Raw genomic sequence first — 109,133 nt, forward strand, 5'->3', positions numbered from 1 at the left:
CCTCCATCGTTCCTGAAGTTTCTCCCTGGAAAATATGCCTCGGGGATACTCAGCAAGGTCTGGGGCGGACAGGACTGATCCGACCTGGAGAACAGAGAGGGGAACGAGCCACTGGGCTGGCAGGTGTCCCTGCTTACTTGTTCACCTTTCATCTCTCAACTTTCAGTGACACATACGGAATGAGACTGGTGTACTAAAGAGACACACAGGGTGGGTCTTACCAAACTGAGCACCATTTCTTTTGAAATGGCCTTGGTTGGGCTAAAGCCAGAGACCCCTCTGGATTTAGAAATGGCTCCTGGCCACCCTGTTCTCTTCCCTTCAGTTACTTGAATCATCTAGGAACTCAGCTCTTTATCCACAAAAGAAAATGAAAGGTTTCAGTACCTGAGTTTATGGAAATTTTTATCCTGCTCAAACAATTCTATTCAGATACCTCTTTAGGAGAGGAAAGGAACACATTTCCCATGAAACTCTTAAAAATTATTCTCGTCTCATTAAGAAATATAATGCAAAAATCCATTAAGAACTATGTTCCCTCTTTACACAAGAGGTTACTGTAGAAAATACCATAATAAGAAAGTTGCAAACGAAAGAGAAATGGAGATTACCTAATACGTATTCTTGCAATAAAAACTGAACCAGTCGCTGATTTAAAGTGTAGAGGAAAATGAGTTGTTTTGAAAGATTACACAGACATTATCTCTCATAGAGGTCAACATCATAAAGAGGACATGTTCAAAGTAAGTTGTCTGTACTCAGCCTGACAGTTGGTAGTTTGTCTTAATTACCTTTGAGAATAGAGTTTTAAAGAAAACAATGCCTTTAATGGTTTGTTCTGATCTCGGTTTTGTTCTGGTCAATATTTCTGTTAATGACTGGGTCGTGGATAGAAATAACATGCTTATCTAATAACCCTGACCAGAGATGATGAGGCGAGGGGTGGGAGAGGGCTCAAAGGTGGCTGCCCCAGCACGAGAAGCAGAGATTGTTAATGGTTCAGAGGGTGGAGCCAGGGTCCCATATGGGCCACCCTGTCAGCCAAGAGCCATCCTCTATCAGCCAGGCATGGGCTTATTTAGTTACAAGGTCAGGGGCAATCCACAATTCTTGTGTGTCATCTGGGACAAGGGAAGCCACAGCCCCAGGGTATGCTGAGCCCATCATGGACTTGAGCTGCATGGCTCAGGGTTCAGTTCTGGATTCTACTCATGAAATCCTTAATGCAAGTGCACTGGTCCCAATTCAGAGGAGGACAACTGAGATGGGTGAGGCATCAACGTATTGTCACTGGGGAGCTAATGAGGGAACAAATGGCAGAGGAGATGTATGGAAGACATAATATGTGTCCTCAAATGCTTGAAGGGGATCACACAATGACAGGACTAGACTGACAGCTGTGGCCGAGGGGCGCTGGCTGCACGACGGTGCGTGGTAGAGCTCTGATCACAGATAGAGGCTGCCTACGTAGGAAGGATGAGCCCACTGCCGAGGGTTCAAACAGAGGAGCGTCCATTAGGGAGGACTGCGGGGCATTCTTGGTGGAAGAGTGGTGGCTGCGGGAGGCTGAGAATTAGAAGACGGGCCCAGGCAACCTCCACAGTGACCTCCACACCACAATTCTAGGAGGTCCCAGTGAAGCAGGCCTCCGCTGGTGTCCTCCTCCTTCCTCTCACCGTTCCTATGGCAGTTCCTTTCTCTGTGTGCTGCCTTCTTCAGCGAGTCCACACGAAGAGCTTTCCTTTTGTGTGTGAGGTCCTTGACAGTGCTCCCCACATCCTGCCCCCACTAGACTGCGTCATGATGTGTCTTCTTCCCATGCGACCATGAACTGTGATAAGTAGGACGGGCTTGACTTCCTGTGAATCACACGCCCTTTGCCTTGCTGGGAGTATGTGCATCGTTGTAAACATCCTGTAAGCAACTCGGAAAAGAGATGAACCTGATTTTTAAAAAGGGGGTGAGAGACCTCAAGTATGCAGAGGACGAGCCAAGGCTGAAACACTCGATTATGGAACCCATTCAGGTTGTACTTACAGAAAAATAATTTCATCACAATGGGAAAGTATCTTTTACATGCTGTCAGCCATACAATGGCCCAGGGATAGAAAGAAGAGGGATTCAGAAACTTCAGAAACACAGAGTGGGTCTCATTAAAGCATTTTTGGAACCCCAGCGCTCTGATTATACCAAATCTCACATGCAGGACAAACAAGCCCAAAACCAACAATTGATTTTTCCAGAATCAGTAAATAGGACATTCTATCTACCCATTTTCTGGATGTGTAAGTTGGTCTCCTGGTTCTCCTTCGCTGTGCCTAAGGCCCAGAGTTAACTTGCCAATTTGTGGTCTTCACTCTGCAGGGAGAAGTTATGAGCTGGGTCTTTTAGACTCCTCAGCACTAGGGGTGCTATCAACTCCTCCCCATGACTACAATGAGTTGGAGCAAAGAAAAAGGCCACATATTAAGTCAGAACAGATGTATTTGAGATCAATAATATATTTGAGATGGTCAGAAGTCAAGTTATCAGAATAGCTTCTTGTCGTGGCAAAATTAAGATATGCTTTGATGACATTGTTTAGAATTTAATTTTTCAATAATTTGTGTCAACATTTGTCCATGTATATACTACTCATCAACATCACTTTAGTATATACATTTGTCCATGTATATACTATTCATCAACATCACTTTCTACAGAGTAAGGGTTCAAAACAGGCAGATAAGAAATCATTAACCCCTGGGAGATCATGGCCCCTGTAGGATCTGGGCTTTAAAACAGCTGATGTCAGGAGAATTGCAATAAAAGGCTCTCTCCTGTGCAGGGCCTGTGCTGGGAGGGCCAGAAGCTGCAGAGGCAGGCTCTACAAGGGTGCTGGGCAATCCTGGGCTGAGGGCCTTAGAGAAAAGGTGCCAGATCACAGACCAGGGTGCTGCACAAAAGAATCCAGGCTCCCAGGCTTCCTTCCTTCCTTCCTTCCTTTCTTCCTTCCTTCCTTCCTTCCTTCCTTCCTTCCTTTATCACTCTATCACTTTATCACTTCACAGAGGAGTAGACGGTCTAAGAACTGCCTGAGATTATTACAGATGAGTCCAATCACCACTCACCACCACCCATGACCACCCATGACTACCCATGATCATCCATCTCCCTGAGAAGAAGGGTGACAAGATCCAGCCACCATAAGGCCAGGACCCAGAGAGCACCAAAGATGTCATGCGATGGGTTCTTCTAAGGCAGCTGTTCTCCACATTTCTGACTTGGGCCACATGTATTGGCTGATGTTCACTTGCACAACCTAAACCCATGGGTGTAACTCACCCTTGACAAACATAATTGCCCCCCAATTAATTGGTATGACTTTTTTTTAGCATTTCAAATTACAGAAACAATGAAATCAGGCACTTATCTCAAAAAACTGTCACTTGAAAGAAACTGACAATAAACATAGCTAGCCTCATTTTTTAAAACTTTCTATTAAAAAAAAAAAAGAGTGGTGTTTGCTGCCTGTGGGCTCGGCTAAGATAGAGTAAATGGAAGACTTGCAATGCCAATTGTAATAGCTCTCGGACACCCTCTCTCTCAGAGTCCAAGTGCTAATGACAGACGGATCTCACATCTATGTTATTATCTCTAATTGCTGATGAAATTAAAGGGTTTGCACACTTTAATTCTAAAGGAGCAGCAACCCCTCTTCATTCATCACAGCAGCCACAGCATCGATAAGTGTGGGTAATATGGGGTTCTGGAAGCTTATAGACTCTTCTGAAAACTCCCTAAACGAAAGCTTTCTCTCAGGTGGAAACATTCTCGCATCCAGAGTGCCTTCTCTTCACTAATGTCCCACTGTCCCTAAACATCCAAGACAAGACAAGACCTTAATCCAGGAATAGGAAGAGGGGGCTGACAGGAACCCAGTTGGAGAGATACCAGTGGGAGAGAAAGCTGAGGAGCCTCCTTCTATCTCTTTCTTGCTTTGCTTTCCTTCCTCCCTCCCTCCCTCCCTCCCTCCCTCCCTCCCTTCCTCTCTCTCTCTCTCTCTCTCTCTCTCTCTCTCTCTCTCTCTCTCTCTCTGTCACCTCGCAGAGGAGAGGAGTCTTAAGAACTGCCTGAGATTATTACAGATGAGTCCAATTAGCATGTGATAAAAGCACAATTTTGTTTTCTTCCCTACAAGTTTTGCTGGAAACTGAAGGACCAGCTTCTTCTTTACATACAATGCCCAGCCCAACACATAACCCAGAAAATTAGAGACTTGCACCTCCCTGGTCCATTGGTTATTTTCCAAGTAGAGGCAGACTTGTGTGGTGATTACCAGTAAATACGAAGGCTTTAGCACAGGCCTGACAAGGTTCACATCATGGCCACACTGTCCACCAGCTGTGTCCTCGAGCCTCCGTTTTCTCATCTGCTAAGTAGCGGTGATAACAGTACTGCCCTGGATTTGCGAAAAGAGACACTACTATACATAAGGTGATTAGCATGGTACCTGACATGTAAGAGGCACTCGCCTTAGGCCACTTGATACCTAACTATTAACGAAAGTGAGAAAAATGGTGGCCAGGTGCATGGACCATGAAGTCAAATTGGGTCCATATCCTGGCTTTAGGTGTGTGTGTGTGTGTGTGTGTGTGTGTGTGTGTGTGTGTGTGTTATGTGACATTAAGCAGGTTACTTGATTGTCTATGGCTCAGTTTTCTTGTCTGTAAAATAGAGATAAAAATAGCACCTACTTTACAGGGTTGCTATGACTAGTAAATGGTTAAATCACAAAATGCTTAGAACACAGACCTCACACAGATTAGCTGTCAGTTTGTACTATTCAGCTGGGGAGAGAACCACTTCTGCCCTCCCTCCCCCAGTCCTGCAGTTGGGTTGGAAACCAACGAAGGCAGCTTGCTTGGGCTGATTCTCGGTGGCTGTTTGGGCCTCTCCTGCCAACCAGTAGCTCATGGGTCCCCCCACTGGCAACGGCAACCCACCCTAAGCCTTAGTAAATGTGAATTTCTCATCACACCTTTAAATACTCTGGACAGTTGTGAATGACTCATGCTCTAGGTAGGACACTGCACGTGAGACTCCTATAAGGCACGCCTTTCCTGGCCTCTTCTCCTCCACTGGCCTGCTTATCCAAGACCCAGCCATGAGTTACCTGCTCAGTAACTCTCCCAGGTTGAGCTGACATTCCCTCCTCTGGTTGGCACAGCTCTTGTTCATAACTATCCTAGGACTTACCGTGCGGCATTTGACTACTTGGCTATCATGTGGCGTCCTCCCAAATAGAAGGTAAGCTCTAGGGTGATGACTCGTCCATTCATCCCTGCTTCCTCAAAACTTTCCTGTGGCCACCACAAAGTACGTGTCCAATACATCTATTAACCTAAAAACAGTAAATGTTTTTTTAAAAATAATTTATTGATTTTTTACAGAAAGGAAGGGAGAGAGATAGAGAGTTAGAAACATCGATGAGAGAGAAACATCGATCAGCTGCCTCCTGTACACCCCCTACTGGGGATGTGCCTGCAACCAAGGTACATGCCCTTGACCGGAATCGAACCTGGGACCCTTCAGTCCGCAGGCCAACGCTCTACCCACTGAGCCAAACCGGTTAGGGAAAAACAGTAAATCTGTTCAGCAAGTCAGTTTATTATATTCTCAGCTTCTTTCAAGCTTACCCCACTGGCCTGAAGTCCATCAGGGCAAGGGTAGTGTTTTTTAAATACCTGTAGCCCTAGGATAGCCAAGTACATAGTAGGCGCTTAATAATTATTTATGGAGTAAATCAAAGTGTGAACTTGCAAGCTGGTTTCTTTTTAACATAATAACTTATTACCATGTAGAGTAAACCAACCATTCTTGGATCAGATAAATAATACAATGAATCAAAATTAAAGATAAATAACATAATTTAATCAAAACTAAGGCGGCATCTTGCAAGTAGAATGTTTCACCAACCTAATACATCGGCAATTGTTTTGAGATCCTAAGCCTTGCTCCTAAGGTAACTTATGGCAGTTCAAAATTCACTGAGTTTTTAGAATTTGCATTCTGGGGTTTCACCCGGTGTCTTTAATCAATCTAAAAAAGGAGCTTAAACAGATTTTTTGCTGTTGTTTTCTTTTTCCAACTATCTCCAAGATTAAGGAGAAACCAAGATGGAGACCGTCCTGTTCCTCTAACTTACTGGCCCTGTGATCTTGAGCAAATTTTTCATTTCTCTAAGCCCCGTTATCCTCATCCGTCAACTGAAGATAATTATCAGGACTCCTTCAAAGGCCGAGTAATGTTTAAATGAAACAATCCCATAAGAAGTGCTGAGCACAGCACCTCCAATGCTGAACGCATGGAATAAGCATTATGATTGTCTTCTTAGCGATATGATTTTTGTTACTAGAGGATGTGTCACACTGCCACCCATGAGCCAGCACTGCCACCATCTTTAGCCCAATAGCCTAACTCCAGGTTCCTGTCCTTTGTATTCAAATAATGGAAACTAGGCCACCCTGCCTGTCCTAACTCAACTTGTCAAGTAAGAGAGAGGTTGGCTGATAAGCATTCCAATCACACTCCCCTCTGTCCGTCTCTGCTACCAAGACCCAAATTTCCCCCACTATTACTAAGAATTAAATTAGGCAACTCTTAATGAGGTTGCTTGCTCCTGGGGGAAGAGAGAAAGGCAACAGAGAAAAATGCTCTGAGACAAAACTTTAAAAATATTATCTATCCCCAAAGAGTGAAAAGGTATAGCTGGGGAAAACCTGCTATGTGGGAAATTGTTTTGAAAGTTAATTTGGATTTATTCATTATTTCCCTTCCGTTATCTCTCTGATGTCCTTAGAACTCTGATGTCCATTTCCATTTCATTAAAAAGGAGCTAAGTGAGCACATTCTATGCAAATCGTAGCACATGCAAACTCTTTAGGATAAATTTGGAAATCAATTTATGTATTAGTGGCAGGGAAAGCAAGGTAAATATTCATAAGAAAAATAAATGTGTAAGTTAGAAGAAAATAGCCCAGGAACTCCTATATTCGTCTACGAGGGTGGAGGTGATAAAAAAAAAAACACACCAGGAACAGAGTCTTAGAGTTGAGAAAACATCAATAGAATGTCTTCAGTGGAGACCACATGGATATAAAGTCTACTCGGCACCCCACCTTCCCATTGATTATCAAAGGCAATCTTCCCAATGACAGTGAAGGGGAAACACTGTTATCCCAGGATTACAGGTGAGGAGGGGGTGCTGCCTGACTGGTACTCGGGTGACTCCTCTAAACATGAAATTAATTGGTTAAAGAATTTCTTCATCTTCTTCATATTCAGAGTCCAACCCTTATCCTAAATATGCTACACATATTAAACTGTACTAACACTAGACTACTTGTCTTCTCATAATTGGACAGTCGGTTGACATCCTGTTTTTCCTCCTAACTCTAAGATCTCCGTAAAAATACGTCTTGCTTCCAATTGGATAAAGGAGATGGTTATTGTTTTTCACTCCCTCTGTTGGGTAGAAATAAAAATGGAAGGACTGATAGTGATCAGAGCACGGGCTCAAAGACTCGGAAAGACAGTGGGGGGATTATTGCAAACATCTACCAGGGGTCCTCAAACTATGGCCCGCGGGCCACATGTGGCCCGCCGAGGACATTTATCCGGCCCGCCGGGTGCCGCTGCCTGTCCTGCTTAGCAGCCGACTCATCCCGGGCCCGCAGTGCGCATAGGAATTTGTTCATAGTTTTTTTTTTAAACTATAGTCCGGCCCTCCAACGGTCTGAGGGACAGTGAACTGGCCCCCTGTTTAAAAAGTTTGAGGACCCCTGATCTAAGCAGACAGGAAGAAGCTAAAGGAAGCACCAAGTTAGCTCCATCTAGGAGCCGCCCCTCTTTCCTCAGCTCTGTGTGAGTCACTTCACAGACATCTCCCAGCCAGCCGTGGATTTCCATGTGAAGCACGCCTTAGTCCTGAAGCCAGGACGCTGATGATGTTCATAATAAGGCATTTTGTGAAGCTGTTATCGCAATCGTTGTTCTAACAAAATTTATGTGTCTTTGGCCTGGTCATCTTCCGGGCTGTGCATTTAAAGCTTTGATGAGGCATTGTTTCCATCTCAAAAAGTCTTATGTAGACAAAGAAGACACAACGACAATTGTTCCTATCATTTAAAAGATGTAAATTATTTCTCTGTTGAAGTTTTCTTGGCACACACACCAACTTCTCAGAAGCAAAATGGATAGTCTATCTCCAAAATGTAGTTATGTTCTCTTTTCCTTTTCAGTTCTAGACATGGTTAGAGAATTCATCTGCCATCTGGCTCAGTCGTGAGAATCCCAAAAAACCGGAATTAATAATTGGAAAAAAAATACCTTTCTATACGTATCCTCTATTTGTGTGTTAGCATAGTGGATGTATGACCAGGAATATTTCCATGTGTGTAAAAGCTCCACTCTGCTCCCTCCCAGCCCTCTCTGTTCCAGGAAGAATCCTAGACACCAGACTACAAATTCAAGATAAAGTGGACTCTGTGTTCCAATAGGATCCTGAGAGCATAAGTTGCCCTTCCAATTCCTACATGTCTTAAAATAGGTACTAAATACATATGTACCATTTGACTTATTCTCTTCCAACAAATATTTTCACTCTAATGAGAAAATTGAGGCAATATGGATCTAGAGAATGGTCACACATGGTTAACAATTAAAGTCCCATTAAATCAATAAAAAATGGGAAGGGGGGCAGTCCCATTAGAGTAAATAACTAAAAAACAATGAGGAGATTAATGAATTCTTATCCAAGTAACATATGGTGTTTAACTACAACAGATATATGATTATGTTCTATGTTTAATAATTTGTAGTTCTTCAAAATGTTCTAAGCAGCTCAAATGTTTGACATGTGTTATTATTAAAACACATTCCATCTTTTTGTTTCACAAAATAATTTTTTTTTACTTGGAGATTTAACTGATGTGGTTAATCAAATATGGGTAAATATCCTTTTAGGTCAGTTGGTTTATTTCTTTTAAAAGTCTTGCCTGTCTTACTTTCCATAGAACTCCTTATATGTCCTGATCTGTGTTATACATCAATTCCTCTATTTTTTAATTTTCTAAAGAAAACTATGGAGCTGAGAAATGAGGCTCACCCATGACTCCCACTTTCTCCTGAAATTTTCCAATTTACTCCCTATCCTATATAATAAAAGGGTAATATGAAAATCGACCAACCAGTGGAACGTCTGGTCACTATGATGTGCACTGACCACCAGGGGGCAGACACTCAATGCAGGAGCTGCCCCCTGGTGGTCAGTGCACTCCCACAGCGGGAGCACCGCTCAGCCTACAAGCCGGGCTGATGGCTGGTGAGCGGAGCAGCCCACCTCCCGCGGCAGCATAAGGATGTCTGACTGACCGCTTAGGCCCGCTCCCCACAAGGAGCAGGCCTAAGCTGTCAGTCGGACATCCCCCGAGGGCTCCCGGACTTCGAAAGGGCACAGGCTGGGCTGAGGGACCCACCCCCATGCCCAGTGCACAAATGTCATGCACCAGGCCTCTGGTTTATCAATGATGATGATGATGATGAAACCTATTTTATTGACTCAAATGTCATTCAATAGGAGAGGCCATATAACCAATGAAACAGAAAACAGAAGTGGAAGGTACTGGAGGGGGTTTCTAGGAAAGCTCCTTTAAAAAGATCCGAGTCCCTGTAGGAAATACAAGGCGAAACTTATAAGATTCCAATGATAATATGAAACATAAACAAACTTGTCTGAGTCTTTGAAAAAAGCATGTGGACAACTGATAGGTCAGGAAATTGAGGTTCTATAGAATACAGTAAAATTAATAAGGGTACCTTGACACCTTGGAATATGAAAGCATTTGTGTGTGTGATTAGTTAATCATCTTGTAAAGGGAATTCCATGGTTTTCTAAAGAAAAATTATATGAAAATTTAAAAAAATATTTCAAAATACAGATCTTGCCTTCAAAACATAATTCAAGAAATAAATATGAATATGAAATTGCATTGGATTAAACACAAATATCAACATTTGGAAACCACCCACAAGTACTTCTTTGGTTCAAGAAGAAATCAAAACACACATTACAATATACTGAAGGACATAATGAAAAAAAGAATACTATGTATCAGAATCTAGATGACATTGCTAAAATATATATTCAGAGGAAAATTCATTGCCTTAACCATGAACGAATGGAAGTACACATTAAGCATTTAATCCAAGAGGTCATATAAAGGACAGCAAAATTAAGACAAGGAAAAAAAAAAGGAATAGATAAGCAACAGCAGCAGCAACCGTACCTCAAGAAAATCTTTTGAGGAAACGACCAGATAAGTGCTGAGAGACGAACGTCCAATGCTTGGAGTTTGAAAAACCAGACAACTTAAATCTCAGTTACATGGAGATGATTGAATAAACCATGGCAACATTACCTAAGAGCGTTATAGAGAGACACGAGAAATAACCATTCTATTTCTTGATGTAAAAACCTACAATATATGAACTTAAAAAACAGAATGCAAAACCGAGTGCATAATGTACCTCATTTGGGGACTGAGGAGTGAGTTAGCGGTTAATATACCTTCTGTCTTTGCATGTTCAGGTGGTTCCTTAGAGTAGGCAAGTTTCACTGTTGAAATTGGAACAATGCGATTCTAAAAGCAGGAAGCGCTAAATCATATTTCTTCTGGTGTCCTCTCTAAAATGGAACACTGCATTTCGTTTCTTTCGGGAGTATATCTTGTATATCACCAAAACACGTGTAACCCCTTGTACCTAGTAGAGCAGGCAGTTACCAGATGTAATACTGCACTTAGCTTTTCTCCGGGGCCCCAAGGCTCTCCCTCTGCCTTCCAAGCCGTGTCCTCTCACAGGCTGTTATTCCACACTAATGACTTAGAGCCCTCCCACATCAGAAAGGGGGCAACCATAAAGGGACTGCGGAAAGCTAACGGGCGTGGAAGTCAATGATTGTTTCTAATTGTGTTTCTCTAATTGAGAAGTTCTCCTTTACCAAGAGCTCTCTGCACCTTTAACACAGGGAATCCTGCTCCCACTTTCATATTCTGGGAATTAAATGCTGTGCCTGCTGTCAAGCACCCCTCTCCTCTCTTCCATATCCCTTCCTACTTCCACCTGCATAATTAAAGCTCCTCGAACCAACCCCCATCTACACTGATTCTCAGAGACGCAGAGCGGCCCAGGTGCAGCAGCTGCGATGTAGCTGACGTAGGCCCCACGTGAGACGCGATGACTAGCACGACCCTAGGCTGCCAGCTCGTTCCTTTGAGCGAGAACTCATGGGTGGAGTGTCAATTAGCACCTGAGCGGTCATCTCTGTGGGCAGTGGCGAAGCCTGGGGTCTGAAAAGCAAACGCCCCAGAGGAGCTTGGCTTCCTGTGTCCTAAACCCACCCTCACTCGCCATTCTCCACGTGGCGGGCTTCGTTCAAAGGTATCCAAAGCACCAAACCCACATTTGAACTTCAAAACTATGATCTGTGCCTCCTCGGATCTGAGAACGTGAATTCTTTTGGCGACTCACTCAGAGACGAATCACACTCAGCCGCCGGAGCCACCTGTGGCTTTTGTGATTTAACCTGGAGCGATTTAACCTGGGACATGTCTGTCCGTTCTCTCCAACCCAACCATGAACTTCCCCACGGCACCTGACATCACCTATTCCTCCATAGCAATTGCTTGAGTAGATTTTATTTACCACCAATACCATTTTCCAGTTCAACACGAACCTGTGACTGGGGTGCAGGTGCCCACCAATCGCTCGGGACTCTGGGCTGTTGGGAGGAATCATTGCGGGTCGGGGGGGAGGCATCGTCACAGCAGGAGGAGGGGCATCCATGAGTCTAATCCAAGCCACATGGGGAACCATGGGTCATTGCAGTGAGCTGTTCCCAACGCAAAGAAACGGTTCGCCACTCTGTGCTCCAGGACCACAGGGCTGGGGGTCCATGTTGTCAGAGGACACAACAAGAAAAGGGGGAGCTCCTGCCCATCAGGAACTGGGAGACTCGACGAAGAGTCCAGAACAATGGACACACGTTCATAAGCCATCATGACTCTAAGGAGAAGAGAAGGTGGGGCTTTGACAGTAATGGGCAGGCTTTCATCATGCCCCCCCGCCCCACCGCCCCAGGTCAGGAAGGCAGATGCGTTCCTGAACCACCCCAAGAGCAGAGCCTGTCCGATGGGGAGCTGGGCTGTGGTCGCCCACACTCCCTCCCTTACCTGGAAACCTCCCTCCGGGCTCTGGCGGATGGTGTTTAAGGAAGGCACATCCCGAAAGGTGATTTAATTGATTGTCTGGAAGCCTCCAAACCGTGGGTTCACTAGGGCTTCCTGATGCTGAGAGAGAGCAGCAAGCCTCCTGGCCCCAAAATAAAGACATGGGAAAGTTCCCTCCCATCGGCTTGCTGAGACTGCGCATGCCCAGTGACTCAAACTGCGCCCTGGGCAAGGAGAGCCCAGGGAGGACGCGGGGCTCGCGGTGGGCCCCGGCAGGGCCAGGCAGTGTGGACAGTGGCCCCAGCAGGCAGGCGGCAGACTTGGCAGCCTGGGAGTAGCGACCTAGAGATTGCTGTTCTCCAGGACAGGGGTTCTCGTCCCCGGATGCTCATTAGAATCACCTGGGGAGCTTCAAAAACTCCCAGTGGCCAGGTGGCCTCCCAGCATACCCCAGCCCGAACCTTTGGGGCTGAGACCCCAGCACTAGTATTCTGCTGTGGGCAAACTACGGCCCGCGGGCCGGATCCGGCTGTTCTATCCGGTTCTCTTGCTCTCCCCTCCGCTCCTTTACTTTGAATTTATATTAGTTCACACAAACACTCCATCCATGCTTTTGTTCCTGCCCTCCGGTCCAGTTTAAGAACCCATTGTGGCCCTCGAGTCACAAAGTTTGCCCACCCCTGCCTAGAAGCACAGCCGGTTATTCCAGGGCACAGGCAGGACTGGGAGCGCCAGACCCGGCAAGCAGGGAGCCTGTCCTGCACAGGACTCTGAGAGCCCCCCGTTTCTAGAGGGAACGTAGAGATCAGAGACCTTGAAGTGAGCGACTTTAGCAGACAAGCAAAACCTAAACAAATAACAGTAAAATGTAAGTCCACCCCAGTCACTACTCACCTAAGGGTTTCTTAGCGTTCATTTTGTATAAATGAAATCAAACACCACACATTCTTGTGTCTACTCTTTTATCATTCAAAATTTATGACTGTGAGATTTCTACAGACCATTCATCCGCATCAGTGTACGTTTTGCATCATTTGAACATGCCACATGCTCTTTACCTGCTTCACTGTGAATGAACACTTCGGAGTGTCCAGCTGGGGGCATTTCCAAGCAGAAGCGCGCTGTTCATCTGGCAGCAAAGCCGCTGGGTCGTAGAATATGCATATGCTCAGCCTTAGATAAAGCTGCCAAGACATTTTCCAAAGCACGCGTGCCAACTGACATCACTGCAGCCGTGTAGACAGGCCTCCTCCTGCATGTCCTCACCAGCGCACCGTGTCTCCCAGGGGTCTCCTGGCTTCACTCCATGTCCTGTGACACATCAGTGCCCCTCTCATTTTTGTGGAATCTCTAGGGATGAAATCAGGTGAGGAGCTAGATGCCACACGCATTATTTGAGGTTCTGCAGAGAAACATAACCAATAGGATGGATGGATGATAGATAGATGATAGATAGATAGATAGATAGATAGATAGATAGATAGATAGATGATAGATAGATGATAGATAGATAGATAGATAGATGATAGATAGATAGATAGATAGATAGATAGATAGATAGATAGATAGATGATAGATAGATAGATGATAGATAGATGATAGATAGATAGATAGATAGATAGATGATAGATAGATAGATAGATAGATAGATAGATGATAGATAGATGATAGATAGATAGATAGATGATAGATAGATAGATAGATGATAGATAGATAGATAGATAGATGATAGATAGATAGATAGATAGATAGATAGATAGATAGATGATAGATAGATAGATAGATAGATAGATGATAGATAGATAGATAGATGATAGATAGATAGATAGATAGATAGATAGATGATAGATAGATAGATAGATAGATGATAGATAGATAGATAGATAGATGATAGATAGATAGATAGATAGATAGATGATAGATAGATAGATAGATAGATAGATAGATGATAGATAGATAGATAGATAGATAGATGATAGATAGATAGATAGATAGATGATAGATAGATAGATGATAGATAGATGATAGATAGATAGATAGATAGATAGATGATAGATAGATAGATAGATAGATAGATAGATAGATAGATGATAGATGATAGATAGATAGATAGATAGATAGATAGATGATAGATAGATGATAGATAGATAGATAGATAGATGATAGATAGATGATAGATAGATAGATGATAGATAGATGATAGATAGATAGATAGATAGATAGATGATAGATAGATAGATAGATAGATAGATAGATGATAGATAGATAGATAGATAGATGATAGATGATAGATAGATAGATAGATAGATAGATAGATGATAGATAGATAGATAGATAGATGATAGATGATAGATAGATAGATAGATAGATAGATGATAGATAGATGATAGATAGATAGATAGATAGATGATAGATAGATAGATAGATGATAGATAGATAGATAGATAGATAGATGATAGATAGATAGATAGATAGATAGATAGATAGATGATAGATAGATAGATAGATAGATAGATAGATAGATAGATGATAGATAGATGATAGATAGATAGATAGATGATAGATAGATGATAGATAGATAGATGATAGATAGATAGATGATAGATAGATAGATAGATAGATAGATGATAGATAGATAGATAGATAGATGATAGATAGATAGATGATAGATAGATGATAGATAGATGATAGATGATAGATAGATAGATAGATAGATAGATAGATAGATAGATATTACTAAAAATCGGTTCATGTGATTACAGAAGCTAAGTCCTAAGTCAGCAAGCTGGAAAACTGATGTGCAGTTCCAGTCCGAAGGCTGTCAGGCTTGAGACCCAAAAAGGAGCTGATGTTTTAGTTCAAGTCCAAAGGCCTGAAGAGACCAATGTCCCAGCTCAAAGCAGTCAGGCAGGAAGAGTTCTCTCTTATTTGCGGGAGGATCTGACTTTCTTCTGTCCACGCCGTCAAATGATTGGATGAAGGCCACCCACGTGGGAGAGGGCCATCTGCTCCCCTCCGTCTACTGATTCACAAGTTAATCTCACCCAGAAACATCCTCAGGGACACACGGTGAATAATGTCCGAGCAAATGTCCCGGCACCTTGCTGCCCAGTCAACTTGATACGTAAAGTAACTGCCACATTATGTTAGTTTGCCATCTTGTCTGCAACCCTTTCTTTTAACTGCTGGATAGTATTCCACAGTGAGTATGTATGTAAATATATATGTATGTATATGTGTGTGTATATATATATATATATATATATACACACACATATACAGTATAGTGATACTTTATATCAATGAAAAATATGGGTTATTTTATTTAATATTACCTTTATGAGTTTTAGCTATCATGTTATATTTGCTGCAGATCATTCTTCTCACACTATTTCAGTGTGTGACCACATGGAATGTATTCATCCAGCCTACTGCTGATGGGCATGTGGGCAGTTTCTAGCTGGGATCATCTTGTTGATACTGTCACCATAAATATTTGAGTTGCTTCTGATTTATTTATTTTTTTAATTTAATAAATCTTTATTGTTCAGATTATTACAATTGTTCCTCTTTTTTCCCCCCCATAGCTCCCCTCCACCCAGTTCCCACCCCACCCTCTGCCCTTACCTCCCCCGCACTGTCCTCATCCATAGGTGTATGCTTTTTGTCCAGTCTCTTCCCGCACCTCCCACACCTCTTTCCCCCTGAGAATTATCAGTCCACTCCCTTTCTATGCCCCTGATTCTATTATATTCACCAGTTTATTCTGTTCCTCAGATTTTTAATTCACTTGATTTTTAGATTCACTTGTTGATAGACATGTATTAGTTGTTCATAATTTTTATCTTTACCTTTTTCTTCTTCTTCCTCTTCTTAAAGAATACCGTTCAGCATTTCATATAATATTGGTTTGGTGGTGATGAACTCCTTTAGCTTTTCCTTATCTGTGAAGCTCTTTATCTGCCCTTCAATTCTGAATGATAGCTTTGCTGGGTAGAGTAATCTTGGTTGTAGGTTCTTGCTATTCATCACTTTGAACATTTCTTGCCACTCCCGTCTGGCCTGCATAGTTTCTGTTGAGAAATCAGCTGACAGTCGTATGGGTGCTCCCTTGTAGGTAATTAACTGTTTTTCTCTTGCTGCTTTTAATATTCTCTCTTTGTCTTTTGCCCTTGGCATTTTAATTTTGATGTGTCTTGGTGTGGTCCTCTTTGGATTCCTCTTGTTTGGGGTTCTGTGCACTTCCTGGACTTGTAAGTCTATTTCTTTCACCAGGTAGGGGAAGTTTTCAGTCATTATTTCTTCAAATAGGTTTTTAGTATCTTGCTCTCTGTCTTCTTCTGGCACCCCCATAATTCTGATGTTGGTACGCTTGAAGTTGTCCCAGAGGCTTCTTACACTACCTTCAACTTTTTGGATTCTTTTTGCTTTTTGCTTTTCCGGCTGAGTGTTTTTTGCTTCTTTGTATTTCAACTCTTTGACTTGATTCTTGCGGTCCTCTAGTCTGCTGTTAGGTCTCTGTATAATATTTTTTATTTCAGTCAGTGTATGTTTAATTTCTAGTTGGCCCTTTTTCATATCCTCGAGGGTCTCGCTAAATTTATCGGCCTTTTCTAGGAAATTCTTGAAAAACCTTATAACCGTGGTTTTGAACTCTATATCCAGTGGTTTGTTTTCCTCCATTTCTTTCATTTGTGATCTGTTTCTTTGTCTTCACATTTTCACTGCTTCCCTGAGTTGGTAGAGTAGCTTTGTGTGGTAGGTGTCCTCTAAGGCACAGTGGCTCAGCCTCCCCAGTTACCTGAGGTGGACACTCTTGGCGCACCCGTTTGTGGGCTGTGTGCTCAGCCTTGTTGTAGTTAAGTCTTGATTGCTGTTGGTATCACTGGGAGGAATTGACCTCCAGGCCAATTGGCTGTGAGGATCAGCTGTGTCTACACTGGGAGAACTTCTGTGCTGGAGATACTCTTATGAGACAAGACTTGCAAAATTGCAAAAGCCTCTGTGCTCAGCTTGGATGGGGCGGAGTTTCAGGACGGAGCAGACAGCCTTGGTTTCCCGTCAGCCCTACCTTATGAGGCCCCTGGGTCTCAGTGCCCCTCGGTAATCACTGCAAGCACCTCTGAGAGAAAGCCGCCCTCGAGTTTCACCCACTGCCAGACAGTCCAGTTTCTCCCCGAATGAGTCGGGGTTCCCAGAAACTTGCCCGGAACTGGAGTTCAACGCAGTCGGGAGCTTCTGTCTCCCTCCTGCTTTAGAAAGCCAGCCGCGCACTCAGCCTCCCGTGCATTCAGCAGTCAGTCCTCTCTGCGCTCGCACACGCACGCCTCCAGACCTCTGCCTTCCGCAGCTCCTGAGTCTCAGTGTGCTTTCTTTTCCTGACAGTCCAGATTCCCCCCAAATGAGTCTGGTTTCCCAGCGTCTCGCCCGGGACTGGAGTTCAGTGCAGTCGGGAGTTTCCTTCTCCCTCCCACTTTAGAAAGCCAGCTGAGCACTCAGACGCCCGTGCACACAGCCGCCCGTCCTCTCCGCATATGAGCCTCCATACCTCAGCCTTTTTAGCTCCTCTGAGTCACAATGTGCTTTCCTCTTTCCTTCTAGTTGTAGAATTTCCACTCAGCCAGCTTTCCTGTGGTTCTGGATGGTGTCTGTTTGTCTTTTAGTTGTAGTTTTGATATTGTTGTGCGAGACAGCAGTTTAGGTGTTTACCTATGCCGCCATCTTGGTTTCTCCCTTCTGATTTGTTTCTGAACGATGTTGCAAAGGCAACTTTCTGGGCGTCTCCTTGTACATAGACATACATGTTTCTTTTGGGCAGCCACAGGTCAAGAAGTGACCATCTGGACCATGAGTAGGAAGAAAACCACACATTCAGAAAGCTCTCTCTCCACCTATTCCCCATCCATGGCATCTACCGTGTCCTCTCTCTCCACCCTCATCACAATATGACTTAAGCAGCGTCTGTCCTCTCCCAGAAGTGACTCACAGATTTTGTTTACAAATTTGTATTGAAGTAAAACATACCTACAAAAAAAAAAAAAGCACTCGCATTTTTAGCGTGTAGTGCAATGCATCTTCCTAAATTATGCATAAGTAACCCAGGTAAAGAGATGGGAATTACCATCATAGAGAAATGGAGTGATGCATTCCTTATAGAACAGGCAATTTCATCTCTACCAGTCCCACCAAATTGCTCTGCAAAGGGACCATGGAACTAACTCTCACACCAGAAGTGAAAAAGTGTACCCATTTCTTGTCAATCTTGGTGGGGTCACGCCTTCATTTTGCTACACGGATAGGTAGGAATTCTGCCTATTGTTTTAAGTTGCTTTTCCTCAATTTGTAATATTATTGGGCATCTTTTCACATTCATTTGTCAGCGGGACTATTTTTTGCTCATTTCGCTCTCTGCTGCTTTGACCCTTTCTCTAAGAGCCTACAGCTCACACATTTTTCTGCACGATTTCTTCCTCTTTGCTGCCCCTTCATTGTAGACTTAACATCTCATCTCTAGCACACCGTATGTGTCCTGAGCTCCTGCTTTATGCTAAAGCTTCTCCAGGAGCCCTAATGAGGGCTACAGTCTCTTATGATCATCACGCCTGCTGCCTCTTACCAGGTGGCATTAGCCCCTGGTTGTGGGTTATTAGCCCCTGCATGTTTTCTGTGTAAATGGCCAGGATTATGTTTGGTTGCTATCATATGTCCTATTGTTTCCCAGCTGGCCTGCCACGCTTACTCGGGATAACTTCATGCCAGGATTTGGTGCAACTCAGTGTGTGTTACAGTAAAAGCACCCCTGTCTAGGAATTTTGGAAGACATGGGCTATCGTCTCATTTCCACCCCCAGCTGTGGGGTCCTGGACAAGTCACTCCAACTCTCAGACTTTCCTGGTGTAAAATGACAGCATACAGACCGCACTGCCTGCCTCACAGAGTGGGTGCGTGTCGATGAAAGAACGCTGAGGCCTGAGGCAATGAGAGGACTCCCCAGGCACCAATCCCAGGCATCACAAGGGACGTGGCTTATTGACAAACACAGACCCAGGCTTTCCAGAGAGCTGCCGTGTGCAAGCCTGGGGTGGGGAAGGGTGGGTGCGACAGACAAACGTGCGCTTGTTTACTGAAATGACGTGCAGGCTACGGAGGGAATGGCTGGGTGACGATTGTAAGTCAGAAGGCAACCTCAGCTGAAGCAAATGCATAATTACGATTGAATTTCAGAAAGTGCCAACATGACCTGAATTAATCAGCCTGTGATCAGTCTAACTTCCTCTGTGGCTAAAATTGTAGCAAAAGGGTGTGTGTGTGGGGGAGGGGGGGGGTCCCTTCTGGAAGGAAAGCACACCTGGGCAGGGAGGCCTGTCTGGGGAGCCGCTCCAGGGGCGAGGCCCGGCCCTGGGTGGGCTGTGGGAGCTGAGGCTGGCAGCTCCCGGATCGTGGCAGCTGAGGAGAGAGCAGCACGTGGATGCGCCCTGCCGTCAGCCAGCTCTTCAATGAAGTGGGCTCCGAGGGCTCTGTGCCTCTGCTCAGCGCAGCTCCCGCCAGAGCCTGGGAGCCCGGGGAGGTGCGGCTGCTGCCGGCTCTCGTCTCTCAGGAGGACCTGGACTCTCTTCCTTGGCTCTGGGCCGCCCGAGCCATGCCAGCCAACCTCACAGAGGGCAGCGCCAACTCCAGCGGGACCACGCAGACCCCGGATTCTCACACGGCCGTCTGCTTCCCCACAACTTCCACGGAAGTGGTGGCAGAAGAGGAGTGGGGCTCCTTCTACTCCTCCTTCAAGGTGAGTGTGCTGCCCGCCGCCGTCCACGCCGATGGTAAAGAACGGGACAAGCGGGGTTTAAGAGACCCCCGTGTACACAGCCAGTGCTGTGCGGGGGCAGCTTCTTCTCTTAAGAGAATGAGAGAAACCAAACTGATGAGCTAAAGCAACAATTTCTATAGACCCTGCGAGGACCTGTATTGTCGTTTTTTATGAATAGGGCTCTTTTTTTTCCCTGCTGCTGCTGAGAATGTGTGTATTTGAGTGGACGATTTAAAAAAAATTATCTCCCTTTTCTCGCGTGAAAGTACGTTTAATGAATCCTTTAGTTGTGCTTGAAATGTGTGTCTTGTAAGGGTCAGTGCTGTGAATGTTCTGCTGGGAACAGCAGAGGGGTGACCTCACCGTCCCCCCGGGACAGGACGTGCAGGAGGGAAGGAAGGCCCACACTTGATTGACTCTTTGCACTGAGCATCAGTAGAATAGATGCCGGGACTGCCGTGGGTGCTGTGACTGTTAGCAACAGGTATCCTCGGAACGAGCAAAGGAATCCAAGTTTGGTGAGCTTCCTCTTGGAAGTCCCCGTGGAGGACATGGTTCTCATTAAGCTTACCCTGTTCCCTGTTGGACAGCTGTGGTCCGGCCCCTCGGGGCGCCTGGAAAACCACCGTCTCCTGCCTCCTGGGCAGGATGCCTGGGCTGTCGGGTTATTGCACCCGCTGCCCGTTGGCGCGTTCGGTCACCCGTTGGCGCGTTCGGTCACGACACTAATTCCCGGGTCTCACACCGGTCCTTTGAACCCCAAAAGGAAATACTCCAAGAAAAGTTCTAGCAGTTTTGTTGAAAACCCCCTTGGTGTTCTGGAAATGATTTGGTTTTTACCCAGCCAGGTAGCATTCCTGGAACATCCACCGCTCCCCCGGGAGCTTTGCTTCTGCGCCGACCCTCAGAATAAAGCCGTCAGCAGAGCTGTCCCTGGAGCCAGCCCCGCTCCTGGGGACCCGGTGGCGCTGAGGCCCAGCAGAGCCCGTGAGTCACCGAGACAGGCTGCCCCGGCCCAGGCCCGCACAGCCGGCTGCGGGCTCCACAACAGAAACCAATGCACGCAGAAGGGGGGGCGGAGGGGGTTGTCCATGACCGAGGACTGAGCAGGCCCCTCCCTCCGTGAAATGTGCGCTGACCCCGAGCTGCTGCTCCCACAGGCAGGCGCTGAGCCCCGGGGAGCCCAGGGCTGCTTCAGACGCCGCCTCCACGGCCGCTTTGATAGTTACAGAGCGTGACAGCCAACAGCGGAGAGAGCCTGGCCTTGGCAAAAGGCATAATAGCAGAGAGGCGGCCGTTCTGAGACGCAGGAAATCAAAGCTGTCAGCCGGCCCTGGCCGGGTAGCTCAATGGTTTAGAGCATCGTCCTATATGCCAAGGCTGCAGGGCTGATCAGGGCACACACAAGAAGCAGCCAGGGAACGCATAGATAGGTGGGACCACAGAGCGACGTTTCTCCCTCACAAGCACTCTGGCTGAAAGCCTGCACGACAGGTGTTTTAAACACAGCGCCTGGAGGGGTGTGTTGGCGACATGGCCAAACACACTGCTCGCTCTCCACTCGTGTTTGTGCAGCACCGTCCCGGGGCGCTAATAGGAACCTCCTGGTTTTTGTCTCGTTCCTATGGACGTGTTGGCCCTCACTCAGCTATTGGACGAGGGGAGAAGCAGAGAGAGCAGGCCCAGAGCTTACCACTCTCCATGTCACTTTGGGAGAGATGCAGGCCCTGACTGAAGGCGGTGATTTTTAGTTCCACGCGGTCCGTGGTGGTGTTTCTGGGAGCCCGGCTCAGTGCAACTTTCTTCCATGGCCCCGTGGAGCATGAGCAGTTTGGCGGCACTGCTGATGCAGAAAGAATTCTGATAAAATAAAATTAAATTTTAAAAAAAAACCCTCATTCACTGGGATGCTTTGATCCCACAAGCATCTCAAGAAGGAGCTCAGAATTGTGCTTGCTTACTATCTTCCAAGTGTGCACTTTTAATCCCCATTGCCTTTACCAAAAGCAGTAAAAATATCATAAAAATAAAGCATCAGAATAACAACACCCATACCATCTATCTCATTTGCTGAGGGCTTCCTTGATGACAGGCCTCCTTCTGAGCAACGTATCTCATTTAATTCTCACAGCTCACGGGGTCTCCTTTCATCTGGAATTGCTTCCCATGCTCCTCTGTGTTTAAGTTCTACTCGCTCTTTAAGGCTCCTGTTGGGTTGCTCCCTCCATGGAGCTTCCCTTGACTTCTTCCTCCCCTGAATTCCAGTAGTGCCCTGGGAATACACAACCCACATTTCCTGCAGAAATGAAGGGCGAGGTTCTGTGTCTGTCAGTTGCCTGCATGTTGTCAGGCCGGCCCACAGAAAACACGCTTTCTCCTTGACGGCAGTGGGGGCCTGTGTGTCAGCCCTGCCCTGCCTGGCCTCTGCCACCGTACACACCGAGGGCCTTCTCTGCAGGCACATTCCGTGCATCCTTAGCCCATTTCTAAGCCAACGTGGCCAAGGTACGTGAGAGATTCCGGCGGGTGGGGTGTGGAATGAGTTGTGGCACCATGGAGGGGACCCTGGTCCCTGGGTGAGCCGGGGGGCCCGTACCCACTGCAGTGCAGCTGTTAGACTCAGCGGTCTTGCCCCAGCTGTATGCCTGGTCTCCTAACTTACTCAGTTCTTCTCTGAACCCTCCAGTTCTCTTGGCAGAAGTCAGGATATTCCTGTGTAGATCTTACTGGCCCTTCCCTCGCAGGCTTAGGTCCTTCTCCCCTTTCCCATCACCATCCCCAAGTTCTTGCCCTGCTCCCCACCCTCCTCTAACCTACTCACCACTCCACGAGTGGGTCAGGAGTGAGTTCACCACCGTCTTCCTCTACCACGGGGGTGGGGAATGTCCATTCCATAAAATCACAGAACCTCGCACTTCATTTCTGCAGGAAATATTGGTTGTGTATTCCCAGGACACTACTGGCCCTGCCGAGGCATTAGGGGTGAGTTCACTAAATGTTGGACCAAGTAGAGCAGCTCCTGTTTAAGCTGATAATTTCATATGGCCCGGGAATGATGTTATAAATACCCGAAGAGCCCTTGGCAGAGAAAAGGTTCCCCACCCCTGCTCATGAACTTCAAGTGACTAACCCTGTGTGGTCCTGGGTTCAAGGTCCTCAGCTCAGGCCCTGCTTTCCTTCCCAGCTTCCAGTTTCTCCTACTTTCAAGGTCCCATCCAGCTCACTTCCTCAAGCCCTGAACCCCAGCATTAGGTCCCCAGTTTACTTTCTCACAAGACAGGTCCCATCCTCCTTGCAAATGTCTGGGGACCTGAATATAAAGCCGTCCAACAGGAAGACAAAGATGGAATAATGGCCTCTTCATAATAGCCTTTAACTTTGCCAGGGAATTCGCCAGCACTGCTTCCCAAATCTCTGATTCTTAATGATGAGAAAATTAATTCAAAGTAACTGGGAGGGAAACCTGACTCGGTTAATAAATTGCCTAACTTAAAAAATAATGCAAATGAGCTCGGTTTTATTGCTGGTTCTTCGCTGAGGGGAGAAGCATGAGCCAAGACTGCTGCATATCCAGATATTACCTGATGACCATCTCTGAAGAGTCTCCTTTAGTGAGTAGTTACAAATGGCACACAGTCAGTCCAACTATTGTTTGTATGCAAATGAGGGCTCCTAAGTGCTTGGCGGTGATTGGCCGCAGTGCCTTCCCCTCCTTTGCTGGTGCTCTCTGCCTGCGGTCCTACTGTCCATTTTCCTAACACATTCTTCCTCCATTAATGTCACCAAAGCAAATTCCAGTTCAACCCATGCCCCAATTATCTCACCCTGGGCTTAGAGCTCAGTTTAAGAAGCATAAGTGTACTGTGCTGTGCTTGTCATTGTATTTAGCTTCCCGGCTTATTTGTAAGAACTCACTCTCCCCAGTGGTTCCACCTTCAGGGACAGCCACTTCAGTCCCCCCTGCCCACTTCCTCTCCCCAGAACCCTCCTCCATGACTTGCTTGTCTCCCTTCCTGCCCTGGCCCCCAGGGCGACGTCAGGGATGCCTGCCTGGGGCCCAGGAGCCCTTGGTCCCCTTGGCTTCCCGTGTACCTGCTGCCGCTCATAACCAGGGCTCTTGCACGCACATCATGCGCCTTTCCCCTCTTCTCATTAGTTCCACTCGGCCTGTTCATTCTGAGTTTCTCCCGCCGAATCCTGCAGCTGTGCATAAGGACATTCCTGCTCGCCGCGCTCAGTGAAATCATTACTAAAGGTCTGCTCTTTCCTGCCTGTTTCTGCTTCGCAGCCCTGACACTCCCCTTCGAATCCTCTACGCTAGGCAAGCTCCACCTTGTCCAGTTTCACTCCGTGTCACGGAGAAAGGCACTGATGTGCGGGCTGGCCCCCCAGGATGCCGTGTGGTTCCCCAGTCGGACACTCCAGTTGTGAGAAAGAAAAACTTGATCAACTAAATCTCTCTTACGTGACTAAGGCGTCTGGTGGCAAGACACGTAATCTTAGCTGTTCCGCAGCACACTAGGTCGTTACAGTTTTCCGGCCTGTGGGGGGTTTTCCCGTTGTCTGACTCAAGGGAGGTGTGGAGGCTATAGGGCAGCCGTGGGCAAACTACGGCCCGCGGGCCGGATCCGACCCGTTCGGCTGTTCTATCCGGTTCGCTTGCTCTCCCCTCCGCTCCTTTACTTTGAATTTATATTAGTTCACACAAACACTCCATCCATGCTTTTGTTCCGGCCCTCCGGTCCAGTTTAAGAACCCATTGTGGCCCTCGAGTCACAAAGTTTGCCCACCCCTGCATAGGGGGTGCGCCTCTGCAGTGTGGGCAGGGGTGAGGGAGGGGTCTGAGCACGTGGGCATCAGCTGAGAGGACGAGTGCCGCTGGCCTTCAGGAGTGGGCGTCCTGGTCCCCACCTTGTGCGGGTCCCCATCCGGCCCAGGCCAGGCTTGCACTGCCTTCTCCTGCAGCGTCCCTGTCATTCTCCCTCCAGGGACAGGCGGTCACAGCTCCTTCCCGCCCTGTCTCAGTCGTGGCTACATCGTTGGGTCCTTACTGGGAATGTGGAATTTCACTTCTTCGCTCCCGATTCTGGGCAGCAGAAAACCAAGTGGGGTTGTCTTCTGGTTCCTTCTCTACCCATGTGGCCGTCATAGCTGGAAAACTCTCACACCGGACAGCTGGGTACACCCCCAGGGCTGCCATTCCCTGGTATCTCTTCACCAGCCCCCTTCTCATCCTAAGCCCCCAAACCAGCAGGGGGCATCTCGTCCTCTGTCAGTGGTGCTAACTGTGGAGGTGGCAATATAAAGTCCTCTCAGCGGGGCCTCTTCTCCTGACACCTGCCCCTCCGCGGTGCCCTCCCGCACTCCTGTGCCCTGTGGCTTCTGTCTCTGTCCTGGGGAAACTGCCCGCACTGCCCTCCCACACTTCTCATGCCAGGCTGTCTGCTCTGAATGGGCAAGGACACCACCTCTCGCCGGGAGAAAGCCGATTCTCTCCCCGCTGTAGGACGTCCTCCGAGGGGCCTGTGGAAGCCTGAGCTGGCTTCTTCCTCTCCTGCACTGAGGGGGGATTTCTCCCCGAGGGCACATGGGGGTACGCTCTCTGGCTGCCTGGCTGGGGGAGGTTTTCTCTAGGGAGCGGGAGAGAGGGCATCCATGAACGCTTCAAAACGTCACCCTGACATTCTCAGACGGTTTCCAGCCATGAACTCGAGTGGACAAGCTTGTAACTTTATTTTTCTGAACTGGATTTGGCTTCTCTCTGGGCCGCTCTGTCTAGCTGACGGCAGAAAATGTCGCCCAGCCATCTGCAGGCGTAAACTCAGACCGTTATGCAAACGGAGTCCCGGGCACGCCCTCTGGCTGAAAGGGGCAGTTAGGCAGTGGGACTTAGCATCGCCCCTGGGACATGAACGGGGACCCTTGGCGGCGATGCTGAAACACTCCAGATCCCATGCTCCTAACGCTTTCTGCTCAGAGTACAAAGAGCTAATGTAGTCGCTTCATATGTCCTGGAGCAGGGGTGGGCAAACTCATTCATCAACAGACCCAAATATCAACAGTACAACAATTGAAATTTCTTTTGAGAGCCAAATTTTTTAAACTTAAACTTCTTCTAACGCCACTTCTTCAAAATAGACTCGCCCAGGCCGTGGTATTTTGTGAAAGAGCCACACTCAAGGGGCCAAAGAGCCGCATGTGGCTCGCGAGCCGCAGTTTGCCGACCACGGTCCTGGAGGCGAAACTGGGAGAGAATTGCTAGAGAGCCAGCGGCTTCCCTTTCAGCCCCAGGCTGAAGGCGGTACAGCTGTTGCCTCCTGTCACCTGTGACAATGGCGTTGAGAGCTAGGGCAAAGGCCACTCTGGCCATGAAGACAATTGAAGAAAATTCCAGATGGCAAATAATCTTTCCTCTTGGTAGTGAGTTCTTCGAACTCAGGACAAAGAGCCGGGGGGTGGACTTGGCCCCGTTTTGAAATAGCTGGTTTTCAGGACATCGGCCCGAGTTCTCACTTTCATACCAGACTTGCCCGGTTCCGTGACCAGACCTAAGGATCAGGGACGGCCCCCTCTGTCCTCTGCCTCCACTCACACCTTTGCCAGGTATCCTGCTTCTCTGCTTGGCTACTTCTACTCACTCTTTCAGACTCAGCCCACATATTAATTCCTCCAGAATCTACAGTTTGACCAGCCATAACCAGCCTCTTCTCAAATTCTCCATTATAACAGGTCACATTGAAAGCGTTTGTCTCCATATATGCCTCCACCATCAGACTGTGAGCTCCTGTCTTAGCCTCCCTTCCATCCCCAAAGTATTTTGAATTTGCTACTAGATTCTCAACAAATGCTTGTTGAATTATGCAGAATGCAAACCAGTATAATCATGTTCACAGGACATGGTTTCCAGAACAGTCCCCCCCTTCCCCGCCTGAATATCATCTCTGCTCCACAGATATATGCCAAGGCTCTCCGCTCAGGCTGAGTGCCCCCGCCCCCCCTCCCCCCGCCAGTACACTTCATGGGAGTTCACAGAATGACTTGCTCCACGACTATCTGGAACCATCTTGGTCCACAGCCCTGCTGTCCACCTCGACAGAGCCAGGCTCTGTCAGTACCTTCACCCCATTCCTGTTCTCTGTTCTTCACGCAGGAGCCCCCGTCCGCCTGTCCCACCAGCCCCTGGCCAGAGGCTGCCACCTGCACCCCTGTTCCTCATGCCTGTAACGATAGGAAGAGCCTTACCAAAACATGAAACTTGCGTTCACATCCCCACGTGTATGTTGCTTTACATCATTTTTTTTTTATTTTTTGTAATAGTAATCCATTAAAATGTCTTGTTATCTATTTTTTACACTGGAATATTAGAAATAAAGACTACCTTGGGTAATTCAAGATAGAATCCCCACAGCTCTCAGTAAAACAGTTAGAAAGGGTGAATGCCAAGAGGAGGGCGTGAGGACAGTCACTCAACTGTATCCGCAAGGGTGTCTCCCAGCAGGTTCCTGGGGAGGGTGGCGAAGATGCAGATGTTCGAAAGGGGCCTCACTGGGAGGAGGTGGCCGTAGGAAGAAGCCAGGTGAGCCCTCCAAGCAAGCTCAGTCCCCCCGCTCCCCCGGCCGCCTGCTTGGCTGTTCCAGTTGCTGCCACCTGGCCGTGCCTTCTGAAGCAGCAGGTGGGGCACGACACGGAGCCTTTGGAGTGCCCACCCGCTCAGACATGCTCATTCCCAGGGGGCTCGGAGCCTCTGCCTGGATCACACTCCCCAGGTCTAATCACGGAACCCTAACCCTGCAATCTGCTCCTGCGGGCTCGCTTTGCACCGTGGGCTCCTGTGCTACATAGTGACTCCTCTTCAGTGCAATCAGATGCTTTCAGACCTTTGCTCTTGATATTTCCAACCCACCTCCACGAATCAATGAGGCTTTGAGCTGCCTCAGAGGCCGGGTGCTGTGAGTGACAGGTGGCACCGGGTCCCAGTGCCAAGGCAGCACAGCTGCTTTGCCCGCTCGCTGAGGACGGAGGCTGAATTGTAACCTTTCTGAGACTTCATTTCCTCTCTTAGGAAGGAAGATCTATCTGCTCTGTCCTGTGTTTGAGATACTATCTTCAGCGTCACAGGAATAACACTAATCGTCAAAGGAACCATGAAAGTGTAAGGCGTATGGAAAGCGCTATGATTCCCTGGGTCAGGTGGCGTCGCTGCATCTCGTGTGACATTCGGGATGCTGTGGTGTGGAAGCCACATGCGGCTCCAGGGTCAGTCCCTTCAAACACACACTGAGCATTGCCCTTTTGCTCAGCCTGGGGGGAAACGGTCACAAAACTGACCCAGTTCCAGACGCCCAGCTTCAGACAAGTTTGGAGTCAGAATAACAATGATGATAATTGAAAGCAAATGAGGCAACTTCACCGTCTCTGGCCCCAAATTGTAAGCAGGTCATGGACTTCCCAGTTAAGCCAAAAAAAAATATTCCAACTTCAGCTGCATCCCTTCTAAACCAGGTGTACCAACCAGCTAAGTAACCCCTCTGAGCCCCATTTCCTCTCCCTCTGATTGAGGACAGCGACATCTCACTGGCCAGGTTGTGAGGATGAAGTGAGCAGTAAGAAAGGTGTCTCCAACAATGCGCAGCACAGGGCAATCGTTCAGCAACACACATTTATCAATCACCTACTATACAGTGCGAACTGAATAGCTCAGGTGCTAGATGAACGGAGTTGCTCAAATAATGTTAGTTCCCATCCCCCGTAAGATGGTCAAAGATCCTTCAGACATTTTTTTCTCCCAGTTTCCAGGACTCCACTGGGAAAGGAGATCATCATTCCTCAGGTTGGGGGAAATCATGTCTTCCTCTCCAGACAAGTGTGACCTATCCAGTTCCAACTAGAGTCACCGGACTGAATAAATGTCCTGTATTTCCTGAGATCATTCCCATTTGAAATAACCTTGTCTAGGATACTTCTAAATTCCCTTGCACTTGTCATTGACCATATAGCCTTCCTACAGATGTTTACGTAGCACCTGCTACAGGAAGTGGCGACTGGGACCCAATGCCTGCCCTCATGGGCATCCTTTCGGCCTTGGAAACATAATCCTTAGAGCCATTCCCTGGTATCTGCCCTGTGGCAGCCCCAGCATCCCCAAGGGAACACGTCAATTCATTCCTCTAAGTCCCAGGTGGGAATTCTCTGGTCTGTAGAGAGCTGACGTCACTGCAAGGCCTCAATAACTTGAGGTTGAAACGAATTAGCCATGAAACCACAACCATGTGACTGAGTCAAAAACACTCTAGTCTTTCGTCACTGAAAATTTCCCAGTTTCCCCTGCTCTACTCAATCCTGAGCACCTGGCTGGAACTTTTCCTCCTGTGACCACTAGGGAGCACTTCGTCCCCAACTAGCTTCTGCAATAGTTCTGAAACCCGTGTTAGGGCACCATCAGTGCCTGGGTAGAGGGCGTGGAGGGGGGATGCCTATTAGGCTCAGGGGAAATTCCGATGGAAAACAGGACGAACAGGGTGAATCTGAGCTTCATTCTGAAAACGTTGTGAGTTCTTTATAAATATCTTCTCAAACCTATATGCAGCCCAGGAACCAAAGGAAGGAGATGAACCACCTTTTATTAGGTGTATGCTACGCTTCAGGCACCATCTAGAAACCTCATTGCCATCATGGCATCTATCCATCAAAGTGTCCTGAGTCAGATTTTATTTTGATCTCCGTCTTGTAAATGAGAAAGTAGGCTGGGAGAGGCTATCCCCCGTGTATCACATATCTCGCAAGCAGCAGAGCATCTGATCCCAGTCAGGATGGTGACAAAGCTTCCCCACTTGTATAGCAAATCGCTCACCTGACTGTGGTGTGCAAACGCCTCTGACCTTGTTTCCTCAATTCTCATAATTTTCCAATCCTCATATTACCGTGGGCTTTGTGTGTGTGTGTGTGTGTGTGTGTGCGTGCATGTGCATGTGTGCGTGGGTAAGGATGCTATGAGTAAATGAAAAATGCAATGAGGTGTTTTCCTATGTCATTACCTTACTTGGTAAAACAAGACTTGAACTTGGCTGAGTATACTTGATACGTGCTCCATATTTTACTCACCCTTGGAGTGCCAACATCTTAACACTGCAGGCCATTCATTGATGTTGAACAAATTAATAAACAAATAAATAAGCATGGCTCTTAGGAAGACTCCAGAAAGCAAAAGTGAGAGACTGCCTCCTTCTGGAAACTTCCTGACGCCCATGAGGTCATCAGGGGAGGTTTTCTTCCAATAGAAATTTCCCAAGTGGAAAGGGGGGTGGGGGGGGGGGGGCGATTTCACAGGGCCTGCTCAGCCTGCCCTGTGGACATGGCTCCATTTCAAGAACAGAGCTGCTTACAGAGTCACCGTCGGCTCCTGAGGAAAAGGCTGGGCTGGGCCAGCACAGAGCGTGTCAGCCCTCCTGAGGCCTGCCTTCCCATTCACCGACACAGCCACCAGGCTGGCTACATTTGCAGTGTCTGCCACTGTGTGCGCAGCAGCGCCCACCTGAGCCCCAGCCCCTGTTGGAAGCCCCCATTGTCTTCACTAGCAGAGAGGTGTGGACAAGGAACCCGGAAGGCTGGTCAACCTTGAAGCTCTGAAAGGTCAGAGCCAACCACCCACTGTTTAGTTGAGACAATGGTAGCTAAAGCAACTTCCACCTTCTAGTTTTATGTAAATTCTTGCTGATTGGCTATTATTGGAATTGCCTGCCTCAAGGCTATGGGTGTATCCCATAGTCTTAATAAAAGGGATAGCAAGGCCAGAGCGGGTGAAGTCCTTCCCCTTGAGTTGGGCTCCTGCCTGGCCCCCAATATTTCCAAATTAATATTTTCTAGTCTCTTTCATTTGCATGTGGCCTCCTCCAGAGCCCGAACCCTCAACCTGAACCCTGAACCACGTGGGTTGTGGGGGGGACACTCGCAAGCCCCTTAGGAGAGACTGCAGGCCTGGGTGGGAATTGCTCAGTCCAAGGACTAGAGACCCAGCCATTCAATGCCCACTGGGGGCCACAGGGCTCCTCCATTGGAGAGAACCCTGATTTCTGGGAATCTGAATGTTGGTGCCTACATAGTTACCAATGCAGCATACAGGACACACAAACATACACACTCTCTCTCTCTCAACAAACTAGTTACCTTCTATGGTGTTGTTTTCTGGAAATGTGGCCTAAAACCAAACCACAGGCAGTTAGTGAAAGAACAGCATGAAGAGAGAATAACCTGGAAAAAAAACACATAGCTTCTAGTTCAAAAGTACCTGAGTTTATTTGATCACGTCTCCTTCTCTTTCCAATTCTCATCCAAAAGGCCTACAGAGCCATTTTAGTTGAAAACAATTTTCTGTGAGAAATAGAAAATAGGTGAGGTCAGCCTCCCTCCAGCCCCGCCGCCCACCTGCTGGAAAATTGGAGGACTCTAGAAGGTGAAGGTAAGGAGGTTCTGAGTGCAGGGCAGATAGACGCGCTTGCTGTGAAGTATTCATGTGAAGAGTGTCCCTGAGCATCATCGAGGGGAGGCTGGCGCAGGGGCCCCACTCTACAGGGTCCAGGGAGCAGATTGCTGCCGCGGGTGCACCGCATGCTGCAGACCTCACAGAGGAGCCGCGGCCCGCTGCTTTTTCCCGGACAAGGGATGTGAGCGGCCTGCAGGGCCAGGGACGGTGCTGGAGAAGACGGAGTCGGGAAGGAAAACAGTGTCTAACTTCGTTCCTTCTTCCTCTGAGGCTGAAAGAGTCCCGCAGAGATTGGCTCTGTGCTGGGCAGTGTGGAAGCAAACCGCTCCCGCACCACTGCCCGGGCGGAGAAAATGTGTGGCCGTGACACAGTGTTCTGTGATTTGAAAAAATAAACGGATGTAAAGCGTCGAAATGCTTCTTCCTATGAAACCGGTTCCCCGAAAGGAATGGGGGCAGGGAAGCTTGGAAAACCCCTCAGTTGCATTTTCTCAGGACTTTGCAGGCCCGCGCTGCCACACTCCAGCTCCTTCATCCTGTCCTGGACCAGAGACAGGCCCCTCCCCCCCGGTACCATCCTCTTCCCTGGAGCAAACGGTCTTGGTCTTTGGCCTCTTGCGAGTAGAGCTTTGACAGTGGGGACATGAGGGCAGAAGGAAGACCTTCCAGCCGGAAGCCTGAGCTTCGTGCTCTGCAGGGCACCCTGGTCCTCACAGTGCCGCTTCGTGTTGCTTGTCTTCCACAGACCGAGCAGCTGATAACGCTGTGGGTCCTCTTCGTTTTCACCATCGTTGGCAACTCCATGGTGCTGTTCTCCACGTGGAGGCGGAAGAGGAAGTCAAGAATGACCTTCTTTGTGACCCAACTGGCCATCACAGGCAAGTAACTGTGCAGGTGGGAGAGGAATGAGCTGTGCGCAAAGTTCCTATGGCTTCTTCCTTTCAATTGTTTTGCCAATAGAAATGGTAGGCTCTCTATCCAAAGGCATCAGCCAATTTGGGAGTAATTGCTATGGGGATATAAAACCCATATTTGAATGTTTCTTCCAGCAAATTTAACACAATGAAATATCCATAAGATTCCACTCTAAAATAACTCACTATACAACAAAGTTGAAAATACCAATATCAGTGCCACCAAAGGGTTCTAGAAGGTTCCACTCTCTCTATACACTGCAGCCTCCACAGTTCACTAAGGTGGTAATATACTATCATACCACATTATGAGCTTAAAGAAGAGAGCCCAGAAAAGGGACCAGAATTATCTCTCTCCAATAACACATGTGAAGTCTCAAGTACTTTGCAGATGTAAGTCCCAGGGCATTGTTTTTGAAATGTAAGGGACATGCGACACCACTGCTGGGTGTGGTACAAGGTCCTAAGGTAATAACCGGGATCTGGACATTTAAATGTGGGTTTGCGGACAGGCCAGTGCAGTTGAAGTGTGAACGCATCATGCCTCAAGTTCAGCTCTTGGTTAAGATGGCTCTTGGTTCAAGGTGGCTGCTGGAACTCCCGCCATCACACCCAAATTCCAGCCAATGGGAAGAAAGAGGGGGGAGGAAGAATAAGAGAGGCCCATACCAGCTACCTGTCCTCCTCTGAGCTGGCATTCCTGGGACTCCAACCCATTAATTTTTGCTTGCATTTCACTTGTCATCTCTAACCAAAGTTAAAGCTGTTTGTTCACTTGCATGTTTGTTTGTTTTTGACCTGGGCCCACTGGTCAGAATACAATCGTAGGGAAGAATGAGAGAGCAGAGGTAAGCAGCAGTCTCTGGCATAGTGTGTCCTTCATACTCGCATTGAGAAAGACATTTAGACAGAGTGTCTATCTGACCACCCATCCCCCAGCTCTGAGGGTGCTTCCTCCAGAGGGCCGGGCTCCCTTCTCCTGGCCCCTTATCTCGGCAGGCTGGCCCCTACCCACTCTTGTACACAGGAGTAGCCCCCTAGACCAGTGGTCGGCAAATTGCGGCTTGTGAGCCACATGCGGCTCACTCTGTTGACTAATGAGTTTGCCGACCACTGGAATAGGGGCTTAATCACAAGGAACAACAACAGCCTGTAATTATTGGAATCGAGAGTCTAGGTCAGTGGTCAGCAAACTCATTAGTCAACAGAGCGGCAAACCGCGGCTCACGAGCCACATGCGGCTCTTTGGCCCCTTGAGTGTGGCTCTTCCACAAAATACCACGGCCTGGGCGAGTCTATTTTGAAGAAGTGGCGTTAGAAGAAGTTTAAGTTTAAAAAATTTGGCTCTCAAAAGAAATTTCAATCGTTTGTACTGTTGATATTTGGCTCTGTTGACTAATGAGTTTGCCGACCACTGCCCTCGACGATTGCCTCTTTATGTAGGTAAATTATTGTTGGCTGTTTATCTTTTTCCAAAACAAATTTCCAAAATAAACTTCTCTCAGAGTAACTTTCAAATATACAATATAGTGTTGTTACTATAGTCACTGTGTTAGACTTTATATTGTTGGCTGTTTATATCTTTCCAAAATAAATTCGGCTATTATCCACAAATCTACAATGAATATTCTCTCATAGTTAAATCTTGGGAGCATTATTTATTATTTAGGAAAGTTTATAGAAGTGGACTTGCTGCATCAAAGAAAGACACTTTTGTGGCTTTCAAATTGGCCGATGTCCTTTTAGGTCCCCCAGGACTAACAGATGATGGAAAATGTCATGACAAATGCTCTGGAAGCCAGCAGCAGAGACCCACACTGGGTCTTGTTTTAAAACCTATGGAATCCGAGCCACTTGCTTCAGGCAGGGATTCTCTCTGCTCATCCATGAGTGATACGATACTTACACATACTCAAGTACAAGTTGCTTATTTTAAAAAGAGCATTCTCTTCCATGGCTGCCAGTGTACCAGAGAAGAGTCCAAAGCTACTCTGTCTTTTTTTGTCCCACAGTGATTATAGCAGTGCTCATGTGCTTGTGAAAACAAAGACCACATCACTTACCAGAACATTGAGTGGAGGAAGTGTTTCAATTTTGCACCTGTTTTAACTCATTTCCTCTTCTCCACATTTCTGACCCATTCAAAACACACACACACACACACCTGATTCTTCTCTACATCCATTAGGGATTTTAGCTGTAGGATTACTTTCGAGAAGAGAAGGAAACCAGAAGATCTTGAAGTTGTTATTTCTGTACATTCTGCAACTTGAGCACTTTCGATTCTGACAGTTTTCTGGATGAATTTAATGACTATTTGTATGTTTGAGCTAAAGAGCCAATTAAAATTTATTAGTCATTTATCATCATCAAGACGGCTTCTCTGTTTTATCCAAATGCAATAAAGAAGGGGAACTAATGAGAGTAACTCCCACTGAGCATTGAAAGACAGAATACATATTTTGGGGCACACATCCAGATGACTTCCTCCTTCTGGAAGGGCCAATCTTTTCCTATTAGTAAAAGAAATCAGCTTTGCCTCTGAGCACTTTCTGGAGATGAATTGACTAATGAACTAAGGAATTCTTCACCCTCAACGCTCCTGTTAATGATGCGAAACAGAGAGTGGAGAGGCTCACCAAGGGAGGTGAGGCCGGGAGCGTCGGGTGTCCAAGGCCCTGTGTGGAGTTCAATATCACTTTTCTCTGCTGATTTCACTCTTTCCTTGAGTTTTTGAATTGCATACTTAATTCTTTTATTTATTTTAATTTTGCTCATTCAGTTTTTCATTTTTCTATTTTTTTACCTTTATGGAGATAAAGCTGACAGAACATGTGTAGGCTTACGATGTCCAAAGCAATATGTATATATTGAAAAATGATTACCATAATAATTTTAGTTAGTATCCATCCCCTCACATAGTTGTAATTTCTCTGTGTTAAGAACTTTTAAAAACTCTCTGAGCAACTTTTAAATATACAACATAGTATTGTTTACTCTAGTCACTGTGTTATACTTTATAACTTATTGATCTCATAACTAGAAGTCTGTACCCTTTGACCAGCTTCACCCATTTTCCCTTATCCCACCTCTGGCAACCACCAATCTGTTCTGCGTTTCTATGAGTCCAGGGATGTGTTTGTTTGTTTTTTAACATTTCATATACAAGTTGAAATCACACAGTATTTGTCTTCCTCTGACTGATTTTACTTGACATATTGCACTCAAGTTGTTATAAATGGAAGAATCTTCTTTTTTATGACCAAGTCATATTCCATTGTACATATATACCAAATAGTCTTTATCCATTCATCTGTTGACGGACACTTAGGTTGTTTTCATGTCTTGGCTACTGTACAGAATGCTGCCAGACATGGGGGTGCAGATTTCTCCAAAAGATGGAGGCTTCATTTTCTTCAGAATATATACCAAAATGTGAAATTGTTGGATCATATGGTAGTTCTATTTTCAATCTTTTGAGGAACTTCCATACTGTTTTTCTATAGTGGCTGCACCAATTTACAATCCCACCAACAACGTATAAGGCTTCCTTACTAACATTGTTTCCTCTCATCTTTTTGTTAATAGTCATCCTGTCATATGTGAAATGATATCTCATTGTGGTTTTGATGTGCATTTTCCTGGTGTGAGTGATGTTGAGCACTTTTTCATGTACCTATTGGCCATTTGAATATCCTCTTTGGAAAAAATGCCTATTCAGGTCCTAGGACAGTTTAAATGGTTATTTACTTTTTGGCTATTGAGTTGTGTGAATTTTTTTATGTGTTTTGGATATCAATCCCTTACCAAATAGATGGTTTGTAGATATTTTCTTCTGTTTCAGAGGTTGCCTCTTCATTTTGTTGGTCATTTCTTTGGCTCTGCAGAAGCTTTGTGGTTTGATGCAGTCTCACATGTTGCTTTTTGTTTTTGTTATTTGTGCTTTGGGTCTCATAACCATAAAATCATTGCCAAGACCAATATCAAGGAGATTTTCCCCTATGTATTCTCCTAGGAGTCTTATAGTTTCAGGTCTTACCTTTGTCTTTAATCTATTTTGAGTTAATTTTTAGTGCAATGTAAGATAGGGGTCCAGTTTCCTTCTTTTGCATGTGAATATCCCGTTTTTCCAGCACCATTTTCTGAATGTGCCAAATAGCCTTTATCCATTGAGTATTCTTCCATCTCTTGTCACATATTGGTTGGTTGTATGTGCATAGGTATATTGAACTCACAACTCAAACCTCCATTGATGTTGCTGCCGGCTCCGAAGTTTTATGTTCCATAGGGGAGGTCTAAAGTCAGCCTGGGATTTCTTTCTTTACAGGCTATCAAGTTTTGTCTTTTGTTTCTTGATTTTTTTTCCTTTGAGGATTTATACTGTTACCTGGTTGTATCTATTTACTGGTCTATTCTATTGGTTCTGCTATTTGCCAAGTGAACTCTTTCAATCTGCAGATTAAAGTGATTTCTTAGCTCATTTTATTTATGTATGAGTATTTATTATCTTCCATTTGTTCTTGTGTTCAGGAGCACTAACTATTTGCATATCAGTAACGCTGGTGTTTCTCTGTCATTATTTGAATATCTTGGTCTTATTGCTCGATACTTGGAAGAATTATTTAAGCTTTTCCTAATCATTTATTTTATTTTAGTTCCATTATTGTCAGCAGTATTAACCCTAATCTTATTATTTCTAAAATATCTTCAAAGTTGCTTTTCCCATAATCATTTCAAAACAGTCATTCTTTATATTATCTAGTACCTTTTTCATTCTGTCAGTTTCTCAGTATTTCTTCTCACAACTGTCTAATGTCTTATTATGTTATCTTTCACTTTTTATTTCATAAAATGTAAAAAGAACAGAAAACATACTTATTAAAATTTGAGCATGTTTCCCAAGCTAAAGGTTTTTTGGTATGTATATTCTTTTTCTGATATTTGTGTGCTCTCTTCTACTTACTTAACGCTACAAAATCCTCTACCACATGACTCATCCTTTCCACCAAACATTGTTTAATTGGCTAACACCTGAGTTCATGCACATGCCTTTCACTTAGATCATCACCGTGGCTGCACACTGCCATCATTGTCCCCAGCTCAAGGAAAGATATGTGTTCGGAAAGGAAACCCACTGTTCTCCAGCAGGAAAAGAAGGTATTGTCCTATCGCTGTTGGAACAATTTAACAGAAAAGAATGAACTCATCTCCCAGGAAAGCTTTTCCTTTTGGAGAGAAATTGGATTTCATTTTGTTCCCTGCCTTTGACCCTCCATTAGTAACAATGTGACCCCGGAAAGGCACCTACCTTTTCACTAAGCCTTTGTTTTCTCATCTCTAAAATGAAGGTGTGGGCGGCTCTCTCTCTGGATCATGCCCTGCACCTTTCCCCACCCCTTCCCTGAGCTATCCTAAGTCTCTAATTCCCTGTATCCCAAACCCTTGCTACTTGGAGGACCTAGAAAGGCCACTTTCTGACCAAACCTGACAAGTGCAGTAGGTTTGTGGGGGAAGGACTACTCCAAGTCCTTTAGGCCCTCTCCTCAAGATCCTGGACTAATTAGACAATGTCCTCCCTTCCAGGAAAGGAGAGAGAGCCGAGGAAGGGGGGAAGAAATCCACTGTCTGTGAATTACCTATTTCTAGATTCCACTGGTCATGACTCAACTGCCTTTTGTGCTTCCTACACCGAAGTCTCAATGGCCGAGAACAGTCAGAACCTCCACCCAAAAAGACAAGGAACTTTCTATTTGGCCTGATATTGGGTCATTGAGAAGCTCTCCTTGGTCTGTGAACAGATTCAACGGGGAAACATTAATTTGGGGTCTACTGCACACAAGGTCCTCTTCTAGGCCCGGCAGGGAAGAGTGACAGTAGTAGAAAATAATCTTTCACCTGGGGACTTCCCTGTAGCAGGGAGAAATCAAAGTTGTTCATTGAACTGACACAAGACAGAGGAAAATGTCAGGAGAAAAAAATTCATCAAGGCAAGAGCTAAGAGGGTTTCAAAGAAGGTGAAATTATATTCTCCAGAGAAGTCCAAAAGGCCATCCTAATTAATATCTGCATAGATAACTCAGAAAGGCCATTCTAGATTATATTCTCATGGAGAACTCAGAAAGGCCATTCTAGATTATATTCTCATGGAGAACTCAGAAAGACCATTCTAGATTATATTCTCATGGAGAACTCAGAAAGACCATTCTAGATTATATTCTCATGGAGAACTCAGAAAGACCATTCTAGATTATATTCTCATGGAGAACTCAGAAAGACCATTCTAGATTATATTCTCATGGAGAACTCAGAAAGGCCATTCTAGATTATATTCTCATGGAGAACTCAGAAAGACCATTCTAGATTATATTCTCATGGAGAACTCAGGCCATTCTAAAAAAGATTGATCTTCAGTGATGGGTGGGTTTCCCGGAGAGATAGATGGGCCTAGGAAACAGGATGCCAAGAGGGATGTATATATTTCAAAAATATTAATTAAGTGTCTGAGACCACAGGTACCTGTCTGAAATTCTCCAACTTCCCCAGTATACTTTTCCACTTACATTCCTTGCCATATTTTTTTGTTGTTATTGCTCTGATTTATGTCCTTTCTTTACACTGTAGCCAAAGTGATCTTTTCAAAATTCAAATCCATCTTTGAAGCTGGTGGTAGGTATCATAGTCCATAGAAAATTAACACACATGCTAATTATAACCCTCTATCTATTTTGTGTATGTGAGAAGGTGGCCAGAACTTATAAATGTCCCAGGGATTCAGAAATCCACCTAAGCTTAAGAACCACTGCTCTAGGGGTAGGTTGAGGCCAGACTGTAGAAGCCTCCCAGGACCAGGAGTTGGAGTGTAATAAACTAGGGCACTAGGTCATCACTGAAGTCTCTGAGCAGAGGCACAATTCAAACAGGGATGTGTTTGAGTGCCTAAGCCAAATACAGTGTGTGGACATAAGGAGGAGACTTAATTACTTATGAGAGAGTATTTATTCATTTCTCAGAAGACTTACATAATTATCTTCATTCTGTTTCCAGTTTCCTTCCTTCCATAATTATTTTTTCTCCATGCACTTGTCCCGATAGCCTTAGACTCATTTTAGTATTTGTCAAAGGTCACATTTCAGTATATTAATTCTCTTGCTGAATGTTACAGCTTGAATTCCCATCTGCCAGTTTTGTTAAAAATCCAAGAGGGGGGAAAAAATCCCTCTACGTTGTCTGGGTGAGCCATGTGAGCAGTCTGGCCCCCTTAGCTGTAGTCTGCAGTGGACTTGGATTCTGAAAGGGTCTGATCCAAAGGACACAGCACTTCAGAGGTTATCAGAGAGAAGCACAGGGTGTGGAGGTCCCGCCTCATCAGTAGTTTCCATTGCTAGTCCCCATAGCAACAGCATGCCAATGCTCAGATCCATCCTGGTGGAACAATGGGACTCAACAGTGAATTTAGTAATCTACAACAGGATTTCATTTTTCTGCTTGAATTTGCATCTTTTCATGGAGTGAGCACGTTCATGGTTTTGCTAGCACAGTCTTGAGACGTAGGGGGGCAAATACCCAAAAGTAGTTTAGGAAGAAGTAGGGAATTCAAGTTAAAAAGTCCAATGGAGCAGCCTCTGGAATCTCCTCCCCCACCCCCTCCTCTGCCCCTGCACCTTTGCATGCCACCCTCACCTCCACTCCACATTATAACTTCTAGAAGAAAAAGAAAAATTTAAAACAATAATTGCCCGGCTGGTGTGGCTCAGGGGTTGAGTGTTCACCTATGAACCAGGAGGTCATGGTTCGATTCCTAGTCAGGGCACATGCCCAGGTTGCAGCTCAGTCCCCAATAGGGAGTATGCAGGAGGCAGCCGATCAATGATGCTCTCTCATCATTGATGTTTCTATCTCTCTCTCCTTCACCCTTCCTCTCTGAAATCAATAAAAATAATTTTTAAATAAAAATAAAACAATATGAATGAAAACAGACCCAGAGACAGGGAAGCATCGATCAGACTGTCAAACCTCAGGGAAGGTAGGGGAGGGTGGGGGTAAGGGAGAGAAATCAACCAAAGGACTTGTATGCATGCATATAAGCCTAACCAGTGGTCACGGACAACAGGGGGGTGGGGGCATGCGTGGGGAAGGGTTTGGGAGGGGAATGGGGGGATGAGCACAAATATGTGATACCTTAATCAATAAAGAAATAAAAAAATAAATATAAAAATAAATAAATAAATAAATAAATAAATAAATAAATAAATAAATAAATAAAACAATAATGAACAGCTTAGCTCAAAGTGAGAAAGCTGAACCTCCAGCTGCCAGAAATAAAGAGCAAACACTTAGGCAGGCTGTGGGCGCAGAACATAGCGAGGCTTAAGTACAACATTTAGGGGCTGTGTTTTCACATCTCTGTGGGGAGGTCCACGCGTCAGGACTAGAGCAGGGAACTGCTCTCGGGAAACAGCTGGAACTGGGGGCTGCAGAGACTGTGACTGGGAAATGGAAAATCTCCCCACTGGCTGGAAACCAGCCATCTGCCCCAGGCCTTGTCCCAAGTCCCTCCACATAGAGGAACCCCAAGAAATAGGATTGCAAACTCACTGCACACACATGCCAAGCCCCACATCCATGGACAACTCGGAGGAACATTATTCACATAAACAAGTCTCCCTCTTCTGGTCATTGATTGCTATGTAGCAGTCCCAGAGGCTAGGGACTTCACGCATTGGTTGATTTCCCCTCATGTTTCTGAGGGTCTGGAAATCAAACAGGATACAGTGAGGCAGCTCCTCCTTGCCACATGTCAGGGATCAGCAGGGAATGGCCTGAGTGGCATGGCTGGCGTGTTGATGCTGGTGACTGCTGGGAGCTTGGCAAGGACTAAGGTTCCTCAGTTCCTCTTCACGTGAGTCTTCCCAGGGCTTCCTGGGAGGGTGGCAGCTGGGATTCAAGAGCATGAGGCAGAAGCTTCAAGGGTTCCATGGCCCAGGGTTAGAAATGACGCAGCATCACTTCTGCCCCTTTCCATTGGTCGAGCATGAGTTAGAACCCAGCCACGATTCAAGAGGAGGAGACCACCCATGAAACGTGAACAACATGAAACATGGCTCATGGGTGGGGAGGGCGCCTTTGGAGACTAGTGACCACACTGCTGGACTGGGGGCACCTGCCAGTACTTGGCTGTGGTTGTAGAAATCCCAGAATGAATGAAAACACGGGTTCAGAGAATGACAAGCTGATGGTACCCTTCAGAAGCAACCACAGAGCTGTTACCTAGAAGGACCTCCACGCATTAGAGTGCCCCCAGGACTCCCTCAGAGTTCCCAACGATCATAGGTCCCCTGGAAGATGAACCCAGAGGGAAGATAGGCACCCACTTAGTAGAACCAGGATGTGAACGCCAAGGCTGACCAAGTGGGGGTCCATGGGGCTCCCCATCCAAGACCCAGTCTTGAAGCAGAGCTGGGTCAGGGCTGTATGGGTAGGGGGAAAGGAATGAAAGGAATAAATGCAATCGATGAGTCCTCTGCCCCGACAAAGTACCGGGAGACACAAAGCAATGGCCCATAGTTGAACCCAGGTTTGCTTGACCTCAAAGACCATGCTTTTCCCAGCCCTGTTGGCTTGGCGAGAAGGCACCAGGGTCACAGGGGTCAGAGAGAGGTGGAGAATGGAGTGTGTTCTGGAAGTTTATCCAGAGCCCAAGGCATGTGGTAACTGCCAGGAGTGTGTGAGCCCAAGAACTGCATTGCATGGGGAGGTCTATGCAGTGAGTGGCTGGTTACGGAGGGCCGGGGGCAGGAAATGCCCCCAGTATGCCAACCCCCACCCCTGCACTGATGCTGGCAGAATTCACGGCAAAGTGGTTTCTCTGTCAGGACGGACTTAAGAGAATGGGATCAGATGGTTGGTGTGTTAGGGTGTTCAGAGCCGTTGAAGCAGCAGGTGTCCCAGAAAAGATCCGCCCTAAGAAAAAACGATAACACGCTGTCCCTGGATAAGGGCGACATCCGGTCTCTATGTGCAGAGAAGACATTTCGGAAATGTTATGGGAAACAATATTATGACTTAATAAATGTCTATTTCATTCCTGATTCTTTAACGAGGATTAAACATGTATCCCCAGCCTGCTGCCACCAAACGTTCCTCAATCACAGATTGTTTCCATCTCTTATGCAACAAATCTCGCTGGACTTCCAGTTCAAGCCTGTGCCTGGCTCGCAGCCCTCAATGCCACCTGCCCCGTTTTCTCACTTTAAAAATATGGGGGAAGTGGCAACTCCTGTTACTATTGAAAACCACCACTGACAGACAATCAGAACCAGAGAGGAATTAACACTCCCTGCAGGGCAGGTGGGGTTACACTGAGCAGCCAGGGAGCCCCTCTATGCCACGCCTGGATAGATTCCAAGTCTTCGTTTTTAGGCAAAATAATTGAAAAGATGCTTCCGCCCCACCTCCCCCACCATCTAGTCACATCTTAGCGAAGCCTTCTACTTACTCACTCAACAAATACTTATTTGATGTGCCAGGCACTGCTATTATAGAGGTTAAAGGACAAGTCCCAAAGTTTTAGGTAAAACAAAATTGTTTACTCACAATACCCACAGAGAACATTGTGAGAAGTCACCTGTAGTCTTAAAGGGACCGTTTGTGGCCCAGGATTCCATAGGCTGCCAAGGGGCCTTCTGTGCGTGAAGGTAACAAAATGGCCTATGCAGATATGCTGGGGTTTAAAAACCCTGGCATTGATAGAGAAAGTTTAAATATATAGTTACACATATTCTACAAGCTCAAGCAGAATTAAAGGCCTAACATGGAAGAAGTCATTGTATAGAAGTCCTGAAATAATTAAAATACAGATCAGCATATGTAATTGGCACATGTGGTTGTAAAGTGAAAATATAAACATCAAATAGTGTACTAGAAAAAGAATCGATGTAAATGCATACTCTTAACAATACTATTACTAGAAAAATTTCCCAATGGATTATTTAAGGATGAGTATAATGGTTTTTAAATAAGGATATAATTTAGAATGTTAGTTATAAAGTTGAAAATTTACAACAAGTATAAAAGAGTAGTGACATTGGTTATATAAACAATAATGTATACCTATAATGAAATACAGTAGAAGAGTGTAGATAAAATCCATTTGTAGGGTAATAAGCTGTGATATGTTGCCATTAAAAAACTGTGAAGTTAAAACCCAGTATTTACAGTATAATTCTACTTTGGGGAAAAATATATATGCATGCAAATAGAAAATAAAGCCTGGAAATCTCTACAGTTTAATGTTAATAGTTGTTAAAGCTGGATGGCAAGATTTGGCATGTTTGTTATTTTCTGTTCCGTATGTTGATTTGTTTTGGGCTCATCTGGATTTCCTAGATTCTCTGCAAGTTACATAAAAGAAATGTAAACTACGCTGTGACATAATTCGCTTTTCAAGGGTAGAGACGGGACTGCAGGGCCAGGAGAGACATATAAATGGAGCAAATCAGGTGACGCGTGGTGGCAGGACAGATTAAAAGAATGGAATCAGATGGGATCACGTGGGCTGACCAGTGAGTCCAAAGACAGGAACTGATGAGGCTGGAGAAGGGAGTGAGGCTGTAGCTAACTGCTGAGCTGTAAACTATAAGGAAGAGCCAGCCAGGTGGAGAGACGGGAAGGCCGTTTCAAGCAGGTGTGTTACTTGACCTGTTTTACAGTGGCTTTTCCCAGCCAAGCTGCAAACACGCTCACCAAATTTAAATCATCATTTTCAAAGGGAGAGGCCACTACCATTCCCTCTGGAAGCTCTGAGCACATTCGTCAGAGCGATCCATCCATCCTGGCTCTAGCCGTCAGTCCCCAGACAATGTGGCCCAAGGCAGCGTTGCAGAGCGGGGTATCTCCACTGAGTGCCTCATTAACTCCCGAGTGGAGAACTCCTGGGAATCCCGGACCAGCCAAGCATAGCACAGTGACTTAGAAAATTACATAGCACTGTTTCTAGAAAATTACCATTTGACTCCAATGACTTACACTAGCAGAGCAATGTCCCATTGCCCAGCCATAATCTCTGTGACCTTCATTGGAAACGAGTGTCCCTTCCCCAAGGACCTGCTCCAAACCACTGTCTAGCAGGTTGAGCTCCTGTCCGAATGTGGAGATTCATCACACTGACAGGTTCTCCCTGAGACATGACCACAGCATCCTTTCATATGAAGGACAAAGGGGCAAACGTTTCTCAATGGCACAGAATGAGGTGGCCTATGACGACCTACTTTTAGCAGAAGTTTGAAGTAGGAATAGTCATTAGGATTTCCATTTCAAATCTTCATTGAAGTTCTTTATCAAAAGACTTCCTTTTCACGTGATCTACTCAACATTTCTCACCAGTGATAATTTATAGCACTAACAATGATAAAATAATATGAACATTTGTTGGTTTGCCAGACCCTGTTATGAACATATCTCATTTTATCTTTACATCCCACTAAGAAAGTCATCCAATTTCCCCAGATGTCAGAGAGAGAAGTTACCCATTTGGTTGAACCAAAACCCATCTACTTCCCACACTGAGGAGTCAGTCTTTTGTTTTAAAGAACATGCTCTTTTCTAGAAAGAACCATTATACTTTCACATTGTCCTTTGCCCTCCCAGTCATCCAATATGAATTACTAGCTGGTTTCTCCAAAAAAAACCAAAACATAATTAATGTGGACTTTCTTTTCCAGAGCTGGGAAAATGGTATAGCTAACATAAAGTAAAACCGCTCCACAAGCACAGCTCTATTACCACAGAAACATTCAGAAAAATAAGCTAGGGAATGCTCGGGAAAGAAAGGCTATTACACAGCCTCTCCCCTACAGACTGCAGCCTCTGTTTACAGTTGGCTGCAACTCATTCAGCTCTACCAGGAAGCCCACGAGGCGACCACACTCCCCAGGCTCTGTTCTCTCCTCCCAGACCTGGGAGGTTTCTTTCTTCTGATAAAGTGTTAAACGCTTGTGGGATAAGGTGTGTTCAGAAACGGGGAGAGAGCAGACTGCCTGATTCAAGACAGGGTGGGACCCAGAACGCTGGATGTTTTCAACCACCCCCTCAACGTTACTCTCACTCAGGTGATTTGGGACAATGGTTCCAGGGGTGGGCAAACTTTTTGACTCAAGGGCCACAGTGGGTTCTTAAACTGGACCGGAGGGCCGGAACAAAAGCATGGATGGAGTGTTTGTGTGAACTAATATAAGTTCAAAGTAAAGGAGCGGAGGGGAGAGCAAGAGAACCCTCCCCTCTTTCGGCTCCGCGGGCCGGATAGAACAGCCGAACGGGCCGGATCCGGCCTGCGGGCCGTAGTTTGCCCACGGCTGGTTTAGACTCTGGAGTGGAGGATTCGGGGGGTGGAGGGGAGGGGCCACGAGCACATGGTGGCTATGAACATGGGGTCATAGGGTCTAGGGGCTCAAACCCCAGCTCTAGATCTCACCAATGGGGAGACTATGACAAGGCAATTAACTAAGTCTCAATTTTCCATTTACTAAGTGGGGATGATAATATATAAAAAGTAATGAGATGATGTATAGATGCAACCTGCTTACTTAGCATGTGTCTGGATTATAGAAGACAATCGATAAATGAAAGTAATTACCATCGTTATTAGATTATGTGCAAAGCACAAATCAGAGGGTGCTGTATATGGTCTCAGCAAAGCCCTCATTTTAGGGGACAGAAGTGATTAAATACTGATCCCCAACTGTCTATGAGATACATCTGACAGTGTTGACAACACGTGGTACCAAGCTACCCAAATGGATGAGCCATGTACTAGTAAATTCCGCTTCAAAAATGAGTAATAAAGGGAAGGGAAAGGTGGGGAAGGGCCCGCCAAGACCTTCGCAGCACAAAGAACAGAGATCTCTGCCCACTGGCCTGCCGCAAGGTGAGCGCAGATGCAATTTTCCTAACCATTCCCGAAATCACTCAGATTCTAAACAGAGAAAATACTTGTAAGACTAAGAAGTTACTAATTAAGACCTGATAGCCAAAAAGGGACATCCCAATATCATGTAATGGTAACACTTTTAGAGAGCTTGCGACCATCATTTGGGCCAGGGATGCGAGTTAACCCTGCACAGATGGATCATGAAGTCCCAGTAGAGGTTTTCCCTGTGGCCAAAGCAGGAAGCAGTTATAGTCCGAAGAGGAGAATATGCAGAGAGAGGACAGCATGGGGCACAGTAGTGTCCTAACGAGAACAACTGACCCCTTGAATTCTCACTTTCCAGAATTCACAACGGACTCTAAAGGTTTATCCTGTAACAGGGTTCAGTTTACCTCCCTGGTTAGTTTTTGATGAAATTTGCAAAGCAAGGGTCAGTGAAAAGAACTCACTTCTCCAGTCTGTCACCCTGGGACAGGTCAGGAGTGTATCTTCCTGTTGCTTACCTTTCTTACCCACTAGCAGGGGTCCTCAAACTTTTTAAACAGGGGGCCAGTTCACTGTCCCTCAGACCGTTGGAGGGCCGGACTATAGTTTTAAAAAAAAATTGTGAACAAATTCCTATGTGCACTGTGGGCCCGGGACGAGTCGGCTGCTAAGCAGGACAGGCAGCAGCACCCGGCGGGCCAGATAAATGTCCTCGGCGGGCTGCATGTGGCCCGCGGGCCATAGTTTGAGGACGCCTGCACTAAGGAATAGGCAGGTTTCTCAGTGGCAGGGAAGGAAGTGGGGCGGCGTTCTGCTTATTCATAGCAGAACCCCAGGGCCACTTTAGAGCTCTTCCGGTACCCACACCAGAGGTCCTGGCATTTCATTAATTTTAATTTTACGGAGGCTCTGTTTGAGGCATCCAGGCCTGTGAGTACATCTTTTTGAAAAACTCATGTCCACCGGCAGTGTGCTGTCTGTCATCTCCTGCTGGTCTCATCTGCTTCTCAATGGCTGCTCTCTGCCATTTAGTGGTTGTGTTTTTCTCTGAGATGTCCTGATCTCTCCACAAGGGACCCCAGCAGCACTGGGTTTCCATTACCCTGAGAGCTAGGAACCAGTCACTATGGCCATGGGGTAGATAACTCTGATTGTCAAGGCCTGGGTCATGAGTTCACGCTAGGTGGGGGGAACTGAGTCAACACCACCCAAATGGTGTAGATTAGGGCCTGGTTAGGGAAGGATAATTGAGATACTGTCGAGAAGAAGTATGTGTGGGATAAGCAGAAACAGCAGGTGACCAGTAAAACTTCAGTGGGTCTTCAGTTTTCCATTCCCCTGAGGCTCACCATGGCTGTGGGAACACCAGCGATGATCCATGGAGGGGTGTCCCCTTCCCAGTCTCCACGCGCAGCCACGTGTGGGGGCAGAGATGGCCCTGCTTCATGGGGAGGCTCTGGGGATGGCAGAGAAAAGACCACCCAGGAAGTAAACTCTGAAAAGGCCAACATATGCCGTTCACGGCAGGGCCATTCCTCTTATTTCTTATCCCAGAGCCCTGTTCCTCGCCTCTGTTTTGCTGACTTTGATAAATGAATAAATGAATGAATGAACAAATAGGATCCCCGCAAAGCCCACGCCAGCCTGCCTTCTTTTCTTTAAAATATAAATTGAATGTTTATGGGACTGTAAGAGCTGAAAAAGTGACAGCTCTCAACCTAGGATCCAGAGAAAACAGAATGGGCTGTGAAAAGTACTGCTTAATGAGTTGACTTCCAAAAGCACAGGCAGAGCTTTACAAATGTCCGTTTCTTTGAAATAGTAGTTAAGGTTTTTATAATCCACCCTGAGGAAGTCATCTAAAACTGCTGGTAGAGCTTTTTTTGCAAGGATTTTCATCACAGGGCTATTTATAACAGCAGAAAACTGTAAACAATTTAAACAGCCCACATTGAATGAACAGTTCAATGACATATGCTACATCCCCTCAAAGCATGTAATGCACCATTAAAAATAATGTTAATAATAAACTTGTAATAATATAGAAAACAATGTCATAAAGGAAATGGAAAGCAAGATAGAAAGGTATATGTGCACAATGAACTCCAGCTAAATAAAAATGTAAATGCCGTAGACACTTTTAATTAATCTTTCTTCCATCCTCAACCCCCTCTCCCCTGCCTCTTTTTATCATATCGCTCGGCAAACCACCGCCGCGGCAAAATCTCCTTTTCCGTGTCTTTGCCATCTCTAGGTAAAGCAGGCTGGGAAAAAAAACAAAAACAAAACAAAACACCCGATGGGGACTCTCCTTAGTTTAGTAACTTAGCACTCACACAAGCCATTAATTCTGCCCAGCAACCGTATGCGCATTCCCCTATGGTTCACTGAATTCTCCAAATAAAAATGTCATCTATCTACCAAAGACTGCAGTGGGATTTAATGAAATACTTGCACTTTTTCATATGATAAGAAAGCTGTTTCTCATACTAATTACATCTCTCAGGCTCCTAAACGACCCCTTACCTTCTCTCTCCTCTAACTTCCAGCACCTTCTCTCCCATCTCCCCTCCCACCAAATGACTTTGCTTCCTGCTCCACTCAGAAGACTGAAGCAGCGGCAAGACACTTCCTCCTCGTTCTCCTGCAGCCCATACCCTTCCGTCACCATCACCCTCCAAAGCTGCTGTCTTCCCACCTGGGAATGTGGGTAAATTCTCCCTGCACCCCAGACTAGCCCATCTGCTTCTGCTTTGGACACCACTTCATGACTCCAGTTCCTTCGTCCAGAAAAATCTCTTCCACCCTGATTGTGTTCCCCTCTCTGCTAGACAGTACCATCGACATTTAGCATGCGATTGTTTCTCACACACACACACACAAAAAAGACAAAAAGTTTGATTCATCTCATGTGTTCATCCAGCTACCACTCTGTTTCCATAAATATCCCTTTAGAGGAATAGTTCTTGAAGTAGTTGTCTGTACTCGTTGTAACCAATTCCTCTCCTCCCCTTCCTACTCAAACCCATGCCCGCCAGGCTTTTGCCCCTACCATACCCATAAAACTGCTTGGGTTAAGTCTCTTCAATGACCGTCATATCCTAAACCTAGGGGCCAGGTATCAAGCTTCAACTTATTTGAACTTACCGTAGTATTTGACACAACTGACCATTCCCATTTCCTGAAAAACTTCTGTACTTGGCTTCTAGCCACCCACCTCTCCTGGGTCTGTATCTGTCCTACATACACACTGCTCCTTCTCAGTCTCTTACGTCGGTTCCTTCTCTTACTTCTGACCTCACTTCCACAGAATGTCTTCAGCTCTGAGGCCCATGATTTGCTTTGTGCTTGGTGGCATCATCCTGTCTCATGGCTTTGAAAACATCTCTATGCTGATGATGCCCCAGGAGTTGTCTCTAGAGCTCAGGTTTCCTAATAAGTTCCTCACACGCTGTGTTTATTGTCTGTACCCCAGCACTGGAGTGTGAACGTCATCAGAAGAACATGTTTATCTGTTTTATTTACTACACCTAGAAGAATTCCTGGCACATAGTAGGCATTTAATAAATATCTGTTGAGTGAATTAATTAGTGATGTCACACTAACTCTCATTTGCATGGAATAATTTTTATTTCCCTTAGTTTCATTCTGTTTGTGTCTTTGAATCTAAAGTGAGTCTTTTTGACATAGAAGTGTAGAACAGACGGTTGAATCTCAGAGGAAAGGGAGGGAGGAGTGGGTGGTGGGTGGGGAGAGATCAACCAAAGAACTTATATGCATATATGTATAACCCATGAACACAGACAATAGAGTGCTGAAGGCCTGGGGCAGGGGTGGGCTAGAAGAAGTCAATGGGGGCACAGGGAAGGGGACATATGTAATACTTTCAACAACAAAGATTTTAAAACTAAAATAAAATGAGTCTCTTTAAACAGGATATAGTTGGATAATACTTTGATCAATTCTTTGTCTTCTAATTGGAGAGTTTAATCCATTTACATTTAAAGTAATTACTGACAAGGAAAGATTTATGTTTGCCATTTTGCTATTTTTTTTTCTGTTTACCCCTTTTTTTGTCTGCAATTATGGTTTTGACATCCAGCAGAGTAGGAGTTCATACTAGCAATTAATTTCAGTTTTAGAAGATGAAACGTATTTTTCTTGCACAACTGCAAACAAAAGTGTAATGCATGCTTACATTCTAGGATCGCTTAGCTGGTGGGACAGGTCGGGGAAGGTGAATAGGGGTGTAGGAAAGGGATCTGGGTACCACCACCTCACTGCTTTCTCTCTTTGGGGACCACATCTCAAATGAGGCTCATTGTGGCTATAGGTATTTTACTACCTAGTTCTGCTCAGCAAGGCTCTCAGCCAGAGAGCATAATTGATGTGCACAGAGCCTGGACCCTTGCCAGCTCCTGGAGCAAGGGCCTCTAATTCAGAGAAAAAGGAATTGGGCCTCTGCCAGTCATGTGCCTTTTATGCTTTCATATGACCATCAGTTAGACCCTGATTTCAGTTTGACAAATCAGGAAAAATAAAACTGTCAGCATCCAGGCATGTTCTTTACTGGGACTGTTAGCTCAGTAATGGAAGGGAATGTTATTGCTCTAGGCATTTGCATAATATCTATTGATCGGGCTTCCTACTGCTTTTCATGCTCAGCTCTGGTGGTAAGGGAGGACTGTTCAGGTCTCGCATCACAGCCTCTTCACGTGCAGGCTGGGCCACAGTCACTAACACAGCTGAGAGTGAGGCAGACAGTCACCAGTGTGAGCAAACAAGCAGCAGCCTCAGACTGGGCAATTGTGTGAGATGGGAGTTGGGGCAGCTGGGTTTTATTCACAGCTCTGCCACCACCTTGCTGTGTGACCTTGGGCGAGCTGCCAACCCATTCTGTCCCTCTCTCTTCATTCCACACTTCCTGGTATCTTTCCATTAGAGAGGTTCTCCAGGCTAAGGTTTGATGTCCTCATTAAAATAAAAATGCTGTTAAGAGAATAAGTGGCTTTAGCTGTTAGCCCTGGAGAATGAGGACTAATTTTCAGTCAGTTACATCTATTTACAATGAGAGATCTTTGGTTTTTGGAGGGCTGACCTGGCGGTGGGCGCAGGTGGGAGAAGACCAACTGGAGTGTTGGGATTCTTCTGCCTGGGGATGGGGTGGTGACCCAGGAAAGGAACCTACGGAGTCTCCATTATCAAATCCTGGAGGAAGAATCTGTGAGACTTAGATGGTCACTGCATCCATCTCCCCCAGTGCTTGAATCCCTAACACAGTGGTCGGCAAACTCATTAGTCAACAGAGCCAAATATCAACAGTACAATGGTTGAAATTTCTTTTGAGAACCAAATTTTTTAAACTTAAACTATACAGGTAGGTACATTGTTATTAACTTAATTAGGGTACTCCTTCAATCACACTGTACGTGCACGACCTCACGTGGTATTTTGTGGAAGAGCCACAATCAAGGGGCCAAAGAGCCGCATGTGGCTCGCGAGCCACGGTTTGCCGACCACTGCCCTAACAAATAGACTGAGGATCTTTACATAATTCCTTCTAGGAATGGGGATAATTGCCTCCCCCTACAGCAGGGGTGGGGAACCTTTTTTTCTGCCAAGGGCCATTGGAATATTATTAACATCACTAGAGGCCCAGTTCATGAAATTTGTGCACTCGGGGTGGGGGGGGTCTCTTAGCCCGGGAGCCCTGAGGGGATGTCCAACTGATGGCTTAGGCTGCCACAGAGAGGCTCCCGCCACCGCCGCTGCACTCACCAGCTATGAGCCCAGCTCAGGGCTTCTGGCTGAGTGGGGCTCCCCCTGTGGAAGCACACTGACCACCAGGGCACAGCTTCTGCATTGAGCATCTGCTCCCTGGTGGTCAGTGCATGTCATAGCAACTGGGCGTTCCGCCATTCAGTCAATGTGCATATTAGCCTTTTATTATATAGGATTTGAGCCATACAAAATTCTCAACTTAAAAATCAGCCTCCTATATTTGGTCAAACATTTAATTAACTCACCCCTAATGCCTTGGCAGGCCAGACCAAATGATCTCGCAGGCCTTATACAGCCCACAGGCTGGACGTTCCCCACCCCTGCTAAAGCAAGCCACTTGGAGGCACCAAGATATTACTGAGAAAAGACCCTGAGCACAGTCCCATCTTAGTCTGATATCTAATGTTTCTCCCAAGTGATAGCTCTTAAGGGAATATACACTAAGATCAAGACTGTGACCTTGAATCTTCTTCCAGATAAATATGTCCTATCATTTCTCTGTCACATGGGCAACCTCAACAAAGCTGAGCCCCCTTTTGGCCATTCTTGGCCTGATGTTGTGCCCCAAACATCCAGCTTCAGCCTCAACAAAATCTCTCAGAGGCCATGGCATTAATCAGTGGCAACAAACTGCATGAAACACAGCAAAATGTCTTAAAATTCCTCTCTATCCCTTTACCTTTCCCTGAGTCTCCAAGGGATGCTCAAAATCTCTCCAGTTCTCTGTTTCATAGTCTCTCTTCCCAAGAAATTCTTCTTAAACCTTCTAAGGAAATAGGGAAGGGGTGGAAAGGTGAGTGAGGAGAACAGAGGGAGGAAAGTTTACATTGTCGAGAGCCTATTATGTTCCAAACAATTAAATGACATGTAATCTTTTTTTAAAAATATATATTTGTACTGATTTCAGAGAGGAAGGGAGGGGGAGAAAGAGATAGAAGCATCAGTGATGAGAGAGAATCATTGATCAGCTGCCTCTTGTACACCCCACACTGGGGATCGAGCCCGCAACCAGGGCATATGCCCTGACTAGGAATCAAACCATGACCTCCTGGTTCACAGGTTGACGCTCAACCACTTAGCAACACTGGCCAGGCCAAATGACTTGTAATCTTGACGTAGTAAGTATACGTTCCTCAAGTTTATAAGGCTGCCACTCTTTACTGAAGGGTATTCCATTGCATGGACATGCCGCAGCTGATTTCCCCTTCTGCTGGTCATGGGCACATGGGTAATTTCCAGTTTAAAGCCATTATGAGCAGGGCTGCACTGAACTTCCAGACACACTGTTTCATGAGACACATACGTGAATTGTTTGCACTACTTGAATTTTGTATTGTGTGCTAGTACCACTTTAAAAAAAAAAAATCTGTTTTTAAAACACCTTCCAGAGCTTTTTAATTGGGATCTAAGATTTAGCTCCTTCCCTGCTGACAATTAGGCAGAAAGAAAAAAAAATTAACATTTACTGAATGCTCACTCAGCCAATCCTTTGCAAAACAAACAAAAATATTTTCACATATATCTTCTCATTTAATCCTACAAATTACCCAAGCAATAGATTTGCCCATTTCTCCCATTTAGACGTATGGAAACTGAGCCTGAGAGAAGTCGAAATCACTTGCCCAAAGTCCAACAGCAAGTGGAGAGCCACGGAGCATCCACAGGTCCCTGACTCTATAGATGCTTTCAAGCCCTGCCATCACAACCTCCACCAGACAGGGTGGGGTGGGGCTTAGGGGAGCCTGTCAGAATAGGAGGAGCTGGACCCACAGCAGCTCAGATTGCCAGCCCAGCCCAGCCCAGCAGCCTGGATTGTTCTTTCTTCCCTTCATGTCCTAATTAATCAAATCCTGAACATGAAGGAGAGAGAGACTGGGTTTTTGTTAAGATGAGAGAGGGAATCTGTTCCCATCTGGTCCCTTCAAAGCTGTCCTGTGTGAGCCAGCAGGGACAACGTCAGTGCAACCTGTGTGGAATTTAATGATTTCTTAGGAGCACCAGAGACTTTGGCGAGGTCACCAGGGGTCTTAGCCCACCAGCACGCGGGCATAATGGAAAGGTCATGGCCTGAGGTCCCGAGCAGGGGGCAGCCAGCTTTTCTGCAAAGGGCCAGATATTAAACATTTTAGGCTTTTGGGGACATCGGGTCCCCAGCTCTGCCACTGGAGCATGAAGGCAGCATGGACAAAACGTGAGCAAGTGGCATGGCTGTGCCCCAGCAACACTTCATTTGTCGATCCTGAAATTTGAATTTCATAAACTTTCCGTGTGCCACAAAGTGTTTTTCTCCTTTTGATTTCTTTCAATCATTAAAACATTATAAAAACCATTCTTCATTTAAAAACTGTACAAAAACAAGTGGGGGAGTCTGGAGACCAGGGTTTGAATCTGGGCTCTACTACTGCGCCTGTGGCTTTGGGCACGTTACTCATATTTTTCCAGCTCCATTTCTCTCCTGGGGAAGCGAGCAGAGCAGGGGCTGCGCACCGGGGCCTGCTTCTGGCTTATATGCTCTGCTTAATTTAATCCTCATCGTAACCCCCAAGATGTAGAGATTATATCTACATCTACAAGTCAAGTCTCCTTCCCTCCCCATTTATTCCCCCTGCACCCTCTTCTACCTTCCCCACCCTCTTCCCCCTGGTAATCACCACACTGTTATCTGTGTCTATGAGTTGTTTTCTTAACCCCTTCACCTTTCCTACCAGTCGCCCTGAGGACATCTTTCAGAGCCAAAGAAACCATGGGTCATGTATTGTGTTCTGTCCTCGTGTACCTTTAGTCTTACCTGGAATAGTTTCTCAGTCTTTCTTTGTGTTCTACGACATTATAGAAATAGTACAGGTTAGGTGTTTTGTGGAATGTCCCAGGACACATTTGCATGAAAGGGCCACAGGCATGATCCTGACAAGGTGTAAGGTAGGACTGTTCTAGGGGTTGCAGGCTATAGTCTCAATCTAATCCCAAATGTCCTTCCATCCTTTGGTGATTCTCAGAGGACTCAGTCCTGGGGCCTTTGGAGTTATCCCATAGCCCAAGGACGCTGACTTTCCTGCTCCACACAGCGCAGTCTGGCCTAAGAAAGAATCGCCCCACAAACAGCATCCCGCCTAACAAATAGTGGTCCAATCCCTGGACCACGCATCACAGCCAGTCTTCCTTGTGTTCTGTTTACTCAAGTTCTGGCTTGGTTCTCTTCACCTTGACAGCCAATCCGTTCACATAACCACCACTGTCTTCTTAGTCTATGGCAAACGTGATAAATTAACTAGTATGCATTCTAGCAAATGAAATAACCCGTCTTTACAGCCGATCTAGTTTAAACAGAGCCTCAACTTTTCATTTATAATTTTTTTGTTCCGAAAACTATCTTCCAGCATATTGGCTAAGAGCTCAGGACTTACAGCGAGACTCACCCTCTCATCTCAGGCCCTGTGGCTCTCCGTTCCTTCAGCTCTATCCTGACATCAGCACCAAGATGTACCAAGGGTTTATGTGCCAAGCGTTTCACTAAGAACTTCACATGCACTATTTCCTTTAACCTTCGCAATGGCCCTACAGAGCGGGGACTCTTACCACCACATTTTTACAAAGAGCCTGACTCCGTGTGGTTAGTAACATGCCCAGGATGGCACAGGGGTTCTGCGGCAGAACCAGCGCCCTGTAGTCGGGCTCCAGGATGCATGCTGCCCTCCCTGTCTGATGTGGAAGATCACACCCAGCAAAATGAAAAATGCAAGACAAGAGGCTCCTAGAAAATATTCAACTCTGACTGCAGAGACCCAAAGGGAGGCTCAGGCTCTACCAAGTTACCGCAGCTGAGTATGTTTCATCCTGTGCTTCCCACTGGCCGAAACCAAGGGCAAAACTCATCAGATACGATTCATTCTGGCCTCGAGGAAAATGCCCAGCAAGAGGCTTCCTGATCAAGAACACTGATTCTGTGGAGCTTTCTCTATAGGACTTTGATACTACATCCACAGAATGGCCTCATCCCCCTCCCTCCCATGAGTGAGTCGGAGATTCTCACAGACCTACAATAGGAGCCCATATGATGGTGCCCACGTATAGGCAGGTTGGCTGCGTGACAGATGGGCTCTGAGCCGAGAAGCCATTATCCGCAGTCGTTTCCACATCCTGGTAGCTTTCACAGTGCCTTTATTTTTTGGGCAAATGGGATTTTTGCTAAGACCTGCGATTATGCAGAGGCAGCCCTCCAGCCCATCCTCAGACAGGGACTGATCTGCGTCCCTTTCTGCCTTACATCCGATGGCATGGTGGACTTTTTGGGACACAGGTGCTGAAGCAGAACTAGCCATGCAAACTTTGGGGGAAATGAACACCTCAGGCACCAAGTCCTCCTCCTTTTACTTTGTAACGTGTATCTCCCAGCTGCACCCTCTCTCCATCTCGATATCCTGTTTGAGTCACTCCGTAGGAATTATCTCGTTCTGGAATGTCTGCGGTTTCCTAACAAGCACAATGGTAATTTCATTACTGGGCCTACCAAATGGACACACACAGCCCCGTAACTAAAGAAATCCCTTCAAACACGTGTCTGCACACACAGACCTTCCACAGCCCCCGCAGTGCACAGGGAAAATGCAGGTGCCTTCCATTGGCACAGAGACCCTAAAAGGCCTCGCCTCTCCAGCCCCGTTCCACGCTCCTACCTGAGGCTTCAGCAGCAACCCCCTGAGGTTGCTTCATGTCCATGAGGTTCTCGTCTCACCTTTTCTCACCCCCAGAGCTTTGCTCATGCTGTCGCCTGTGCGTAGAATCAACGTCCTTCGCTCCCTTTCCTCTGACCTGGCCTTACTGACTCTTTAGGGTTCCCCTGGGGAGCCACTTCTCTCTTCACTTCCCCCCGCGCCACCCGTATTCCTGCTCACCTGGGAACCCACATGCAAGTTTCCCAGAAATCGAATCAAAGGAACAATGAAGCCTGCTGGGAGCCTGTGTGGGTTCTCCGAGTCTTACAGTTTCCTCGGATCTTCCACTGAATACATCTTCAAAAGCTGGAGTAATAACACCGAAGTGGTTAAGCCTTTAGAGTGTTCCCTTTGTTCCCAGATCCCGTTAATTACCTTTTAGGAAAGGGTTATTTGCAACATGCTCAATTACTTAGGTAACTAAACAGCTTCCACTGATCGGGTAGAGCAGCAGCATTTGCTTAAAAGCAAATAACAAAATGCTTATTTCTACTTCGAGACTCCTCCCAGGTATGGATTTATTTCAGGATGAGCTCCAGGGAGAAAAAGAAATGACAATTGTTCATATAGCCAGAGAAACATGAGTTTAGCACGCGCACACACACACCCATTATTTTACATTAAGTAAAAAGTAAACCCAGAGAGAATATCCAAGTCATTCCAGGGTTCATTCTGCTCATTCACCCAGTCCATTCCTGCAGGGAAAGCTTCATGAAGTTCCCAGGCGATCGGGTCACAACCCAGAACTCTCAGACCCTGCGTAGGTCTGAACTTCTCGGGAGAACTGTGACTTCCCAGAGCTGCCAGGGGTTTCTTCCCCAAACGCTGACACTTTTGCTGTAGTCCCCATGGGGACCACAGAGAAACCAAGAGGAAGAGACATGCGGGCATAAGACTGGAAGGGCCACGTGCCCTTTTGGGTAGACCATGCCATGTGAATGGTCAAGGGACGCTCTGGAGAGGGGACGTGACAGTGGATATTGACAGGTAAATAAGAATTCCATCAACTGATCCATGTAGGGAGCCCGTTCCAAGTAGAGGGGACCGGTACCTGAATACACAAATCTGTGACCAACATGGTGTCCAATCTAAAAATGCCAGGCGGAGATTTGGGAAGGCCAGATGGTGGAGAACGCTTTCATACTAACCTGGGTGAGGAGAGGCTGACTTTATCCTGTTCACAGTGAAGACTGAGAAAGAGAAGATTTACCTCTCCAGTTCTCTTAAGGAATAAAAGCAACTTCTGTGGGTAGAGTAGCCTTATAAATAAACCAAAAGAGAAATCCGGGCAGGCATAAGGGGTGGGAGGAAGACTTATGCCTGCACTTTACTCTAGGGCAGGGATGGGGAACCTTTTTTCTTCCAAGGGCCATTTGGATATTGGTAACATCACTCACGGGAGGTCACGAGGCCCCAGCTGTAAAAAGTGGGTGCAGAAAAGAGAATTTTGAGCGGCTTCTCAAAGACAAATATTTTCCTGTTCTTAATTTTGCCTTTGATTAATCCTCATGCAGTCTTTGTTTTAGCACAGGTCTAAACCCCCTTAAAACTTCTCTTCTGCGTCTTAAAAGGTCAACTGTATGATTAGCACGATTCCTCTTCAGTCATTACCTATTCCTCCCTAGATGGCTACATCCGAGTGGCAACAAGCTCCCTCCAGTAATAAAAGTCCAGGGATTCCTGTATCGCCTTCCTTTTTCCTCAATAGCCTCCTGATGAAACAGGAAAAAAACAAATCTCCCAGGAATTCATGTCTGTGGCAGCACCTGGCTGCAAATTTGAAAGACACGGAAATTAATCACTGTGTTTTTGTTAGACGCTTTCACAGGACTGGTGAACATCTTGACAGACATTATCTGGCGTTTCACTGGGGACTTCATGGCGCCTGATCTGGTGTGCCGCGTGGTCCGCTACCTGCAGGTATGTAGCACCTTCCCAACGGGATGAGTCAAACTGACACCAAAATCAGCTCTGGGATTCTTCCTGGGAAATCATACAAACTCGCGCTCCCACACAGCACACTGCGCACCTCCTTCTAGTTGACAGGACAGGCAACATTGGTGAGAAGTTTAAAACATATTTCTTTTGCTAAAAATAAGACCTATATAAAGAAAACCCAATAAATGTTGTAGATTAAACCCTTACTGGAGATAACATTGGCAAATATGTTCTCCCAGGCTGTGGATTCTCTTGTTGCTTTGTTCATGGTTTCTTTTGCTGTGCAGAAGCTTTTTATTTTGATGTAGGCCCATTTGTTTATTTTCTCCTTAGTGTCCATTGTCCTAGGAGCAGTATTGGTAAAGATATTGCTACGACATATGTCTGATATTTTGCTGCCTATAGATTCTTCTAAGATTTTTATGGTTTCCCATCTTATGCTTAAGTCCTTTATCCATTTTGAGTTTATTTTTGTGTATGGTGTAAGTTGGTGGTCTAGTGTCATTTTTTGCATGTATCGGTCCAATTTTCCCAACACCATTTATTGAAGAGACTGTCTTGGCTCCACTGTATGCTCTTGCCTCCTTTGTCAAATATTAATTGGGCATAATGGCTTGGGTCGACTTCTGGATTCTCTGTTCTGTTCCATTGGTCTATATGTCTGTTCTTGTGCCAGTACCAGGCAGTTTTGAGGACAGTGGCTTTGTAACATAGCTTGATATCCAGTATTGTGATCCCTCAAACTTCGTTCTTCTTTCTCAGGATTGATGTGGCTATTCGGGGTCTTTTTTTATTCCATATGAATTTTTAGAGAGTTTTTTCTAGGTCTGTGAAATATTTGAGAAGGGTTTAATCTCCAAAATTTACAGGAAACTCATACAACTTAACAAAAGGAAGATAAAAGATCCAGTCAAAAAATGGGCAAAGGACCTCAATAGACACTTTTCAAAAGAGGACCTACAGAAGGCCAAGAGACATATGAAAACATGCTCAATGTCACTAACCATCCGAGAGATGCAAATCACAATGATAATGCGGTACCATCTCACACCTGTCAGAATGGCTATCATCAACAAATCAGCAAACGACAAGTGCTGGCGAGGATGCGGAGAAAAAGGAACCCTCATGCACTGCTGGTGGGACTGCAGACTAGTGCAACCACTGTGGAGAACAGTATGGAGTTTCCTCAAAAAATTAAAAATGGGAACTCCCATGTGAACCAGTAATCCCACTTCTAGGAATATATCCCAAGAAATCAGAAACACCAATCAGAAAGGGTATATGCACCCCTAGGTTCATAGCAGCACAATTTACAATAACTAAGATTTGGAAACAGCCTAAGTGCCCATCAACAGATGAGTGGATTAGAAAACTATGGTACATCTACACAATGGAATACTACGCTGCTATAAAAAAAGAAGGAACTCTTACCATTCACAACATGGAGAGCATTATGCTAATGAAATAAAACCCAAATAAGCAATAATAAAACTATCAAAATTCATACTTAAAGCATTAAATAAAATTTCCAGGACAATGGTAAGGCTTTTGAGATAGTCTGGCTATCTCCATCCATCCAGGGTGTTGTAACAAAAATATTACAGAGCAGGTGGCTTATAAACAAACATTAAAAAAAAACTTTAATATGTTATTATTGATTTGAGAGAGAGAGACAAACACTGATGAGAGAGAAATATCCATCAGTTGCCTTCCATATGTACCACAGTTGGGGATGGAACCCACAACCTGAGTATGAGTCCTGACCGGAAATCAAAGCAGTGACCTTTGGGTCACAGGATGAAGCTCAGCTAACTGAGCCACACCAGCCTGGACAAACAAGAAACATTTATTTCTCACAGTCCTGGAGGCTAGAAGTCTGAGATCAGTGTGCCAGCATGGTCTGTAAAGGCCCTCTTTCAGGCTGCAGACTTCTCATTATGTCCTCGTGGTGGAAAGGGCAGGGGAGCTCTAAGGTCTGTTTTATAAGGGCACTAATTCCATTCATAAGGGCTCCACCCTCATAACCTAATCACATCTCAAAGGCCCCACCTACTAATACCATCAAGTTGGGCTTTAGGATTCTAACATGTGAATTTGGGGAAGATGCAAACACTCAGACTATATATAGCACTAGTTAAGTAATCTCAAGAAATTTTTTCAATTTCTTTTTGCTTTTTTCTCCTCAAACTAACCCAACACTGGCTACTGTTGTTTTTGAAAAACATTGGCAGTTTGTTAGAAAATAGGTATTCTCTCCAGTTGTTTTAACTTGTATTTCTTGTATTACTACCCAAATTCAACCTTTTACAATATCTATTGGCATTTGAATTTCTTCTCTAAATTGCTTATTATCCTTTTTTTAATTCTTTTATAACCAGCACTAGAGGCCTGGTGCACGAAATTCGTGCACGGGGCGGGGGGGTGATCCTCAGCCCAGCCTGCACCCTCTCCAATCTGGGACCCCACTGGGATGGGGCCTAAACAGACAGTCGGACATCCCTCTTACAATCCAGGACTGCTGGCTCCCAACTGCTCACCTGCCTGCCTTCCTGATTGCCCCTAACCGCTTTTGCCTGCCAGCCTGATCACCCCCTAACCCAGCCGTGAGCAAACTACGGCCCACAGGCCAGATCCGGCCCGTTCGGCTGTTCTATCCGGCCCATGGAGCCGAAAGAGCGGAGGGTTCTCTTGCTCTCCCCTCCGCTCCTTTACTTTGAATTTATATTAGTTCACACAAACACTCCATCCATGCTTTTGTTCTGGCCCTCCGGTCCAGTTTAAGAACTCATTGTGGCCCTTGAGTCAAAAAGTTTGCCCACCCCTGCCCTAACCACTCCCCTGACAGCCTGATTGATGCCTGACTGCTCCCCTGCCAGCCTGTTTTCCCCTAACTGCCCTCCTCTGCAGGCCTGGTCACCCTTAACTGCCCTCCCCTGCAGGCCTGGTCACCCCTAACTGCCCTCCCCTGCAGGCCTGGTCCCCCCATCTGCTCTCCCCTGCAGGCCTGGGTCCCTCCCAACTGCCTTTCCCTGCAGGCCTGGTCGCCTGCAACTTCCCTCCTCTGCCGGCTTGGTCACCCCTAACTGCCCTCCCCTGCAGGCTTGATAGCCCCCAACTGCCCTCCCTTGCAGGCCTGGTCCCTCCCAACTGTCCTCCCCTGTTGGTCATCTTGTGGTGGCCATCTTGTGTCCACATGGAGGCAGGATCTTTGACCAATGGGGGCAGCCATCTTGTGTGTTGGAGTGATGGTCAATCTGCATATTACTCTTTTATTAGATAGGATAATTATTTTCTCAGTTATCGCTAGTATCCATTTTTAGATTAAAGACATTTACACTTTGCCTGTTGAATATGCTTCAATATAAAATATAATTGTAAAAATATATATATTGGGTGTAAAACATTACCTATGTACCACATATATTTCATTATTAATACATCATCCATGTATGTAACATAGATTAAGACACAGCAATAATCACAATTGAACTTAGTATGGAAAGAACAGACCATTTTATAACTGGTGTTAGGATCAATGTGTTCTATTCCTGAGTTCTTAAAATGATTTCCCATTAATGTATTTTATTTTTCTTGCCAGTACTTCAGGTCTAAATTATTGTAGCTTTACAGACATATAAGCCATTTCTGGGAAAATTTAATCCTGTTAGATTCCATTTGTTAGTATGACTTTTTTTTAGAATCTTTGCATCTATATTCATAAGTGAGATTATGATTTTCAGTTGTTCGATCATTTTCAGATCTTGGTAATGGAATTATTCCATCTTCAGAAAATAGAAAGTCGTCACAATTAAAAATCTCCTTTTGTGTTCTGCGCCTAACCTTGCAAGTTTAGATGTGAAAGAGCCCCTCTTACTGTCTGGGGCTAGTATTTTCTCAGTGGAAATATTTAAAACATAGTTCTTCTTAAGGATTTTTGCTTCCATATTTCTTCTTGAGGATTGATAGAGTAAGCAGATAAATATTTTCAACTGCTTACTCTATCAGTTGCTGAGAAACCAGACACATCAATACTTAGTGGCCTAAAACAATGAACATTTAATATCTCACAGTTTCCATTAGTGGAGCATTCAGAAACAGCTTGGCCAGGTGGATCCAGCTAACAGCTTATCACAGAGCTCCATCAGCTCTTGCCCAGGACTGCCGTCATTGGGAGGTCTGATCTGGACTACACAGTTAACTTTCAAGGTGGTTCACTCACGTGGCTGGCAAGTTAGTGCCAGCTTTTGACAGAAGATTCAGGTCTTCTCCACCCAGGCCTCTCCACAAATATTCCTTAGTGGCCTCACGACCTAGCAGCCAGCTTTCCCGAGAATCAGCTACCCAAGGGAGCACAGTTGAGGCACATGTTTTATGAACTCGTCTCAGAAACCATACATCATCACCTCCACATTATTCCATGGGTCACGTGGTCAGCCCTGATTCAGAATGGAAATAAAAGACCCACAAAGGAGCCAACCAGGAGGCAAGGATCATTGGGGATACCTTGGAGACTGGCTGCCACACTTCCCTTCACATTTTTTCAAATACATGATAACCTATGTCTTTTCTAATTACTGACTGAAAAATGTCCTTTTGACCCAGAGTTATTCATGTCAATAATATTCCTTCTAATAGTATCCTATATAATAAGAGCCCAGTAACCCTTACGGCGGAATGACCAGAACGACTGGTCACTGTGACACTCACTGACCACTAGGGGCAGACGCTCAACGCAGGAGCTGCCCTCTGGTGGTCAGTGCGCTCCCACAGTGGGAATGCTGCTCAGCCAGAAGCCAGGCTCACGGCGGCAAGTGCAGCAGCAGTGGCGTGAGCCTCTCCTGCCTCCGTGGCAGCGCTATGGAGATGTGAGCCACACAGTAGGGAGCAAGCAGGTGGGTGATTAGGAGATAGCAGGTGGGCGTTTAGAAGCGAGGGGTCCCGAATTGTGAGAGGGATGTCCCAGATTGTGAGAGGGCGCAGGCTGAGCTGAGGGGCCTGCCCCCTCCCCAGTGCACAAATTTCATGCACCGAGCCTCTAGTAAAAATATATTTAAAAAATAAACATAAGCTGACTTGACTTTGGGTGGTGAACACACAATGCAATATGCAGATGATGTGTTATAGAATTGTACACCTGAAGCCTATATAATTTTATTAACCAAGGTTACCTCAATAAACTTAATAAAAATTAAAAAACTAAATATAAATTATATTTTTAAAAAATAAGCTGAGTAATGAGATATTCATAGGGGCTTAGAAAACCTCTGACAGAGCCCTGAGAATCTAGAAGACCAAGGGCACATTCAGGATGGTGCCCGTGCTAAGGAAGAAAGAGAGAAGGCCCTGACCTCTCACCTTTGCCTGACCTTAAAGCTTTGTGTAAGCGGGAAGTGGAGGCAAAGGCAGAGCCGCCATTGTCTGGCTGTGTCAAAACTATGCCCAGCATTCACACAGAGACTCTCTGCGATAACTGGAAGACACACCGGTTCCAGGCATCTGTCCATTGATTGTGACACTCCTGTGCAGGATTTTGATAATGAGGGAGGCTGTGCCAATTGAGGGCTGTGAGTTTATGGGAAGTCTCCGTACCTGCCACTCAGTTTGGCTGTGAACTTAAAACAACTCTAAAAGATGTGTATTTAAAAAAACAAAAGAATGAAATATCCAAGAACTGTGGGACAATTACAAAATGTGCAAAAAAATTAATGTAATCCATTATATCAAACAGGCAAAGAAAATGTATATGGTCCCATCAATAGAAACAGAACAGTACTTGACAAAATTCAACACTCATTTATGATTTTTTTAAAAAACTCTCAGAAAACTGCATAGTTGGAAACTTCCTCAACTTGATAAAGAATATCTACAAAAAAAAACATAAAATAACCTCATACTTAATGGTGAAAAACCAGAAACTTTCCTCTTAAGACTGAGAACAAGGCAAGGATGCTCCCTCTCACCATTCCTACTCAGCACTGCACTGAAAGTGCCAACTAATTCAACGGGACAAGGAAAGCAAATAAAAGGAAACGGACTGGAATAAAAATAACTTTGTTCACAAACAAGACTGTTTATATAAGCAATCCAAAAGAATAGGAGGAAAACCCTAGGACTATTAAATGGAAATAGTAAGCTTACAGAATACAAAGTTAATATATAAAAGTCAATTGTTTTTTTCATGTATCAGCAATAAAATTTTCAATGTAAAATTAAAACCACAATAGCATGTATGTAGCACCAAATACTATGAAATACTAAGGTGTAAATTTAACAAAATACATGCAAGATAAATATTTTAAAACCACAAAACTCTGATGAGAGAATATCTAAATAAGTGGATAGATATTCCATGTTCATAGATAGGCAAACTCACTATTGTTCAGATGTCAATTCTGCCCAATGTAATTTAAAAATTCGCCGAAACCGGTGTGGCTCAGTGGATAGAGCATCGGCCTGCGGACTGAAGGGTCCCAGGTTCGATTCCGGTCAAGAGCATGTACCTTGGTTGCGGGCACATCCCCAGTGGGAGGTGTGCAGGAGGCAGCTGACCGATGTTTCTCTCTCATCGATGTTTCTAGCTCTCTATCTCTCTCCCTTCCTCTCTGTAAAATATCAATAAAATATATTTTTAAAAAATTCAATGCAATCCCAATCAAAATCCCGCCACATTATTTTATAGATACAGACAAACTAAAGTTTATATGGACAGGCACAAGACACAGAATAGCCAACACAATACTGAAGAAGAACAAGGTGAGAAGAGCAATCTGATTTCAAGACTTCAAATAAAGCTACAGAAATTAAGGCAGCATGGAATTGGTGAGAGAACCAACAAGTAGATCAATGGAACAGAATAGAGGCCAGAAACAGATTCCCACAGTCAACCTGTACCACCTTCTCAATTTTTTCTATAAATCTAAAATTGTTCTATAGAAATAAAGTACATTAAATATTTTTTAAGTCAGTCTAGGAATCCTCCTTTAAGTGAAGCCAGTCTGGCGTCTTTAAAAACAAAATTTCTCTAAATTTCCTCTATTTAAGTCTCACATCTCCGCAAGATTTTATTTGGTTTCATATTTCCTAGGTCATTTTTGTCAGAATTGAGGGGTGGGGTAGTGAGAATTCAAACATATGTCCTCAAACTGCCGTCTGTTCTCCAAATGGTATCCCATATGTTGTTGATGTGTAGAATTCTCATTGTTGACATTTATGAATTGACTATAATTTTACTTTGATTTCCTTCTTGACTCAAGTTAATTATAAGGGCGTTTAAATTTCCAAGTGGTATTAAAAAAACATAATACTAATGTCAGCTTTTATTGCTTGTAAATTGGCACAAGTGCCACTTTTTGGAATCTATTGAGGGTTGTTGTTTATTTCATTGTTTCATTATGACCAATTTTTGAAGTGTTACCTTGATATTTTACAATAATGTGTATTATTCTTAAATTTTGTTTTTTTCTATCTATGTATAATTGTATTTGTTCCTCTGTAAAGCCCTGAACATTTTAGTAGTTTATATTTAGTGTTATGTTATTAATATAAGTTTATTAATATTTTCTTGCCATGATGTTTTGTATCCTTTATTAACAGAAATAATCCCTTAGTCCCACGAAGTGCTATTTGCCTTAAATTTAATTTGTCGAATAGCGGTATTGTAATGAATGCCTCCTTCTCATTTTTAGTTGCTTGACATACCTATCTATCACTCCATTTGTAAACTTTGATAACCATTTGGTTTTAGAGGTTTCTCTTCTAAACAGGACACAGTTGGATTTGGGGACAGTTTTGTAACCAGTCCTTGTTTGTTTCAGTGAAGGGGCTCAAGCCATTTCTATTGATCGTGACAAGTGGTATTTGGTGTTATTTCAGCCACCTCATTTAATCTTTCCGTCTTAAACTTTCTTCCTGTTTGCTGGTGTTTTCCTTTCTATTTGGTTACTGATTATGGTAGGCTAAAAGTGGCCCTCAAAAATATCCAGTTCCTGGGGAGAAACCAAGATGGCGGCATAGGTAAGCACCTAAACTGCTGCCTCACACAACAATTTCAAAACTACAACTAAAAGACAGAACGGACATCATCCAGAACCACAGGAAGGCTGGCTGAGTGGAAATTCTACAACTAGAAGGAAAGAGGAAAGCTCACAGAGAATCAGAGGAGTGGCAAAGGAGGGCTGAGGTACGGAGACACGCGTGCAGAGAGGAAGGGCGGCTGAGAGCCTGGCTGACTTTCTCTGGCAGGAGGGGGAAGGAAGCCCCTGACTGCACTGAACCCCAGTTCTGACTGCACTGAACCCCAGTTCCAGGTGAGCCCCTGGGGACCCACGCTCTTACAGGGGGAATCTGGACTGTCAGGCGGAAACTCAGGGGATTGCGGAAGGCAGAGGCGCGTGCACAAGGGCAAGGCTGACAGGAAGCCAAGACTGTCTGCTCCGCCCTGAGACTCCACCCCATCCAAGCTGAGCACAGAGGCTATTGCAATTTTGCAAGTCTAATCCTATAAGGCTGTCTCCAGCACCGAACTTCTCCCAGTGTAGACACAGCTGATCCTCACAGCCAACTGGCCTGGAGGTCTATTCCTCCCAGTGATACCAACAACAATAAAGACTTAACTACAACAAGGCTGTACACACAGTCCACAAAGGGGTGCACCAAGAGTGTCCACTTCAGGTTAACTGGGGAGGCCGACCCACTGGGCCATATAGGAAACCTAGCACACAAAGCTACCATACCAACTCACGGAAGCAGTGAAAATGCAGAGACAAAGAAACAGATCACAAATGAAAGAAATGGAGGAAAACAAACGACTGTATATAGAGTTCAAAACCAAGGTTATAAGGCTTTTCAATAATATCCTAGAAAAGGCCGATAAATTTAGCGAGACCCTTGAGGATATGAAAAAGGACCAACTAGAAATTAAACATACACTGACTAAAATAAAAAATATTATACAGAGACCCAACAGCAGACTAGAGGAATGTAAGAATTAAGTCAAAGATTTGAAAAACAAAGAAGCAAAAAACACTCAACCGGAAAAGCAAAAAGAAAAAAGAATCCAAAAAGTTGAAGATAGTGTAAGAAGCCTCTGGGACAACTTCAAGCGTACCAACATCAGAATTATGGGGGTGCCAGAAGAAGACAGAGAGCAAGATACTGAAAACCTATTTGAAGAAATAATGACTGAAAACTTCCCCTATCTGGTGAAAGAAATAGACTTACAAGTCCAGGAAGTGCACAGAACCCCAAACAAAAGGAATCCAAAGAGGACCACACCAAGACACATCATAATTAAAATGCCAAGGGCAAAAGACAAAGAGAGAATATTAAAAGCAGCAAGAGAAAAACAGTTAATTACCTACAAGGGAGCACCCATACGATTGTCAGCTGATTTCTCAACAGAAACAATGCAGGCCAGACGGGAGTGACAAGAAATACTCAAAGTGATGAAAAGCAAGAACCTACAACCAAGATTACTCTACCCAGCAAAGCTATCATTCAGAATTGAAGGTCAGATAAAGAGCTTCACAGATAAGAAAAAGCTAAAGGAGTTCACCACCACCAAACCAGTATTATATGAAATGCTGAAAGGTATTCTTTAAGAAGAGGAAGAAGAAAAAAGTAAAGATAAAAATTATGAACAACAAATACATATTTATCAACAAGTGAACCTAAAAACCAAGTGAATTAAAAATCTGAGGAACAAAATAAACTGGTGAATATAATAGAATTAGGGGCATAGAAAGGGAGTGGACTGATAATTCTCAGGGGGAAAGGGTGTGGGGGATGCAGGAAGAGACTGGACAAAAATCGTACACCTATGGATGAGGACAGTGGGGGGAGGTAAGGGCAGAGGGTGGGGTGGGAACTGGGTGGAGGGGAGCTATGGGGGGGGGGGAAGGAGAAACAATTGTAATAATCTGAACAATAAAGATTTATTAAATTTAAAAATAATAATAATAATAATAATAAAAATATCCAGTTCCTAATCTCTGAAGCCTATGCATGTTTACCTTATGTGGCAAAAAGAAAGAAAGAAAGAAAGAAAGAAACCACAAAAATCTTTGCAGATGTGATTAAACTAAGGATCTTGAAATGGGGAGATGATTCTGCATTATCGTGGTGGGTCCGCTACAATCATTTGTATCCTTATAAGGGTGAGATGATGCAGAGACAGAGGAGGCATTGTAGCCATGGACTCAGAGATGGGATGGGTGTGGCCACAAGACAAAGAATGCTGGCGGCCACCTGCAGCTGGAGAGGAGGTCCTGATGCTCCTCTAGCACCTCCAAAAAAAGGGGGGTCCTGGGGACACCTTGATTTTGAGCCTCTATAACTGATTTTGGACCTCCGGTCTCCAAAAATGCAAGAGATTACATTTATGTTGGTTTAAGCCACAAACCTTGTGGTAATTTGTTCCAACAGCCATAGGAAACTAATAAGATCTTTTTCTCCATTTTTATTTCACTCTATGATAGCTTATCTTTAATTTTCAATTTAATATCAAAGTAAAAAGCAAAAGAGACGCCTCAGTGCCTAAATGGAAATGTAACATGACTTCTTTCCTTCTACCCTCTCTTCTCACTCAACTCCCCAGATTGTCTTCTGAAATACTTCATAACTATATTCATAGTTGTTTGTAAACATTTTGTGTTTTTCTGACTCATTGCTTACCTTAGCTATTATTATTCAATCCCCTTCCCTCTTCTTGAGTTCTTCATTTTGAAACAATTCCCAATCGGCAGAAATATTTCCTCAAGGAAGATTTTTCAGGAAGGTGATGTGATGTTATATTTTCTCCATATATATATATATATATATATATATATATATATATATATATATGAATAATTCTGTGCCTTTGCATAAAAATATATTCATGAAGCTCTCATACTTTTTCTTTCAAACTGTGAATAAGTTTTATACTCTTTTCCACTTACCTTTGTGAAGAAAAGCATGAGCATTTGAGATGCACTTTTTAAGTAACCTTTAATATTTTTTTACCCCTGCCTACACGTTCCGAGAGCCCTGAAATTAAATACTCCTTTTGACTGTGTCTCAAAATAGATCACTTTTTATTAATGTTGCCTGCTTCTCCGGGCGCTCTTCCCCGTGACCTTTCTTCCTGCTCCGATTTCGGAGCTGGTGTCCACCACCTCCCTCAGTACAGTCTCCGATGGCCCTGCTTCTTCCCACCTTGTCACTGTGCGACATTCCACCTCCCAGCGTTTTGCCCCTGGGAGCTCTCTTTCCCGTCCCCTCTCTGAGGTCACCCCCTCAGCAGCCCTAAGGATTATGGATTCATGGGCCACACCTAGAAATCCCAACTTTCTCTAGGGAGCCAATTGTCTGATGTTTTGGTTAAAGTTGGCCAGCATTTTTCTTCCTGTCCGTATATCGCCTTTTTAGCAAGAGGAGAATTTCCCCCTTAAATTCCGCATGGAGCCTTCAATCTCTGATCAGCCCTCAGAACCCCCACCCTGGGACACCTTTCGAAATATTAGTGCTGGGCGGCCTTGTGATGGTGGTCCCAAAATAAAGATAATAAAGGGCAGCAATGCGGTTGCTTAGGATTTGTCTGAGCAGGGGGAAAAAAACAGAAAGGCACAAATTCAGACCAAGGTCATTGCCAAAGTCATGTTATTTCATTTTAGAAAAATTCAGACAGTCACCCTTCCACTCCAGTCTTCGCGCTCCTCCTCTGCGCGTTCTGGACCTGACCCGAAGGTTCTGGAGCAGAGAGATGCTGCTCTCCGAGTAGGAAGTGGCTCTGAGTCGGCTGAGGGCTTTTCTCCCTGCTCATCCCTTCAGAGCTATGTCCTGTCATTGCAGTTGGAGTGTGCTCTTCACACGAGGGATACTAAGGTCTCATTTCCCAATTTCCTTCTCTGCAAAGTATGCAAATAGCACTGCACACCAGGTAATTACAGGGCTGGGCAAGGTTAATAAAAGAGAGGGGGGCGGGGAGCAGGAAGGGGAGACCTGAGGACCTACCATAGGGACGAGTTCTGCTGGGGAAGTAGAGGAATGGGAGCTATGAGGGTCCTCTCCGAGGATGACAAATGACTTACACCAGCCCGTTTCAACCCAAACCCTTCTTTCATCATCTCTCAACAACTCGCGCATATAAAAGGCAAGGGGACGTTTTGTTTTTAATTATTCTGGGATGTCCATGGTGACAGAGAAAATTAGATTTAGCTTGAAAAGTCAAGCACCAATAAATGTACCCTGCACATGTCCCAAAGAGAGGCTGGTTCTGAAACGCGGAGTCTCTATGAAGCCAAGCGAGTGTGAGCGAGCCAGAGAGCTGGGAGCGTTCTCAACTGTCACCACTATCGAGGCCAGTTCCAGCATCAAGAACAGCATTCTGCTTCCTAGAATGGGAGGCAGGCTTCCTCTCCCTAACCCAGCCTTGGGCAAACTACGGCCCGCAGGCCGGATCCGGCTGTTCTATCCGGCTCTCTTGCTCTCCCCTCCGCTCCTTTACTTTGAATTTATATTAGTTCACACAAACACTCCATCCATGCTTTTGTTCCGGCCCTCCGGTCCAGTTTAAGAACCCATTGTGGCCCTCGAGTCAAAAAGTTTGCCCACCCCTGCCCTAACCCAACCCCATCTCCCCCAGGGTTCAGTGCCCGGGTTTCCAAACAGCACAAAGCACTCCTCTTTCCACTGGGCACCTGCCCTCCCCTCTGTGATGTCACGCAGCTCCTCTCATTTCTGCCTCCAGGTTGTGCTGCTCTATGCCTCCACCTACGTCCTGGTGTCCCTCAGCATAGACAGATACCACGCCATCGTCCACCCCATGAAGTTCCTGCAAGGAGGTGAGCTGCCTCAGCCAACTGCTGTTTTGTGGGCCTGCTATAAAATCTGGACTGCGGGGTATCATTAAGTGTTATTAAAAACGTGACAGAAGCCCAACTTGTGGAAAAAAGATGATGTCTTTAAAATATCATCCTGCAAAATTTACACCCGAGGTAGCAAAGTTAATAGAGCAAGCGGAACTTTAGACTAAATAGAATTAATGTCATCAGATACTACTGAATACATAGTATTGGAGCAGATACTTTGGCAGATTAACCATATCTAATCTATATATATAAAAGGCTAATATGCAAAGTGTCCCTGCAGGAGTTCAACCAGGAGATTGGGAGTTCTATGGCTCACTATGACGAGCACTGACCACCAGGGGGTGTGACGTGGAACAAAGGAAGGCCCCAGCTGGCAGCCTGCTGGAAGGCCCTCATCGGCCCAATCACGGGTCAGGCCTAGGGACCCTACCCATGCACAAAATTCGTGCGCTGGGCCTCTAGTTAAATATAAAATGTGTAGCCCTTGGCATAGAAATTCTACTTCTTGGCATCTTCTCTGGGTGCATGTATACAGGTGTTGTGTCTTGTAGCATTGCTTAGAATAGCAGGAATCCAGTGCCACCCTTGGTGTCCCTCAGTGGAGGAATGGCTAGCTGTCCTGAAGAAGTTTTAGTAGCTTAGGTGCATTGATTGCATGCTATGTGCCATCCATGACTCTAAGTTCTTTACATATGTTAAACATTTTAATCCTCACAACAGCTCTGTGAGGTAGGCTCTAGTATTATCTGCATCCTCCAGTCTGGGAAATTACAGTTCAGAAAGCAAAAGTAATTTGCCCAAGGTCATGCCGTACCGGGGCTGGATTTGAACTCAGATGGTGTGGGTCTAGCTCAGCTGCCTGTGACATACCCTGTCTCTCTCAATGAGGATGTGGTAGAGCCATGGGCAGCAATGTGCATTGACATAAAAATGTTCAGTGATACAACAGCATGCAGAGTGAGCCATGCAGTATGATAAGATTAATATACAGAAAAAGTCAAAGCAATGCTAGATATTGTTGAGAGAGAGGCAGAAGAGAGAATGCAAGAAAAGGGAGATCCCAGAATAATATACAGTTGCCTGCAAGGACGCCCACCGCCTAGTCATCACTTCTGGGAATGAGAGTTGGACAAGCCATAGTGACCACATGCAAAAAGGTAATTTTTAACCTGAAACTTATCAATTTATTGTGTGCAATTCTAAGTAATTGAATTTACCTGCTTCATAGGCTTTCTCTAGCGTGTGTGTGTGTGTGTGTGTGTGTGTGTGTGTGTGTCCAGCACCAAGCTTTTGAGCACTGCCATGCCCTGGGGATTATGGTAGAGAAGAAGGCAGGGAATGGGATGAGGGGAAATGGGAGAGACAATCTATGATACATATATACAGAGGTGTGATACACTTATTCATCCATTTGCTTATGCCCAGCGGTCTCCAGCAAGGAGTGAATGTGGTCTATAAAAAGACACCTCCACCAGCGTATTTTAAGTTGAAATAGGAGAGAAGGGAAAGTACCTATCAGGAAGAATGTGGGGGTGACTCAGGATAGCTGCTGGAGGTGGAGGGCCTGCGATCTATAGCCATGAGGGAAGCATGGTCAGTTACATGTTTCCCCATATTCACTGGGTTGAAAAACTCCACTGTTTAGCTCAGAGCAAATATGACGAGTCCTGGGAGACACTGTGCAGTATTCTGAACAGCATCCTGAATTACAGGAAAGGCAGCGATGAATATCATAGTGTTCTTTTAAATATGTAAAGCCATTTATTTCCTCACTATGAAATTAATGAGGCCCAGCCCTGCTTCTGTTTTCTCTGAGCAGAAAAGCAAGCCAAGGTGCTCATCGCCACAGCCTGGGGCCTCTCCTTCCTGTTCTCCATCCCCACCCTCATCATATTCGGGAAAAGGAAGCTCTCCAACGGCGAGGTGCAGTGCTGGGCCCTGTGGCCCGATGACTCCTACTGGACCCCATACATGACCATTGTGGCCTTCCTGGTGTACTTCATCCCTCTGGCCATCATCAGGTAAGACGCCCACAGGCCAGACCCCACAGGAGCTTTCCTGGTTTGGCAACTGCCACCTTCCTCCCCTACAGCTCACTCACTGTTCCTCGTGTTCTTGGGGGAAGTGGCCGGGCCACACGCTTTTATCTAAAGCTGGTGCTAAGCTCAACTCCTCCAAGTAGAGCAAGGGGCAGAGCACGAACATTTGCTGAGTGTGTGCTATGAGACAGGCACTGGGCTAAGTGGCTAACAGTTACCCCATTAGCCCATGCTTCAACTCTATGAGAGAACTACTGCTGTCCCCATTCAATAAATGATGACACTCAAGCTCAGAGAGGTTAAGTCACTTACCCAACATCACACAGGATTTGAACCCAGGTCTGTCTGATTTCACACCCTGCTCTTTGTCCAGCCTTTAAAGTGTAAGACATAGTACCAGTTCCAGAGATCTTATCACTGAAAAGATAGTTGAAACAAAACTCAGCAGAAACAACAATAACACAAAACATAAGTAGAGTGTGTGTGCAGGAGGTCAGGTAATGGCAGGGAGCATTTCCCGGAAGCCACCATTGATGGATAGAAGAACTCAGACAGGAGAAGGGGAAAGAAAGCAGAGGGGCAGTTGCCTCCCTGGTGACTGGAGGTCAGAGTGAGTGTGTCGACAGGAAAGGACAGGCAGACAGAGCCAGTGGGAGAGAAGTTGGCAGTAAGCTCTTTCTGAGTGGGATGAGGCTCGACTGGGAAGGGCCTTAGAAACCAAGCCATAGATGCTCCCTTTGTCCTACGGCCAATGGTGGGCCAGAGCTGGTCTTTCAGCAGAGAAGACCACAGCTACCTGGATAGGACAGGCCTCACCTGGTCATGTGGCAGGGCCACCTGTGGAAGGGTGGAGTGCATGGGTGGGGCTGCAGGGAGCTATCTGGGTGTTCAGTGTGGATGCAGGGCATGCTGATCATGCCATCCTGCACCCTTTGAGTGTCCCCAAGCCTGCCATGGGGTTTCACATACTTTGTCCTTGACAAAGGAAACCAGCCTTTGGTAGCATAAATAATCTACATATATGTATACACAGTAAAAGCTAAGTGACCAGAACGACCAGTCACTATGACACACACTGCAGCCGGCCAACCCACCCGAAGGGGGCGGGCCCAGCTGGCCAACCTCCCACGGCCCCTCCCCCCAGCTGGCCCCACCCCCAATCACCCCGATCAGGGTGGGCAGCCGGACCCCACCCATGCATGAATTAGTGCACTGGGCCTCTAGTGCTGTGATAAAAACTCTTGTCCTTAAAAAAATCACTTGAGTCTCTGATCAGTTCCTCCTAAGTCCTTCTTGTGGAATTGCTAGATCAAAGATGATGCTCACTTTAATACTGATGCATATTTATCAACTGTCCTCTGGGAAAAGGGGGTTCCTGCCAACAGCAAATAAGAACTCTGCTTTTTCTCCCCCTGAACCAATGGGAGGTACCATTTATTAAATCACTAGTGTCCCAGTGCACAGATTCGTGCACATTGAAAAGAAATTAATTAGAAGAAATATTTTTATATCACTATTTGCCCTTTCTCTATAATAGAAGTGTCAACCAAATTCACAATCGACAATGACAGGCATGCGATTGGCGCCGGTGAGAGCTTTATATGTATTGTGCATGCACGAGTCAACTTAGCCTTTTATAAATATAGAATAAACTTGCTTAATTAGACCTGCTTTCTGATTTAGCTAAACTTTTTCCAGCCCAGTGAAGCACCCCAACTTCTCTTTCAGGTAACTGTCAGCAACACAGCAGTAAATATCAACATTAAGCAGATTATTATTGTAGATCATGATAAAATATTTAACTGCAGCAGTATTTGACTATATTCTGTGTAGTGAGAAAACCTGAAGTCATTTTCAAGGTCCACCATTTCTTACTTCTTTTCAGTCAGGTCAAGTTTCTAAGCTTTCTAAATCTCCGTTTTCCAGCTAATGAAAAGAAAATAGGATTCCAACAGGTCTCCTACCTAGCTACTCCAGGACTTCTGTGAGGATCAAATGAGATGAGGCACAGAAAAAGGCTTCACAGACATTTGGTTAAAGTGTGAAATGTTTGCACCTGGCTATGAAGCAAGTCGTGTCCCTGGGCTGAAGAAACTGCAAGGAGGCTAGTTGTCGCTAGGGAGAGGAAGCCAGGCATTGCTATGTGATGTCATTACCCAGACGATTGGACACTTAGCATATTAGCCTTTTATATATATAGATTGCCAGTCATGGAGTTTAAAGAAAAGCTATCTCATTGTTTCAATATGCATTTCTTTGATCATGAAGTGGTTAGGTATTTTCCAAGTGTTTTCTGATATTATAGGAATCACTTGTTCTTCCTCTTTGCTCACATTTAGTCTCAGAAAAAATACTAAAGCTGAATTTTGTACAAGAACAGACTTAGGGCTAAATAGAATGAAATGGCTTGCTCCCCATCAGAGGTCAAACTGGGCAGAGTGATCCCCATAAGCCATCCCAGCAGCCTGGCTGAGATTACAGATTGTCCCGTCATTCTGCTCAATCGATACATTAGCCTCTGCAGTTCATTTCAACTTACTATGCTCCCCCCACCAAGTTGAATTTGGGAGGGATCTTGAAGGAGAGATGAAGGTTATTTAGACAACCAAGGAAAGGGAAGTCATAGCAACGTCAGCAGGGGCACGTGGGTGAGGAGAGAGGCCTGTCCCAGCCCCAGCCCCAGGAAAGTATTTGGGAGGAAGAGGCTCAGGCTGTCACGGGCAACTGACCGATCAATTTCAGTGACAGCCGCAGGTCCTGGCTTCTCTCCTGATGGATTTCCTGTCAGCTCATGAAATCAGTCAAAACCCTTGCTCAGCAGGGCGGATGCCTGCGTGAACCAGTGGCTCCCCCTGTGCTGTCTAGCCAGATCTGCCATGAGGGTCTTTCACTGTCTGAAGTGTCCCCCATTCGTTTGAGCTGCTTCTTTCCACCAGGGCTTCTCATCAAACTTGCCTACAACCCAACTTGGGTGTTTTTGTGTTGTCTTTGGAAATAGCATACCCCTGCGCGCGCACACACACACACACACACACACACACACACACACAACTTGGCCATTTCTGGCCATTTAGTGCCTGGATCCATTTCTGGCAAATGTAGATCCTCCATAAATATCTGTGATGGGAAGAAGGAGGGGAGAAAAGAGAGAGGAAGAGAGGAGTCGTACTGTCTGTGGCAAGCTCATGAGAGAGCTGTGTCTGAATAAAGATGTAGCTGTTCTGTCATTAGTTCAGTCCGGCTCCCAGGACTTGAAATCCTAGTGAGTGACATTAAAGGCAATACAGTGTTTTTCTGGGTCAACACAACTCCCATTGTTTTCACATTCACGTGTCATACCTGTCTCACTGCCGCCGGGGAGGCTGTCAGCCCAGCTGCAGTGCTTTGTGTTGGCTGTGGTTATTTGCTTGCACCTAATTGATACCTCATTCTCCGTTCATTTTCATCTCCGTGAGGTCAGGGCAGAGGCACAGAAGACCCACGGCTGACAAGTGCGAAGGAGTAAGTGGGTAAAAGCATGTTTGTCATGGGGCACCGATTTGTGGTCTATGAAACGAACCTATTTGTTTAGTGTGGGGCATGGGGATCAGACCGGGAAGCCCATGTGGAGGCTGGCATATTCTCACCCACCCCCCTAACTTTAGGCCACACTATGTATTCATTTCACCAAGACTTGGAATAAAATTCAAGGACAACTGAGGCGGTATACACTCCCAGGGTTATTACAATCTTTCATTCTGTCCAGTGCAATAGCTTCCTAGTTATCCTTACCCCTTTAACGTCCCTATTCCTTATGACAGTCAGAGCCATTATTTTGTTTGGAAAATTGCTAAGCATGCAGTAGAGTATGAAATGAAAGAGAAAAAATGTTCCCCCCACAACCCCCTTGTCCCACTCTTCGGAGGCAGCACTGTTAGGAACGTCTGGTATACCTTTCCAGGACCGCTCAGTTCAGACACCAGCCTCTGCATCTGTATAGAAATAACACATCCACACTGGAAAAAGGTCTGATCTTCGAAAAACTGTCAAGCAGTCATTTCACTTTCCTGATTAGAACCCTTCAGTGAATTTCCATTGTTTCATGCTGACACTCAAGACCTCCAACCCTGTGTACAAGGCCACCCTCATCTCAGGCCACACACACATGCTGCCCGCACACAGGCTCAGCCACACCGGCCTTCTTGAAGTTCTTCAATTGTGCCATTGAGCCTTTGCATATACTGTTCCCTCTGCCTGAGGGATCATCTCCCTCTACATTTAAAACACCATGTTTACTCCAGATCTTAGCTGAATGGTCACCTCCTCTGGAAAATTGTTCCCAACCCCAGGGCAAGTCAGGGCCCCTATTATATACTTGTATATCACCCTACATTATATCTTCACAGCATTTTGCTCCTTCATAATCATGTACAATGTATTATATAAAATATATTGCTGTATTATAGACTATGTGTGAAACTTATGCACATGGGGAGGATGGTAGTGATCAAGGTGAGGAAGGCTGAGGAAGATGAGGGAGACTTTGGGTGCTCCACGTAAGACACTGGGTGTCATCTTGTAGGAAAGAGGGGCCACTGGAGGGCTTTGGAGCCAGGGGACAGTTCTCTCCCGGGAGCACCAGCTCCCATGGTGGGGTGAACATCCGACATGGTAACAGAGTGCAGGTCTTAGAAGACAGAGGCAGTAATCAGGCAGGAGGCTAGAAGGGGTGCTCACCTCGGCGGCAAGCACACTAAGATTGGAGTGATACAGAGCAGATAGCGTGGCCTCCGGGTAAGAATAGCACATCCATTCACGAAGCTTTCCATGTTTCTGTGTTTAATGGAGACAGAGCTTCCGTTTGAGAAGATGGAAATGTTCTGGAAATGAACGGTGGTGATGGTTGCACAACAATGTAAATGTTCTTAATGCCGCTGAACTGCACACTTAAAAATGGTAAAAATGATACATGTTATGTTCTGTGTATTTGATCACAGTGAAACCCCACCAACACACATAAAAAGAGATTGTAAGGGTCCTGAAGAGCAGGGATGGAGAGGCAGGGACAGGTAATGGGGACACTTTGCAGGGACAAACCACACAACTTGCTGATTACTTCGAAGCAAGAAATGAGGAAGAAAGAGGAGACGGATGTAATTTCGAGGTCTCTCTGATGCATGACTATTACACCGGAGAAGTGGCCAGATTTGGGTAATACATTAAAGGGGTGCCCTCCTTACTAGGCATTTTCCCGGCTAACAGTAGAGCTGGGGCTGGCTTTCTACTTGCCTCACTGGTCCTTTAAAGATGAGTTGGGGCCCGGCTAGCGTGGCTCAGCGGTTGAGCATTGACCTATGAACCAGGAGGTCACAGTTCATTTCCTGGTCAGGGCACATGCCTGGGTTGCAGGCTCATTCCCCAGTGTGGAGTGTGTAGAAGGCAGCTGATAAATGATTCTCTCTCATCATTGATGTTTCTATTTCTCTCTCCCTTCGTCTCTGAAATCAATAAAAATATATTTTAAAAAACAAAGATGAGGTGGGGGTGACTTAGGCCCACACCCCTAACACGTAAGACCTTTATTCATTTCCACCATGTATGTGGTTGGTGGTCAATAAATATTTGAATTATTGCTCAATTGTTAATAAATATTTGAATTAGTGATCAATTAAGTACTGCGCTTGCAATTATAATATACAGCACCTCGTGTGGCTGTAAACTTTCCTTGGATTTCATTTCCTTGGGGGAAAGTTTCCCTGCTCTAACAAATGTTCGACTTAAAGTAAAGAATAGACTCACTAGTAATTTTTGTTCTCATTTGTTTCTTAAATGTAGACATGCAAATTCCAGAAGAATCCCTGGGCAGCTGTCTGAGGAGAAGGGGGGATGCTCCAAAAAGGCCTCTCGCTTTCTTAGAGCGCTCAGAGGGGTTGGCTGATCAAGACAGCAAACGCATTAAGAAGCAGAGCATTTTAACAAGTCATTAATTAAGTTATATTCTAAAGATCATTAAAAGCAATTAGTGCCTTGTCAGCTGCTGCAGACTAGAGCTCCGATTTCTCTCTTAACCAGTGGTTCTCAAGAGGGAAGCTGGTGGGGTTTTAAAATAAAGCAATGCTTCCCCCTCGAGTTTTTAGTGGAGATACTTAATATATTGGAAATGTCAACTGACATGAAAGAAGGGTATGGATTGTTATATTTACCAAAGGGGACATAGGATAGAAATTTTGCCGCTGCTTTTGAGTCATGAACATGTTGATTTCCTGTTAGACACATATTATATCACATAAGAGATGTGATATTACGTGGAAAATGGTGGAGAGAGAAGGACAGAAAATGGCATTTATTGAGTCTCGGCTAATTTTCAAGCACTGTGCTTGGCACTTTAAATGTTGTCACATTTGATCCCAGAAATCTCTGAAGAGGTTTGTATTGTTAACTCCATTTTCCAGTTTCAACCGGGGCTCACTGCCTTTGTTTGTTTGGGCTACAACAAAATACCACCGACTTCTACTGTACACAACAGAAATGCATTTCTCTCAGTTCTGGAGGCTGCGAGTCTGAGGTCCAGTGGCAGCAGAGTTCAGTGAGGTTCCTCTTCCAGGCTGCAGACTTCTCTCTGTCTGCACCTGGTGGAATGGCGAAGGTCTCTTTCTAGAAGGGCACTAATCTCATTCATGAGGGCTCCACCCTCATAATCTAAGCATCTCCCCAAAAACCCCACCTTCATATACCATCACATCGGGCATTAAAATGTCCATATATGAGTTTTGGAGGGACATATACATTCAGGCTATATTACTCTAATTGCTATGTTATCTATTGTTTGATAACAAATGATCATGAACCTGATGACTTAAAACAACACACTTCATTATCTCATAGTTCTTGTGAGTTAGGAGTCTGTTCATGGCTTATCTGGGTCATCTGCTGAGGCAAGGCACCCACCAAGGTGTCAGCCAGGGCTGGGGTGTCCATCAGAGAAGGATCTTTCCCCACCTCTCACAAGTTCTTGGCAGAACTAATTCCCTGGGGTTGGAGGACTCATGATTCTGCAGCCCCAGTATGATTCTTCAAAGCCAGCAATGGAGGCAGGTACTAGCAAGACAGATGCTACACTCCCATGTAACCACGAGCATCCCATCACCTTCATCCCATGCATCGATTAGAAGCAAGTCACAGGTCCCATCACACCCAGTGGAGAGGATCACACAGAGGCTGGACCCTGGAGGCAGGAACCATGGGGCCACAGTAAAGACTAACGTCCAGGTCATACCAGCAGCAAGCAGTAGAGCTAATTACAAGTCTAAATCTTTCTCAGCCTAAGCCCTGTGTTTGAATTCTAATCTCAACTATACCTCTAACCACTGGGGTGATCTTAGAGAAATGTAAGGCCACCAGCCTTAGCTTCCTCACTTCACCAAGTAGCTGCGTCCCACTGATCTTTCTAGTGGCTTTCAGTTGCAATCGGCTGAGTCTATAATCAGCAAATACAGAGCACCCCTCCCTCCATACCTCACCCTCAGGAAGTGGAAGCGGCCCTCCTTCTGTGTCCTTCTGGCGGACACCCAGCAGCCATTTATTACCTCTGCTCCTTTCCACAGCGTCATCTACGCCATTGTGATCCGAACCATTTGGATTAAAAGCAAAGCCCACGAGACGGTGATTTCCAACTGCTCAGGTAAGCCTCTAATCTGAATTACCCAACTCTTGGAGGACTTCGCCGAGGTTTTCCTCTAGCAAATAGGAGCTTGGGCTCTGGATACAGCAAGCCTGCACTGTTGTGCCAGGGCCCAGCAGGCAGATCAGACCCCCTTGGAAGTCCCCCCTCCTTTTCCCTGTCCCAGCCAGGCCCTGCCTCCTCCACCTGGCTCCCTGGAAACGGGGAGAAGGAGGGGGACTGTGAGCCTGGCCAAGCTGTACCAGCCGAGGGACCTGCTAAGCAGCCTTTGAGCCAGAATCTGGGGTGATCCCAGTCTCTCAGGCCTGGTCAGGAGGAGGACACTGGGGTGAAAAGAGAGGACTGTCCAAGAAAACACCATCCATTCACCAAACACCAGCGCGGACATTTCTATTGAGCTGAGTTCACAGACCAAGAAAGCTGCCTTCGACCCACAGAACAATCCTGGACCCTAAGCCAGTGGAAGAGGGTCCACGCTTTCCCCCTGACCCAACACTCCAGCTCCCAGCAGACTGATCCTGAGATGGCCACTGTAACCTCCCCCAATTCCCTTGCAGTAAAACTTCACTCAGAACACCCACACAGCATGCACTGAGGTGGTTTATATGACCCAGGCCTGGTTCTAGTGTACAAGGATTCTTCCCATGTTCCTATAGGCAGAACTTAGTCACATGACTACACCCTGCTGAAAGGGAGGCTGGGAAATGTGGTCTAGCTGTGGGCCCCGGGGGAAAGGATCTGATGAAAGCTAATTTGTCTCTGCCACAGTGATTTCAGGCCTGTCAGGGGTCCTGGCTCTGCCTGAGCTAAGGAGCTGAGGAACAGAACAGGCTGTGAGTTAGGTGAGCGAGGTCATACCTCCTCCTAGCTAACCGTGGCCTCTGGTTTGCCAGAATGTCAAAAAATAAAAAGAAAAAACCTTCAGGACAGAAGTGGCTATAGTTTCACAGTTAAGCAGGTGAGACATAATGCACTAAAAACATGTAACATGCGGATTGGGTTATATTTGTAGACAAAGAGGCCATCAATGGTCAGAAATCAAAACAAATTTCAACTTTTAAAAATTGTAGAAACCAGACATACCTTCTTAAAATGTTTAATCATTTAAATGAACCTGAAGTATATAAACTGCCTAACATATGAAAAACATTTATTCTAAAATATTACTAGGCAGATTCCTTGTTAACAAATCACCTGCACTCATTATAGGTCCACAGATAGCTCCCCCTCCTGGCCACGAATAAATTCTCATCCCCCTTCTGGTGTTCAACCCACAGGAATGGATTCCCAGTGGCTCCAAAAGGGGCATGACGTGTGGGGAGCAGAAACTGGCCACTTGGAGGCTAATTCCCAGCGTGGGCCCCCCTAGGGACTCATGCCTGAGCTGAAACAGCCTACGGCGGTTTGCAGAATCTAATGAGCCTGCTGCCTCCAGCCTTCCCCAGCTATTAATGCACAGTGACAGCTGAATGTAACTGCTTTTCACTCCCGTTCAGGGCCAGGGCTGGTAGAATTAATCCTTTTATCTCCCAATAAAGGAGAATTACGACGCTCTGTAGCTTGGCGGTGTTTGAAGAGCCGGCCTTAGGAGCTGAGCTTTGCATTTCCCAGAGTGGTGGGACTAAAGGTGCTTCTGGCTGCTCTCCCTGGGAGAGCGAAGGGCAGGTAGCTGCTACTGTCGCCCAGCTGCTCTGTCCAAAGGACGGCGCGTTTCCAGTTTAAGCAGATTTCAGAGCGCAAGTGTCATTCTGGGAACTTTTCTGAAAAACCAACGCTGTCAGCCTGGAGTCTGCTGCTTCCCCAGCAAACAGGATATTTGGAAAGGAGACAATTTGGTCTGCTGACTTTTTGACCTGCCTCACGTGGGTCTACTCCCCCCTGGTAATTTTTGGGTATACATACTTCCTATACACAGATAACAACACTTTATAAGAAACTGTCTAAATGCAGTAATACCTTCTGCTCGCTTCCATAAAGGCAGCTCACAGTCCTCCTGAAATACTATTAAAATTGACATGCTCAGCTTAGGGCTTGGCATCTTGACTTCATTATTTTATTTGAATCCTCAAAATAACTGAGAATTTGGTGTTTCATGTCTCATTTTTAAAATTAAGAAACAGGCTGGGAGCAGTAGGCCATTTGCCTGTTTACACAGCTGGTAATTGGTACAGCCGGGGTTGTATTCCGGTCTGACTCTGGAGCCTGTATCTTCCCAAGATGCCTCCTTAGCAACCAGGGTTTTTCAGCCTTGGTGCTGACAGTGTTTGGGGCTGGGTAACTCTGTGGCCAGGGGAGGCGTTCTGTGCATTGAAGGGTGTTCACCAGCACCCCTGGCTCCGACCTACTAAGTGCTAGGAGTAACCTCCCACCCGTGTGACAACCAAAAGTGTGGCCAGATGTTGTCCGAATCACCCTGGGGGCCATGTTGCCCCAATTGAAAACCACTGTAAATGCTAGTGAAGTGTTTGCCTGCTTATCCCACCGAAATGTGGTTGGTTCTGTGAAATGCACAGAATAGCTTGAAGGCCTAAGAGTGGTCTCACGGGGTACACATTAAGAAATAAAACATCCGTTATAATGAGCAGGTCAGCTCATCGCACGTTTAAAGCCCCTTGTTTCTGTCATTCCTGATGGGGGGCGGCTGTCTTCTCATCCGGACTTGGTTCTGGTCTCTCACATCGTCCAGCGCTGTGGGGCGTGTGCGATCTTCCAGGCTGGACTGAAAGCTCCTGCAGACCGGGAACTCTGTCTTTTAGCCCTTTTTGTTCCGTTCTTGTCCCTGAGCAGATGTGCTAGGCTTGCTGGGTTGGGCTGGATGGGACTGGAGAGGGGTCAGGATCAACAGCGCGAAGGTTACCGTGCCAGCTCCCAAGGAGATGAAAATAAATTTTAAACGTAAAATCTGAACAATGTCGTGAGGACAGGGGTTGGCCTCTAGCGGACAACTGCCCAGGGAGGACCTCTGACCAGAGGAAGGACATCCTTCCCCAGTTCTCACAAAGGTGCATGTGGGCTGACAGCAGCCGCACAGTAAAGGCTCTTCCACAGCATCCAGAGACCTCGTAGCCAACATCTCCATCCCCCAATTTTTTTTTTAATATATTTTATTGATTTTTTACAGAGAGGAAGGGAGAGGGAGAGAGAGTTAGAAACATCAATGAGAGAGAAACATCAATCAGCTGCCTCCTGCACACCCCCTACTGGGATGTGCCCGCAACCAAGGTACATGCCCTTGACTGGAATCGAACCTGGGACCCTTCAGTCCACAGGCCGACGCTCTATCCACTGAGCCAAACTGGTTAGGGCTCCATTCCCACATTTGCCAGCTCTCCACTCCCCTTGCTAAGAGCTATTGTGCTGCATTCTGTCCATCGCCATCTTTATTTTACTGCTCAATGCGAGAGAGGTTTGTATTAATTCATCCAACAAATATTAATCACTCACTGAGTTCCGAGGATATAGGAGTGGAAAATACAAAGTTCCTGTCTCCATCAAGCTGACAGTCCAGTGGGTTCTCATACCCTTCAGGGTTGTTTGTTTTTGTTTTTTAATATCCCTGGTTTGAGCCTTTGTCGAGATTGGAGTTTCTGAGTTAGATGAATGAGTTAGCCTGGGGTATCCATTCTAAGAAAATGGCTTTGCCCTGGATTGCCAAAGCAATCAGATGGGTTTCTCAGCATCGCCCCTTGTGGTCACATCGCTCATTCCAGCTTCTTCGGCTGACTCCAGGCCCCCAGGCAAGCCTCCTGAGAGTCTGAATGTCCCAGTACATTTGCATCTTATGGAAAGCTGCAAACTGAGCAGTTTTCAACATCCAGCCCAGAACCATCTCGACTCTAACAATGTCCAAGACGTCCTCCTGGGCATTGTGAGAGCAGGATATTCGTGGCCCGGTGACAGCAGTGGGACTAACTAGCCATGTTCCTCTTGGCGGGAACAGCACTTCATTTGACCACTCCCTCTTTGAATCTGCAGATGGAAACCTGTGCACCAGGTACAACCGAGGGCTCTTCTCAAAGGCAAAAATCAAGGCCATCAAGTACAGCCTGGTCATCATTCTTGGTAAGCAATGCCCCTGCTTCTGCTGCAGCTCTGCGTGGACTTTCCAAGAGCAAGCTGGTACCTGGGACGCGCTGGTGGCGAGTCCTGGGAGAGAGGGGATTGTCTGCAGGCACACCCACCTCTGTCTGGTTGGGAGAAGAATGTGTGAAACTGATCAGTCTATCTGTAGCCCCTCCGAAGGTCACCTTGGGTTCCTGATCTCTCTCTTCATTAATCTCGCTGTGCACCAAGGCCCTGGGGTACACAGTTTGGAGAAAATCTGATCACTAGCTGAAGTGGACGCTCACCATCACCCCGTTGACCCAGGTGCTTTCTTGACTGCATACTCTCCCCCGGGCTGAGGTTGATGAGCAAGAGGAAGACAGATGTGGCAGTTTGTTTCTTCTGGATGACTAATTTCAAGGTCACTATAAATTCCTCCCTAACGGATGCCTATCTTCTCTCCCACTCTCCTGTCTTCTTCCCTTTTCTTTCCCTTGTCCTCTACTCTAAAGACCCATAAAGTCACCTCACCTCAGAAAAAAGGGGGTATTTCTGGAGCACCTAATCTGTGTCAGATTGGTGTGTGCTCTTTGTGATCCTCAAACCTTCAGAATGTCCTCTTCCTTAGGCCCTCTCTGCTAATGACCTTGATTCTTATTTCCTTGAGAAATACTACCAAGCGGAATGGAACTTCCTCCCCCTCCTGCCCTCGCATGCACTGGGGGGAAGAACCTCTATCATGTGCCTCTGTCTTTTCTCCATTGCTGCGGATAAACTGGCACTGCTTCCTCCCATACCCAACACGTTCTCTTGAGCCTGCATCCCACCCTTCCCGCTCACTCAAGAACATTGTGTCTCCAATTACCTCCTCCTCCCCCCCACAGATTTCCCTCCAGTGGGTCGCAGGCACATAAACATAGCTGCCTGGATAGCCTCTTTAGGAACAGCCACACTTCACCACACTGTGCCAGCACAGCTTCTCCACTCTTTACCTCTCATTCCCTGGAGCATATTTCTGTTCGCTTTCTTTTCTGTTTCTCCAGGAAAACCACCCTTATCAAGGTCAGCACAACCTCCATATGCCAATGTCGATTGTCAATCTTCATCTTATTTGACTGCTAAGCAACATTTGATTAGTTTCTCCTCCACTTCCTTTGCCTGGAAGTTATATCTATTATTTCTACTTCAGAGCTCTACTAGGTGTACCGGTTAATAATGCAGATTTTGTGATCAAAGAAAACACAATAATTTCAAGAGAAATGTCAAAAGTGCTTTATTCAAAGTAATGTCCATCGCTAGTTACACATTTCCCCCATATTTCAGGTAACTTGTGGATACCGTCCCAATAGAACTTTTCTTGTTTTGAGGCAAACCATTCAGAGACCAAATTTTCCACTTCTTCGTACGTTTTGAAGTGCTGCTCAGAAAGTGCGTGTGCCATCGATCAAAACAAATGGTAATTTGAAGGAGCAAGGTCTGGTGAATATGGTGGGTGGGTTAATACTTCCTAGGCAAGATCTTTTAATGTGTCTTTAACTGGTTTTGAAGTGTATGATGGTGCATCATCATGAAGCAAAATTACTTGCCGTGTCTTCTGGCCCATTCTGGTCGTTTTACAATCAAAGCGTTGTTCAAATTGATTATTTGTTGTTGGTAGCGATCAGTAATAATGGTTTCACCTGGTTTTAGAAGCTCATAATACACCACACCTTCCTGATCCCACCAAACGCAGAGCATTGTCTTTCCAAAGCAATTTGGCCTTGCAGTCGATGATGATGGTTGACTGACTTGGATCAACCCATGATTTTGTGCATTTAGGATTCTCAAAATAAATCCACTTTTCATCGCCAGTCACAATTTGATGCAAAAAAGACTTTCTTTCATGCCGTTGAAGCAACATTTTCTGATGACTTTTCGGTTTTCCATTTGTCTTTCGTTCAGTTGATGTGGCACCCATTTTCCTTCCTTTAAAATCTTCCCCACTGCTTGTAAAAGATCAAAAATTGTTTTCTGAGCAACATTTAATCTTTCTGCAAGTTGCTTTTGAGTTTGACATGCATCTTCATCCAATAATGCTTGTCATTGTTGGTCTTCAAACTTTTTCGGTTGACCTGGGCATTCTTTGTCTTTCACATCAAGATCATCACTTTTAAAGCATTTAAACCAGCGTTCACAAGTATCTTGAGATGGAGCATGTTCACCATAAGCTTCCCAAAGTATACGATAACTTTTTCTTCAAAATAAAGTAATGAATTAAAACTTCCTGCAAATGCTCTTTTTTTGGCACAAAATTCAACATTTTTAAGCATAAAAATATCTATGTTAACACCTTCAGCAAATTTGACATATGAAGTTTTGAAGCTTGCTGTCAGTACAACAAAATAGCATACATATCAAATCGCATATATATCAACATATGTGTAACTCCATCTTTTGAAAAAAATCCACATTATTAACCAGTATTTGTATTTCTAGTAAGCTTATCATAGGCAACATGGCAAGCCAGAAGTCTTGGCATGCTCTCCTACTCCCTGCAAAGTAATTTTCCGCCCTGGCATCCTTGTGGGGGAGGAACAAACTTTCCTCTACCCTCAAGGTTCTTCTGGCTGGTCTCATAAACAAATCGACATGAGAAGATTAGCAAGAGAAAAGAACCAAATTAATACATACATATGTAAGGGACTCTGGCATCTGTGAGACAGATGCTGCGTGCAGAGAGGTTCTGGGACAGAAAGGGGATACGTGTGTGTCAGGCATCCTGAGCTAGGGATGAAGCAAGGTGCCCTGGGAGCTTCAAAAGGTCATTGCAGGATGGGAAGAGCAGACCTTTAGTAAATGGAGGCAGGCCCTGTATGTAGATCTAAAGATAGGTTTCTCCCCTGGGGTGATTATAAACAGGGTTCTCTGCTATGTGAGGGTCCAGCTGGGTACTCAAAGGTTGTAAGGGACATGGTGGGACTGCCCTGCTCCAGGCAGGAGGGTTGGCATCCCTGGGAAACCAGAACCAGACACCCAACACCCATCCCCCTTAAATACAACAGCACGCACATGGTCAAAGTGCTTCGGAAGGCAATCTCCCCCTCCATGCCCAGCAGTTCCCAGGCTTTCAGTAAGGAGTCCCAACAGTGGGCCAATCAGATGCTCTCTTTCCAGAAAGAGAAGCTCCAGGAACGTATCTGTGGGGTGTGTTTGTGTGGAGAGATAGTATGTACGTGTGTGTATGAGAGAGAGAGAGAGAGAGTGTGTGTGTGTGTGTGTGTGTGAGAGAGAGTGTGTACGTGTGTGTGTGTGTACATGTGTGAGTGTGTAAGTGTGTATGAGTGTGTGTACGTGTGTGTGTGTACATGTGTGAGTGTGTAAGTGTGTATGAGTGTGTGTACGTGTGTGTGAGAGAGAGTGTGTGTACGTGTGTGAGAGTGTGTATACCTGTGTGTGAGTGTGTATGTGTGTGTGTGTATAAGAGTGTACGTGTGTGTGTACGTGTGTGAGAGTGTGTACGTGTGTGAGTGTGAGAGTGTGTGTACATGTGAGAGAGAGAGAGAGAGTGTGTGTGTGTGTGTGTGTGTGTGAACCATGACATTAAGGATCACGCACACAATGGTTTTACATATTTCTGAGGGATCCCAGGCACTAAGGATCGTCCCCTGGGCTGGGGCCTCGAGGGGTGCTGACGGCTCACTCCTCCCCAGCCTTCATCTGCTGCTGGAGCCCGTACTTCCTCTTCGACATGCTGGACAACTTCAGCCTCCTTCCCGACACGGAGCAGCGCTTCTACGCGTCTGTGATCATCCAGAACCTGCCGGCCTTGAACAGCGCCATCAACCCCCTGGTCTACTTCACCTTCAGCAGCAACATCTGCTTCCCCCGCCGGTAAGGGGTGCCCGGCCACGTCACTAGGTGGACAAAGTGAGACCCAGGCCCAGGCCATGGCCCGTGCTCTTTGTCTTAGACCGCAAACCCTCCAGAGTGAACATCTTCCCCCGTCACACAGAGACGGCCCTTCCTTGCGCCAAGCTTGTCCACAGGAAGCGCCCCCAGACACGGAAGGACACGGAGTGTGATGACCACTTTAGTCAAGTGGCATTGCTGAGCTTAGAGGAATGCCGAGTAGCAGAGCTCCCACAACTCCATTCATTTTGCTGTTTTCCAGCTGTTTTCCTACACAAACTACAGGGAATAGGAGGGGACACTCATAGGAAATAGAATAATAGAATGCTTTAAGGCTGGGTTGGATCCCATGGCTGAGGTTCAAATCCCGCTATTGTGGATTCATAGCTGCCTGTGACCTTGGGGGAGTTATCTGATGTCCATAAACCTCAGTCTGCTCACCTGTAAAATGGGGCTAACAGCAGGGCCTACCTCTTGGCCAGTGATGTCTGCTCACGGGCTCTGGTGTTGACCTGAGGGAAGGAGGGCTGTAATTGGTGGGGAAGGAAGAGCAGGGGTATGACATGGAGAGTGCTTAGCACAGTGCCTGATCCGTAATACATTCTTCATAACTATTACCTCTTAAAGTTCCCACTCCCCTTTCCATTAAGTCCAATTATGTTTCCTTTCTGCTTTATCCTTTCTCTAGGGAGCGGAGATCACGGGATTCCAGAACCACCTGTCGGGAGAGGGTTGAGAGGCACGAAATGCAGGCTGTGTCCAAGCCAGAATTCATCTAGACTCCGGGGTGGCGGCAGGGCTGCACCCCACCAGCTCTCCTGGGTCCCCGTCACCACCCGGGCATGTGCATGGAGCCTGGGCCGATTCCTGAGGCTTTTCCAGGCGCGCTGTCTCTGCAAGCTCTTCATCGTGTCTGCATGTCGCTGGCTGCTATTGTCTACCTAGCACCTCGGCCAGGAAGCGCTGGTGGGTTATTTTGACAAGTCTGGAGATTGGTATTTATAAGCATCATCCAAGTGAAATATGACTAAATGTTTTCTAGTCGATTTTTACCATTGGATTTTTCCGTAAGTGGAAAAGGAAGAATTTAATTTGATTATATATACATCCCCGCCCACAGCTCTGGCATGCGCGTGAGCGTCTTATTTTTAGTCTCTCATAGGTTCTTGACATTAAAATCTCCTTGGCAGAATCCTCCTTCTTAGAATGGCTCTGAGCTCAACTTTTTTACTTTTTTTTTTTTCCTTCTGCTGGTGGAGTCATTAACATGTGCGGTATATGTTAATGGCACGTCCTTCCTCATGATGGGGTGGACCCCGAGATGGCGTGTTTAAGGTCACAGTGGCATTTTTCCCATACATTTCTCTTTTCAATTCCATGTGGCCTCAGGGAAAATCTCTCTTTAGGCGGAGATCAGATTCCTCCATCACTAACTTCCTGAGAATTATTCTCTGAATCTGAGAGCCTGAATAACTTGTCTGATATAGAGTCTTGAAGGCCGCCTCCCTCTCCACTGACCTCAATGTGAGCAGCCCGGGAAGCTTGGAGAGGCTGAGAAGTACTTTCCAACATTTCACTTTCAATCAAGATGGGCCCCGGAAGACCCACGGAATCGCTGCTCAACTAGCCGCCTGCATGGGCGCCAATTAACAGAGCAAAACCTGGCCAGCGTCCTGGCTGACCGTTCTCAATCTCCGTCAACCTCGGGTCTGCCTACCTCATCCACCTGTCGATTCTGAAAGTTAAGGGGAGTGGGAAGGGCTTTGTGCTCTTGAGGGGCCCTGAACGTGACGTTGTGGTTGTAGTGCTGTCTCTCCCATCCCCTCTGAGGACTGCAGATCAGCCGGGTGGTGCAGAATAAGCTGCCACTCACCTGAGGCCTGCTTCATGTCGGTGTGGACCCTGGAACCCTCATGTCCGTGGATTTGCTGAGCTTGACGAAGCATGATGTAAACGTGACGAGAACCCTGGTCATGGCCAGTCCTTACGACTTTGCACACATCCATCACTGAATGTTTCTGGGCATCAATTGTCCCATCTGTCAGACAGAGGCAGGATAGTAAGAAACTAGGGAGATTCCTTGGCAAGTGGAATGGGGAAACGGAGGCAGATAGCTGAGCAAACTGGCTGAGGAATGTACAGCAGATGCAGAAGGCCCCTAGGTGGACAGCTCCGTGTCTAACCAAGGATAGATCTGGTGCCAGACCGCGACCCCAGGTGGCCTTTCTCCCCTGGCCTGTCACTGGCCAGTGGGTTAGACTCCCAGACCTCCCATACCACCGGTCATGGAATGTAGGCCCCAGACCTTTCCTCCTAAGATACAGCATCTAGGCCCCAGGTGTTTTTCAGCCCCAGGCCCAGAAAAGCAGTAAAACCAGGCAGGGGACCCCAGGACCAGCTGCATTGACTAATGACCCCTGCCCTGGTGCTAACCAATCACTAGAGACCAAAACCCATCCTCCCCTAAGACCTCCCTGAACCCCCACACTTTAAAACCTTCAAGGACCCAGCTCACACGCTCCCTTCTGGGAGCATGCCCACCCCTCTCCCTTCCCCTCTCCTTCCCCCACAGGCGTGCATCTCCTGAACTCTAAGGGACCCCACAAGGCTTGCAACCAGGGAGCCGTGGGCAGCAGCAGCTTGTCCCCAGCAAAGCCCTGAACCTGTCTCCAAGGCCCCCTTTCCTCTGACTGTCCAGTGAGCTACGCAGCCCCGCCTATGCTCTCCTGTTGCTTCTTCCACCCTAAGCCCGCCCTTGTTTCACTGTCCCCGCTTTAATAAATGCGCTCTCAGAATCACTTGGACTCGCGTTGTGAAATCTTTCCCGCACGAAGGCAAGGGCCCACACACTGTCGGCCGCCCAAGGCAGACCCGCGCGGGGCCAGTCCTCTTTCCAGCAACAAGATGAGAACAGAATGAGGCTGGAGCAGAGGGTGGAGTGTGTCCTTTACAGACACGGGTTCTGAGATTGAAATGAGTTACGGTGAGTTACATCACATCCTGCAAGAGCTTCTGGAATTCTTTCCCGGGGCCTCAGTGACTAGATGACTCGGCCCTGACTCATTTGCCCTTTGGAACGTATAACTTCCCTATCATCACTATGATGTCAGAGAGACACGGTTTCCCAGGCAGAAACACATGGGAAGCTTATGCTGCGATGTCACTATTGGTAGCCTTGGGGACCAAGTGGGTCCCGGTCAGAGGGTGTAAAATAAAGAGGCTTACTTCCCACACCGAGATAAGGGAGAAATCTCGGTTACATTGACACATGGCCGCAGGCACAGCCACACTGTAGAAAAGAAGTGTTTCCACTCTACTGGACTACGTTAAAGATGAATGGTTAAAACTTCTCTGCTTTCGGGGCTTGTGGGAAGCATAACCTAAGTTTAATCTCACCAAGCAACATCTTCACCTACTTTTCCCCACCTTTTTAATGGCTTTAACTTGTGATTAATCATGATGGGGAAAAAGTAACCCTCTTAAACGGAACAAATATGTGGTTTAAACTGCCTTCCTCACTTGAGTCAGACAGCTCTGTCCACACATACAGGATGGCTTTGCCTCTTCCTTCCACATCCACAGTGTGGAGAGGGACCACACGCCTGTGTCTGCTGAGGAAACACAAGCAGGAAATAAAGTCATTCTACTCTTGTAGGGTCATCACAGGTGAGCCATAGAGCTGCTGGCAACTAAGCTATAGAATGGAAAACTTTTGTAGCACAGATAATTGTCCAAGATGGGGTATTTAGAATATCTGGGAATTCAAGCAAATCAATAAGAAATGACAATAGAAGACAAATAGAAACATGGGCAAGACTTTAGTTCAGAAAAAAAAGGTTATCCAAATGGCCAATAGACATACGGAAAGGTGTTTAATCTCATTCAAAGTCAGGGAAAAGTAGAGTAAACCATAATAAGATACTAATTTCACCCACTAGATTGCCAAAAATGATAAGTGTTAACAATATCAGTTGATTATGAGGATGTAGCTCATCAGAAATTCTCATTCTGTTATAGTGGGTAAATGATTAGCACCACGATTCTGGAAAATTATGGTCTTTTAACTAGTAAAATTAAGGCTACGTATACCACCTGACCTTGAAATTCTGTTCCTGAAAGTGCAACTACAGAAGAAGAGTACAATTGTGTGTATATATGTGAAAGAATATTCATAACAGTATTGGTTATAAGACCCCAACTAGAGGCAAAACAAATGCCCACAACTGTAGAACAGACAAACAGATTACAGTATATTTCATACAATGGACTACTTTACACCAACAAAAATGAAAAAACAACAACATAGCTACTTGCCCCAACATGCAAAATATCTTTAAAAATATACGGTAAAAGAAGATAGATATCAAAAGATACTATGTGGCTTCATTTATGTAACTTCAAAATCAGCCCAAATTAAACAATTGTGTTGGGGGATGCACACATCCTATCTAATAAAAGAGAAACATGCAAATTGACCGTACCTCTGCTACGCCAACAAGCCACGCCCACAACTCACACCCACCAACCAGTCAGGAGCAAGTGTGCAAATTAAACCAACCAAGCTGGCGGTTAATTTGCATATCCAGGCACAGAGGGAAGACTGAAGACAGCGTAGAAGGAAGCCAAGCGCTGCAGAAGGGAGGGAAGCTGCAGAGAAGCAAGCAAGCGGTGCGGCGAAGAAGGGAGGGAAGCAGGTGGGGCGGGGGAGAAGGGAGGGAAGCAGGCGGGCGGAGGAGAAGGAAGGGAAGCAGACCACCATAGGAAGCCCTATTGCAGGAATCTTCCTGCAATGGGCCTCTAGTAGGTGATAAAATTCTTAGTCACAGCAACAAAATTCCTCTTTCTACCATCCAGGATCGGGCCCTCTGTGCGGAGGAAGAGAGCTGTTTGGCAGGGGGCATGCAGGTTCTAGTCCTCGATCTGGGTAACAGTTACAAGGGTGCTCTCTCTCTAATTTCCTGTTCATCCATATATACTTACGTTTTGTGCATTTTATGAATGTGTTCTGGGTCACAATGAAAAGTGTTTCTATGACTTTTTCTAAAGCCTTTTGGAACAATGACGCTGGAAGGAGTATAGAAAAGGGAGCCCGCCTGGAAACAGGAAGGTCATGAGCGGGGTCTCCGTTACCAACACGGAACAGCGGTGTTGGCTGGCAGGTCCTCTGGGCCCCGCCTCCGCAACACGAGCATCCAGCACCAGGGATAGTGTGCCAACGTTTCTCAAAATCTGCAGACACATCTTGGCTGACTCCTTGCCTTGAGAGTCAGGGCAGCAGAAATCAATATCGTCCTCTGTTCTCTTGCTTATCTAGGGGACCTGGGGCCCTTCAGTTCTTGCTACCGGCCCCCCACTTTCATATCCTTCCAAAAGCTCTCCCCCTCCTGTCCCCATCCTTTCTGCCCTTCCTCGTGACTCAGGGTGGAGCAAGAATATAATACACCTGCTAAGATGTTACTCCCAGAACCCACCGAAACGCAGCAATCTTTGGGAGAAGGTTTACATGTAAATAGGGAACACTGGAGATGGTGCTGCCTACACCCCAAAGAACTAAATCACCAAAGGTAGGGACTTTGGGGCTGAACAGGCAGATGGGAGAAATACTTCAGGCCAACAGCATGCATCTCACACATCCCCGTAACTACCTGACAGCTTTCAAGCAGGTTGACCAAACAGTACCAAACCCCGCTGCATTGCAGATCACGCAAGGAGTTTTTAAAAATACAGATTTCTAGCTCCCCAGCCCCAAGGATGGTGACTAGTTGGGTTCTGGGTAGAGCATGGAAACATGTACGTATACAAGCTGCTCGGGTGACCCTGATGAAGCTCTTCCATGGGCAGGTGTGTCAGAGCCAGCGACCAACAGCATGCCGGTGGTTAAAGCCCAAATTTCTCAGGGCCAGGGCGTGGGCAGGCTCCCTTTGCTCACCTCCACCCAGGTGTCCTGGGTCCAACCTGAGGCCGAATGTGTCCTCCAAAGAGCCCGCTTGATCGCCTTGCAGCTGTCCAGATATCTGTCAGGTACAATCAGGACATCTCTAAGTTCATCTTCTTCCCACTCTGGATTAAATGCACCTTTTTTCTCCATTAAAATAGACCTTAATCTAAAGTAGTTCCGCATGTCTATAGATACCCGAGAGACAGCCAGGTGGGGAAATCTGGCCACGTGTGTCTGTGATGTCTGGGAACAAGGAAGGATGCCCTGAGCAGGTGTCTGGCGCCTGTAACAACCTGTAGGATGTGACATGATGTCAAATCCTCGAGAGCAGCCTTGCTTAAATCTTTTGGTCTCAGGGCCCTTTCTGTTTGTTAACGTGGACTATATGCATTGATATTTACTCCATTAAAATAAAAACTAAAAAGATGTATAATATTTATGAAGTTATTTATAAATCACAACAATAAACTCATTGCATATTAACATAAGTATCTTTTCCATGGAAAATAACTATACTTCTCCAAAAATAATCTGGCAAGAGGAGAAACTGTTTGAACTTTTTTTGCAAACCTCTTTAAGTTCAGCTTCACAGACAGCTGGATTTTCCTGTCTTCTGCATGCAATCTGTTGCAGTATGTTGTTTTGATGGAAATATATAAAGAAAATCAGGCTTCATGCAAATACGTAGTTAGAAGAAAAGGAGTATTTTAATCTGATTCTGCAGTCAGTCTGTTGAGCTATTGCATGGCATATAACCTCTGGAAAATTCCACCGTACATATGAGAGAATGAGAGCCAGAAAGGCAAATAACATCCTCTGCTGCTGTGCAAATAGCTTTGACCTCACAGACCCTCCCCCCCCATCCCCCCCAACCCCCCACCCCCCCACCCCCGGTCTCAAAGTCACGGCCCTCCACCCACCAGGTTCGGGACCACATTGAGGGCTGCTGCCTGAAGGCAAAACTGCTCATTGGCTTGCCAATAGCATTGGCCATTGCTGGAATGCTGCTCTCTTGGATGCAGAGCTCAGGCAGGGCAAGGTGGGCAGGCTAAGGTGCCCTTTGCACCTGTTTGCAAAGCTGGTTGCGGCACTAACTACAGGCAATTCAGATTGAGGCTTTGCTCCAAGACAGCCACTCTTCGGGTGACCCTGGTGATGAAACCTGCCTCCGTGGGGACCAGAGCCCATGGTCCTACTCAGACAAGGCATTCAGCATGTCCAGAGACTGGACTGATGAACAGAACGATCAACATGCACCTCCGCTGGTCCCAGGGCAACTGGATGGAGGTAAGCAAAGGGGTCTGCTAAGGTTCTGAGGAGCGCCCCTCATTTGCTCCAATGAACTTGGTAAGTGAGGCTCCCAGGACTAGACCACACTGCCTAGCCCTGCAGCTGGCAACCCAGCAGTCCCACTCCCCTCAGCACTAGCATTCCTCACCTTCCAATATGTTATACAACATATGTAGTGGTTGTGTATTTATTGCCCATATATCTCATCAGACAAGGACCTTTGTCTGTTTTGTTCACGGTTGTAGCTTCAGGACCAACACAATGCCTGGAATATAGACGAGTGCCAATAAACGTTAGTTTTCTGAATGAAAGGGTAAGATTGACGCATGGAGGGGCAGAGGAGAACATCAGCTTCCTGCAGGCAGCCTGCCCCCCAGGAAGGGAAAGGCCTTGATCTGACGTGCCCGGTGTATGCTCCCCAAACTCATGACACAAATAGAAGTTGGGCATGGACATCTCCACATGGAAGGAAGCATCAGGTATGGAGAAGAATCACCCGCCATGACTTCCACATTGTTTGTTCTCAACCCAGTTGTGCTTGTGGTCAGCAAGGTGGTCCTCGGAGGAGGAGAAGGGCAGTTCTACCAAGACCTTGCACTCCTCCTTCGCCAGGCACTCCCCCAGTGCCATCCACTGCATCTAGGCCCTTCACATCACCACTGTTTCCAGCTCAGAGCCCACCCTAGACTCCACTCTTGTTACTGGGGCTGGGAACTCGGCCAACCACATCCCCCAGATGTCTTGACTATTGGTCTCTATTGGGTAGGGTCTGCCAAAGGGAGACAGGCAGGAGACTGGAAGGACAGACACAACTTAAAGAGCATGGGGGGCTTCCTTCCTGTTCTCCAAGACCAGCCTTGTCATCTACTCAGAGTTACAAGCAGCAGCCAGGCCTCACCTCTCCTCAATTGAATGGAGCTTGCCCTGGGAATCCCATCATCTACCTGGGGCTTTCCTCTGAACTCCTGGGATAACTCCACCTCTTTCCATTTGCCGCCCCCGCCCCCTTCCTCAGTCATAGCAATGCTAACAGCTTCCTGTTGTTATTAATCTGTATGCTACTCTTCCTTTTGGCTCTCTCAGCCCTCCAACACCTGTACTGAATTGTACCCAATTCCCTGCATTGAGTCCTCTCTGTCTGAAATACCTACTGTGGTTCCTCTTTCCCTAACTGGATGGCCCTTGACTGGTACAGCTCCTTTGTGGATCCACCTGGGACCACTGGTAGACGAGTTAGAATTGATGCCCGAAGGGCTTTTATGTGGGTCAGAAATTTTTCATTAACTACATTCATTACTGGAAATTCATTTGTTCCATTTATTTTTTCTAATTATGTCCTTCCACATTGCCCAATAAAGCTAGACAATCATACATTCCAATTCACCCAAAATAGACCAGGTTTATGTCTGTTGTCCCAGCATTATTAATAGGGCCTCCTTTCTCTCTCAAACTATCCTAGTTTGGACAATAAATTATATGGCCACTCACTCTAAATATAGACCATTATATGTTCTACAATAGAATTAAATGAGGTTAAGATACTCCAGCAATAAAATACCAATTACAAAATGTTCCAAATTTGAATATCAACCCCTTCTCATCATTAATTTTCTGGAAAGAAATTAAGTTTGATGATTAAAGTCAACAATTAAGTTAAAGTCCAAAGATTATTCAAGTCCAAAGGATTTATAGTCCAAAATTGTATTCTCTTTCCCTTGTGATTTAGAGTTCAAAGAAAATTGGAGTCCAAATCTCCTCCCAATTTGTTATTCAACTCCTATGTTTTACTTCTCAGTGTTCCAAGGCCATGCATCAATTGTTGGAGTTGAGGAATCCAAAATAGCCTATCTCTTTCCCATGAGAGCTTTGAACAGATCTATAGATATAAAACCCTAATATGTAAATAGACCGAATGGCAGAACAACCGAACAACTGAACAACCGGTCGCTATGATGTGTGCTGACCACCAGGTGGCATGTGCGGACCATGGAGGGCGTCAGCCACGGCAAGATGGTGGAGCAGGTGAGTGGGGGCACCAAACCAAGGTGGGGTGCCAGTCACTGTCACTGGGGCAAGACTCTGGTGGTTACTGAAAATTCTTTGCTCCCATGCTCCATGGTCCTGCCCAGTGCTCGTACCTGCTGCCTGTGCCCAGCAGCAGCCCCGATCACTCGGCCCACAATTCCTTTCAAGGTGCACTAATTTGTGCACTGGGCCCCTAGTTATAAAGTAAAACAAAGGATGACAGAAGAGAGAAATAACACCCTTATTACTAATAAATGTGGCTTGTACTTACAGGTGAGAGAGCTTACTAATAATGAGCTCTGGAATTAGGACCCCTGCTACTCACCAATATTGAATTCACCTCTTCCCCTGGCACAGTTGCTCTGTCAGCCTCTCTGACAGTTAACTCTGGTCACATGAGTCATGAGTTTTGGCCAATGGATTGTGAGATACGTTCTGTGCCCCTTCCTAGCATGATACATAACTTCTCATGAGTGTTCCTCATGACACCCTTCCCCCCAGCCCATCTGCAAGCTGAATGGGGAGGACTCTGATGGTTTAGAAACAGGTGAGGCTACTAATTTTCTGAAATTGCTTCTGCAGCATGTAGCCTGCCCGTCGAGTTCTTGGAAGCACCATCCCAGGACAGGTGTTCCTGTGGCAGGGAGTTCTAGCTGCTCCAGTGAGACAATGAAAAGCAGAAGTTCTTCACCCTGTGGACAGCTCAGGCCCAAGAGAGAGAGGGTGAGGCTGAGTTGAGCATGCTCCAAACAGTCTTCCCACCTTCAAACCAAACAGACTAAGCCCCACCCCATAGGAGTGAGGGAACCTCTTTCCAGAGACTAGGTGATCACACCTCCACCTGGAAGGAAATATCTCACCACCAAAAATGTGTTTTCTTCTTGCGCACCCTTGTTTGCTCTCAAACAGTCTTTCCTTTGTTCCCCATTGATTTATTGGCTCTTTCCCAAGACACACCCCTCCTACCTTCCTCAATGGGTGTCAGACAGTAGGATTAACACTTGCCTCTCTTTTGTGGCTGGCCTGTGGATCCCAGCCAAATAGTCCTCTTTGGGTAAAAGTGGGCAAAAGTTAAAGGAGCAGCAACTCTTCTTGACCTCCTCCCCACCTGCTCTAGATTCCAGGGTTCACCAAGGCTCATTCTCAGGAGATTCTTGGCATGTTCTGTTTTGCTTTTAAAGAATAGTGGCATTTGCTTATGAACCCGTAGGCTGTTTCTGAGGGACATTTGTGTCCCCAGCCACTCCCAGAGTCAGCCTGCCAAGATGAACACCTTCCTTTTCATACCTTTACTTGAAGCGGACAGAGAAAAGCTCAGAACCTCACCATAGCAAGAACAAAGCGGGGATGGGCCCGCATTAGTGTGCCTGCCATGCCCACAGTCCCTTCTGAGGGGCACTGTCCAGCACGACTCTTAATGCTTTGGCCAAGGTTGGGTTCCATGTGGTCTAGCACCTCCTGGCCAAAACAGATGAGACCACGGTCGACCCTCCAACCCATGGGGGCTCATCCACACATTGGTCAGCAAACTATAGCCAAGAGTTAGTGGGAATAGAAACCCAAAGTTCATGATACAGAATTCCCGCAGGAGAGGTCCCAGTGGACCATCTCAAGCCCATGAGGCAGCAGGACCCGTGACTAAGCAGAGGAAGTTGAGTGACAAAGAACCATGGTGCAGCTGTGCAGAGAAATGCAGGTGGGAAGAGGGAGAGACAAGGGAGAGAGAACACAGTGGAGGACCACCCACAGAGGTATCTTGAGTCCGTACAGTTGCTCACTTCTTTCCATGTCTGTCTACCCTCACAGTCACTCCCTTTCCCTTGCCCCGCCTGCGGGCATCACTGAGCCTGTCTGAATAAGGCTCCATTTCCACGTTGCGTTATCAGTCACAACATCAAGCCTGCTCACGGGAAGCTGTGGCTCCACCTGGGGTTGAGACCAGCGTCTCCCAACGAACTAGAAAGGTGTCACTCGCACAGCTCACTCTGCTTAGCATTTAGGGTCCGGTTCCGAGGAAATGAGTCCTGTTATGACTATGGGAGGAGATGCCCCATCCTTCCTCCCTCCCGACACAGGCCTGACAATGTGGTAGCAGATGGAACTGGCCCTGAGGGACACCCCCTAGAACCCGGGGGAGAAAGTGTCCTTCATTACCAGGTGAAGGCAAAATCAGTGACACAGGGACTGGACAATAAAGCAATTCAAGTGAAACAATAACTTAACTCAAGGGCGGAAAACACAGGCCCATTCATGCATCCACAGTGATTATTCTAAAATGCAGATTTGGTGACATCAGATCCTGTTTAGCAACGCTGCCTTCTCTCCACTTCCACCCCACCTTGGCTCAGACCATAAATAATGAAGTGCTGCAGGGGTAATCGCAGTAATCCTCTAACTGGCACAGCCTTTCCTCACCCCTCCCCTCACTGCTCTGGGAATCACACCATGAACCCCCTTGGGGGGCGAGACTCTCGGGGCTGGGAAAGGGGTGTGTTAGCCACAGGTAACAGAAGGCAAAGTCTTTCTGAACTAGAAGTCGTGTTTTTATGTGCTGCGCTAGGTACTTTCTTGTGCTGTGTTTCATTTAAGTTCATTGTCACATGCCCCCACAGGCCAATGTCAGAATCTGAGACTCGGAAATGTCAGGAGGATGAGACTCTGGAAGAGCAGGCAGCATGCCTAAGCCACGTGTCCTAAGTGGGGGAGGGGTTTGAATCTACCTTCCTGACATCCCATCTCAGGGGCGGGCCAGGGGGGACATTTTCCTGCCCTTCCCTGCCCGCTTCCTTCTCCCCTCGCCTCAAAGCCCGCACCACATCCCTTCTTGATCCGCGTGGGCTCTGACCTAACGCACCCTCACCGTCACCTTCAGTCCCACCTGTGCTTGCCCCTTCACCTCCCTGTCCCCAGCGGCCCTCCCAGGCCCTGCGGAGTCTGCTAGAGCGTCACCTCCTTTTCCTTGAGAAGAGAAGATGGGACGGGCCGTGTGGGGGGCCCACGGCACTTCTGAGGAAGGTGGCGGGCAGCGGGGCTGTGTGGACAGTGGCTGTGATGGCAGGACTTTCTGGGTCAGCGTGGATGTGTGCACACAATGCCTGGCATTCTGTCAAGAGACAGAATCAGCCCCTGGCCGACCCGCGGGCTCCTGCCATGGAAATCCTACAACACCCCCCCCCCCACCCCGAATAAAGAGCCACTGTGCTCCTTTCCCCAGGATCCCAAGTGCAGATGGGGCCTGGTCCTTGCCGTCAGCATGGGCAGTGCCACTGTCCCCACTGTCCCCACTGTCCCCACAGTCCTCATTCTTCCCCAACAATAGCAGCCAGGGCCTGCCAAGAGCAGGAGTCGGCGCAGCTGGAGGCCCCAGGAAGCGCTGGGGCTTGATCCCTTACCTTAACCTCGGGGGTCTCCAGGCCAGTGGGGTGGAGGACGGGGTGATGGGGCTGCAGGCCAGGGCCCCTTCTGGGCCTCTCAGGGGCTTGCCTGCTGCAGCAGCCTCTGCTCTCTGCCCGAGTCAGGCCCTGAGTGCTGCACCGGGCAGGCCTGCGGTGGGAAACTCCCTGGACGGGCGTTCACGCTGCAGCAGGCACCCGCATCAGCGGGGCTGGGGAACGCAGGCTGGGCTCAGCCTGAGCCGTTCACCCTGCAGCAGGCACCCGCATCAGCGGGGCTGGGGAACGCAGGCCGGGCTCAGCCTGAGCCGTTGCGTTTCTGGAAGCTCCAGGGCGAGGCCAGTGTTGCTGCTCCGGATCGTGTTTCTACTAACAAGGGCTGAGCAACTCACTCTGCCCCCAGCCAGGGTCAGAGCTGAGCTCCTGAGGGGCTTGTGTGAGACTATGAGGAGAAGCCCAGCAAGGTCCGGGCCTCAGGAAAGAGGGGGAGGGGGTGGAAGAAATCATCTGAGATGCCTACAGCTAAAAAGAAGAGGCCTGTTGGTCCGGGACTACCAGTCAGAACAGGGGTGGGGAACCTGCTTTCCGCCCAGGGCCATTTGGGTATTTATGACATCCTTCATCCACAGGCCATACAAAATTACCAACTTAAAAATCAGCTGTTTGGTCAAACGTTTAAGTCACCCCTAATGCCTTGGCAGGGCCAGACCAAAGGATTTCGTGGGCCGTACCCGGCCTGAGGGCCGAACGTTCCCCACCCCTGAGTTAGAAAGTGAAAAACGGGTGGGGGCGGGCTCTGGGTCAAATCACTGAATGGCGGCCACACTAGGAAGCCCCAGGTGCTCACCGTTTCCATGGATCTTTCTTCTTTCCCAGAGTTCTCTCTCGCCAGCTCCAGGAGGCGGGCTGTGAGCTGCCCGCAGGAGAAAGCCGGGTGGAAACGCAGCCCCGGCCTTCCTGGCTGCCCTGCTCTCAGTGCACGCTGCCTGGCCCTGGGCCGGCGCCCCTTCCAACAGCTCCTGCAACACCCAGACACCGAACCTTCCCTAATATTTCTCCCCCACAGAGAGCCCAGGTGTACCCACACCTTGACCTCCACCCAGGGATACCGACTTCGGACGCAGGCCCCCAGCACCCTGGGAGAATCAACTCCTGTAGCCTGAAGGCACTGAGTCTTGGGGAATTGGTTGCTGCAGCCTCGGGAAATGAAAGCAGAGGGGAGAGATGCATGCCACTGATGCGTGAGAAACACTCTAAGCCAGGGGTTCTCAACCTTTTAACGCCGCGACCCACAGACCCACAGGCTGAGAACCGCTGCTGTAGAGCCGAAGACCACGGGAAAACACAGATATTTACATGACGATTCATAACAGCAGCAAAATGACAGTGATGAAGTAGCAACGAAAACAATGTTATGGCTGGGGGTCCCCACAACAGGAGGAGCTGTATAAAGGGCCGGGCGTTAGAGAGGTGGAGAACCACTGGCTAAGCAAACGCAGGTCTCCCTGTGGTGCTCCTCGCACTGCAGGGGCTGGTGCTGCCCCTGTCTCCTCAGGGCCCCGCCTCCTCCACCTGTTAGGGAGCAGGTGAGGCTGCAAGAACCAGCATGCTGGTCATCGCCTGTGCTTCAGGTGAGGCAAATGGGACCCAGGGATGCCCTTTAACTTGATCAAGAGCAGTTACCTAGTTCCTAATAGTAAAGCTGCTGAGGAAGGTCTCTAGTCCTAGTCCACAGCACTGCCACACACACACACACACACACACTCACACTCACACTCACACTCACACACACACTCACACACACTCACACACACACTCACACACACTTAAACAAACACACACACTCACACACACACACATTCACACACACACACACATTCACACACACACACATTCACACTCACACACACTCACACACACACTCTCACACTCACACTCACGCACACACACACACTCACACACACACACACTCACACACACACACTCACACACACTCACACTCACACACACACTCACACTCACCCCCCACACACACACTCACACTCACACACACACTCACACTCACCCCCCCACACACACACTCACACACACACATTCACACTGAAATAATGATAAAAACAGGAAAAAGAATCAGGATCTGCAGAAAATATGATTAAAAGTAAAAGATCAAGGCAAAATCCTATCTAATAAAAGAATAATATGCAAATTGACCATCACTCCAACGCACAAGATGGCTGCCCCCATGTGGACACAAGATGGCCACCACAAGATGGCCAGCAGGAGAGGGCAGTTGGGAGGAACCAGGCCTGCAAGGGAGGGCAATTTGGGGCGATCAAGCCTGCAGGGGAGGGCAGTTAGGGGTGACCAGGCCAACAGAGGGGGGAAGTTGGGGGTGACCAGGCCTGCAGGGAAGAGCAGTTGGGGGGAGGGGGGACCAGGCCTACAGGGGAGGGCAGTTAGGGGTGACCAGGCCTGCAGGGGAGGGCAGTTAGGGGCAAACAGGTTGGCAGGGGAGCAGTTAGACATCAATCAGGCTGTCATGGGAGTGGTTAGGGGGTGATCAGCCTGGCAGGCAGAAGCAGTTAGGGGCAATCAGGAAGGCAGGCAGGCGAGCAATTGGGAGCCAGCAGTCCTGGATTGTGATAGGGATGTCCCACTGCCCATTAGGATCCGGCCTAAATGGGCAGTGGGACATTCCTCAAGGGGTCCCAGATTGGAGAGGGTACAGGCTGGGCTGAGGGACACACACCCCCATGCATGAATTTCGTGCACCGGGCCTCTAGTAAATTAATAAAATACACAGAACCCCAGAGCCAACAGAATATCTATGGTTAAGCTTCAAAATAGATGGAAGGAAAGGAAGGAATACATTTACTCAGGAAGCCGAGGGAGATCCTTCAAGGAATCTTCAATTCATTCATTCATTTTAAAGAACTGAAGGTCATATTGACAAAGATGGAGTGGGTTGTGAGAATGGAGGTGCAGAGGATAGTGGGGGAGCAAATAAAAGAATTTCCCAGCAGCAGGGAGGGTCCCACTGAGGCCCGAGGCCGGGCCCCTCTGCAGTGCGGTCTGTGGCCCAGTGGTTTGGGGCCTGACTCCATGCTGGTAGGGGAACAGGCTGCAGCTGCCAGGCCACCGGACCGCTGCCCTGGGAGAGGCTCGAGACTTAGGGCTCCCAGCTGTTTCTCTGCCTTATTCTCTCAGCAATTGCCACTTCCCGCCCCTCATGGCTACCCACAGCTTCTGCTTCCCCCGCAGCTTGACCCACAGCCCCATTCTCTCAGAGCCCACACGCTATTCCCTACCCACCCAGTTTTTATTGTCCATTTTCTTTTCACTATGGGTCGTGTTTTTTGGCATATCTCATAATCTTTGGTTAGATGCTAACCATTGTGAGTTTTATCCTGTTTTGTGCTGAATGAGACATCCAGAGAAGTCAAGTCATTTGCCCAAGATCACACAGCATGTGAGTGCCAGAGCGGAGACTCGCTATATATGACCATTAATTCAGGGTTGCTTACCTTACTACTCAGATCACATATATCCTTACTGATTGCCTGCCTGCTTATGCTAACACTTAAGTCTTGAGGAACAAGTCCAGGGTTCTTTCCTGAGCTTTCACCCAGAAACCTTGGAATTCTTGAAACTTCCTTAGGGATTTTCTCTCCTTACCAAACCCATCTCACAGCCTACAACTCTGCCTTTCACTCACGAGGCTTGTTCTAGGCTAAAACTCTAAAACCCTCGGAACCCGTGCATGCGTGGGCCTTTGGACAGGCACCAGACCTTCAGATCACAGACAAGCCTGGGCAGGGAGAGAAAGCGCGTTGTGGAAACGCCATCGGAAAATGCAATGTTGTGTGTAGAGGTGGCGATTCTGCTTGGAATTGGCAGCCATCCCTCTGTCATCACTTAGTCACTTTCCTGCTTGGCTCCGAAGGCAGCCCTGGCTCTGCCTGGGGAGACAGACGCTGTGCTGCGCCGAGCCCCCGTCCAGCCCACCCGGCCGGGCGCTTGAAGCAAAGGCTGAGTGAAGGGGACAGATGTGGAGACAGACTATCTTCACGGGGGACTGGTTTTCTCCCCCCTCGCCCCAAAGCCTTTTTTTCTCTCCTGTGTTTGCATGAATTATTCCTATTCACAATGCGGAGCAAAGGGGAACAGCAAGAAATTATTCCGGAGGGGATGGAGAGACACCTGGGCGCGCGCGCACACACACACACACACACACACACACACACACACACACACCCCTCAGAGGTTGTCAGCATTAGACACGGTTAGTGCTCCGATCCACGCTCATCTGCTCATCTGCCCGGGCACTATGATTCAGGAAGGGGGAAGGGAGGGAGATGCTGTTTTTGTAAAGCTGTTTGCTATTTAAGTTTGACAGAGAATTCATTTCAGAGCAAGCCCTGGTCCCCTGGGTGGGAAAATAAGCTAGCAGACAAGTTTGATTGTGAAAGGGAAGCCCCCTGGGCGTGGATAACCTAGATAAGGTTAGACAAAAGCCCTGAAAACAGGGTCTCCGGGCGCCTCAGCACCCCATGTTCCTGGCGTTCACAGCAGCCAAAATCGTGCCTTCCTGGGGTTCATGCCCTATTGTCAGTTCTTGGAAATGACCCCATGCTAGAAGAGAATTAGTTTCCTATAGGTGACCCTTCATTCAGGGCTGCTACCTTATCACTCAGATCACATATATCCTTACTGGTTTGCCTGCTTACGCTACTGGTTCCGTCGGGAGATATGGTAAAACCCCCCGCTGTGTTTGTGCATGTCTATTTCTCTCGTTTTTAATTACCACCCTAGGAGGCGTATCCTTTTGAAAGATAAGAAAACGCACTCGCAAATTAAGAAACACATTTCATCTCACAAAGCTTGTGAAGGAGGGATCCGGGGTTCCAATGCGGCTGTCTCGGTTTGGACAATATTAATTGCATGACCGCTGCCATCCTGTGTCTAACATCCCCATCTAGCAACAACACGCCAGTCTCTCCCATCCTTTGGGAATGCCCCTCACCCAGACTTTAACCAGATTTTTACCCCGAGTTCCCTGCTTCCTGGCTGGCGGAGGATGGGTCCAGGACTGGCCATCATAGTACCCTGGGCCACACAACCCTAACCAGGCCAACGAGAGTCCTCCCTCTACCGACGCCCATCTTTGCCATGGTGATTTCCAATAGTTATTTGGTTACCAGCCATGTTTGAAATATACCAAGGTACCTAGTCAGGATCTGAGCTTAACTTTTGTTAGCTGCTTATCAAGGACATTGTTCTCCTATGTATGTTCATCTCAAAGACGCCCTGCACTTCCTGGCTACTTCATCACCACGGCTGGAGCACATAGTCTCCATTTCTTCTCATTAAAAAGGAAATCTAGTGCTCCCTGGAATTCACTGCATTGCTGCAGAAAGACTGATTTTGCAAAACTCATGAAGCATTGCTACTTGCTGGAACTGCTAGGTGGTACTGTAGCTTTGGGATGGAATAGGCATAGGTCCAGGCTGTAAGGATACAATGAGGCAGAGAAAGTCCTGTTGACTGTGGGAAAGGAAGGGCTTATAGGAGCATGGGCAGTGGGGGCAGTTCACGCCGCCAAGGGATAGGAAGTCAGGGAAGGCTTCACAGAGGAGGTGACGTCTGAGTTGTAACTTGAAGGGAAAACTGCTCAAGAAAGCATATTCCAGACAAGAGAAAAGCATACCCACAGAGAAGCAACATACTTCTCCGCACCAACATTCAACGTTCAAAGTGGTTCATTTCTTTTTGTTACTGTTTTCGCTGCTATGTTTCCATTTCTTCTTGACACTTTAATCAGCGTTTGCAAGTAAGTGGCACCCATCCTGCCACTGCACCGGGCCCCCCTCCCTGGGCAGATACCTCCAACTGGGCACGGGACTACGTCCTTCGAGTCTGAAAAAGCAGACTGAGTCCATCATGACTAGTAAGAGAGTGTGCAGGGGAGAGAAGCGTGCTTACATTTCTCGTTTGACTGGGTGGAGGCGTGGAAAGGGTGGCTATCTGGAAGTGAGCAGAGAGGCCAGGTCCTAAGATGTCACCTGGGCAATTTCCAAAGTTCCAAACCTTAAGCCACAGTCCAGACCGATGAAATCCCAAACTGTGGGGATGGGAAAAGGCTTCAGTGTTTGCCAAACTCCCCAACAATTTCCCATGTGCGGACAAGATTAAGAATGGCCACCGCAAGGGGTCTCTGTTAGAAAAAGCCAAGCGCGTCACAGATGTCAAGGGCTGGCAGGGCTGCCGACGGCTCTTCCTGGAAGGAGGATGCTAGGACAAGAGGCAGGCCTCTGAGTCTGGACTCTGTGTGGGAACCCCTTTCACGTCCCGCGTGGTTCGGGGTTCCGGTTCAGGGTTCGGGTTCTGGAGAAGGCCGCACACAAATGAAAGAAGACTAGAAAAATATTAATTTGGGAAATGGGGGCCAGGCGGAAGCCCACCTCTAGTGGGAGGACTACGCTTTGCTTTGGCCTTGCAATCCCTTTTATTCAGGTTTGGGATACACTCATTGCTCTTAGGCAGGCAATTCCAGTAACAGGCAGACTATCTTATCAGTAAGGATTTACATGATTATTTGGTGGGGAAGTTGCTTCAGCTACCATTGTCTCAATTAGATAGGGAGTGGTTGGCTCTGACTTTTCAGAGCTTCAAGGTTGACCAGCCTTCCAAGGTTCCTTGTCCACACCTTTCTAATTAGTGAGACAATGATCGGTTTCCGGCAACTCTGCTCCATAAGCAGATGCCAAGAGTGCAGACCTGAGCCGGCACCGCTACCCAGAGGGGAGACCTGAGCCGGCACCGCTGCCCAGAGGGGAGACCTGAGCCGGCACGGCTGCCCGGAGGGGAGACCTGAGCCGGCACGGCTGCCCGGAGGGGAGACCTGAGCCGGCACCGCTGCCCGGAGGGGAGACCTGAGCCGGCACCGCTGCCCGGAGGGGAGACCTGAGCTGGCACCGCTGCCCGGAGTGCAGACCTGAACCAGGCACCGCTGCCCGGAGGGGAGACCTGAGCCGGCACCGCTGCCCGGAGGGGAGACCTGAGCCGGCACCGCTGCCCCGAGGGGAGACCTGAGCCGGCACCGCTGCCCGGAGTGCAGACCTGAACCAGGCACCGCTGCCCGGAGGGGAGACCTGAGCCGGCACCGCTGCCCGGAGGGGAGACCTGAGCCGGCACGGCTGCCCG

The 109,133-nt window shown here is 46.6% G+C and overlaps 1 protein-coding gene across 2 annotated transcripts; it reads left to right on the forward strand.

Moving 5' to 3' along the window:
• Positions 1-19,908: 19,908 nt before the first annotated feature.
• Positions 19,909-90,215, forward strand: NPSR1 (neuropeptide S receptor 1; the record flags this gene model as incomplete). Of its 2 annotated transcripts, XM_080667167.1 has the most annotated exons (9): positions 19,909-20,052; positions 32,298-32,430; positions 58,685-58,788; positions 71,534-71,627; positions 73,474-73,675; positions 81,277-81,353; positions 85,329-85,415; positions 89,087-89,267; positions 89,974-90,215. In XM_080667167.1, 9 exons carry the CDS (start codon positions 19,909-19,911, stop codon positions 90,062-90,064), a joined length of 1,113 nt encoding a protein of 370 aa, XP_080523293.1. In that variant the 3' UTR covers positions 90,065-90,215. The 2 variants fall into 2 exon arrangements, with proteins under 2 accessions (XP_080523293.1, XP_080523294.1); XM_080667168.1 differs by lacking the exons at positions 58,685-58,788; positions 71,534-71,627.
• Positions 90,216-109,133: the final 18,918 nt, after the last annotated feature.

Source organism: Plecotus auritus, assembly GCF_963455305.1.
Source record: "Plecotus auritus genome assembly, chromosome: 4".
In the NCBI taxonomy this organism is placed as follows: Eukaryota; Metazoa; Chordata; class Mammalia; order Chiroptera; family Vespertilionidae; genus Plecotus; species Plecotus auritus.